The 122,866-nt window shown below is 41.7% G+C and overlaps 3 protein-coding genes, 1 long non-coding RNA gene and 5 pseudogenes across 5 annotated transcripts; 1 reads left to right on the top strand and 8 right to left on the bottom strand.

Annotated features, from left to right (window-relative positions):
- Window positions 1–341: 341 nt before the first annotated feature.
- On the bottom strand, window positions 342–37,539 carry LOC144006301 (uncharacterized; annotated as a pseudogene).
- On the bottom strand, window positions 3,826–11,118 carry LOC144012217 (uncharacterized). Its single transcript, XM_077511719.1, has 2 exons — window positions 10,826–11,118; window positions 3,826–5,135 (listed from the first exon to the last, which is right to left on the bottom strand). Exons 1-2 carry the CDS (start codon window positions 10,947–10,949, stop codon window positions 4,213–4,215), a joined length of 1,047 nt encoding a protein of 348 aa, XP_077367845.1. The 5' UTR covers window positions 10,950–11,118; the 3' UTR covers window positions 3,826–4,212.
- Window positions 37,540–57,088: 19,549 nt separating the features above from the next.
- Window positions 57,089–63,423, bottom strand: LOC144012292 (uncharacterized). The gene is made up of 2 exons (XM_077511725.1): window positions 62,998–63,423; window positions 57,089–57,681 (listed from the first exon to the last, which is right to left on the bottom strand). The coding sequence occupies exons 1-2, from the start codon at window positions 63,119–63,121 to the stop codon at window positions 57,404–57,406; spliced, it is 402 nt and encodes a 133-aa protein (XP_077367851.1). The 5' UTR covers window positions 63,122–63,423; the 3' UTR covers window positions 57,089–57,403.
- A 3,017-nt stretch (window positions 63,424–66,440) lies between these two features.
- On the bottom strand, window positions 66,441–68,241 carry LOC144012049 (uncharacterized; annotated as a pseudogene).
- A 4,024-nt stretch (window positions 68,242–72,265) lies between these two features.
- On the bottom strand, window positions 72,266–73,538 carry LOC144012548 (uncharacterized). The gene is made up of 3 exons (XR_013282143.1): window positions 73,061–73,538; window positions 72,616–72,702; window positions 72,266–72,534 (listed from the first exon to the last, which is right to left on the bottom strand). It is a non-coding gene; the product is annotated as an uncharacterized LOC144012548 (long non-coding RNA).
- A 2,776-nt stretch (window positions 73,539–76,314) lies between these two features.
- Window positions 76,315–80,017, bottom strand: LOC144006285 (uncharacterized). Its single transcript, XM_077505056.1, has 2 exons — window positions 79,810–80,017; window positions 76,315–79,097 (listed from the first exon to the last, which is right to left on the bottom strand). The coding sequence occupies exons 1-2, from the start codon at window positions 80,015–80,017 to the stop codon at window positions 78,043–78,045; spliced, it is 1,263 nt and encodes a 420-aa protein (XP_077361182.1). The 3' UTR covers window positions 76,315–78,042.
- Window positions 80,018–80,256: 239 nt separating this feature from the next.
- On the top strand, window positions 80,257–82,330 carry LOC144006276 (uncharacterized; annotated as a pseudogene).
- Window positions 82,331–88,165: 5,835 nt separating this feature from the next.
- LOC144006269 (uncharacterized) lies at window positions 88,166–101,314 on the bottom strand (annotated as a pseudogene).
- A 754-nt stretch (window positions 101,315–102,068) lies between these two features.
- On the bottom strand, window positions 102,069–122,598 carry LOC144006262 (uncharacterized; annotated as a pseudogene). The gene is made up of 6 exons (XR_013279767.1): window positions 122,201–122,598; window positions 117,058–117,315; window positions 112,727–113,962; window positions 103,752–105,204; window positions 103,233–103,316; window positions 102,069–102,103 (listed from the first exon to the last, which is right to left on the bottom strand). The product of XR_013279767.1 is annotated as an uncharacterized LOC144006262 (transcript).
- Between the last annotated feature and the right edge of the window lie 268 nt (window positions 122,599–122,866).

Raw genomic sequence — 122,866 nt, 5'->3', positions numbered from 1 at the left:
CACGCAGGCACGGGGAGAACATGCAAACTCCACAAAGGAAGGCCGGAGCCCGGACTCGAACCAGAGTCCTCAGAACTGGGAGGCGGACGTGCTAACCACTCGCTCACCGTGCCGCCTATAAATAATACATTTTCATACAAATCTTACAGTGTACAAGATTACTGATTAGTATTTTCTAAATTTGAGTAAAAAAAAAAAAATCGCAGCAATCGACAAACAAATCCGTATCGGGATTAATCGGTATTGAATCGAAACGTGACCTATGAATCGTGATACGAATCGAATCATCAGGTACGAGGCAATTCACACCCCTACTTCCCACCATGTGTTCTTGTGTGCTTTCTTAAATTTGACATGGAAGAGAAGCTTTTTCCACAATCTGAGCAGGAATATGGTTTCTCTCCAGTGTGTGTTTTTGCATGTGCTGTTAAAGAATTGGTGGAAGCGAAGCTTTTCACACATTTTGTGCATGAATATGGTTTCTGTCCCGTGTGTGTGTTCTTATGTGGCTTCTTAATTCAGTGTGTGTTCTTGTATGTGTTGTTAAATTTGACTTAAAAGAGAAGCTTTTGCCACAATCTAAACAAGAAAAAGGTTTCTCGCCACTATGGATTCTTGTATGTGTTGTTAAATTTGACTTCCGAAAGAAGCTTTTGCCACAATCTAAACAAGAAAAAGGTTTTTCCCCAGTGTGTCTTCTTGTATGTTTTGTTAAATTTGACTTGTCAGAGAAGCTTTTGCCACAATCTAAACAAGAAAAAGGTTTTTCCCCAGTGTGTGTTCTTGAATGTAATGTTAAATGTGACTTCTGAGAGAAGCTTTTGCCACAGTCTGAGCAAGAAAAAGGTTTCTCGCCAGCGTGTCTTCTTGTATGTATGGTGAAGTATGACTTCCAAAAGAAGCTTTTACCACAATCTAAACAAGAAAAAGGTTTTTCCCCAGTGTGTGTTCTTGTATGTATCGTTAATTCTGACTTCCAAAAGAAGCTTTTGCCACACTCTAAACAAGAAAAAGGTTTTTCCCCAGTGTGTGTTCTTGAATGTAATGTTAAATGTGACTTCTGAGAGAAGCTTTTGCCACAATCTGAACAAGAAAAAGGTTTTCCCCCAGTGTGTCTTCTTGTATGTATTGTGAAATCTGACTTGTCAGAGAAGCTTTTGCCACAATCTAAACAAGAACAAGGTTTTTCCTCAGTGTGTATTCTCAAGTGAATTTTCAAACTTCCTTTTGAACTCAATGTTGTCCCACAGTGAGAACATTCGCAGGATTTGTCGTCAGTGTGACACGACCTATCATCATCATCATCATCATCATGAGAAGAAAGGGACCTTATGTCATCACTTTTTGCTTTTGATGATCCCCAGTGTTCTGCATCACTTTCTGGAATCCTATTTTGAGGATTTAAGATCCTGTTTGGAGGCTCCGCCCCTCTGCCCTCCTCACTCTCACCCTTGACTTCATCTTCACTCTTTAAAGGGGCGAAGGTCATTGGTGACTTGGTGACGTCATCCTCAACCTCCTCCTCTTTGACACGAACGGGCTTTTCTTCCTCTTCGATGTAAGGATGTTCTTCCTCCTCTTTAACATTCGGAGGCTTCATGTCCTCTTGGTCAGGACGAAGATATTTCTCAGCGACGTCTGCAGGACACAAGAACACAAACACACATTTGGGTTGGTCAAGTCAAATTTCAAGCGTGAGATGATGTGCATTATTGTTTCTACAGTGCACCTCGACTTGGGGCCACCGCACACTCGGATTGGCCAATCCCAAAAAAACAAAAAGAAAAAGGAAATATTGGCCTTGTTAAAAATCTGACAGCCGATATAAGGTCAAATCTAAAACCATTTTAATCTCTCTCTATTGATTCAAGTCGACTAAATTGAGTTGAGTTGATATTATCCATCCTCATACATTTCAACTTTTACATAGAAAATTAAAACACCTATTTGTAACCATAGTTAGGCTGGAAGACCCCTACTTCCACATGATTCATCCCATTCTCATCTTTCCAATTTAAACATATTCCAAATATTCACGCCTTACCCACAATTCCCGATTTTGTACCCAATTTTTCCTCATGCATTCTTAATGGGAGATTCTACATTTACTTCCACATTTTTCATCCGATTCACTTTGTACCAACTTCAATATATTCCACCAATTTACACCATGAGCTCTTCTTTTTCACTTCCAAAATTAACGCCTTACCACAATTCCCCATTTTGTACCCTACCTCTCCCTACATTCTACATTTCACATTTACTTCCACATTCTTCATCCAATTCACTACATTCCAACTTCAATGTAGTCCACCAATTCTCCTTTTTTAGTTCCAAAATTCACGCCTTAATCACAATTTCCTATTTTGTACCCTACGCCTGCCCTCAGCGGCAGCCATCTTGGCCAATTGATTAAGTTACGTCCAAGAGTCTCACTAGGGGTGGCGGCCACCTTGGCCAATTGATTTGGTACACCAGGGATTCTCGCCAGGATATGCCCCGGCTTGAATAGGAAGTGACCTGATTTCAACAGGAAATAACCTGATTTCAACAGGAAGTGACTTGTTTTCAACAGGAATGACCCGGAAGTGACCCGAAATCAACAGGAACTGACTTGTTTTCAATAGGAAGTGACCCGGAAGTGACCTGATTTCAATAGGAAGTGACCTGTTGATTTGAACAGGAAGTTACCCAGAAATGGCCAAAAATCAAAAGGACGTGACCTGATTTCAACAGGAAGTGACCAGGAAATGGCCTAAAATGAACAGGAAGTGACCCAGAAGTGGCTTCAAATTAACAGGAAGTGACACAATTTCAACAGAAAGTGACTCGGAAATGGCATAAAATGAACAGGAAGTGACCCAGAAGTGGCTTCAAATTAACAGGAAGTGACACAATTTCAACAGAAAGTGACCTGATTTCAATAGGAAGTGACCTGAAATCAACAGGAACTGACTTGTTTTCAACAGGAAGTGACCCGGAAGTGACCTGATTTCAATAGGAAGTGACCTGTTGATTTGAACAGGAAGTTACCCAGAAATGGCCAAAAATCAAAAGGACGTGACCTGATTTCAACAGGAAGTGACCCGGAAATGGCCTAAAATCAACAGAAAGTGACCCAGAAGTGGCATCAAATCAACAGGAAGCAACACGATATCAACAGGAAGCAACACAATTTCAACAGGAAGTGACCTGATTTCAATAGGAAGCGACCCGGAAATGGCATAAAGTGCATAGGAAGTGACTTTAAATCAACAGGAAGTGACACAATTTCAACAGGAAGTGACACAACTTCAACAGAAAGTGACCTGATTTCAATAGGAAGTGACCTGAAATCAACAGGAACTGACTTGTTTTCAACAGGAAGTGACCTGATTTCCTGGTCTGCGCCTCTCACCATGGGCAACTCCCGAGTGGAAGAGAGTCCAACCCCTCTCGAGAGGACTGGTACCAGAGCCCAAGCCATGTGTGGAGGACAGTCCGACTATGTCTCGTCTGAACTTCTCTTCCTCACACACCAGCTCAGGCTTCTTCCCTGCCAGAGAGGTGAAATTCCATGTCCCAAGGGCCAGCTTCTGCAGCTGGGGGTCGGTCCGCCAAGGTCTCCTCCCTTGGCTGCTACCCAGCCTCCACTGCACCCGACCCCTGTGGCCCCTCCCACCGGTGGTGAGCCCATGGGAAGGTGATACAGTATCTGATATTATATATATATATATATATATATATATATATATATATATATGCAACATTTATTTGTACTGCAAGTAATACAAATGACTTTTGGCCAGTTTTTCTCATCTAACAGCAAACATTTAATATTTACAGGTTGAGTAGTTTTGAAAGCATTACATTTACACTTTTAAGATGCATTGACACTTTTGCAGCACACCAGTCTCACTTCCCTTCATTTTTTGAAGCTTCAAAGATGGCTGCCATTCGCACCAGCACACTCGTGTCTCTCAGCAAGCTTTTTACAAGAGAATCTTTTAGGACAAACACTGCAACTGAATGGTTCCTTCCCACCATGTGTTCTTGTGTGCTTTCTTAAATTTGACATGGAAGAGAAGCTTTTTCCACAATCTGAGCAGGAATACGGTTTCTCTCCAGTGTGTGTTTTTGCATGTGCTGTTAAAGAATTGGTGGAAGCGAAGCTTTTCACACATTTTGTGCATGAATATGGTTTCTGTCCCGTGTGTGTTCTTATGTGGCTTCTTAATTCAGGTTTTCCCCAGTGTGTGTTCTTGAATGTAATGTTAAATGTGACTTCTGAGAGAAGCTTTTGCCACAATCTAAACAAGAAAAAGGTGTTTCCCCAGTGTGTCTTCTTGTATGTATCGTTAATTCTGACTTCCAAGAGAAGCTTTTGCCACAATCTGAGCAAGAAAAAGGTTTTTCCCCAGTGTGTCTTCTTATATGTGTTGTTAAATCTGACTTGTCAGAGAAGCTTTTGCCACAATCTGAGCAAGAAAAAGGTTTTTCCCCAGTGTGTGTTCTTGAATGTAATGTTAAATGTGACTTCTGAGAGTAGCTTTTGCCACAATCTAAACAAGAAAAAGGTTTTTCCCCAGTGTGTCTTCTTGTATGTATCGTTAATTCTGACTTCTGAAAGAAGCTTTTGCCACAATGTGAGCAAGAAAAAGGTTTTTCCCCAGTGTGTCTTCTCAAGTGAATTTTCAAACTTCTTTTTGAACTCAATGTTTTCCCACAGTGAGAACATTCGCAGGATTTGTCGTCAGTGTGACACGACCTATCATCAGCAGCATGTTCATCATTACCATGCAGATTATCATCATTATCATCATCATCATCATGAGAAGAAAGGGACCTTATGTCATCACTTTTTGCTTTTGATGATCCCCAGTGGTCTGCATCACTTTCTGGAATCATGTTTTGAGGATTTAAAATCCTGTTTGGAGGCTCCGCCCCTCTGCCCTCCTCACTCTCACCCTTGACTTCATCTTCACTCTTTAAAGGGGCGAAGGTCATCGGTGACTTGGTGACGTCATCCTCAACCTCCTCCTCTTTGACACGAACGGGCTTTTCTTCCTCTTCGATGTCAGGATGTTCTTCCTCCTCTTTAACATTCGGAGGCTTCATGTCCTCTTGGTCAGGACGAAGATATTTCTCAGCGACGTCTGCAGGACACAAGAAGACAAACACACATTTGGGTTGGTCAAGTCAAATTTAAAGCGTGAGATGATGTGCAATATTGTTTCTACAGTGCACCTCGACTTGGGGCCTCGATTGGCCCTTCCCAAAAAAACAAAAAGAAAAAGGAAAAAAAGTATTGGCCTTGTTAAAAATCTGACAGCTGATATAAGGTCAAATCTAAAACCATTTTAATCTCTATTGATTGAAGTTGACTAAATTGAGTAATATTATCCATCCGCATACATTTCAACTTTTACATAGAAAATTAAAACACCTATTTGTAACCATAGTTAGGCTGGAAGACCCCTACTTCCACATGATTCATCCCATTCTCATCTTTCAATTTAAACATATTCAAAATATTCACGCCTTACCCACAATTCCCGATTTTAATGTAGCCGCGAGGGGGCACAAGCCAGTGTCTTCTTGTGCCGGTGCCAAGCCCGGATAAATACAGAGGGTTGTGTCAGGAAGGGCATCCGACGTAAAACTTTGGCCAAAACAAACATGCGAATCAAATATATGACTTTGATACCGGATCGGTCGGGGCCCGGGTTAACAACGACCGCCATCGGTGCTGTTGACCTACAGGGTGCCGGTGGAAATTGGACTACTGTTGGTCGAAGAAGGAGAGGAGGAAGGTGTGTTCGTAGGAAGAAAGAGAAGAGGAACACCACGAGTCTAGGACTTAGAGTAGGGACTTTGAATGTTGGGAGTATGACAGGAAAAGGTAGAGAGCTGGTTGACATGATGCAGAGGAGGAAGGTGGACATACTGTGTGTTCAGGAGACCAGGTGGAAAGGGAGCAAAGCTAGAAGTTTAGGAGCTGGTTTCAAATTGTTTTATCATGGGTTAAATAGGAAGAGAAATGGAGTAGGAATTATCGTGAAGGAGGAGTTTGTTAAGAACGTCCTGGAGGTCAAAAGAGTGTCAGATAGGGTCATGAGCCTGAAGTTAGGAATGGAAGGTGTGATGATCAACGTTGTTAGTGGGTATGCACCACAGGTAGGATGTGAGCTGGAGGAGAAGGAGAACTTTTGGTTGGAACTTGATGAAATGATGCAGAGCATCCCTAGAAGTGAGAGAGTTGTCATTGGTGCAGACTTCATTGGACATGTTGGTGCAGGAAACAGAGGAGATGAGGAGGTGATGGCCAGGTTTGGTATCCAGGAGAGGAACGCAGAAGGACAACTGGTGGTTGATTTTGCAAAAAGGATGGAAATGGCTGTTGTGAATACTTTCTTCCAGAAGAGGCAGGAACATAGGGTGACCTACAAGAGTGGAGGTAGAACTACACAGGTAGACTACATCTTGTGTAGACGGTGTAATTTGAAGGAGATCAGCGACTGCAAAGTAGTGGTAGGTGAGAGTGTAGCCTGACAGCATAGGATGGTTGTGTGTAGGATGACTCTGGTGGTGAGGAAGACAAAGAGGCCAAGGGCAGAGCCAAGGACGAAATGGTGGAAGCTGAAAAAGGAAGAGTATCGTATGGCTTTCAGAAAGGAGTTGAGAAAGGCTCTGGGTGGTGAGGATGTGCTCCCAGATGACTGGACAACTACGGCAAATTTGATCAGGCAGACAGGTAGGACAGTCCTTGGTGTGTCATCTGGAAGGAAAGGAGATAAGGAGACTTGGTGGTGGAATGAGGAGGTGCAGAAGTGGATACAGAGAAAGAGGGTAGCTAAGAAGAAGTGGGACACTGAGAAGACTGAAGAAAGTAGAAAGGAGTACAGGGAAATACAGCGTAAGGTGAAAGTAGAAGTGGCAAAGGCCAAACAAGAGGCTTACGATGACTTGTATGCTAGGTTGGACAGTAAGGAGGGAGAGAATGATCTATACAGGTTGGCAAGGCAAAGAGATAGAGATGGGAAGGTAAATCAAAGTGATTTACCTTTCTTTTCTCTTTATTTCTTTTTTTTCTGACCTTTTCTCTGGTCTCCTGACCATTTAAACCTCACGATTCTGGCAAGATTCTGAAGTACCTGGTTAAGGCGAAGGGTAATGGGATATTTATAAGGTTTTAGATGAATTAATGAGTATAAATGTATACGTATTTGCACGCACGCACGCGCACGCACACAAACGCACGCAAACGCACGCACACACGCAAACACACACACCCAAACGCACGCACACACACACACACAAAACAAAAAAAACAAAAAACAAAAAAGAGCAATGATGACAAGACGTTGAATCGGTAAGACTACCGAATGAACAATTCTGAGCTCTTTTAAAAAAAAAAAAAAAAAAAAAAAAAAAAAAAAAAAAAAAAAAAAAAAAAAGAGATAGAGATGGGAAGGATGTGCAGCAGGTTAGGATAATAAAGGATAGGGATGGAAGAGTGTTGACAGATGCCAGCGGTGTGATGGGAAGATGGAAAGAGTACTTTGAAGAGTTGATGAATGAGTAAAATGAGAGAGAACGAAGAGTGGAAGGGGCGACTGTTGTAGACCAGGAAGTAGCAAAGATTAGTAAGGATGAAGTGAGAAGGGCATTGAAGAGGATGAAGAGTGGAAAGGCACTCGGTCCTGATGATATACCTGTGGAGGTATGGAAGTGTCTAGGAGAGGTAGCAGTAGAATTTCTGACTGGGTTGTTCAACAGGATCTTAGATAGTGAGAAAATGCCTGAGGAATGGAGGAGAAGTGTGCTGGTGCCCATTTTTAAGAACAAGGGAGACGTGCAGAATTGTGGCAACTACAGAGGAATAAAGCTGATGAGCCACACAATGAAACTATGGGAAAGAGTAGTGGAAGCTAGACTGAGGGCAGATGTGAACATTTGTGAGCAGCAGTATGGTTTCATGCCCAAAAAAAAAAAAAAAAAGAGTACGACAGATGCAGTGTTTGCTTTGAGGATGTTGATTGAAAAGTATAGAGAAGGTCAGAAGGAGCTGCATTGTGTCTTTGTTGACCTGGAGAAAGCTTATGACAGGGTGCCCAGAGAGGAACTGTGGTTTTGTATGAGAAAGTCTGGAGTGGCGGAGAAGTATGTTCAAGTGGTGCAGGACATGTATGAGGACTGTAAAGCCTAATTTATGCCTCCACGTTTTCTCTCGCGTCGATGGCTCGCGTCGATCACATGATCGACGCAAGCCATGAATTTTAATTGCTGCGTCGCTCGTGGCCGGCCGACGTGCACACGTCGCTAATCCTTGGACGCACGTCGATGGCGGGCGTCGCTCGCTTCTGATTGGTCCGTTCGATGGCGTTTTTTCTTTTTTTTTCTCTCTCTGTCTCCCCGCCCCCCGCCCAGATAGTTTCCGTGAAGGCAACTGGCGGCGCAAATCGACTTCCCTGCTCGGAGACCACGGCTGTGCATGTGGATATGTGCCTGGGACGAGAGGCGGAAAACAACAATAACAAAAAAAAAAAAAAAAAAAAAAAACTGTGTTCACTAAGCGCACGGCTGTTGTGTTTTGGCGAGTTTACGGCCGACACCGGTGCAAATTGGCAATAATTAATTGCCACGGTGATGAGCTTATTCTCCCCCCGGCTTTGTTTCGTGTTTCTGAATTAAATTGAACTTCCTGAATCCGTCATAAAATGCAAAGGAATCACCACTCTGTGGCGGCCCAGCCATAGTGACAGCGGGACTTGGTGTGAAACTCCAGCAGACACCGATGTGTATTGCGCACAAGTTGGAAGGCAAACGCACGAGCGGAGCTCCAACGTGACGCCTCGACGCGAGTCTCTCGCAGAAGTATACTGAGGCCTTAAGACAGTGGTGAGGTGTGCTGTAGGTGTGACGGAGGAGTTCAAGGTGGAGGTGGGACTACATCAGGGATCAGCTCTGAGCCCCTTCTTGTTCGCAATGGTTATGGACAGGATGACAGATGAGGTTAGACAGGAATCCCCATGGACTATGATGTTTGCAGATGACATAGTGATCTGTAGTGAGAGCAGGGAACAGGTGGAGGAGAAGCTAGAAGCGTGGAGGTTTGCCCTGGAAAGGAGGGGAATGAAGGTTAGCCGTAGCAAGACGGAGTATCTGTGCATGAATGAGAGGGACCCAAGTGGAAGAGTGAGGTTACAGGGAGAAGAAACCAAGAAGGTGGAGGAGTTTAAGTATTTAGGGTCAACAGTCCAGAGCAATGGAGGTGTGGAATAGAAGTGAAGAAGCGTGTGCAGGCAGGCTGGAACGGGTGGAGAAAAGTGTCAGGTGTGACGTGTGATAGAAGAGTTTCAGCTAAAATGAAAGGAAAGGTTTATAAAACTGTGGTGAGACCAGCAATGTTGTTTGGTCTGGAGACAGTGCCACTGAGAAAAAGACAGGAGGCAGAGCTGGAGGTGGCAGAGATGAGGATGCTGAGATTCTCTTTGGGAGTGACCAGGTTGGACAGGATCAGGAATGAGTACATCAGAGGGACAGCACATGTTAGAAGCTTTGGAGATAAAGTCAGAGAGGCCAGACTTAGATGGTTTGGACATGTCCAGAGGAGAGATAGTGACTATATTGGAAGAAGGATGCTGAGTTTTCAAATGCCAGGCAGAAGATCGAGAGGAAGACCAAAGAGGAGGTTTATGGATGTAGTTAAAGAGGACATGAAGGTAGTTGGTGTGAGAGCAGAGGATGCAGAGGACAGAGTTAGATGGAGGCAACTGATTCACTGTGGCGACCCCTGAAGGGAAAAGCCGAAAGAAGAATAATTTATCTATGTATTTATTTATTTATTTATTTATTCACTTGCCTATTAATAATTTACTGATGTAAAATGTATTTACTTGTAAAAAACAAAACAAAAAAAACTTGTATACGCACTTCAAAATGTTTTCTTTGTTACCTTATTCTTGACTGCACAACTGATTTATATTTCATGTACAGCACTTTGTATACAGCAATACCTGTTTTTAAGACGCTTTATAAATAAATAAAGTTGAGTTCATGAATGCTACAGTGGCAACGAGCGATAATTTCGTCGACAAAAAATTGTCATGATTTTTGTGAAACTTTTTTTTTTTCCAGACAAAAATTAAACAAAAACTAAAATAGAAGCCATTCATTGAGACGATAACTACAACTAAAATCGACTGACAATTTTGTCAATGACTAAAACGAAAATGAAAACAACATAGTGACGAAAATTCACACAATCCAATCAGAATGAATGAAACGCGAGTTGGAGAAAAGAACCACTCAGAAACTGTTCAGTGTTCACTGCACTTTGTTCAATGTTCAAACATGGTTACATTCATTGCACAGCTCTAAGATTAATCTCAAGCAATTTAATTGTGCTTTTTTTTTATTCAGGTGAAAACTAAGTCATATTATTGTCAGTTAAACACGTTTCATTGAAACAATAAAGACACCATTGTGTGAAATGTGTCTTGCGTGTTAAACTAGTTACAAATAGGTGTGTTATAATTTTCTGCATAAACGTTGATGTGTATGGTGACTAAAATGTCAATACTAAAATTGGATTAATACTAAAATACAATCAGACGACTAAATTATGACTAAAACTTTGATAAATTTTGGTCAAAGGACAAACTAAATTGAAATTTCTTGTCAAAATGAACAGTGGTTGCAACAGCAGTTGAATGTAATAATGCAGTAATCATGACAAAAAGATTAATGTGGTAATATTGTAAAAAAAAAAAAAAAAAATGTATGTGGGGAAACACCGTTTTAATAAAATAGTATCCTGGACCTGAGTAATAAGTGTACAAACCTGCTGCGTGTAGCACAATTCGAGGCTGCTCGCAAACATCGTCCAGCGGTTGAAAATGTTGCTCGTTCTCTTCTTTGACTCCAAAATGTTCCTCCTCGTCCTTTGGTGTCATTCTCGCCGACATTTTTGACACAATAATGCCAACAAAGTCACACTTGGTCTCTTCCTGACCACGTGTTGTGTGCTTCTCTTTGTTAGCGGCTAGCGAGCTAAACTAAGCTAAGCTAAACTAAGCTAAGCTAAGCTAAGCTAACTAGACTGAGAGCACTGAGCTGGATAGCCGACAACCCACACAGTACAGAAGACCTGCGGAAGTGCGGCGGAAGTTAAGTCAGGCAGGACACGCCCCCGCTGCGTTATGATTGGCTGCTGGAAACTGTGCGGAGGCTTCAAAGCAAGCATTGTCATCAAGGCATCGACAGATGCCGCCATTTTTTATATATTTTTTGCTGCAGTTCGAAAGTTTCATTCCCTTTTTCAATGTTTTGTTCCCGATATAATTGTAAAGTTTTAAATGGCACCAGTTTATTGAAGTGGATGTGCAGTTTAAAAATTCGCCATCAAAGTTGAACAAGCATTTTGAGGTAAACTGAAAGTTTATTATCTGGGATGAGATTTAAACCACCAAATCTTATGAGTGTAATTACTGGTCTTAGTTAGTAGTAAATGTTTGGGACAGTATCTGATATATTATTGATATATGCAATTTTTATTTGTACTGCAAGTAATACAAATGACTTTTGGCCAGTTTTTCTCATCTGTTGCTCTCACACTTTCCTTCAGCAAAGTTTTGACGCAACACTGACCTTCCAATGAAGGTAAAATGTTCGTGATGACTGATGATGACAAGCCATTGAAGTCAAGGAGGCGGACCTCAGAGCCAAGGAGTAAGTTGAGGGCAGGTACCAACTGACTCCTTATTTGTATGGAGGGCACTAATGCTGATTGGCTAGGGATGTAAGGTATTGCCACACACTTCCCACCAGGGGGAGCATCATCTCATCAGCGCCACACTCAGAAGTACAAATGCAATTACATTGTACTGTCGGTTCTCTTAATGTGATCATTTTTGTCGGAACGCCGCCTGTGAGTCGCAGCAGTGGCCGGAAACGGAGCTGGTGTGTGAAGCCCGGAAGTCCAGGTGGCATCTACTCCATTTGATGTGTATTTTGATTTCAAAATGTGATGAAAGGTTGTTTGACGACAAGAACAATCTGCCTGCAGAGGCAAAAGTGCCACATGAACAGAAATTATATTACATGCAAAATTAAAGAATCAAAACCAGGTATGGACACAATTTTGTTCTTATGTCATCTGAATATTGTATGCTAATCATGTCCAAATTGTTACATAGAAAGATAAAATGTGCAAAATGCACTAGCATATGGCGTGTTAGCTAGCACGGAGCTGTGGTGGTTGAGTTAGCAACAAAGAGTAGGACATTTGCGTCAATCATTTCAGTGATAACACTGTTCCACAAAAAATTTTAATCGCAGATGGCTTTGTGTGTCTGAACGTATTGTCGACGCTTATTTGGGGAAAATTGCAAGGTGGCTTTATTTCTATTTCATACACAAGGCAAATCAATGTGCTTCACACAAGCAAATACACAACACGTACAAACATCAACAAACAACCATTAACAACATTCAGAAGCAAACAAAAATAACTTCCTAAATTACGTACAAAAAGAACAAAAAAAACATACATTGACATTTAAACACATTAACAGCAAACATTTAATATTTACAGGTTGAGTAGTTTTGAAAGCATTACATTTACACTTTTAAGATGTATTGACACTTTTACAGCACACCAGTCTCACTTCCCTTCATTTTTTGAAGCTTCAAAGATGGCTGCCATTCTCACCAGCACACTCGTGTCTCTCAGCAAGCTTTTTTTTTTTTTAAGAGAATCTTTTAGGACAAACACTGCAACTGAATGGTTCCTTCCCACTAGGGGTGTTAAAAAAAATCGATTCGGCAATATATCGCGATATTACAGGACTCAATTCTCGAATCGATTCAATAGGTGGCAGAATTGATTTTTAAATATCAATTTTTGATGGGAAAATATTCAACAAAACGTCTTATAGTTAGAATTCACACCGTAAACATGGAAAAATGTTTACTATGTGGCTCAGAGTTATAAGGTTGAAGTTTCAGATAAATAATACATCCATCCATTTTCTTGACCGCTAATTCCTCACAAGGGTCGCGGGGGGTGCTGGCGCCTATCTCAGCTGGCTCTGGGCAAAAGGCGGGGGACACCCTGGACTGGTTGCCAGCCAATCGCAGGGCACACAGAGACGAACAATCATCCACACTCACAAGCACACCTAGGGACAATTCGGAACGTCCAATTAACCTGCCATGCATGTCTTTGGAAAGTAGGAGGAGACCGGAGTACCCGGAGAAGACCCACGCGAGCACGGGGAGAACATGCAAACTCCACAAAGGAAGGCCGGAGCCCGGACTCGTACCAGAGTCCTCAGAACTGGGAGGCGGACGTGCTAACCACTCGCTCACCGTGCCGCCTATAAATAATACATTTTCATACAAATCTTACAGTGTACAAGATTACTGATTAGTATTTTCTCAAATTTGAGTTAAAAAAAAAATCGCAGCAATCGACAAACAAAACCGTATCGGGATTAATCGGTATCGAATCGAACTGTGACCTATGAATCGTGATACGAATCGAATCGTCAGGTACGAAGCAATTCACACCCCGACTTCCCACCATGTATTCTTGTGTGCCTTCTTAAATTTGACATGGAAGAGAGGCTTTTTCCACAATCTGAGCAGGAATACGGTTTCTCTCCAGTGTGTGTTTTTGCATGTGCTGTTAAAGAATTGGTGGAAGCGAAGCTTTTCACACATTTTGTGCATGAATATGGTTTCTGTCCCGTGTGTGTGTTCTTATGTGGCTTCTTAATTCATGCTTGGCAGGGAAGCTTTTGCCACAGGCTGAGCAAGAAAAAGGTTTCTTGCCAGTGTGTCGTCTTGTATGTGTTGTTAAATTTGACTTCGCAGAGAAGCTTTTGCTACAATCTGAGCAAGAAAAAGGTTTTTCCCCAGTGTGTCTTCTTGTATGTATCATTAAGGCTGACTTCAAAGAGAAGCTTTTACCACAGTCTGAGCAAGAAAAAGGTTTCTCGCCACTATGGATTCTTTTATGTGTTGTTAAATGTGACTTCCAAGAGAAGCTTTTGCCACAATCTAAACAAGAAAAAGGTTTTTCCCCAGTGTGTGTTCTTGTATGTGTTGTTAAATCTGACTTCCGAAAGAAGTTTTTGCCACAATCTAAACAAGAAAAAGGTTTTTCCCCAGTGTGTCTTCTTGTATGTGTTGTTAAATCTGACTTCCAAAAGAAGTTTTTGCCACAATCTAAACAAGAAAAAGGTTTTTCCCCAGTGTGTCTTCTTGTATGTGTTGTTAAAGCTGACTTCCAAGAGAAGCTTTTGCCACAGTCTGAGCAAGAAAAAGGTTTCTCGCCACTATGGATTCTTGTATGTGTTGTTAAATCTGACTTGTCAGAGAAGCTTTTGCCACAATCTAAACAAGAAAAAGGTTTTTCCCCAGTGTGTCTTCTTGTATGTTTTGTTAAATCTGACTTGTCAGAGAAGCTTTTGCCACAATCTAAACAAGAAAAAGGGTTTTCCCCAGTGTGTCTTCTTGTATGTCTTGTTAACTGTGACTTCCAAGAGAAGCTTTTGCCACAATCTAAACAAGAAAAAGGTTTTTCCCCAGTGTGTCTTCTTGTATGTGTTGTTAAATTTGACTTGTCAGAGAAGCTTTTGCCACAATCTAAACAAGAAAAAGGGTTTTCCCCAGTGTGTCTTCTTGTATGTCTTGTTAACTGTGACTTGTCAGAGAAGCTTTTGCCACAATCTAAACAAGAAAAAGGTTTTTCCCCAGTGTGTCTTCTTGTATGTCTTGTTAACTGTGACTTCCAAGAGAAGCTTTTGCCACAATCTAAACAAGAAAAAGGTTTTTCCCCAGTGTGTCTTCTCAAGTGAATTTTCAAACTTCCTTTTGAACTCAATGTTTTCCCACAGTGAGAACATTCGCAGGATTTGTCGTCAGTGTGACATGACCTATCATCAGCAGCGTGTTCATCATTACCATGCAGATTATCATCATTATCATCATCATCATGAAAAGAAAGGGACCTTATGTCATCACTTTTTGCTTTTGATGATCCCCAGTGGTCTGCATCACTTTCTGGAATCATGTTTTGAGGATTTAAGATCCTGTTTGGAGGCTCCGCCCCTCTGCCCTCCTCACTCTCACCCTTGACTTCATCTTCACTCTTTAAAGGGGCGAAGGTCATTGGTGACTTGGTGACGTCATCCTCAACCTCCTCCTCTTTGACACGAACGGGCTTTTCTTCCTCTTCGATGTAAGGATGTTCTTCCTCCTCTTTAACATTCGGAGGCTTCATGTCCTCTTGGTCAGGACGAAGATATTTCTCAGCGACGTCTGCAGGACACAAGAACACAAACACACATTTGGGTTGGTCAAGTCAAATTTCAAGCGTGAGATGATGTGCATTATTGTTTCTACAGTGCACCTCGACTTGGGGCCACCGCACACTCGGATTGGCCCATCCAAAAAACAAAAAGAAAAAGGAAAAAAGTATTGGCCTTGTTAAAAATCTGACAGCCGATATAAGGTCAAATCTAAAACCATTTTAATCTCTCTCTATTGATTCAAGTCGACTAAATTGAGTTGAGTTGATATTGTCCATCCGCATACATTTCAACTTTTACATAGAAAATTAAAACACCTATTTGTAACCATAGTTAGGCTGGAAGACCCCTACTTCCACATGATTCATCCCATTCTCATCTTTCCAATTTAAACATATTCCAAATATTCACGCCTTACCCACAATTCACTATTTGGTACCCTACGCCTGCCCTCAGCGGCAGCCATCTTCGCCAATTGATTTGGTACACCAGGGATTCTCGCCAGGAAATGCCCCGGCTTGAATAGGAAGTGACCTGACTTCAACAGGAAATGACTTGTTTTCAACAGGAATGACCTGGAAGTGACCTGATTTCAATAGGAAGTGACCTGTTGATTTGAACAGGAAGTTACCCAGAAATGGCCAAAAATCAACAGGAAGTGACCTGATTTCAACAGGAAATGACCCGGAAATGGCCTAAAATCAACAGAAAGTGACCCAGAAGTGGCATCAAATCAACAGGAAGCAACACGATTTCAACAGGAAGTGACCTGATTTCAATAGGAAGTGACCCGGAAATGGCATAAAATGAACAGGAAGTGACCCAGAAGTGGCTTCAAATCAACAGTAAGTGACACAATTTCAACAGAAAGTGACCTGATTTCAATAGGAAATGACCTGAAATCAACAGGAACTGACTTGTTTTCAACAGGAAGTGACCCGGAAGTGACCTGATTTCAATAGGAAGTGACCTGTTGATTTGAACAGGAAGTGACCCAGAAATGGCCAAAAATCAACAGGAAGTGACCTGATTTCAACAGGAAGTGACCCGGAAATAGCCTAAAATCAACAGAAAGTGACCCATAAGTGGCATCAAATCAACAGGAAGCAACACGATTTCAACAGGAAGTGACCTGGTTTCAATAGGAAGTGAGCAGGAAATGGCATAAAATGAACAGGAAGTGACTCAGAAGTGGCTTTAAATCAACAGGAAGTGACACAATTTCAACAGGAAGTGACAATTTCAACAGAAAGTGACCTGATTTCAATAGGAAGTGACCTGAAATCAACAGGAACTGACATGTTTTCAACAGGAAGTGACCCGGAAGTGACCTGATTTCAATAGGAAGTGACCTGGAAGCGACTTAGAATCAACAGGAAGTGGCCCGATTTCAACAGGAAGTGACCTATCAATAGGAAGTAGCCCAATTTCAACAGGAAGTGACCTATCAATAGGAAGTAGTCCAATTTCAACAGGAAGTGGCCCAATTTCAACAGGAAGTGACCTACCAATAGGAAGTAGTCCAATTTCAACAGGAAGTGGCCCGATTTCAACAGGAGGTGACCTATCAATAGGAAGTAGTCCAATTTCAACAGGAAGTGACCTGATTTCAACAGAAAGTGAGCCTAACTCCAGTCCTCAATCTTTCCTCCATTAATTAATTCACTCATTAATTTACCTTAATTAAGCGCAACCGCTTCATTCCATTTTCACGTGTCGTCTTGTGCGCAGTTCGCATATATGCCCATATGAACTCGGCCCTTATTTGCAAAACGGAATCGATTGTCATTGACTCCCGTCTTCGTGAATGTTACAGTTGCAACCAGTGATATTTTTGTCGCCGAAATATTTACATGATAATTTTCGTGACTAATTGTTTTTCCCGACGAAAATTAAATGAAAACTAAAATAGAAGCCATTCATTCAGACAATAACTATGATTAAAATTGACTGACAATTTCATCAATGACTAAAATGAAAATGAAAACAACACAGTCGTGAAAATTCACACAATCCAATCAGAATGAATGAGAAAAGAACCACTCAAAAAATGTTGTGTTCACTGCACGTTAACTCAACTCAACTTTATTTATAAAGCGCTCTAAGAACAGTCATTGCTGTATACAAAGTGCTGTACATAAACATAAATTGTGCAGCTGTAAGATAAATCTCAAGCAATTTAATTATGCACTTTTTCTTATTCAGGTGAAAAGTTACATTATTGGCAGTTGAACATGATTCATTGAAACAAGAAAGACACCATTGTATGAAATGTGTCTCGCGTGTTAAACTAAAGTCACAAATAGGTGTGCTATAATTTTCTGTATAAAAGTTTAAACGTATGCTGAAGGAAAATAGACTAAACTGTGAATTTAGTCGACTAAAATTGGATCAAAACTAAAATACAATCAGAAGACTAAATTATGACTCAAACTTGTTAATTTTAGTCAAAAGACTATAACTAAAACTAAATTAAAATTTCTTGTCAAAATTAACACTGGTTGCAACAGCAGTTGAATGTAATAATGCAGTAATCATGACAAAACTGACTTTTTTGTAAAAAAAAAAAAAAAAAATGTATGTGGGAAACAGGGCTATGTATACCGACAAAAAAATAATTTGTAGTATTGTACCACCGTTTTAATACTTAGTCTAAACTAAATTAAAATTTCTTGTCAAAATTAACACTGGTTGCAACAGCAGTGGAATGTAATAATGCAGTAATCATGACAAAACTGTGACTGTTTAGTAATATATATATATATATATATATATATATATGTGGGAAACAGGGATATGTATACCGACAAAAAAAATTAATTTGTAGTATTGTACCACCGTTTTAATACAGTCTTATTGTGCACCTAAGTGTTCTTAAAATCGCACACGTCTTGTCAGATACATTGGTATGACTGTCTCATGACTGTATAATCGGCCCCTGTCCGGAATCAACCAATCAAATCAATTTATTTCACTATTTAAAATAACAGTTGAATTGAATTACTGTGTACAATAATGAGGACTGCAGTGATTTTTTTTTAACGCTATACAGTAGTGCTAAGCAAGGGAGAGTCATAAGAAGTGTACAAACCTGTTTTGTGTAGCACAATTCGAGGCTGCTCGCAAACATCGTCCAGCAGGTGAAAATGTTGCTCGTTCTCTTCTTTGACTCCAAAGAGGTCCTCCTCGTACTTTGGTGTCGTTCTCGCCGAAATTTTGGCACAATAATGCCAACAAAGTCACACTTGGGTCTCTTCCTGACCACGTGTTGTGTGCTTCTCTTTGTTAGCGGCTAGCAAGCTAAGCTAAGCTAAGCTAAGCTAACTCGGCCGAGAAGCATCAACGCGCACCGAGACGAGTTTAAACACACGCCGACATTTAATAAACGGTGTCGCAGACCTTCAAAATGGTGATGGGAGTCCTGTGTGTTCAGTCCAACACCAAATAAGAAAGAATGAATTAGCAGAGGACGTCTGATGAAACGCGATGTGGCCGCCGGCCACGGCAGTGAGCACGTGAAGAAACGAATGGAGACGTGCGGCGGAAGTCAGGCAGGACACGCCCCCGCTGCGTTACGATTGGCTGCTGGAAATTGTCCCGGGGCTTCCGAGCAAGTATTGTCATCAAGTCATCGACAGATGTCGCCATTTTTGCTGCAGTTGGAATCGAAAGTCTCATTCCCTTTTTCTGTTTTATTATATAATTGTAAAGTTCAAATGCCCGTTTAAATTTGACTTACTGAAAAGAGTTCCATTTTTTTGTGGTGAATGTGCAGTTTAAAAATTCGCCATCAAAGTTGAACAAGCATGTTGAGGTAAACTGAATGTTTATTATGAGGGATAAGATTTAACCACCAAATGTGATGAGTTTAAAGTCCCAGTCTGCCGGTTTCACTCAGAAAAATGCACTTTTTAAATGCAGGATTGAAACAAACAAACTACTTATCAATTTTCAGATCTGGGCTTCTCTTAATTTCTGGGGGTGATTTTGTCCTATAAATCCCCACCGCCCCCAGCCTGTATTTTGTAATTTTGTGTTTGGTTTGTAAACAGCGGGACGTTTCTGTGGAAAGACAGTGTTTACACTCCTCCAGCCAATCGCAGAGCGGGGTTTGACGTGTCGCAAACAGGGCTGGGCGAAATTGTCGGCTGCGTGACGTCACTCCCGCGGCAATTTGAAAGCACACACGGATTTTTTTTTCACACTCATTCACACGTTAGCTTCTGTGAGTGAGTGAAAAAAATAATACGTGCGTGCTGTCAAAATCCACGAGAGTGACGTCACGCAGCCGACAAATTCTCCCGGCATCTTTAAATTAACATTTTAACCTTGCCCTTTGTCTTTGTAAATACCTTAAAACCAAACTAAAATATATAAAAATGCAATAAATAAATAAATCTTGAGCAATAGCGTTGCAAATTATTTACCAAGGCGCGTTAGAGGCGTGTCAACCACGACAGCCCCACAACATCCAGAGTCTTTAGGAACTACGGGTGGATCTCATCCACCCTCAGGGCCCTGCCACCGAGGAGATTTCCAAACACCTCAGTGACTTTGACCCCGGAGATAGGAGAGCCCACCTCAGATTCGCCAGACTGCTTCCTCAAAGGAAGACATCTTGGTGCAATTGAGATCTTCGAAGTATTCCCCCCACCGACTCACGACGTCCCGAGTCGAAGTCAGCAGCACACCATCTCCATTATACAGTGTTAATGGTGAACTGCTTTCCTCTCCTGAGACGCCGGATGGTGGACCAGAATTTCCTCGAGCCGTCCGGAAGTCATTTTCCATGGCCTCAAACGAACTCCTCCCATGTCCGAGATTTTGCCTCAGCGACTGCCGAAGCCGCGTTCCGCTTGGCCAGCCGGTAACTGACAGCTGCCTCCGCAGTACCACAGGCCAAAAAGGCCCGATAGGACTCCTTCTTCAGCTTGACGGCATCCCTGACCACTGGTGGTTCGAGGATTGTCGCCGTGACAGGCACCGACTACCTTATGGCCGCAGCTCCGATTGGCTGCCTCAACAATGGAGGCGCGGAACATAGCCCCCTTGGAACCCTCTCCTCCCCCGGGACAAGGGAGAAGTTCTGCCAGAGGGAGAAACTCTTTCTGACAGGGGATTCCGCCAGACGTTCCCAGCAAACCCTCACAATACGTTTGGGTCTGCCAGGTCGGACCGGCATCTTCCCCCACCCTTGGAGCCAACACACTACCAGGTGGTGATATGTTGACAGCTCCACCCTTCTCTTCACCCGAGTGTCCAAAACATGCGGCCACAAATCCAATGACACGACTACAAAGTCGATCATGGAACTCCTAGCCGAGGGTGTCCTGGTGCCAAGTACACATATGGACATCCCTATGTTTGAACATGGTGTTTGTTATGGACAATCCGTGATGAGCACAGAAGTCCAATCGCAAAACACCACTCGGGTTCTGACCGGGAGGGCTGTTCCTCAAAATCACGTCCCTCCATGTCTCACTGTCATTGCCCACGTGAGCATTGAAGTCTCCGGGGAAGCACTCTCCAGCACACCCTCTCGGGACTCCAAAAAGGGTGGGTACTCTGAACTGCCGTTTGGTGCATATGCACAAACAACAGTCAGGACCCGTCACCCCACCTGAAGGCGGAGGCAGGCTACCCTCTCGTCTACCGGGGTGTACCCCAACGTACTGGCGCTGAGCCGGGGGCCAATAAGACTGCCCACACCTGCTCTGCGCCTCTCACCATGGGCAACTCCAGAGTGGAAGAGAGTCCAACCCCTCTCGAGAGGACTGGTACCAGAGCCCAAGCCGTGTGTGGAGGACAGTCCGACTATGTCTCGTCGGAACTTCTCTGCCTCACACACCAGCTCAGGCTCCTTCCCTGCCAGAGAGGTGACATTCCATGTCCCAAGAGCCAGCTTCTGCAGCTGGGGGGGTCGGTCCGCCAAGGTCTCCTCCCATGGCTGCCACCCAGCCTCCACTGCACCCGACCTCTGTGGCCCCTCCCACCGGTGGTGAGCCCATGGGAAGGTGATACAGTATCTGATATATTATTGACATATATATATATGCAACATTTATTTGTACTGCAAGTAATACAAATGACTTTTGGCCAGTTTTTGTCATCTGTGGCTCTCACACTTTCCTTCAGCAAAGTTTTGACGCAACACTTACCTTCCAATAAAGGTAAAATGTTCGTGATGACTGATGATGACAAGCCATTGAAGTCAAGGAGGCGGACCTCAGAGCCAAGGAGTAAGTTGAGGGCAGGTACCAACTGACTCCTTATGTAGGGAGGGCACTAATGCTGATTGGCTATGGATGTAAGGTATTGCCACACACTTCCCACCAGGGGGAGCATCATCTCATCAGCGCCACACTCAGAAGTACAAATGCAATTGCATTGTACTGTCGCTTCTCTTAATGTGATCATTTTTGTCGGAACGCCGCCTGTGAGTCGCAGCGGTGGCCGGAAACGGAGCTGGTGTGTGAAGCCCGGAAGTCCAGGTGGCCTCTACTCCATTTGATGTGTATTTTGATTTCAAAATGTGATGAAAGGTTGTTTGATGACAAGAACAATTTGCCTGCAGAGGCAAAAGTGCCACATGAACAGAAATTATATTATTCCATGAAAAATGAAAGAATCAAAACCAGGTATGGACACAATTTTGTTCTTATGTCATCTGAATATTGTATGCTAATCATGTCAAAATTGTTACATAGAAAGATAAAATGTGCAAAATGCACTAGCATATGGCGTGTTAGCTAGCACGGAGCTGTGGTGGTTGAGTTAGCAACAAAGAGTAGGACATTTGCGTCAATCATTTCAGTGATAACACTGTTCAACAAAAAATTTTAATCGCAGATGGCTTTGTGTGTCTGAACGTATTGTCGAAGCTTATTTGGGGAAAATTGCAAGGTGGCTTTATTTCTATTTCATACACAAGGCAACTCAATGTGCTTCACACAAGCAAATACACAACACGTACAAACATCAACAAACAACCATTAACAACATTCAGAAGCAAACAAAAATAACTTCCTAAATTACGTACAAAAAAAACCATTTAAACACATTAACAGCAAACATTTAATATTTACAGGTTGAGTAGTTTTGAAAGCATTACATTTACACTTTTAAGATGCATTGACACTTTTACAGCACACCAAACTCACTTCCCTTCGTTTTTTGAAGCTTCAAAGATGGCTGCTATTCTCACCAGCACACTCGTGTCTCTCAGCAAGCTTTTTACAAGAGAATCTTTTAGGACAAACACTGCAACTGAATGGTTCCTTCCCACCATGTGTTCTTGTGTGCTTTCTTAAATTTGACATGGAAGAGAAGCTTTTTCCACAATCTGAGCAGGAATACGGTTTCTCTCCAGTGTGTGTTTTTGCATGTGCTGTTAAAGAATTGGTGGAAGCGAAGCTTTCCACACATTTTGTGCATGAATATGGTTTCTGTCCCGTGTGTGTTCTTATGTGGCTTCTTAATTCAGGTTTGGCAGGGAAGATTTTGCCACAGGCTGAGCAAGAAAAAGGTTTCTTGCCAGTGTGTCTTCTTGTATGTATTGTTAATTCTGACTTACGGGAGAAGCTTTTGCCACAGTGAGCAAGAAAAAGGTTTTTCCCCAGTGTGTGTTCTTGAATGTAATGTTAAATGTGACTTCTGAAAGAAGCTTTTGCCACAGTGGGTACAAGCAAAAAGTTTTCCCCCAGTGTGTGTTCTTGAATGTAATGTTAAATTTGACTTCTGAGAGAAGCTTTTGCCACAATCTGAGCAAGAAAAAGGTTTCTCACCAGTGTGGCTTCTTGTATGTCTTGTTAAATGTAACTTCAAAGAGAAGCTTTTGCCACAATCTGCGCAAGAAAAAGGTTTTTCCCCAGTGTGTCTTCTTGTATGTGTTGTTAAATTTGACTTCAAAGAGAAGCTTTTGCCACAATCTAAACAAGAAAAAGGTTTTTCCCCAGTGTGTCTTCTTGTATGTGTTGTTAAATTTGACTTCAAAGAGAAGCTTTTGCCACAATCTAAACAAGAAAAAGGTTTTTCCCCAGTGTGTGTTCTCAAGTGAATTTTCAAACTTCCTTTTGAACTCAATGTTTTCCCACAGTGAGAACATTCGCAGGATTTGTCGTCAGTGTGACACGACCTATCATCAGCAGCATGTTCATCATTACCATGCAGATTATCATCATTATCATCATCATCATGAGAAGAAAGGGACCTTATGTCATCACTTTTTATTTTTGATGGTCCCCAGTGGTCTGCATCACTTTCTGGAATCATGTTTTGAGGAGTTGCGATGCTGTTTGGAAGCTCCGCCCCTCTGCCCTCCTCACTCTCACCCTTGACTTCATCTTCACTCTTTAAAGGGGCGAAGGTCATTGGTGACTTGGTGACGTCATCCTCAACCTCCTCCTTTTTGACGCAAAGGGTCTTTTTTTCTTCTTTAAAATATGGATGCTCTTCCTCCTCTTTCACACGAGACTTCACCTCCTGTTCATCAAGACGAAGATATTTTTCACCGACATCTGCAGGACACAAGAAGAGAAACACATTTCATTTCATTTTCATTTATTTCAGGCAATAGTGTACAGTTGAACACAGCAACAAGTCATACTGTAGTTTCATAATATGAACAGAAAAAAAAAAAAAAAAAGAGGAAAATTTGATTCTGCCTGAAAGGGAGTGGGAAGAAGAAAACTTATTTAATCCCACCCCCGTTTCTCATCTATAAAATTACAAATATACAGTACTTCCTGCAAGTTACAATATTTCTATCTTAAAAATGTTTTTATCAATATATAGACAATATAATGGCATACCATTAACTGAATTATTAAGTGCTAATAATGGTGATGTTTTCGTAGGTAACAGATATCACATTTTTATGGTTCATACCAACGATGGTAATACATTCTATATTCCAAGAATAAGACATAAACATACATAACTTTAGTAATAGACAATAACAGCAGTAGTAGCAGCAAGGACACATTTACACCAAGTATTTATAAATTCAAGGTCCTCCGACATATTGTGACCAAACCATGTTTTTATATAACATTTTAAATCTGAAAATATTTTGGGATCGCTTATGTCGAGTACCCAGACTATTCCAATATTTCACACCACATACTGACACACAAAAACGTTATAAAGTCTCCATATCCTCTCAAATTATGAACTAACTCTTTAAGTTGAAATAACTGTTGTAGATTAATTGGCAATAATTTATTAAATGCTTTATATCAGATTATCAAAGTATTACATTTAACTAGATCTTTAAATTTGAGTAAAGACTGTGTGTATGTTCAAGAAATCCAACTTTATGTATAATCCGCAAAGCACGTTTTTGTAATATGATGAATGGCTCTATTGTACACTGGTCGGTGTTACCCCACACTTCAACACAATATGTGAAGTAAGGGAGGACCAGCGTACAATATAATGCATGGAGAGAATCCTCATCAAGACATGACTTTACTTTATTCAAAATTGGGAGGCATTTAGAGATTTTATTTTTTGTGTGTCTGATATGGGCTTTCCAAGATAAATTTATTAATTATAACACCGACAAATTTAATCTCACTTACATTATCAATTAGGATGCCATCTATAGTTATCTGCGATTCAAAATGTATTCTAGATTTACTAAAGATTATTGTTTGTTTTTTCTACATTTAACGATAATTTATTCACATCAATCCACATTTTTATTTCATCAAGTTCATTATTCACAGCACTCACAAGCTCATTATAATTATTACCCCTACAAAATATATTAGTGTCATCCGCGAAAAGTACAAGTTTGAATGTCTGAGACACACTGAAAATGTTATTAACTCTTTGACCGCCAAAAACGTTTAATAACGTTTAGTAAAATCACGATGTATGCCGCCATGAACTTTAAGTTCAAGTTACATTTTTAGTTTTTAATATATCAGTGGTCAGTGCAACATCCAAGTGCAGCACAGCCAGGTCAATGAGTTGTGAAATCAAATACATCCACTAACTATGGCCAGCAGATGGCAGCATTGTATCTCTTTTCAATGGGCTGCCGGTGTATGGAATTACTCAACTCAACTCAAGTTTATTTAACCTCACAGCGGAAGCTGCTCGGGCCCTAACTAGAGCTGCGAATTACAATGAACCATGACGCAATCTGGTGAAATCGAACGTTTTCAAGGCTGTCGTGAATGATCACAGCCTTTGTCACATTAAACCTAATTTGACGGAGCGTCACTAAACAAAAAATATTGGTATGAAAGTCACTGTTGTGGAGAAAATGTATCTTTTTTTTTTTTTTCCCCAATTTTCGCTCAATGTCAAATGACCTGTTTTCAAATGGTGATTACTAAAGAACGGAATAAGGTAGAAACACACTTTTTTTTCTAATGAAAGAATGTAATGTGATCTTTCATGTGGCACCCATGTTATATATGTAGCAAAACAATATAATTTTCAGTTTACATCAAAAAATAAGTTAAAATGCTAAAAATCCGCTGGCTTTGGGGGTTGTTTTTTGATAACGTGTGGCAGTAAAAGAGTTAATTTACATATTAAATAATATTGGCCCTAATACAGACCCCTGGGGAACACCACAAGCAATGCCAAGTTGTCCAGATATGTGCTGCCCCATTTGAACATATTGCAACCTTTCTTTTAAATAACTTTTAATCCAGTCACCAGCAACTCCTCTAATCCCATATTGTTCCAATTTATTTACTACAATAGAATGGTTAATTGTATCAAAAGCTTTTTTGAGATCAATGAAGACCCCAACTGCAATTTTCTGTGTCGAGTGCATTTGTGATTTCTTCAGTTGCATCAATTATTGCCATTGCCATAGTTCTATTTGCTATGAAACAATATTGACCTTTATGTATTAGTTGATATTTTTCAAGAAAACTTTCCAAACGAGAATTAAAAAAAAAAAAAGGTTTTTCAAAATTTTTTGAAAATTGCGGCAATAAAGAAATTGGTCGATAATTTGTAAAACTGTGGTTGCTTCCATTTTTGAAGGGAGGTATGACTTTTGCGACTTTCATTTCAGGACAAACTTGTCACTTCCTGCTCACTCGTTGCAGAGAGGAACAAGTGACAGCGGATTATGTGTGATGGTCGAGGTGCAATTATTAACTCCCAACAAATATTTGGGTTGGTCAAGTCAAATTTCAAGTGTGAGTTGGGAAAAAAAAAAAAAGGGTTGGCGACAACACCGTACATGGAGCACTTTGATCGATGGACGGAAGGTTTTTCACCAGTTTGTGTTCTTTTGTCTGTTGCAGAAGTTGACTTCTGAGCGAAACTTTTTTCCCGTGTTGTGTGCGCTTTCAAACTCCAGTTTGAGCAAAAAATTTTTTTTACCACATTGAGAACATTCCTAACTAGGGGTGTCGATTCGGCGATATATCGCGATACTACATCGCGCGATTCTCGAATCGATTCAATAATCGGCTGAATCGATTTTTTCGATTTTTTTTTTTTTTTTTTTTTTTTTTTAAGGATTCACACCTTGAGCATGGAAGAATGTTATATGAACGGAACATTAAGCCTTAATATTTTATTTTAATGCTGTTCAAACATGAAACAGATTACAACCTCTATAAGACTGAAATTTCAGATAAATAAATAAGACATTTTCATATAAATCTTACACTCTACAAGCTTACTGATTAGTATTTTCTAAATTTGAATGAAAAAAAATCGCAACAATCGACTTATAAATTCGTATCGGGATTAATCGGTATCGAATCGAATCGTGACCTGTGAATCGTGATACGAATCGAATCGTCAGGTACTAGGCAATTCACACCCCTATTCCTAACAGTTATATAACATATTAACACACATATATCTAACATAGCCCGATATAGGCCGATTATCGGCGCCGATATTGGGCATTTTGACGAATATCGGCATTGGCCTTTTTCAAAATCTGACGGCCGAAAACCAGTTTAGGGTCTGGGAGCTATTGATCAAAATTTTCAGTTCACTTTATAACCATTTGTTTTTGTGACAGAAATGTGAAGTTTAAGATTTCAGGTGTTTTTTTTTTGTTTTTTTTTAATTTTGTGGAAAAATATTTACTCTTGAAAACTAGAGTGATATGGTAGTTATTTGCTTACTTTCACTTTTTAGACAATCCAACAAAGTCAAGATTGGCTTTTGTATTTTAGAAAAATTTGACACTAATTACCCCCCCCCCCCTTTCTTATAATCGGCTTCAAATATCGGTTATCTACCTCCTTGACTACTAATAATCCCCATCGGTATCGGCCCAGAAAAAAAAAATATAGGTCCATCTCTAGTTCTTATGTCATCATGAATTTGTGCCTGTGGTGGTCACCAGTGTTCTGCATCACCTTCTGTCGTCATGTGTTGAGTTGAGCTGCTGCTTGGAAGCTCCGCCCCGCCATCGTCCTCACTCTCACCCTTGTCTTCATCTTTACCCTTTAAAGGGGCGAAGGTCGGTGGCGACTTGGTGACATCATCCTCAACCTCCTCCTCTTTGACACGAACGGGCTTTTCCTCCTCTTCGATGTGAGGATGTTCTTCCTCCTTTTTAACATGAGGAGGCTTCACGTCCTGTTCGTCAGGACGAAGATATTTCTCGCCGACGTCTACAAAGACAAAACACACATTTGGCTTGGTCTAGGGCTGGGAATAAAAGTCGACCAAGTCGGTTTGGTCGACCAGAAACAGCAGTTGACGCAAAAATGCATGTGTCAAATCTATTTTAAAAAACATATTTGCGGCACCTGGACGTCCAGGACAAATATTTCGGTTTCGCACGGACACTTATTGTTTACTCCAATTTCACCACGACTAAGTAAGATGCTTCCGAGGGTTTGTTTGTGGTCTCTTTAGACTGAAAAGGGAGAAAATTAACATCGCTACATGTCTTGTGTTTGGAACAAAACAAACTGCGTCAAAATCGCTAAATAAAAGCTTGAATGAATTTGTTGCCGCCGGCAAGACACACGTAAGATGGTGGGCGGCCATACGTGCATCAACAACAGGAAGTCGTAGCTCCAACCCCGAGCAAAAAGTATGGAATCACCAGTCTTGGACAAGCACTCACTCAGATGTTTTATTGTGTAGATCAAACTCAGATAAAAAGCATGAAACAGTCGTAAGGTCATTCCAAAGTGCAACATCTTGGTTTTCAGAAACACTAAAAGAAATGAAGAAAAACTTTGTGCTGGTCAGTCAATGTTACTTTTATAAGAGCAAGTGCAGGGAAATAAATATGGAATTACTCCATCCTGAGGAAAAAAAAAATGCAATCACTCCATTTTGAGTCAATTTTGAGTCAATTTCCTTCCCTTAATTGGGAACCTGCCTCAGAGGACAGCTGCTCGTTATTCAGCAGTTAAAAACAGTGCAGTTATAACACCTTAGAGGGCTGCTGGACCAAGTGGATTTACAAGAATCAAGGCTCCAACAGAGGAGATGTCTCTTGAGACCAAAGACAAGATTATCAAACTTGTTGAAGAAGGTAACTCTACACGTATGGTTGCCAAAGATGTGGGCTGTTCACAGTCAGCTGTATCGAAGGTCTGGACCAAGTACAAACAGCATGGGAAGGTTGTTCAAGTCAAGCGTACTGGTAGACCATGGAAGACATCAAAGCGTCAAGACAAACAACGAAAGGCCATATGTCTTGAAAACAGAAAATGCACAACGAGACAAATGAAGAAGAAACGGGAGGAAGCTGGAGTCAATGTATGTGACAGAACTCTGCAAAATCGCTTCAAGGAAATGGGATTTACATACAGGAAAGCTAAAAGGAAAACATCACTGACGCTTCAACAAAAAAGAACAAGACTGCAATTGGCTGAGGAGAGGCAATCATGGACTGCGGATGACTGGATGAAGGTCATCGTCAGTGATGAGTCACCAATCTGCATTGGACAAGGTGACGACACTGGAACTTTGTGCCGTTCCAGTGAAATTTACAAAGAGGACTCCCTAAAGAAAACATCTGTACAATCTGTACAATCGGTGACGCGCATGCGCAGAAGATCGGCGATCTTGGATCGCCAACTATGGCACCCACACTAGAACAAGTCCTGAATCCAAGATTCGACTTCTGGACGGACCCTCCTCTCCAGCACCCCTGAATAGACCTTACCAGGGAGGCTGAGGAGTGTGATCCCTCTATAGTTGGAACGCACCCTCGGTCCCTCTTCTTAAAAAGGGGGACCATCACCCCGGTCTGCCAATCCAGAGGCACTGTCTCCGATGTCCACGCTATGTTTTAGAGGCGTGTCGACCATGACAGCCCCACAACATCCAGAGTCTTTAGGAACTCCGTGTGGATCTCATCCACCTCCGGGGCCCAGCCACCGAGGAGCTTTCCAACCACCTAAGTGACTTTGACCCCAGAGATAGGTGAGCCCACCTCAGAGTCCCCAGACTCAGAATCAGAGATTCGACTTCCCTACGGACCCCGAAACTGGACGCAGACAGCCAAAACTAACAGAGACAGAGACCAGCCGCTAGCAGCTCCAAGCTAACCCAATCCACGGTAACACAGTCATTTGCCAAGGGTACTCCATATGAAAAAAGTTTGAAGTTTTGAAGTTTATTGAGCATGTAAACATAACATACAATCATAAACAAACAGCAAATAAAAATCGGGAGAAAAAAAAAAACCTCATAACAATCATTAGAAATTGTTTACATGTCCAAAGGGAGTAGGAAGAAGTTAAAACTTATCTAGTCCTACTCCTTATCCCTTACATCGTATTTCAACTGTAAATTAACACATTGCAATAAACGAAAAAGTGCAATCATACTCATGTGGACAACCCCACTTCAACACACAATTGCCAATAGCGCATGTGCATGAACCCCCTGGGCGCACACCGCAACAATACATCATCGTACTCGCACATTCAACCCTCATCACCCAAACAATGGAATCAAAAAGAACATTTCATTTAATTTCTATAATTGTACCGGTTCACGTCTGATCCAAATAATACTCTTGAACATTTTTTTTTTTTTTTAAACTCAACGATTGACTTGCATCTTTTCAAGTCATTACCAAAATTATTCCATAAATGAACACCTCTTACAGAAACACACATTTGCTTAATATTTGGTCTTGAAACGAAAACAAGCAAGCAAGCGGTGGAAAGAAGTAACTGAGGCTGTTCATTACCATTTGTGTTTACTAGTGTTGTTCCGATACCGATACTGGTATCGGGCAGAGGTGCCGATACTTCATTGAAACAGTATCGGTGTCTGTGACTACGCACAAGTAACATGCCGATACCATTAATTCTAACACTAATATCGGATTTTCAATGCAGCATCTTGTGTCTTGCTGGTGCACGACATTCACCGGTATGTGACATGTTCACTGCATGCCGATCTAAGATATCCTATTGGCCCTTGAATGCTCTGAACCAATAGCAGGACAGATTTTTCATGTTAAGGAAAAAAAAAAAAAAAAAACTCAAGTATCGGTCTGGTATTGGGCGATCCTGCAAAGCTGGGTATCGGTATCGGGGGCCAAAAAACGGTATCGGAACAACACTAGTATTTACATGCATTTCAATTCCAACCTGCTCAGAAAGCTTAGTTGGCTTAAGATGGCTGTAATTTTTCTCTTTTAGGGTTTTATATACATTTTAAATATGCTTTAAATATTAGAAAAATGTTCAGAAATGTGAAGATTAGCCTAAAAATATATGAAAAAAAAAGAATCGTGATAAAATCGAGATTGTGATTTTTTCATTTTTTTAATAGAACCGTGATATGAAATTTTTACCATACCATCCTACATTGAATGATGCAATAGAATACGGTCCAAAATACATTTTTGAGACAGGATTCAGAATTATGTAGCTGATTACAATTTGAAAGTATTCTCCCCAGCACTGTTTATAGTATATGCTCATCATGTTAGTAGTAAAAATAAATTTAAAAAAATCCCACCCACAGGTCTTGAATTTATTTTATTCCACTTGCTCTTTATATACAGTATTAAATATAAATATAATTTACAAGACTTAGACTTGACTTTATTGATCTTAAACAATAATAAATAAATCAAAAATAATGACTCTTTTCGGTTATTTCCAATGCATTCATATGGCGATCTGGATAGCAACGTCCCCGAAACAGGAAGCATAAAAGCCAGTGGCCGCACATGCGCAGTTGTAATTCCGATTCGGCTTATTGAATTACTGTGTACAGTAATGACTGCATTTATTGTTTTTTTTTTTTTTTTTTACTCTATATAGTAGCGCTGAGCAAGGGAGAGTAATAAGAAGTATACAAACCTGCTGCGTGTAGCACAATTCGAGGCTGCTGGCAAACATCGTCCAGCGGTTGAAGATGTTGCTCGTTCTCTTCTTTGACTCCAAAATGTTCCTCCTCGTCCTTTGGTGTCGTTCTCGCCGACATTTTGGCACAATAATGCCAACAAAGTCACACTTGGTCTCTTCCTGACCACGTCTTGTGTGCTTCTCTTTGTTAGCGGCTAGCGAGCTAAGCTAAGCTAAACTAAGCTAAGCTAAGCTAACTAAGGCCGAGAAGCATCAACGCGCACCGAAACGAGTTTAAACACACGCCGACATTAAATAAATGGTGTCGCAGACCTTCAAAATGGTGACGGGCGTCCTGTGTGGAGGCTGCATTCAGTTCAATACCGAATAAGAAATAATGATTAAACACCACGGACCCGCCCGCCGCGGCAGTGATGACTCCGGAAACCAAAGTAGACGTGCGGTGGAAGTCGGGCAGGACACGCCCCCGCTACGTTATGATTGGCTGGTGGAAATTGTCCGGAAGCTTCAGAGCAAGCATTGTCATCAAGTCATCGGCAGATGTCGCCATTTTTGCTGCAGTTGAAAAGTCTCATTCCCGTTTTTTTCAGTGTTTTGTTTCCCGATATAATCGTAAAGTTTAAATGCCCGTTTATATTGGACTTATTTAAAAGAGCTGAAGTTTATTGTGGTGAATGTCTAGTTTAAAAATTCGCCATCAAAGTTGAACAAGCTTGTTGAGGTTAACTGAATGTTTATTATCAGGGATGAGTTTAATTTGTTGTAATAGTTTATAATGTACCGACCCTAGCTATTAATAAATGTTTGAAACAGTATCTGATACATTATTGATATATGCAATATTTATTTGTAGTCAATTGTATTACTTACAATTGACTTTAGGCCAGTTTTTGTCATCTGTGGCTTTCACACTTTTGCTCCAGCAAAGTTTTGACGCAACACTTACCTTCCAATAAAGGTTTGAAGTTTATTGAACATATAAACATAACATATAAACATATAATAAACATAAACAAATAGCAAATAGAAAATTGAAAGAAAGAAGAAAATCTCATAACACTCATTGATGGTTTACATGTCCAAAGGGAGCAGGAAGAAGTTAAAAACTTATCTAATCCTACCCCTTAATAGCTGTATTTTATTTCATTATTAATCCAGTAAATTAATACATTACAATAAAAGAAAATGTGTAATCCTACTCATGTAGACAATTTCACTTTAACATATCGTACATTTGTCAGTAGTGTATGTGTATGAATTTCTTCAATAATAATACATCATCGTACTCGCATATACAATTTTCATTACACTCATAATGGTACATCGAAAAAGGAAATCACATTTCTGCAATTGTACTCGCTCATGTCCGATTTAAATCATACTCTTGAACTTGACTTGTAAACATTTCTTTTAACTCAACAATTGACTTGCATCTTTTCAAGTCATTACCAAAATGATTCCACAATTTGTTCATAACCATATTTGGATTTTTTTGTAGACACTTGTACCCCTTATGTCATAAGGGCGAGGTCATCTGCCTGCAGAGGCAAAAGTGCCATAGGAACAGAAATTGGACGGAATTGGTCTAACATGAGATGAACGTCTTTACAAGCTGCCAAGAGGCACTTGCACGTTATGACATGAAAACTGAAAGAAGCAAAACCGGGTATGGATACAACTTTGTTCTTATTAGGGGTGTGCTCAAAAAATCGATACGGCAATATATCGTTGTGGACCTCATCACAATACACGTATCGATACACAGGCATCAGAATCGATATTGCTTGTTAACTTTAAATCGGCAGTTCACGTTTGCCTTTGCGGCTTGCATTGTACCTAAAATATAAAAACCAGCAGCGTCTTTGAAGTTAATTGCCTTCAATTAATGCAAAAATAGCTCACTGGTGATTGGACACTGTGTCTTGCTAAGAAAAATGAAAGCAGAGGAAGAATGTCAACATTTGGCACGTATCTCAGTGTACCAATTTTCCCATATTTTGTTAAAAAAAAATAAAATATAAAATGTGTCTTATTTGGGATACATATGTATCGCGATACGTATCGTATCGTGGCCCCTGTATCGTGATACGTATCGTATCGTGAGGTTGGCGGCAATACCCAGTCCTAGTTCTTATGTCATCTGAATATTGTACATCCATCCATCCATTTTCTGAACCGCTTGTTCTTCACAATGGTCGCGTGGGTTGCTGGAGCCTATCCCACCCCGAACGGGTTGACAGCCAATCGCAGGGCACACAGAGACGAACAACCATCCACGCACACACAAGCACGCCTTAGGGACAATTCGGAGCGCCCAATTAACCTGCCAAGCATGTCTTTGGAATGTGGGAGGAGACGGGAGTACCCGGAGAAGACCCACGCGGGCACGGGGAGAACATGCAAACTCCACCCAGGAAGGCCGGAGCCTGGACTCGAACCCTAGTCCTCAGTACTGGGAGGCGGACGTGCTAACCAGTCAGCCATCCTGAATATTGTACATTATGGTAATAATGTAAAAACTGTTATATAGAAACATAAAATATGCTGAATGCATGTCCAAAGACTAGCATATGGCACGTTAGCTAGCGCGGAGCTGTTGTTGGTTTGATCTCGAGTTGAGTTAGCCTTGCCAGCCAGTCGACACTCTTTCAAATATTGCAAAGAGTAGGACATTTGCGTCAATCATTTCAACAGCAAATCTTAATCCCAGATGGCTTTGCGTGTCACTGAAGGTATTCTCGACAGCGTTTATTTGGGAAAATGGAAGCGGGCTTTATTGCTAATTCATACACAAGGCAGCTAACTCAATGTGCTTCACACGAGCAAAAAACACATCTACGAACAGCAACAAACAGCCATTAACAACATTCAGAAGCAAAGCAAACAAAAATAGCTTCCAAAATGACAAAAAGGACATACATTGATTTTTAAAAGCAAACGTTAAAAACATTTAATATTTACACGTTGAGTAGTTTTGAAAGCATTACGTTTACAATTTTAAGTAAGACGCTGGAGTTGATACTTAAGCCTTCTGAAATCCTAATTTCTATACTTTTACTTGAGTAATGAACGTGAATCATTTTGACAGACCCAGGTAGCGTTGAATTAGGGGTGTTAAAAAAAAAAAGTCGATTCGGCAATATATCGCGATATTACATCGCGCAATTCTCGAATCGATTCAATAGGCGGCCGAATCGATTTTTAAACGTCCATTTTTGATGCAAGAATATTCAACAAAATGTCTTACTTAGGGTGAGGATTCACACCTTATTTGCTCACAATAATGTGTAAATACGTTTTTTTCAATGTTCTAAGTGTCCCAAAGACGTATTTATACGTTTATTTTGGGGGTTTTTTTATGCTAGAGCATACAGAAGGCTTTGATGCAGCCTCTCAACTGCAAAGAACGGTTGCAGAAATGGTAGTTATTACACAAACGGCCAGCAGGTGGCAGCAGAGCAAAGGAGATCAACCAGGGCCATGTAGAAAAAAAAATGCTCAATTACTTATAGATTTGTGAAAACTGATGAAACTTAGCTCTCTTCTAATGCAAATTGCTGCAAAACGGAAACAGATAGAAACATACTTTTTTTACTGATGAAAGAAGAGACTTTCATCTTTTTTTGATAGGTTCCATGCTTTTATAGCCATAAAACACAATATTCTGTGGGCCTTGCAAAATCAGTCAAAATCAGGTAAACCAGCCATGAGCGAACGGGACTACTTCTGTGAAAATGGCGGCGAGTGAATGAGTTAATCATGGAAATATGTTATGTTAATTAATGGAACATTAAAGCTGTTCAAATATGAAACAGATTACAACCTGTTTGTTAAATACAGTGGCTCACAGTTATGACTGAAGTCTCAGATAAATCAATAATACATTTTCATACAGATCTTGCAGTGTAGATGTACAAGTTTGGTTAGTATTTTCAAAATTTGAGTTTTTAAGCTTCAAAGATGACTGCCATTCTCACACTTGTGTCTCTCAGCAAGATATTTAGAAGAGAATCTTTTAGCACAAACACTGCAACTGAAAGGTTCCTTCACAACATGTGATTTTGTGTGTTTTTAAAACCGACTTGGCAGAGAAACGTTTTCCACAATCTGAGTAAAAAAAAAGGTTTCTCGCCAGTGTGTCTTCTTGTATGTCTTGTTAAATGTGACTTCTGAGAGAAGCTTTTGCCACAATCTGAGCAAGAAAAAGGTTTCTCGCCAGTGTGTCTTCTTGTATGTATTGTTAAAGCTGACTTCCGAAAGAAGCTTTTGCCACAGTCTGAGCAAGAAAAAGGTTTTTCCCCAGTGTGTGTTCTTGAATGTAATGTTAAATGTGACTTCTGAGAGAAGCTTTTGCCACAGTCTGAGCAAGAAAAAGGTTTTTCCCCAGTGTGTGTTCTTGTATGTGCTGTTAAATTTGACTTGTTAGAGAAGCTTTTGCCACAATCTAAACAAGAAAAAGGTTTTTCCCCAGTGTGTGTTTTTGTGTGTTTTTTTAAATTTGACTTCACAGAGAAGCTATTGCCACAGTGTGTACAAGCAAATGGTTTTTCCCCAGTGTGCGTTCTTGTATGTCTTGTTAACCTTGACTGCTGAGAAAGGCTTTTGCCACAGTATGTACAAGCAAAAGGTTTCTCGCCACTATGGATTCTTGTATGTGTTGTTAAATCTGACTTGCCAGAGAAGCTTTTGCCACAATCTGAGCAAGAAAAAGGTTTTTCCCCAGTGTGTCTTCTTGTGTGTATTTTTAAATCTGACTGCTGACAGTAGCTTTTGCCAATATATGAGCAAGAAAAAGGTTTCTCGCCAGTATGGATTCTTTTATGTGTTGTTAAAACTGACCTGCGAGAGAAGCTTTGGCCACAATCTGAGCAAGAAAAAGGTTTCTCGCCAGTGTGTCTTCTTGTATGTCTTGTTAAATGTGACTTCAAAGAGAAGCTTTTGCCACAATCTGAGCAAGAAAAAGGTTTTTCCCCAGTGTGTGTTCTTGTCTGTTCTTTTATATCTGACCTCCGAGAGAAGCTTTTGCCACAATCTGAGCAAGAAAAGGGTTTCTCGCCAGTATGCATTCTTTTATGTGTTGTTAAAGCTGACCTGCGAGAGAAGCTTTGGCCACAATCTGAGCAAGAAAAAGTTTTCTCGCCACTGTGGCTTCTTATATGTGCTGTTAAAGATGACTTGTAAGAGAAGCCTTTGCCACAGTGTGCACAAGCAAAAGGTCTTTCCCCAGTGTGTGACTTTGTGTGTTTTTTTAAAACCGACTTGGCAGAGAAAGATTTTCCGCAATCTGAGCAAGAAAAAGGTTTCTCGCCAGTATGGCTTTTTTTATGTTCTGTTAAAACTGACCTGCGAGAGAAGCTTTTGCCACAATCTGAGCAAGGAAAAGTTTTCTCCCCACTGTGGCTTCTTATATGTGCTGTTAAAGATGACTTGTCAGAGAAGCCTTTGCCACAGTGTGCACAAGCAAAAGGTTTTTCCCCAGTGTGCGTTCTCATGTGAATTTTCAAACGCCCTTTTGTACTCAATGTTTTCCCACAGTGAGAACATTCCCAAGATTTGTCGTCAGTGTGACACGACCTATCATCAGCAGCGTGTTCATCATTACCATCCAGATTATCATCATTGTCATCATCATCATGAGAAGAAAGGGACCTTATGTCATCACTTTTTGCTCGTGATGATCCCCAGTGGGATGCATCACTTTCTGGAATCATGTTTTGAGGATTTAAGATCCTGTTTGGAGGCTCCGCCCCTCTGCCCTCCTCACTCTCACCCTTGACTTCATCTTCACTCTTTAAAGGGGCGAAGGTCATTGGTGACTTGGTGATGTCATCCTCAACCTCCTCCTTTTTGACGCAAAGGGGCTTTTTTTCTTCTTTAAAATATGGATGCTCTTCCTCCTCTTTCACATGAGACTTCACCTCCTGTTCATCAAGACGAAGATATTTTTCGCCGACATCTGCAGGACACAAGAAGAGAAACACATTTCATTTCATTTTCATTTATTTCAGGCAATAGTGTACAGTTGAACACAGCAACAACAAATCATACTGTAGTTTCATAATATGAACAGAAAAAAAATAAATAAGAAAAGACGAAAATTTGATTCTGCCTGAAAGTTACAATCTTTCTATCTTAAAAATGTTTTTATCAATATATAGACAATATAATGGCATACCATTAACTGAATTATTAAGTGCTAATAATGGTGATGTTTTCGTAGGTAACAGATATCACGTTTTTATGGTTCATACCAACGATGGTAATACATTATATATTCCAAGAATAAGACATAAACATACATAACTTTAGTAATAGACAATAACAGCAGTAGTAGCAGCAAGGACACATTTACACCAAGTATTTATAAATTCAAGGTCCTCCGACATATTGTGACCAAACCATGTTTTTATATAACATTTTAAATCTGAAAATATTTTGGGATCGCTTATGTCGAGTACCCAGACTATTCCAATATTTCACACCACATACTGACACACAAAAACATTATAAATTCTCCATATCCTCTCAAATTATGAACTAACTCTTTAAGTTGAAATAACTGTTGTTGAATTGAGTGGATTGAGTGGGTCAGATGAAACGCCATATCATGTAAAATGAGATAGCAAATTAATGGGCTAGACTCAATTCTTAGTTAGAGACCAATTGGTGTCTATAGGACTGAATCATTCTTTGGCCTCTGGGTGTAGTTCCTCAAAGTAACCACCAGATGCCGCCAAACCTGTACAACTAAGCCACCCACTCAGCATTGCCCGGACATTCCATATAAGATACAAATTAAATATAAATAAATGATATCCTGAATTAAATAATAATACACAACACAATCTATATTCGATAATTGTTAACCTGATTTTTGGATCAATGTTTGTAACACATTGAAAGCCAACTATGAAGTTTTTCTGTCTTTCTTTTTCTTTTCTTTCATTTATAAGCGATACTGTCTTTTATCGCTGATAATATTGCTGTAACTGCATTGAAAAGATTATCCGTATGTATTGTTTGATTTAACAAAGATATATACAAGATGTGCAACAGAGATTAGAATTAACCTGTTAAGTTCAAGCTGAGAGAATTTGGGATTTAACATGTCAGGTATATATATGTTATTCATGCTTGCTTAATTAATATATATATGATTTTATTTATTTTAACGTTCATCATTTGTCGAATAGAGCTGAAGACCTTGACATATTTTCATGTATGACTCATCATGCAACGCTGTGTATCCATGACACATTTGTAAGGAATGTATGACCTCATCATGACTCATCTTCATGGCCCGTCGGTGGAAGATTACTGAAAATGAGTTCCAGCAAGTGCGCTTTGATATGAGAAGGTGCGCGGAGAGACATTCACCGGAAGGAGTCAGTGGTGTGGCCCAAGAGTATAAAAGGCCGTCACCAACTCTGAGCTAGGCCCTTTTCACCCTGCGATGTGTCTGTATAGAGTGCATTCTCGAAGATGGAATATAACTGCCTGCCTGGACTTTGGATTTTTACGAAGGACTGGGATTAAGCTGTGACTGGAATCTTTTCTTCAATGATTGGTAATGTACAAATCTTTTAGCAATAATGATGTATAATAGGAAGATATGAATGACTAATCGCGTGTTAGGGTGGGGGCCATTTAATACACTCTCATATCTTTAAAATTATTTTCAGCCAAAAACATCTTATTGTCGATCAGGTCTTAAGCTTTTCCGAGGAATGATCAATCTTGTAAAGCTTATTGTAAAAGGTTATATTATTCCTAATCTCCTGTTTTATTTTGTTTTATTTTATTTTATTTTATTTTATTTTATTTTGATTGATTTAAAGTTTTATCATTAAATGTGATTTTTGATTTATATTGGTTGTCTTATTATTGTTAATAAAATTATTTAAAAGACAAGGTTCGTATTAATCATTCTACTATCTTGTCTCATATTGTTTTGATTTTATTATATTTATTTTTGGACGTTTTAATAAGTCCCTTTCATTTGTTTATGATTTTATTTTTATAAGTTGGTCGTTCTATAAGACCTTTTCATTTGCTTATGATTTTATTTTTATAATTTGGTCGTTCTATAAGACCTTTTCATTTGCTTATGATTTTATTTTTATAATTTGGTCGTTCTATAAGACCTTTACATTTGTTTATTTTTATTCTTTGGTCGTTTTATAAGACCTTCTATGATTTTATTTTATTTATTTGAGGTCGTTCTATAAGACCTTTTCATTTGCTTATGATTTTATTTTTATAATTTGGTCGTTCTATAAGACCTTCACATTCGTTTATGATTTTATTTTTATTCTTTGGTCGTTCTATAAGACCTTAATGTTTGTTTATGATTTTATTTGGGACGTTTGATGAGCCCTCATTATTTTTTTGATTTTATTTTATTTATTTTGGACATTTTAAGTCCACCTCATTATTTTTTTCCCAAGACGGACAACAGTAACGGACGTTTGGAGGAAGGTAAGTGCATTTGAATAACCTCTAACCAATGCTTCCATCTGTATTAATATAAGTCAAATACTCCTGCTTGATATGTAACAAATCCGTATGATCCTAACAAGGATTATTAAATTACTAGGTCAATAACAAATGCAAACAACTCAGAGAAGTGGAGCTGCCAATGAAGTGAGGTGTACATGCTAGCATTCCTGGGCTCTGTGTGTGTGGTTACTCACTCAGGATTGATAGGTGTATGAAAACGGATTGGCCTCATGATAAGATGACAGTGAACAAACCTAGGTGAATCCACTTTGATATATCGGCTTATTTAATTCCCGTCTCCTCACGCTGACGCCTTAGAGCTGGTGAGGAAAAAGGGGAATTTCTAACCCTTTAATTGGAGAGTCGATCAGGACATATTTCCCGATTTAAGTCCTGCGGGTAAGCGGAAGTTGACATGTGGCGCCCATAACGTGGGGCTTCGATTGACTCATTTTTGTCAAAATCGGGATCGATCGAGGCCCAAAACAGGAACCCGAGTGAGCGAAGCTTGAGGCTCTGAGCGGAGGGCACAGTGCTTGGAGCTGATAGCGAACTCGCTGATAAATTGTCATGTCATACGACCCTGAGCTAACACAAAATAGTCTCTTTGATGAATAGTGTTTCATGGAAAAGAGCTTCTTTAATTGTGAAAATCTAGTGTGATTTTTGAGTCGAAGTTGATTGTACTATTTTGTGTTAAAGAAACGGTGACTGGCTCCCCCAGTAGACTTGCACTCTAAAAGAGGTTGAGTGTGAGAAGGCCATTCAAAGTGAATGGGCTTTAACAGCGGCCTGCTGCTCTGGTCAGCTGTGAAAGTACTGATAGTGTACTTGGCAGAGCGCGCTGCGGCGCGCATTCCTGAGGGAGGGGCTGAGTCAAGGGGTGGTTCAAGCCCGCCCACAAAGAGAAGGAGGGCTTGAACAGTTAGAGTTAATGTTGAGAGGCTGCTTGGAGAGAGGCAGCCTTTTTTCGGTTTCCCGACAGGAGTGTCCATTGGCACAAGAAGAAAGTCGTCGAGAACCGAGGAGAAAAGGTAGGAGTTTCCACTAGACTAATGTTCTAGTGGAAGCAGCCTTTTTCGGTTTTGACAGGAGTGTCCATTGGCACAAGAAGAAAGTCGTCGAGAATCAAGGAGGAAAGGTAGGAGTTTCCACTAGACTAATGTTCTAGTGGAAGCAGCCTTTTTCGGTTTTGACAGGAGTGTCCATTGGCACAAGAAGAAAGTCGTCGAGAACCAAGGAGGAAAGGTAGGAGTTTCCACTAGACTAATGTTCTAGTGGAGGCAGCCTTTTTCGGTTCCTAGCAGACGTGTCCAGGAACAAGAAGACATCCAGATCCCGGAGAAGAGAAGCGGGAAGGATTACAACCGACCTGGAAGGACAACACACCCCACCGTTTGAGAGAGGACATCCGCCGACGAGTAAAGGTAGGAAAAACTCGAAGTCGGTAGTCCTGATAGCAGTAGAGGCAACGTACATGGGTACGGAGCTGAGTAACCAGGAGCTAAAGTACGTCCCTGAACCCAAAGCGCGCGGGGAAGGCTTCGGAAATAGATAGCTCCACTCCTACAATAAGAAAGCAAAGCGGGCTACAGAACACGCTAGTGAAGTAATGGAAAGAATAATAGGGAGAAATGGGAGGGGAAAGCCCCCCAGCCCTACAGAGGGGGTAGCAGGGTTAATGCCTGCACCCCAGCCTCTAGAACAACCAGATATACCAGTAGTGGTTATGCTACTGGGCGAGGGTGTAGATCGATGGCCACCAGGAGCAAGAAGGCACCTGGAAGTAAACAACCCTTCAATCCGTCTTGCCGACCTCGCAGCTGAGGTGGAAAGGTCGGTGAAGGAAACAGGAGTGTTCGTGAGTGAATTTCCCGAAATAATGGGCATAGCAACAGTAGTGGTAAACCACCCCCAAGAGGGATGCACCTCTGGGACGGTGGGCCTTTGGGTCCACTGGTGGACTGTGTTGTTGGATGTGTATAACGTAGTGGAAGTAACTAGCACCGGAGTCCAGTGGGACTCTACGATTAAATCCCTCGCTGAGAAAATGCAGATAAGGGTGGAATTAGCAAATCCCAAGGGGGCTGAAGAATTAAGCTTCAACCTCTGGGAGCAGTCGGGATTTGATCAAAAGCAGAAAGAGTTAAAAAAAATGCGGAAAAGGCCAGCTGAGGCCGTTGGTGAAGAGGGCTTTGTTGATATGGGCTCATGTGTCCATGAGGAGGATGCAGGAGCATCAGAAAATGAAAGCCCGGGAAAAATTGTAAAAATGACTCCCCTGATAAGAACGGCGCCCCTGGGTGGGCTGCCGGAGGAAACAAAAAAGGTTTCAATTGGGAATGGTGTAATATTGTGCCACTATGTGGGAAGCCCCTGGCAAATACGGGGGGATGCTATAGTGATAATAACAGATAGATCACTAAAACCGCATAGTAAAGCGCTTGGAAACATTTTAAGGCAGGAAGCGGGACAAGAATATGAATTAGAGGTTAAACAAGAATTACAAAAAGATAATCAGCGGCCAATAATAGCGGCAAAAACTAGTGGCGGGAACACTCCCTACGGCATGATAATACACGTGCCAGGGACAGAGTGGAACCCCAAAATCGATCAGTCACAATATGCGGACGAGATGGCAAAAGCATTGGAGAGGGGGGTCGACAAAGCGTTAGGAGAAGGAGCGGAGAGAATAGTGATGGCTGTAAATTGGATTAAAACTGGAAAGATGCAGTGGCAACTGGCTGAGTCCATAGCAGTAGCAGCGTTCACTCTAAGAGCTAAGACTCCTGTAACAACACCATCGGGAGTAGAATTTGTGATAGTAATATCAAAAAAGCAGAGAGAGGAACGAGTTAAATCAGTGACAGACGAGATTTTAACCCGTACTAGACAGATGGATCATGAACGACGCCAGCTCCAGCAATCAATAAACGGAGAACCCAGGGACTCACCCCAGTCATCATCCCCAGTTAAAACATCTCCCGTGCCTCTCCCGGTAAGTGGAAGGAAGGCAGAAGCTGCCCGGGAGGTGGAAGACGAAGAGCAAGAGGGACCGAGCAGACAAACCCCAAAGGGAAAAAACAAGGCCCCAAGGGGAACGGTGACCTTTAGCCCCGTCACGTCTACCCCTGGAACAGCACGGGAGCTCTTTCCGGGACAACCCCCCATAACGCCGGTGCCCCTGCCACAGGTTTCGCAAAAAAGGCATATGGGAAATGTAAACCCGATGGGACCGTTAGCGATGCCAGGAGATGGGAGCGAAGAGGAAGACGATGAAGAGCAAGCTCCTGTTTCGACCGTGATTGGCGCTAACCCCGCTGACGAAGACCAAGACTCAACCTCATCAGAAGATGACCCGGGCAACCCTGGCCAGAACCCGAAAATAGTTACAAGACCAGTTAGTAAAAGAAAGAAAAATCCTCAACCTACGTTTGACGTGTACCAATCCTCAGCAAGGGTAGCTAGAGATCTTAACCTGGGATGGATCGAGACAAAGGATGGGCGAAGAGCTTACGTACCCGAGGCAGGGCAAGTAGATCGCCCCTATCCACCTGCCTGGCTCAATAAGCTAGATAGTAAAATGCCTCTAACTATGCGAATAATTTATCGCGAGGCTATTAACATTTTACAGGCCCCGCCATATACCACATTATTAATTCACCAAGACCTGACTAAGAATTTCAGGGATGGCTACGTGGCGGTGGCACATGATTTTATGTTGAGAAGGCTTAAAAAAGCAATAAATAATAAAGCAAAATGTGAGCTGAGAGCCGACGATGACCTAAATTCAGGTTCTGATAACGATGGAGCAGCGGTTACTGTAACGGTACCAGCTGCCCCAAGAACCTCTTTGAACCAACAGTCCCAATATGTGACACAGCTGGGATCAACTACAATAGTACCAAACCCAGTGCCCCAACCACATGACATGGAGGGGGATGTGCAACAATTTAAGACCTTGAAGGAGCTGGTTCGCCAAAAAGGTAGGCTAGAGACAGCTAAAGAGTATTTAGTTGAGACATGGCCTATGATTAGAGACGCCCCAGGAGGAGATGGTGCTAAGAAACTATGGCTTCAGTACATCATCGCTAGCCCTGTCGGACCATACGAAACACCACAACAGGTCTACGAAAGATGGGTGGACGGCGAAGATGAGGATGAAGATGCCCATATTAGCAGGGCTAGAGAGCAACTCAAAAGGGACGTTTCACTGCTAAATGTGTGGCACAAAATTAAGGAAGTTATATCTCCAAATAGGTATATCAAAGTGCTGCGGATGATTGTCAAGGACAGAGGGAACGAAGCTGTCTTTGTGAAAATGGCCCCAAATAGCACGACGCTGAAAATTGAAGCCTCCGTTAAGAAGTGGGATCGCCTAACTAAGCATAACGCTGAGAAAAGGAGGACCGGACCAGTCGCTAGTCGCACCCGAGGGAGCGAACAGCAGGTCCAGCAGGGAGCTCAGCAACCAGTTCAGACTGTCCCCTACGTGAGACCTCAGCAGCAGAGAACGAACTGGAATCAGAGACAGGCCACCCAGCCAGGACAGCAGACGAGGCCCCAACCAAGACAACAGCCAGCAGTGCGAAGACCAGGTCCAGCATATATGCCCAAAGAAGAATTTGACAAACTGAACCCAGAAGAAAGGAAGGCCTTCCTCGAGGCTCGCAAGGCTGCAGCCTCCGGGGGGCCTGGGAAATAATGGAAACAAAGGCACGGGTCACCCTAGAAGGGGTTTACAGAATAGGGGATAACCTTTATGCTAAGGTGGAGGGAGTGCCCTATTTAGTAGACACAGGGGCCGAGGTGTCCATGACCCGTAGAGCCTTAAAACGAATCGGACACCTAAAAGTAATGGTAGCTGATGGCTCGATTGCCAAAATGCCGGTAGGAATTTGGAAGGGAATTGTGTGGGTGTTAGGACCATACAATTTGTTGACATTAAAAGATGCAGAAGAAATGAAAATACCTAAAAATAAAAGGCAAGTTGCGAAAAAGAGATGGGAAAAACTAAAACCTAAATTAGTGAAAGTAGGCCCTACAAAAATAATACCCGACCAAGAATGGTATAAATCAGTAGATGTACCTGCCGTAAAAGCCCAACAAATCCAAGACAGTGTGTTAACACTGGAAGGGAAAAAGAAATTAGGTGAAATTTTAGACAAAGCCGCTATCGCACATTTTAAAAATGATTGCGGTGATTTAGGCGCAAATTATGTGCATATTATAATTGGGGGGGTACATCCGCCAGTGAGGCAATATCCCCTCAACCCCGGAGCAGTGGCCGAAATGGAGGTAATTGTAAAAGAATTATTAGCACTTGGCATTATTCGTGAAGAGCTAAACCCTATTACCAATAGCCCAATTCAAGCTGTTAAAAAACCTGAAGCGGTAGGAGGGGGATGGAGGCCAGTCATTAACTTTAAAGCTCTAAACCGCCGAACGGTGGCTAACCGAGCGAGCCTCATAAACCCCCAGGCGTCTTTAAAAACATTAAGAGTAAAGAAGTATAAATCATGTATTGACCTTGCAAATGGATTCTTTTCCCTGAGAATTGCCAAAGCATCACAAGGGAAAACAGCGTTTACGCATAAAGGAAAAGCATACGTTTGGCAGAGGTTGCCGCAAGGATATAAGAACTCCCCGAATGTATTTCAATCAGCTGTCTTGCATATTTTGGAAGGTCTCCCAGTCACAGTTTACATCGATGATGTGTTCATCGCTAGTGACACGGAGGAGGAACATTTGGAGATTCTGCAGGCCGTAATCGAACGAGTGACGGAGGCAGGATTAAAACTAAATCTTAAGAAGTGTCAGCTGGCCAGGTTTGAGGTAGATTACTTGGGATTCCAAGTGTCTGAAGACTTGGGGCTGTCGCAAGCGTATCGAGAGAAAATAGAACAGATTTTGCCTCCAACGTCCGAGAACGAGCTACAGAAAATATTAGGACTGTGTAATTATGTTCGAGATCATGTTCCGTATTATCAGAAATTTGCGAGACCCCTTTATGCTCGATTGCGTAAAATTCCTAACGAAAAGAAAACAAAAGATTGGCCTTGGTCGGCTAAAGACCAAGAGAATTTAGAAGGGCTTAAAAACGTAGTAAAAAATGCTATACGCCTCGAACCGAGAAGCTTGGAAGTCAGGTTGGTTGCCGAGATACAATGTGATGAAGATAATGCGATGGTAAGTGTTAGTAATGAAGGTGCCGGCTTAGTGACACTATGGACTTACACTATAAATAATGTTGAGAAAAAGTTTCCCCAGGAGGAGAGAGAATTAGCAGTTCTTGCTAAATATTGGGGAACATTAAAAGATCTAGCCCAAGGACAAGGTATAAAAGTTGCTACGCAGAGTCAAGTACATCGATACCTGCGTAAAGACACACTAGAAAGTACTAAAGCGACGAATGTGAGATGGGGGAGGTGGGAAGATATCCTGCTTGACCCTGACCTAGAGATAGGACCAGCGAAATCCATATCTAAAAAACAGGCGAAAACTGTAAATGGTGAGGAGAAATCATATGAATGGGTTTTATACACAGATGGTTCTAAAAAGGGTGAAGACCAGAATGCCCACTGGGGCTTCATCCTGAAACACAATGGTAAAGAGGTATGCCGCCGAAAGGGTCAGACTCCTGGTAGTGCCCAAGCAGGAGAGGCTACAGCGGTGTTAGAAGGATTGTTGGAGGCCATAAGATTACACGTGAGTCGAGTAAGACTTATAACCGATAGTCACTATTGCGCCCAGGCGCTCAGAGAAGATTTATCCATTTGGGAAGAAAATGGGTTTGAAGGAGCGAGGAGTAAAGAAATTGCTCATGCTGAGTTATGGAAGAAAATAGCCGAGTTAAGGTTAAATATGACTATCGATGTTGTTCACCAGAAAGCCCACGTCAAGGAGGGGGCTCACTGGAGAGGAAATGATGAAATAGATAAATACGTCCAAGAGAGAAGATTGGTAATTGTAGGAGCAGAAAAATGGGACAATACTCCCAAAGGAGGAAAAGTGGTCCCAGATGAGTTTGTGTGTGAGGTTACTAAGGCCGTACATGAAGCGCTAGGTCATGGAGGTGCCTTACCCACAAAGAGAGAGCTGGAGAAACTGGAACTTTGGATCCCAGAAAAGAAAATCCGTTCAGTTATACGAAATTGCGAGTTGTGTAATAAGTATAATGCAGGACGCCGAGGGCAACGAGTGGACGGATTGACGATTAAAAGCACTGTTCCATGGGCATCAGTTTGCATGGACGTAGCAGGCCCCATGGGAGTAAACGGCACTAAAGGTGAGAAGTATCTTGTTGTGCTTGTAGATTCGATGTCAGGACATTTTGGATTAAAAGCGGTGCGTAATGCGAATGCTAATAGCGTACTAAAAACGCTGGAAGAGGGTTGTATGTGGTTAGGCATACCGAGAGAGTTAAGAACTGACAATGGAACTCATTTCAAAAACGCTACAATAGACAGGTGGTGTCAAAAGTGGGGAATAATAAGGACTTACTCTCCGCCTTACACCCCTCAAGCTAATGGCGTGGCTGAACGAACCATTGGCCTAGTTAAAAGTTGGCTCGGGAAAAATGCTAATGGAAAAGAATGGAGTGAAAAATTGGTGGAGTTGGTCAAGGACTTGAATGGGAGGAGCAGAGCAGATAGACCTTCCCCTTCAGAGGAGTTAAACCAGCGCCCCTTTGTCTCTCCTGAGGTAGGACGAATGCAAAGTACAGAAAACACTCAGAAAGGAAAGTGCCCATTTCAGGTAGGACAGAGAGTGTGGATAAAATCTCATGGTCCATCCGATAGTCAGGCAGTAAAAGCAAAGTATGACCAATCTGACATCATTGAAGAAGTTTTAGACAGAAATACAGTGCGATTAAAAAAGAAGGGACTCCAAGGGGTAGAGCAGCTAAAACCAATGCCAGTTAATTCAGCCTAAAGCTAAGGAGTAAGACAAATAATTAAAAGATGGAACAAGCCACTCCGGCCTTTGTCAAGCTCGTTATGGTGAAAGGAGCTGTCATCGTGCGGAGGACTGAAAAGGAAGTAATGGTTGGTAGGGCGTTTAATCTTTGGATAAATGCAATAAGAGGATATATTGTGAATAGAGTAGAAGATTTTAGTTGGCAACCGGCTATCTTGACCTGCATAATTTGTAGTGGAAGCGAAGAGTCGAGGAGCCAGTGGAATGTGGAACAGATATCCGACGAAGGCTGGTTGGACGAGCTTAAGCCGGATTTGAGCGAGGTAGGCACGGCTAAGATATTTGAAATACAGGTATGTGGGTATTGTAGAATAAAGAGCCTACCTAGAATAAAAGCGTATGCTCAGTGGGACTTAGCCCCGCAAGAGAATACCGAGGCACAGCATTGTAAATGTATGTGGAATGGAGGGAAGGGCCAGACATGATGAAGATAAGTGGTCAAAAGATCAAAAAAGCTAGGAAGATTGATTATCAATAAATTAAGAAGGGAAAAAAAAAAAAACCCGCCTATTTTAAAATAAAATAAGTTTTTGTAAAAAGATAAGATAATTGTGTAAGGAAGGCCAACCCCCAAGAAAAGGAGGAGGAGCTAATGAGATATTAAAACGCAACAGTCCTTAAAGGGCAAGACCAAAAGAAGAAAGCATGAAACGGAGCTACGAGATGGAGGAAGAGCAAGGTTGTAGCAAGCTAGTAATACTAGAGCTAAGCTCTAGTACTAAGCTAGAAGACCCACCGGACACAGTTGATGAACAACCTAAAGCTATTAACCGCCAGCGACAAAATTGGAGGTATGGAGGAGTTTTGGTGACTATCACACTTTGTTTCATGGTAATATTTTTGATATATTATTCGATGAGACAAAAATCTAGCATCGCTAGCACAGCCCCGATTAATCCCCTCGACCTAGTAGAAATACGGCATGGCACCACTAAAATAACCAATCAGACGTGTTGGAAGGTGGAAGTGAAGCATGTTTGTGAAGAATGGAGAAGGAAGAAGGGAGCCTGCGGTGCCGGGGAGGAAAAACCCTGTGGGATAGGATGGAGAAGGGAGAGGATTGCAACCCTAAATTCCTATCTTCGCACCTTTAACAGCACATATTATAATGAAACCCTAGAGGTCTTGAGAAGAAGTATTATATATCCTGCGAAATCAAAAAGCAAGTGTGCACATCCAGTGATTCTACGAGTCGATAACACAACAAGCGACTTTACAGTCAATATTACCTTGTTATGTCTGGAGAAGCAAGAACAAAGAATCATCAGAAAAAACTGGGTCCAGATCGGGAAGGAAGAACCTGCTTGGTACTTCAACGAATATTGTGCAAGACTGCCAGATGCAACAGGTGGATACTGGTTGAAGACAGACCATGACGCCCCTGACTTTACCTACCCGGCGGCCCCACGGAATGACACCTGTACCGAATTTCGCCCGGCATGGGAACGATGTTGGAACTGTATAACCTTTCGGTGCGAGGAGCCAGGGACCAACGGGACCACTGATTACTTGCCAGGTACTCCTACTTCATCGTCAGGTAGGTCACCTAAATTTCTTAAGTTACGTAGGTTTGCAAAATTTGAAAAGCCTGTACCAATATCACAGAAAAAATTAGTAATAACGCGACGGCCAGGATGCAAGTTAATGTTAGAAAAGGCCCAGTCGTATAATAATAGCCATTGTGATTGGAATATGATGAAATATTGTTTTGAGCCCTATCATATGTTTTGTTATGCAGATGAGGGTAATATAATTACACCCTCCGATATAGGGCTTAGGCGTGATGTAAGGTTAATCCTGAGTCACTTTATTAGATTATATGCCGGAAATGCATTAGATCAAGAGAAAATAGAAGTGAAACATGAAGTATGGCTAAATGATTCCTTTCCATGGATATGGAAAAGAGATACATATATATTGAAATCAACCTTTAATAAAACTTTGGGAATAAATGTGTTAAAGGTAGTATGGGCACGGATGTGGGCTCAACGTATTCCTACACCGGATGATTTATATAATGTCCCAAAAGGGGATTTTGATAAAATTGACCAATGTGTAGCATTGAGAATGTATAACAGATTGCATAGGAAGGAGTGGATAAGTGGAATTTCACCACGATGCCCCTTGGTGGAGATAGGAACACCACCTTTGACTCATTGGATATATAATTGTACAGGGTTGAACACAAACCTAACGATTAAAGGAGTGCTCCAAGCATGGAAAGAAGGACACACGAGAGATGAAAGTAAGACGTGGTGGGGGCTCAATAAAGATGAGATGGTTCAGGATGTGATACCTTGCTTAGGAGAGTCGGAGAATTATTGGATTAAATATCAATATATGGCGACGGTGTATTCTAAAGAGAACGATATTTGGCCTGACATTGAAAGACCAGCCTTATATGCTAATCCAAGACCATGGGAAATGTTGTGTAAGGGGGGAGAGTCCGTGAAAGATTTTAATGAATGCACAATTGTATTAGCACGTATACCCTGTTATAAAGTCTCCCGATTTCAGAATTTTTGTAATGTACGTTATCGCGATGAGAATTATGCCAACTATGAGGGGGCAGTATGGATCAAGGATAACAGTAATCAATGGATCCGGAGTCAAGCTGCGGGTAGAGAATATTGTACGCGATGGGACAAAGATCATGACTTATCCAAAATGGTAGGATTAAGAATGATCCCCAAGCCTCCTGACTCTATTATGCAGATCTTAGAAGGTCACGCATTTAGGAAGACCCTTTGTAAAGGGGATATAGTTATAGGGTTTGATTGGCTGGGATTTAATAAGATTTATGGCCCTGGCACATGCCACGAACCTGCTGAAAGATGGCTGCATTGTGGACACAGGGACGAATATGATCATAAGGGAGAACATGTATGTATTTGGTATGAGAGAATAGGATTGGCAATAAAAGGTGTAGTAAAAACTGTGGCCACTACAGCCGGGGAAGTTGTAGAAGATGTAGCAGGGACGGCGATTATTGGGATAAGTACAGGGCTGTATGGTTTATTATATGATGTAGGACTATGGTTCCTGCTAGTGTCAGGAATTGTTCTGTCAGCAGTTATAGCTGTTGTAGTTATCAAAAGAGGGATTTTGGCATTATCTACCCACCGAAATTATAAAGAGAAAACCTCACCAAATAAGGTTAAAGCTCAGTTATTGGCCAACGAGCTGCAGAAAAAATGGGGGGGCCGACTAAGGGGAAATTATTGAGAAGTGGGGATGGGCTTCAGAAAAGGGCGGGATCGATCCAATTATAGATAAGACGCCCTAGCCCTGACTTCCTCACTTCTCACTGAAATCTTTTGGCGGAACAGTAACCAACAACTAACCATGGCTTGTAATGCTTTGGGTAAAGGTATTATTGGAAGACCAGGCGCCCTTCAAAACGTGAGTAATGAAGTGGAATATTGGATAATTTTTATAACATGGCTTTTTTATTGTTGTCTCGGATATAGCAAACAACTAAGTTAGTAGTGTGGGGAATAATTTTAATTCTCCTTTGATTATGTCTGGTCGACCACTTGGTTTTAGTAATTTGGGTATTATCTATGTTTTTTTACTCTCCCGCCAAGAGGTTCCGCTACTCGGAAGAGCGACCACACTCTCGCTCTCCCGTAGTAGAGGTGTTCCGCATTGATGGAGTAGATGCGGATGGAAACTTAGACTAAGATTAGAATGTATATATTGGGAGCCGCAATATTTTAGGTTTCCCTCAGGTCTAAGAATTGTCGAATTTTGGATGTGTGTTTAACAGGATAACCAGGATCAGCCGCAGTGTGTCTTCTGTGGAAGTGATCTCCTCACGTCCGCTTGGGTGGTGGGGGACGCTTTCTATGGACACTGCTGCTATCCGTTGCCCGCAGTGGATGAGGGTAGAGAAATGTGGCTCATACCAGACGGGCTTTTTCTAAATTTCGTCAGTGATTTTTTCATTGATATCCAGTGTGATTCCTGGATATGGCCTGGCTTTGCTGACTTCGCGGGCTCAAGTAAGTTGGAAGGTTTGGTTCAAAGTCGCTTGAAAGAGATACGTTATTATTTTAACGTTGAGGGTGAATTCATTGGGAGAACTTTCCCTTTAATGCGTATGATATGGCGCCTGCCTGACGGTGCTCGGCGCTTGACATTCAACACATTGGCTGGCTTCTGTGTAGCCGCCACTCCTTTGAGACAGGTCGGATCCAATCGGGATGAGTGGCCCTACGAGCCTGTAACGCCCTCCTCGCCCTTCCTGGACCGGGTTGACGAGCCTGGGGAACCCAGAGCCGCCCGACAGGATGTTCCAGTTGGTAAGGTTGTGCCACTGTTGAGATCACCCTCCCCCACGGTTACATCGACCACTGATGACCTGGAGGGTGTGCAAGGCGAGGATGGGGGTGGAACGGGGTCATCTCCCTCCCTGATGATAGGTGAACTGGGCCTGTGGTCTCCTCTTACTGATCCTCCGTCCGACTCCTTGCCTTCTGAATCCCCGGTGTCTCCGTTGCCGGATGACACAAGGGGGTTGAATGCAGGTGACTGGTTGGAGTTGGGGGCTTTTGAGGTTGATCAGTTTGGACACCATTGATCTCTAGGAGGGGGTGTTGAATTGAGTGGATTGAGTGGGTCAGATGAAACGCCATATCATGTAAAATGAGATAGCAAATTAATGGGCTAGACTCAATTCTTAGTTAGAGACCAATTGGTGTCTATAGGACTGAATCATTCTTTGGCCTCTGGGTGTAGTTCCTCAAAGTAACCACCAGATGCCGCCAAACCTGTACAACTAAGCCACCCACTCAGCATTGCCCGGACATTCCATATAAGATACAAATTAAATATAAATAAATGATATCCTGAATTAAATAATAATACACAACACAATCTATATTCGATAATTGTTAACCTGATTTTTGGATCAATGTTTGTAACACATTGAAAGCCAACTATGAAGTTTTTCTGTCTTTCTTTTTCTTTTCTTTCATTTATAAGCGATACTGTCTTTTATCGCTGATAATATTGCTGTAACTGCATTGAAAAGATTATCCGTATGTATTGTTTGATTTAACAAAGATATATACAAGATGTGCAACAGAGATTAGAATTAACCTGTTAAGTTCAAGCTGAGAGAATTTGGGATTTAACATGTCAGGTATATATATGTTATTCATGCTTGCTTAATTAATATATATATGATTTTATTTATTTTAACGTTCATCATTTGTCGAATAGAGCTGAAGACCTTGACATATTTTCATGTATGACTCATCATGCAACGCTGTGTATCCATGACACATTTGTAAGGAATGTATGACCTCATCATGACTCATCTTCATGGCCCGTCGGTGGAAGATTACTGAAAATGAGTTCCAGCAAGTGCGCTTTGATATGAGAAGGTGCGCGGAGAGACATTCACCGGAAGGAGTCAGTGGTGTGGCCCAAGAGTATAAAAGGCCGTCACCAACTCTGAGCTAGGCCCTTTTCACCCTGCGATGTGTCTGTATAGAGTGCATTCTCGAAGATGGAATATAACTGCCTGCCTGGACTTTGGATTTTTACGAAGGACTGGGATTAAGCTGTGACTGGAATCTTTTCTTCAATGATTGGTAATGTACAAATCTTTTAGCAATAATGATGTATAATAGGAAGATATGAATGACTAATCGCGTGTTAGGGTGGGGGCCATTTAATACACTCTCATATCTTTAAAATTATTTTCAGCCAAAAACATCTTATTGTCGATCAGGTCTTAAGCTTTTCCGAGGAATGATCAATCTTGTAAAGCTTATTGTAAAAGGTTATATTATTCCTAATCTCCTGTTTTATTTTGTTTTATTTTATTTTATTTTATTTTATTTTATTTTGATTGATTTAAAGTTTTATCATTAAATGTGATTTTTGATTTATATTGGTTGTCTTATTATTGTTAATAAAATTATTTAAAAGACAAGGTTCGTATTAATCATTCTACTATCTTGTCTCATATTGTTTTGATTTTATTATATTTATTTTTGGACGTTTTAATAAGTCCCTTTCATTTGTTTATGATTTTATTTTTATAAGTTGGTCGTTCTATAAGACCTTTTCATTTGCTTATGATTTTATTTTTATAATTTGGTCGTTCTATAAGACCTTTTCATTTGCTTATGATTTTATTTTTATAATTTGGTCGTTCTATAAGACCTTTACATTTGTTTATTTTTATTCTTTGGTCGTTTTATAAGACCTTCTATGATTTTATTTTATTTATTTGAGGTCGTTCTATAAGACCTTTTCATTTGCTTATGATTTTATTTTTATAATTTGGTCGTTCTATAAGACCTTCACATTCGTTTATGATTTTATTTTTATTCTTTGGTCGTTCTATAAGACCTTAATGTTTGTTTATGATTTTATTTGGGACGTTTGATGAGCCCTCATTATTTTTTTGATTTTATTTTATTTATTTTGGACATTTTAAGTCCACCTCATTATTTTTTTTCCAAGACGGACAACAGTAACGGACGTTTGGAGGAAGGTAAGTGCATTTGAATAACCTCTAACCAATGCTTCCATCTGTATTAATATAAGTCAAATACTCCTGCTTGATATGTAACAAATCCGTATGATCCTAACAAGGATTATTAAATTACTAGGTCAATAACAAATGCAAACAACTCAGAGAAGTGGAGCTGCCAATGAAGTGAGGTGTACATGCTAGCATTCCTGGGCTCTGTGTGTGTGGTTACTCACTCAGGATTGATAGGTGTATGAAAACGGATTGGCCTCATGATAAGATGACAGTGAACAAACCTAGGTGAATCCACTTTGATATATCGGCTTATTTAATTCCCGTCTCCTCACGCTGACGCCTTAGAGCTGGTGAGGAAAAAGGGGAATTTCTAACCCTTTAATTGGAGAGTCGATCAGGACATATTTCCCGATTTAAGTCCTGCGGGTAAGCGGAAGTTGACACTGTTGTAGATTAATTGGCAATAATTTATTAAATGCTTTATATCAGATTATCAAAGTATTAAATTTAACTAGATCTTTAAATTTGAGAAAAGATTGTGTGTATGTTCAAGAAATCCAACTTTATGTATAATCCGCAAAGCACGTTTTTGTAATATGATGAATGGCTCTATTGTACACTGGTCGGTGCTACCCCACACTTCAACACAATATGTGAAGTAAGGGAGGACCAGCGTACAATATAATGTACGGAGAGAATCCTCATCAAGACATGACGTTACTTTATTCAAAATTGAGAGGCATTTAGAGATTTTATTTTTTGTGTGTCTGATATGAGCTTTCCAAGATAAATTTATTAATTATAACACCTACAAATTTAAACTCACTTACATTATCAATTAGGATGCCATCTATAGTTATCTGCGATTCAAAATTTATTCTAGATTTACTAAAGATTGTTTGTTTTTTCTACATTTAACGATAATTTATTCATATCAATCCACATTTTTATTTTATCAAGTTCATTATTCACAGCACTCACAAGCTCATTATAATTATTACCCCTATAAAATATATTAGTGTCATCCGCGAAAAGTACAAGTTTGAATGTCTGAGACACATTGAAAATGTTATTAACTCTTTGACCGCCAAAAACGTTTAATAACGTTTAGTAAAATCACGACGTATGCCGCCATGAACGTTAAGTTCAAGTTAACTACATTTTTTGTTTTTAATGTATCAGTGGTCAGTGCAACATCCAAGTGCAGCGCAGCCAGGTCAATGAGTTGTGAAATCAAAAACATCCACTAACTATGGCCAGCAGATGGCAGCATTGTATCTCTTGTCAATGGGCTGCCGGTGTATGGAATTACTCAACTCAACTCAACACAAGTTTATTTAACCTCACAGCAGAAGCTGCTCGGGCCCTAACTAGAGCTGCGAATTACAATGAACCATGACGCAATCTGATGAAATCGAACGTTTTCAAGGCTGTCGTGAATGATCACAGCCTTTGTCACATTAAACCTAATTTGACAGAGCGTCACTAAACAAAAAATATTAGTATGAAAGTCACTGTTGTGGAGAAAATGTATCTTTTTTTCAATTTTCGCTCAATGTCACTCAAATTACCTGTTTTCAAATGGTGATTACTAAAGAACGGAATAAGGTAGAAACACACTTTTTTTTTCTAATGAAAGAATGGAATGTGATCTTTCATGTTATATATGTAGCAAAACAATATAATATTCAGTTTACATCAAAAAATAAGTTAAAATGCTAAAAATCCGCTGGCTTTGGGGGTTGTTTTTTGATAACGTGTGGCAGTAAAAGAGTTAATTTACATATTAAATAATATTGGCCCTAATACGGACCCCTGGGGAACACCACAAGCAATGCCAAGTTGTCCAGATATGTGCTGCCCCATTTGAACATATTGTAACCTTCCTTTTAAATAACTTTTAATCCAGTCACCAGCAACTCCTCTAATCCCATATCGTTCCAATTTATTTACTTGAATAGAAAGGTTAATTGTATCAAAAGCTTTTTTGAGATCAATGAAGACCCCAACTGCAATTTTCTGTGTCTAGTCAAGAATTTACTTTTACATTTCAGGACAACACTTGTCACTTCCTGCTCACTCGTTGCCGAGAGGAACAAGTGACAGCGGATTATGTGTGACGGTCGAGGTGCAATTATTAACTCCCAACAAATATTTGGGTTGGTCAAGTCAAATTTCAAGTGTGAGTTGAAAAAAAAAGGGTTGGTGACAACATCGTACATGGAGCACTTTCATCGACAGACGGAAGGTTTTTCACCAGTTTGTGTTCTTTTGTCTGTTGCAGAAGTTGACTTCTGAGCGAAACTTTTTTCCCGTGTTTTGTGCGCTTTCAAACTCCATTTTGAGCTCAATGTTTTACCACATTGAGAACATTCCTAACAGTTATATAACATATTAACAGACATATATATAACATAGCCCGATATAGGCCGATTATCGGCGCCGATATTGGGCATTTTGACGAATATCGGCATTGGCCTTTTTCAAAATCTGACGGCCGAAATAAGGTCAATCTAAAACCAGTTTAGGGTCTGGGAGCTATTGATCAAAATTTTCAGTTCACTTTATAAGAGATGGGAAAAATATTTGCCTTTGAAAACTAGAGTGATATGGTATTTACTTGCTTACTTTCACTTTTTAGACAATCCAACAAAGTCAAGATTGGCTTTTGTATTTTAGAAAATTTTTTAAACTAATTCCCCCCCCTTACTTAAAATCGGCTTTTGACCTCCTTGACTACTAATAATCGCCATCGGTATTGGCCCTGAAAAAAAAAATATAGGTCCATCTCTAGTTCTTATGTCATCATGAATTTGTGCTTGTGGTGGTCACCAGTGTTCTGCATCACCTTCTGTCGTCATGTGTTGAGTTGAGCTGCTGCTTGGAAGCTCCGCCCCGCTATCCTCCTCACTCTCACCCTTGTCTTCATCTTCACCCTTTAAAGGGGCGAAGGTCGGTGGCGACTTGGTGACATCATCCTCAACCTCCTCCTCTTTGACACAAACGGGCTTTTCCTCCTCTTCGATGTGAGGATGTTCTTCCTCCTTTTTAACATGAGGAGGCTTCACCTCCTGTTCGTCAGGACGAAGGTATTTCTCGCCGACGTCTACAAAGACAAAACACACATTTGGCTTGGCCTAGGGCTGGGAATAAAAGTCGACCAAGTCGGTTTGGTCGACCAGAAACAGCAGTTGACGCAAAAATGCATGCGTCAAATCTATTTTAAAAAAACATATTTGCGGCACTTGGACGTCCAGGACAAATATTTCGGTTCCGCACGGACACTTATTGTTTACTCCAATTCACCACGACTAAGTAAGATCCTTCCTAGGGTTTGTTTGTGGTCTCTTTAGACTGAAAAGGGAGAAAATGAACATCGCTACATGTCTTGTGTTTGGAACAAAACAAACTGCGTCAAAATCGCTAAATAAAAGCTTGAACGAATTTGTTGCCGCCGGCAAGACACACGTAAGATGGTGGGCGGCCCTACGTGCATCAACAACAGGAAGTCGTAGCTCCAACCTCTAGCAAAAAGTATGGAATCACCAGTCTTGGACAAGCACTCACTCAGACATTTTATTGTGTAGATCAAACTCAGATAAAAAGCATGAAACAGTCGTAAGGTCATTCCAAAGTGCAACATCTTGGTTTTCAGAAACACTAAAAGAAATGAAGAAAAAACTTTGTGCTGGTCAGTCAATGTTACTTTTATAAGAGCAAGTGCATGGAAGTAAATATGGAATCACTCCATTCTGAGACAAAAAAATATGCAATCACTCCATTTTGAGCAGAAAATAAGGACACCCAGTCAATTTCCTTTCCTTAATTAGGAACCTGCCTCAAATGACATCTGCTCGTTATCCAGCAGTTAAAAACAGTGCAGTTATAACACCTTAGAGGGCTGCTGGACCACGTGGATTGGCAAGAATCAAGGCTCCAACAAAGGAGATGTCTCTTGAGACCAAAGACAGGATTATAAAACTTGTTGAAAGATGTGGCTGTTCACAGTCAGCTGTATCGAAGGTCGGGACCAAGTACAAACAGCATGTGAAGGTTGTTCAAGTCAAGCATACTGGTGAACAAGGAAGACATCTCAGCGTCAAGGCAAACAACTAAAGGCCATATGTCTTGAAAACAGAAAATGCACAACGAGACAAATGAAGAAGAAACGGGAGGAAGCTGGAGTCAATGTATGTGACAGAACTCCGCAAAATCGCTTCAAGGAAATGGGATTTACATACAGGAAAGCTAAAAGGAAAACGACACTGACGCTTAAACAAAAAAGAACAAGACTGCAATGGGCTGAGGAGAGGCAATCATGGACTGCGGATGACTGGATGAAGGTCATCGTCAGTGATGCGTCACCAATCTGCATTGGACAAGGTGACGACGCTGGAACTTTGTGCCGTTCCAGTGAGATTTACAAAGAGGACTCCCTAAAGAAAACATCTGTATTTATTACTGGATATTTGTGTCAAGATGCTATCGGTGACCCCTGCACAATCGGTGACACGGATGCGCAGAAGATCGGCGATCTTGGATCGCCAACCGCGGCACCCACCCTAGAACAAGTACCTTTATATGCATGTTCGTAAAAACACGATACATCCAGCCATCATCTGTAGGGGTCTGTTCAAAATATCGATACATAGATATGTATCGATATTAACAAAAATGGTACCGTATCGATATTGCAGTTCTGAGTATCGATACTCCTCCCTGACGTTCGGGTGGGCAGCGCAGCCAGCGACTTACATGAGACGGGGGCGGCTCAATGAGGAAAGTTATTACAGTTGCTGACAGTGACCGATTGTTCATATTTTGTGAAGGAAATCAATGAACGTTGCAATGTTCTGGTTGTAATATGATTACAGAAGCTGCTATCTTCTGGAATCAGATTCGTGTAGCGGCGGTGACGTAATGTGCCACAATTCATTCATGAGCAGTCAAGCTAGCGGATGCTACATTTGCAAAAAACACTTTTTCAAGACAGGGTACCTCCAGAGAAGAACAAGGGAGGCTCGCCAAACATTTATCCGACAAAAAGGTGGGTCGGGGCTGCCTCCCCGGCCAGACTGCTCACTCGCAGCTCAGTTCCTCTTTCACCACAACAGCCCGATACACCATCCACATCACTGCAGACGCTCCGCCTGTCGATCTCCCGCTCCATCCTACCCTCACTCGTGAACAAGACCACAAGATACTTGAACTCCTCCACTTGGGGCAGGATCTCATCCCCGACCCGAAGACGGCACTCCATCCTTTTCCGACTGAGGACCATGGTCTCGGATTTGGAGGTGCTGATCTTCATCCCAACCGCTTCACACTCTGCTGCGAACCGCTCCAGCGAGAGTTGGAGATCACGGCTGGATGAAGCCAACAGCACCACATCATCTGCAAAGAGCAGAGATGCAATGCTGAGGCCACCAAACCGGATCCCCGCAACGCCTCGGCTGCGCCTCGAAATTCTGTCCATAAAAATTATGAACAGAATCGGTGACAAAGGGCAACCTTGGCGGAGTCCAACCCTCACTGGAAACGAATCCGACTTACTGCCGCCAATGCGGACCAAACAGGGACCGAACCGCCCGTATCAGGGGGCCCGGTACCCCGTACTCCCAAAGCACCCCCCACAGGACTCCCCGAGGGACATGGTCGAATTCCTTCTCCAAATCCACAAAACACATGTGGACTGGTTTGGCGAACTCCCACGCACCCTCGAGGATCCTGCTGAGGGTGTAGAGCTGGTCCACTGTTCCACGGCCAGGACGAAAACCACACTGCTCCTCCTGAATCCGAGATTCGACTTCCCGACGGACCCTCCTCTCCAGCACCCCTGAATAGACCTTACCAGGGAGGCTGAGGAGTGTGATCCCTCTATAGTTGGAACACACCCTCCGGTCCCCCTTCTTAAAAAGGGGGACCATCACCCCGGTCTGCCAATCCAGAGGCACTGTCCCCGATGTCCACGCGATGTTGTAGAGGCGTGTCGACCATGACAGACCCACAACATCCAGAGTCTTTAGGAACTCCATGTGGATCTCATCCACCCCCGGGGCCCTGCCACCGAGGAGCTTTCCAACCACCTAAGTGACTTTGACCCCAGAGATAGGTGAGCCCACCTCAGAGTCCCCAGACTCAGAATCAGAGATTCGACTTCCCTACGGACCCCGAAACTGGACGCAGACAGCCAAAACTAACAGAGACAGAGACCAGCCGCTAGCAGGTCTAAGCTAACCCAATCCACGGTAACACAGTCATTTGCCAAGGGTACTCCATATGAAAAAAGTTTGAAGTTTTGAAGTTTATTGAGCATGTAAACATAACATACAAACATAAACAAACAGCAAATAAAAATCGTGAGAAAAAAAAAAACTCATAACAATCATTAGAAATTGTTTACATGTCCAAAGGGAGAAGGAAGAAGTTAAAACTTATCTAGTCCTACTCCTTATCCCTTACATCGTATTTCAACTGTAAATTAACACATCGTAATAAAAGAAAACGTGCAATCATACTCATGTGGACAACCCCACTTCAACACACAATTGCCAATAGCGCATGTGCATGAACCCCCTGGGCGCACACCCCAACAATACATCATCGTACTCGCACATTCAACCCTCATCACCCTCAAGGCTTTGAAACAGCGATATGTGTAAATTAGGGGCGAGAATTGCCTAGTACCTGACGATTCAATCCGTATCACGATTCATAGGTCACGATTCGATTCGATACCGATTAATCCCGATATGAATTTACAAGTCGATTGTTGTGATTTTTTTTACTCAATTTAGAAAATAACATTCAGTAAACTTGTACATGTACACTGTAAGATTTGTATGAAAAATTATTAATTGATCTCAAACTTCAGTGTTATAACTGTGAGCCACTGTATTTAACAAACAGGTTGTAACCTTTTTCATGTTAGAACAGCATTGAATTAAAATATTAAGGCTTAATGTTCCATTAATATAACATTCTTCCATGCTTAAGGTGTGAAAGACGTTTTGTTGAATATTTTTCCATCAAAAATGGATGTTAAAAAAAATCGATTTGGCTGCCTATTGAATCAATTCGAGAATTGCGTGCTGTAGTATCGCGATATATTGCCGAATCGAATTTTTTTTAACACCCCTAGTGTAAATGAATAACCTGGGTGACATTGTTCTCTCAAGCAGTGAAGCTCCAGATGGGATGAAACCATACAACGATCCACCTGCTGTCGACGTGAGAGGGATGGGGCAGCATGATTGTATTTACATTATTATACATTTTATTTGGCTAACAGCATAAATGGTAGTAAAATTGCTATCTTTTCATTCATATATCTGTGTGGATTAAAATGACATTTGAGTTGAGATTTACATTGATAACTACAGTTACATCCGGCTTACAGGCTTGTAAACTGTATTCACTGCTAGAAGGGGGGGTTCCAATTACATTGGATTTAGTTAAATTATTTCAGTGATAAGATAAGTAAGGGAAAATCCCGGGGGACGCGTGCATAGAGGGAAGAGTTAGTCGCCTACCCAAAATCCCAAAAACCCAATTGTCTTATCTAGGGGTGTGCTCAAAAAAATCGATACGGCAATATATCGTTGCGGGCCTCATGACAATACACCTATCGATACGCAGGCGTCAGAATCGATATTGCTCGTTAACTTTAAATAGGCAGTTCACGTTTGCCTTTGCAGCTTGCGTTGTACCTAAAAAAATAAAAACCAGCAGCGTCTTTGAAGTTAATTGCCTTCAATTAATGCAAAAATCTCTCACCAGTGATTGGACACTGTGTCTTGCTAAGAAAAGTGAAAACAGAGGAAGAATATCAACATTTATTTACTTATAAACTTAACATGGCACATTTCATAATGTACCAATTTTCATATATTAATTTGTTTAAAAAACGAAATAGAATGTGTTACATAAAAAAATGTTTTTATTTCCCCAAATATTTCAAATTAGCACATTTTAGAGCCGTAATTTTAATACTTTGATATTTTTGCTCATATCGGCTCATGCCTATTAATAAACATTCCTGGGGTGTCTGTGAAAGCTGCTCCTTATTCTGCAGTGTGTACACATTTAGACCAGGCATGCCGCTTGGTGGTAAACCAGAAGAGCTGCTAACAAAAATATTTTTGTCAGTCAGCATAACAAACTTATACTTTAGGTATAGATATGACTTTTATTATAAAATGCAAGAAAATTAATGTAATATATCGGAATACGTATCGCCTTGAAGATCAAGTATTGGGATACATATGTATCGCGATACGTATTTATCTTGACCCTTGTATCGTGATACGTATCGTATCGTGAGGTTGGCGGCAATACCCAGCCCGAGTGTACAGTAATGATGACTGCATTTACGCTATATAGTTGTGCTTAAGAAAGGGAGAGTAATAACAAGTGTACAAACCTGCTGTGTGTAGCACAATTCGAGGCTGCTCGCAAACATCGTCCAGCGGTTGAAAATGTTGCTCGTTCTCTTCTTTGACTCCAAAGAGTTCCTCCTCGTACTTTGGTGTCGTTCTCGCCGACATTTTGGCACAACAATGCCAACAAAGTCACACTTGGTCTCTTCCTGACCACGTGTTGTGTGCTTCTCTTTGTTAGCGGCTAGCGAGCTAAACTAAGCTAAGCTGAGCTGAGCTAAACTAAGCTAAGCTAACTAAGGCCGAGAAGCATCAACGCGCACCGAAACGAGTTTACACACATGCTGACATTTAACAAATGGTGTCGGAGACCTTCAAAATGGTGACGGGGGTCCTGTGTGGAGGCTGAATTCAGTTCAATACCGAATCAGAAATAATGATTAAACGCCATGTACCCGCCCGCCGCGGCAGTGATGACTCCGGAAACCAAAGTAGACGTGCGGCGGAAGTCAGGGGCAGGACACGCCCCCGCTGCGCTATGATTGGCTGCTGGAAATTGGAGGCTTCAGAGCAAGCAGTCATCGTCATCGGCAGATGTCGCCATTTTTGCTGCAGTTCGAAAGTCTCATTCCCGTTTTTTTCAGTGTTTTGTTTCCCGATATAATCGTAAAGTTTAAATGCCTGTTTAAATTGGACTTATTGAAAAGTTTGTTGTGGTGAATGTGCAGTTTAAAAATTCGCCATCAAAGTTGAACAAGCATTTTGATGTAAACTGAATGTTTATTATCAGGGATGAGTTTAATTTGTTGTAATAGCTTATAATGTACCCGCCCTAGCTATTAATAAATGTTTGAAACAGTATCTAATACATTTCTGATATATGCAATATTTATTTGTACTGCAAGCAATACAAATGACTTTAGAACAGTTTTTGTCATCTGTGGCTTTCACACTTTCCTCCAGCAAAGTTTTGACGCAACACTTACCTTCCAATAAAGGAAAAAGGTTAGTGATTGGAATATTGAGGGCGATATAAAAGACGATCTCTTGCGAGGTCTCAGGACCATCTTCCGTCTTCGTAAATCCGTCAATATTTGAATCTCAGCGGCATTGTAATCATCAATCCGTCATTCGTCATGCATCAGCGTCATTGACGGGCTGATGGACAGCGAGGAACATATCCAAGTAAAATGCACAAATGAATTAGTTGTGAAACACTTTCTGGGTGATTCTTTTCAACAAATTCCAAAACTTCCTGGAAACTTCAGGCCCGTCTCGTCACAATTAAAAAACCTACTGTGCCTTCATCAATCGCCAATTGTTTGAATTTCTGCACAAATTCGTCGGCCGTTTGTTCATACATTTACGTAAAACTACCTGAACACCTCATGGTGGGGCGAACGACGAAGACGCTACATAGACACATACGGTATCGATTATATTATCGACGTATTGACACACATAGACACATACAGTGGGGCAAATAAGTATTTAGTCAACCACCAATTGTGCAAGTTCTCCTACTTGAAAAGATTAAAGAGGCCTGTAATTGTCAACATGGGTAAAGCTCAACCATGAGAGACAGAATGTGGGAAAAAAAACTCAGAAAATTACATTGTTTGATTTTTAAAGAATTTATTTGCAAACATGGTGGAAAATAAGTATTTGGTCAATACCAAAAGTTCATCTCAATACTTTGTTATGTACCCTTTTTTGGCAATAACGGAGGCCAAACATTTTCTATAACTCTTCACAAGCTTTTCACACACTGTTGCTGGTATTTTGGCCCATTCCTCCATGCAGATCTCCTCGAGAGCAGTGATGTTTTGGGGCTGTCGTTGGGCAACACAGACTTTCAACTCCCTCCACAGATTTTCTATGGGGTTGAGATCTGGAGACTTGCTAGGCCACTCCAGGACCTTGAAATGCATCTTACGAAGCCACTCCTTTGTTGCCCTGGCTGTGTGTTTGGGATCATTGTCATGCTGAAAGACCCAACCACGTCTCATCTTCAATGCCCTTGCTGATGGAAGGAGATTTTCACTCAAAATCTCTCGATACATGGCCCCATTCATTCTTTCCTTTACACAGATCAGTCGTCCTGGTCCCTTTGCAGAAAAACAGTCCCAAAGCATGATGTTTGCACCCCCATGCTTCACAGTGGGTATGGTATTCTTCGGATGCAATTCAGTATTCTTTCTCCCCCAAACAGGAGACCCTGTGTTTCTACCAAAAAGTTCTATTTTGGATTCATCTGACCATCACACATTCTCCCAGTCCTCTTCTGGAGCATCCAAATGCTCTCTCGCGAACCGCAGATGGGCCTGGACGTGTACTGGCTTCAGTAGGGCGACACGTCTGGCAGTGCAGGATTTGAGTCCCTGGCTGTGCAATGTGTTACTGATTGTAGCCTTTGTTTAGGTAGGTAGGTCATTCACTTGGTCCCCCTGTGTGGTTCTGGGATTTTTGCTCACCGTTCTTGTTCTCATTTTGACGCCACGGGGTGAGATCTTGCATGGAGCCCCAGATCGAGGGAGATTATCAGTGGTCTTGTATGTCTTCCATTTTCTAATAATTGCTCCCACAGTTGATTTATGTATTCCAAGCGTTCTACCTATTGCAGATTCAGTCTTCCCAGCCTGGTGCAGGTCTACAATTTTGTCTCTGGTGTCCTTTGACAGCTCTTTGGTCTTGGCCATAGTGGAGTTTGGAATTTGACTGACTGAGGTTGTAGACAGGTGTCTTTTATACCCCAATAATGAGTTAAAACAGGCACCATTAATACAGGTAACGAGTGGAGTCTCGTTAGACCTCAATGGAAGAAGTTAGACCTCTTTGGCAGCCATAAAGCTTGCTTCTTTGTAGCTGACCAAATACTTATTTTCCACCATGTTTGCAAATAAATTCTTTAAAAATCAAATAATGTAATTTTCTGAGTTTTTTTTCCCATATTCTGTCTCTCATGGTTGAGCTTTACCCATGTTGACAATTACAGGCCTCTCTAATCTTTTTAAGTAGGAGAACTTGCACAATTGGTGGTTGACTAAATACTTATTTGCCCCACTGTATCTATTATCTATTTTACACACAGTCACACATTTATTGACGAATTTGATGTCTGTCATTGGGATATGTTAATTGACGGTGTGACGGATTGATGATTACATTGACGGAAGGAAACTTACTTCCGTCAATGGTTCATTCGTCCTTTTTTTTAAGTTAGCCGTCAATCGCCAATCAACAACAAAACGGACGCCCGCCGTTGACGGACCTTCCTTCAATGTTGACGAAACGCCCATCACGTCAATCATTTCAGAGATGACACTGTTCAACAGCAAATTTGAATCCCAGATGGCTTTGTGTGTCTGAAGGTATTCTCGACGCTGATTTGCGGAAAATTGCAAGGTGGCTTTATTTCTATTTCATACACAAGCCAACTCAATGTGCTTCACACAAGCAAATACACAACACCTACAAACATCAACAAACGACCATTAACAACATTTAGAAGCAAACAAAAATAACTTCCTAAATTACGTACAAAAAAAACATACATTGACATTTAAACACATTAACAGCAAACATTTAATATTTACAGGTTGAGTAGTTTTGAAAGCATTACATTTACACTTTTAAGATGCACTGACACTTTTACAGCACACCAGTCTCACTTCCCTTCATTTTTTGAAGCTTCAAAGATGGCTGCCATTCTCACCAGCAGACTCGTGTCTCTCAGCAAGCTTTTTAGAAGAGAATCTTTTAGCACAAACACTGCAACTGAATGGTTCCTTCCCACCATGTGTTCTTGTGTGCTTTCTTAAATTTGACATGGAAGAGAAGCTTTTTCCACAATCTGAGCAGGAATACGGTTTCTCTCCAGTGTGTGTTTTTGCATGTGCTGTTAAAGAATTGGTGGAAGCAAAGCTTTCCACACATTTTGTGCATGAATATGGTTTCTGTCCCGTGTGTGTGTTCTTATGTGGCTTCTTAATTCAGACTTGGCAGGGAAGCTTTTGCCACAGGCTGAGCAAGAAAAAGGTTTTTCCCCAGTGTGTGTTCTTGAATGTAATGTTAAATGTGACTTCTGAGAGAAGCTTTTGCCACAGTGGGTACAAGCAAAAAGTTTTTTTCCAGTGTGTCTTCTTGTATGTATCGTGAAGTCTGACTTCGAAGAGAAGCTTTTACCACAGTCTGAGCAAGAAAAAGGTTTCTCGCCACTATGGATTCTTGTATGTGTTGTTAAAGCTGACTTCTGAGAGAAGCTTTTGCCACAATCTAAACAAGAAAAAGGTTTTTCCCCAGTGTGTCTTCTTGTATGTGTTGTTAAATCTGACTTCCAAAAGAAGCTTTTGCCACAATCTAAACAAGAAAAAGGTTTTCCCCAGTGTGTGTTCTTGTATGTGTTGTTAAATCTGACTTCCGAAAGAAGTTTTTGCCACAATCTGAGCAAGAAAAAGGTTCCTCGCCAGCGTGTCTTCTTGTATGTATTGTGAAATCTGACTTCCAAGAGAAGCTTTTGCCACAATCTAAACAAGAAAAAGGTTTTTCCCCAGTGTGTCTTCTTGTATGGGTTGTTAAAGCTGACTTCCAAGAGAAGCTTTTGCCACAATCTAAACAAGAAAAAGGTTTTTCCCCAGTGTGTCTTCTTTTATGCCTTGTTAAAGCTGACTTCCGAGAGAAGCTTTTGCCACAATCTAAACAAGAAAAAGGTTTTTCCCCAGTGTGTCTTCTTGTATGTGTTGTTAAAGCTGACTTCTGAGAGAAGCTTTTGCCACAGTCTGAGCAAGAAAAAGGTTTCTCGCCACTATGGATTCTTTTATGTGTTGTTAAATGTGACTTCCAAGAGAAGCTTTTGCCACAGTCTGAGCAAGAAAAAGGTTTCTCGCCACTATGGATTCTTTTATGTGTTGTTAAATGTGACTTCCAAGAGAAGCTTTTGCCACAATCTAAACAAGAAAAAGGTTTTTCCCCAGTGTGTCTTCTCAAGTGAATTTTCAAACTTCCTTTTGAACTCAATGTTTTCCCACAGTGAGAACATTCGCAGGATTTGTCGTCAGTGTGACACGACCTATCATCAGCAGCATGTTCATCATTACCATCCAGATCATCATCATAAGAAGAAAGGGACCTTATGTCATCACTTTTTGCTTTTGATGATCCCCAGTGGTCTGCATCACTTTCTGGAATCATGTTTTGAGGATTTAAGATCCTGTTTGGAGGCTCCGCCCCTCTGCCCTCCTCACTCTCACCCTTGACTTCATCTTCACTCTTTAAAGGGGCGAAGGTCATTGGTGACTTGGTGACGTCATCCTCAACCTCCTCCTCTTTGACACGAACGGGCTTTTCTTCCTCTTCGATGTAAGGATGTTCTTCCTCCTCTTTAACATTCGGAGGCTTCATGTCCTCTTGGTCAGGACGAAGATATTTCTCAGCGACGTCTGCAGGACACAAGAAGACAAACACACATTTGGGTTGGTCAAGTCAAATTTCAAGCGTGAGATGATGTGCATTATTGTTTCTACAGTGCACCTCGACTTGGGGCCACCGCACACTCGGATTGGCCCATCCCAAAAAAACAAAAAGAAAAAGGAAAAAAAGTATTGGCCTTGTTAAAAATCTGACAGCCGATATAAGGTCAAATCTAAAACCATTTTAATCTCTCTATTGATTGAAGCCGACTAAATTGAGTTGAGTTGATATTGTCCATCCGCATACATTTAAACTTTTACATAGAAAATTAAAACACCTATTTGTAACCATAGTTAGGCTGGAAGACCCCTACTTCCACATGATTCATCCCATTCTCATCTTTCCAATTTAAACATATTCCAAATATTCACGCCTTACCCACAATTCACTATTTTGTACCCTACGCCTGCCCTCAGCGGCAGCCATCTTGGCCAATTGATTTGGTACACCAGGGATTCTCGCCAGGAAATGCCCCGGCTTGAATAGGAAGTGACCTGACTTCAACAGGAAATGACTTGTTTTCAACAGGAATGACCTGGAAGTGACCTGATTTCAATAGGAAGTGACCTGTTGATTTGAACAGGAAGTTACCCAGAAATGGCCAAAAATCAACAGGAAGTGACCTGATTTCAACAGGAAATGACCCGGAAATGGCCTAAAATCAACAGAAAGTGACCCAGAAGTGGCATCAAATCAACAGGAAGCAACACGATTTCAACAGGAAGTGACCTGATTTCAATAGGAAGTGACCCGGATATGGCATAAAATGAACAGGAAGTGACCCAGAAGTGGCTTCAAATCAACAGTAAGTGACACAATTTCAACAGAAAGTGACCTGATTTCAATAGGAAATGACCTGAAATCAACAGGAAGTGACACAATTTCAACAGAAAGTGACCTGCTTTAAATAGGAAGTGACCTGAAATCAACAGGAACTGACTTGTTTTCAACAGGAAGTGACCCGGAAGTGACCTGATTTCAATAGGAAGTGACCTGTTGATTTGAACAGGAAGTGACCCAGAAATGGCCAAAAATCAACAGGAAGTGACCTGATTTCAACAGGAAGTGACCCGGAAATAGCCTAAAATCAACAGAAAGTGACCCAGAAGTGGCATCAAATCAACAGGAAGCAACACGATTTCAACAGGAAGTGACCTGATTTCAATAGGAAGTGAGCAGGAAATGGCATAAAATGAACAGGAAGTGACTCAGAAGTGGCTTTAAATCAACAGGAAGTGACACAATTTCAACAGGAAGTGACACCATTTCAACAGAAAGTGACCTGATTTCAATAGGAAGTGACCTGAAATCAACAGGAACTGACATGTTTTCAACAGGAAGTGACCCGGAAGTGACCTGATTTCAATAGGAAGTGACCTGGAAGCGACTTAGAATCAACAGGAAGTGGCCCGATTTCAACAGGAAGTGACCTATCAATAGGAAGTAGCCCAATTTCAACAGGAAGTGACCTATCAATAGGAAGTAGTCCAATTTCAACAGGAAGTGGCCCAATTTCAACAGGAAGTGACCTACCAATAGGAAGTAGTCCAATTTCAACAGGAAGTGGCCCGATTTCAACAGGAGGTGACCTATCAATAGGAAGTAGTCCAATTTCAACAGGAAGTGACCTGATTTCAACAGAAAGTGAGCCTTACTCCAGTCCTCAATTTTTCCTCCATTAATTAATTCACTCATTAATTGACCTTAATTAAGCGCAACCGCTTCATTCCATTTTCACGTGTCGTCTTGTGCGCAGTTCACATATATGCCCATATGAACTCGGCCCTTATTTGCAAAACGGAATCGATTGTCATTGACTCCCGTCTTCGTGAATGTTACAGTTGCAACCAGTGATATTTTTGTCGCCGAAATATTTACATGATAATTTTCGTGACTAATTGTTTTTCCCGACGAAAATTAAATGAAAACTAAAATAGAAGCCATTCATTCAGACAATAACTATGATTAAAATTGACTGACAATTTCGTCAATGACTAAAATGAAAATGAAAACAACACAGTCGTGAAAATTCACACAATCCAATCGGAATGAATGAGAAAAGAACCACTCAAAAAATGTTGTGTTCACTGCACGTTAACTCAACTCAACTTTATTTATAAAGCGCTCTAAGAACAGTCATTGGCGTATGCAAAGTGCTGTACATAAACATAAATTGTGCAGCTGTAAGATTAATCTCAAGCAATTTAATTATGCACTTTTTCTTATTCAGGTGAAAAGTTACATTATAGGTCGCTTGCACGTGTCGTCACTTCCGCCTCGGATTTCTCGTAGTCGCCATGCTGGGTGGCCTCCATTTACGTAGCGATTCGGTCTAACACGTATCTATCACGTTTGTTGTCTGCGTTTAAAATGGTACATTGTTGCTGCATCGTTGGCTGTTCGAACAAAGCCAAGGGGGAAAATGGTCGGCCTTTCTTCCGAATTCCGAAAATAATTAGGAACCAGGGCCTGGAGACAGAGGAGTGCGGACTCCGGAGGGAAGTCGTTACTTTGGGCTCGTGTGTGCAGCGATCACTTTGTGAGCGGTAAGCTTGTTTACCTTTATTTAATTTAATGCATGAGGATTAATAACGTTTCGACCGCGCATATATGGGCAAGTTGCTTATGTTTTGGATTCATGAGCAAGCAAGTTCGGTAGTACAAGCTGGCTAGCGGACGTTAGCCGAAAGCTAACATCGAACATTTTCACCCAAGTAGTGCCAGTGCAAAGTGTTTCCTGCTGAAATTGGATTGATTAGTCTTGGGCTCTTAATGCCGATAACATGTATTTTTTGGTGGCAAAATGTAAACTTGGAAAAAAGAGACAGAAGGGGGTGATGCAAGTAAACAGACCCCCGGTAGCCTACACATCATGCTAAAGAACTTATTCACGGCCACCCTACTGCGGCAAAATAACCAGTCTTTCCATATTTTATTTGTTTATATATTTGTTTATTTTAACAGGTCGCCCTGCGCCCGTTTTTCTGTCCAATCATCCCGACTGGGCTCCAACATTAAAGTTGGGTCCCAAGTTACATCTATGTCTCAGCCCAGTCGGTGCCAAGATATGAACGTGCACAGGAGAGACAAGCAAAGAAAAGACGACTCGAAGTGGCAGAGATTGTTGCAGTTATGCAGCCAGATGGCTCCAGTAACCTGTACCCTCAAGTACTGCTGACATCATTGACTCTGGTATGCCACTCAGAATTCATTACATGATATATTGTATGATGAGTGAATGTATGTGTTTGTTTGTGTGTGTGTTTTATTATTTCTTTAGGGATCTCATGCCACACCGACTTGCCAATGACATGATGGAAACGAAGGCGAGCATCAAAGCATTGGAGGAGGACAACATGCGACTGTTTGTTTGGAGCTAATAAAGGCAGCGATTATACAAATTCTATTGTTGGGTTTGTTTACAAAGCTATACATAATACAAATGACAGGATTTGACTCAATGTGCAATATGGTCCCTCTTAAAGTAATGGCATAAATCTCTATTATTTCTAAAAGCACAAAAAATGAAGTGAATAATGATTAGATGTAGTAATTTCAGGGATAAAATTGAACTGTTGATTAATGTAGTTTATTTTAGCACAGGTGCCTACCATCCTGAGATGACGGTATGATGTAATGTTGATGGGGTACGCAATGACTTTCATTATACTATGTACAGAGGAAAAAGTTGCTCTCTTTTAAATGTGTTTAATGTAAGACAAGTACCAGTACTGTGTTACAGTTTTCCCAATAATCCTTGTTTCACACTTGTCACAAAACCACTGTAGTTTGGTAGTCTAGATTGGCACACTTCAAGTGATATCATTTGATTTTTCAATCTGCTGCAGCACAAAAAACTACTTTATTCCGCATCTTTGAAGTACATGAGCAAGTGGTAGGTGACAGCGGCTGAGCAGGAACACTGGAAGTCCACTGCTGATCTAGTAAATGCTCTCCCGAGCAGTTCAGGTAAGGAGGGGATTTTGGAAAAAAAAACACTGGCTTTTCCAGCTGGCCAAAACGAGCGATCTGGGTGGACTCGCTCAATCACACTTTGTCCACACCACAAAGCCGCAGAAGTCCCGTCCAGTTAAACTCATCTGTGCCTGAATCTGAAAATATTACAAACATTGTAATGAAAATATGAAACATAGAATTAAATAAGAAACTACAAAAAGTGACACCATACATACCTGGTAATAATATTGGTGTTGTCGTGACAAGTGATGGGAATTGTTGCCATCCGGCACCAGACAGAAATTGGGTGTTGTGACAGCCTCCTTAACCGTGAGATCATAAGAAAAGCTGTCAGTATGCTCAGTAGTTACCATGAACACGTTTTATTGTGCTGGAAACTGAAACTAAAAATACGTCCTCTGAGAGTGGTTAACCTTAACCATTTAGAATAAGTTAAGTAACATGTAACTAGTGAAAGGGTAGCATTAAATTTAAGCCACGGGGAGGCTGTGCATAGTTACTTTTTATTCTTATACGCTCTGCCATATTTGCCTGTTATAAAATTATTAGAAAAACTACATCAGGTAAACCCAGCTGTGCATGTAAACACAATAACAGGAAGCCTGAGAACAAATCAACATTTTTGTGTGCAGAATTACCAACACCATGTGGTTTACTTACGTGCAACCGTTTCTTCTGATGCGATGTTAAAGTTTACACTCTGTATCCACCCGCTTACAAAATAATTGTAAGCCTCCAGGGATTTGTTGGCGTGTTATGGAGCATGTTGTCAACACGAGGTAGTGAAAGATGTCCAGAGATGTCACATTTGGCCAGCAAGCTTTCTCCGTCAAAAAAAAAAAAATCACCCTTGGTCAGGACGTAATTAGGATCAATCCCGCCACACAGAGACACCTTCTGCCTGTATCGTTGTTCTTGATCTTCCGGAAAATCGTGAAAATACTGCGAAAATGACAGGTTGATAAGCTCTACCGTGTAACTCGCGAGTGTACCTTGTGAACCGGCGGACTCCCAATATGGCGCCCGAAGAAAAAATTCCCATGATGCATTACGATGTGCAAGCGACCTATTGTCAGTTGAACATGATTCATTGAAACAATAAAGACACCATTGTATGAAATGTGTCTTGCGTGTTAAACTAAAGTCACAAATAGGTGTGCTATAATATTCTGTATAAAAGTTTAAACGTATGCTGAAGGAAAATAGACTAAACTGTGAATTTAGTCGACTAAAATTGGATCAAAACAAATACAATCAGAAGACTAAATTATGACTCAAACTTGTTAATTTTAGTCAAAAGACTATAACTAAAACTAAATTAAAATTTCTTGTCAAAATTAACACTGGTTGCAACAGCAGTGGAATGTAATAATGCAGTAATCATGACAAAACTGTGACTTTTTTGTAAAAAAAAAAAAAAAAAAAAATGTATGTGGGAAACAGGGCTATGTATACCGACAAAAAAAAAATTTGTAGTATTGTACCACCGTTTTAATACTTAGTCTAAACTAAATTAAAATTTCTTGTCAAAATTAACACTGGTTGCAACAGCAGTGGAATGTAATAATGCAGTAATCATGACAAAACTGTGACTGTTTAGTAATATATATATATATATATATATATATATATATATGGGAAACAGGGATATGTATACCGACAAAAAAAATTAATTTGTAGTATTGTACCACCGTTTTAATACAGTCTTATTGTGCACCTAAGTGTTCTTAAAATCGCACACGTCTTGTCAGATACATTGGCATGACTGTCTCATGACTGTATAATCGGCCCCTGTCCGGAATCAACCAATCAAATCAATTTATTTCACTATTTTAAATAACAGTTGAATTGAATTACTGTGCACAGTAATGCGGACTGCAGTGAATTTTTTTTAACGCTATACAGTAGCAAGGGAGAGTCATAAAAAGTGTACAAACCTGCTGCGTGTAGCACAATTCGAGGCTGCTCGCAAACATCGTCCAGCAGGTGAAAATGTTGCTCGTCCTCTTCTTTTACTCCAAAGAGTTCCTCCTCGTACTTTGGTGTCGTTCTCGCCGACATTTTGGCACAATAATGCCAACAAACTCACACTTGGTCTCTTCCTGACCACGTGTTGTGTGCTTCTCTTTGTTAGCGGCTAGCAAGCTAAGCTAAGCTAAGCTAAGCTAAGCTAACTCGGCCGAGAAGCATCAACGCGCACCGAGACGAGTTTAAACACACGCCGACATTTAATAAACGGTGTCGCAGACCTTCAAAATGGTGATGGGAGTCCTGTGTGTTCAGTCCAACACCAAATCAGAAAGAATGAATTAGCAGAGGACGTCTGATGAAACGCGATGTGGCCGCCGGCCACGGCAGTGAGCACGTGAAGGAAAAGTAGACGTGCGGCGGAAGTCAGGCAGGACACGCCCCCGCTGCGTTACGATTGGCTGCTGGAAATTGTCCGGGGGCTTCCGAGCAAGCATTGTCATCAAGTCATCGGCAGATGTCGCCATTTTTGCTGCGGTTGGAATCGAAAGTCTCATTCCCTTTTTCGGTATTATTATACAATTGTAAAGTTTAAATTTGATTGATGAAAAAAAAAAAAAAAAAAAAAAAAAAAAAGTTCCATTTTTTGTGGTGAATGTGCAGTTTAAAAATTCGCCATCAAAGTTGAGATAGGAGAGCCCACCTCAGATTCGCCATTTTGAGGTAATCTGACGTGTCGCAAACAGGGCAGAGCGAAATTGTCGGCTGCGTGACGTCACTCCCGCGGCAATTTGAAAGCACGCATGGATTTTTTTTCCCACTCACTCATTTACACATGTAAGAGTCTGTGAGTGAGTGAATACTACTACTACTTCTACTAATACTAATACTAATAAAAATACGTACGGACTGTCAAAACCCGCGAGAGTGACGTCACGCAGCCGACAAATTCGCCCGGCTCCGTTTGCGACAATCATTGTAAATTAACATTTTAACCTTGCCCTTTGTCTTTGCAAATACCTTAAAACCAAAACTAAAATATATAAAAATGCAAAAAATAAATAAATCTTGAGCAATAGCTTTGCAAATTATTTACCAAGGAGCGTGAGAGGTGGGTCAACCACCACAGCCCCACAACATTCAGAGTCTTTAGGAATTCCGGGCGGATCTCATCCAACCCCGGGGCCCTGCCACCGAGGAGATTTCCAACCACCTCAGTCACTTTGACCCCGGAGATAGGAGAGCCCACCTCAGATTCGCCAGACTGCTTCCTCAAAGGAAGACGTCTTGGTGCAATTGAGATCTTCTAAGTATTCTTCCCACCGACTCACGACGTCCCTAGTCGAAGTCAGCAGCACACCATCTCCATTATACACAGTGTTAATAGTGAACTGCTTTCCTCTCCTGAGACGCCGGATGGTGGACCAGAATTTCCTCGAAGCCGTCCGGAAGTCATTTTCCATGACCTCAAACGAACTCCTCCCATGTCCGAGATTTTGCCTCAGCGACCGCCGAAGGCGCGTTCCGCTTGGCCAGCCGGTAACTGACAGCTGCCTCCGCAGTACCACAGGCCAAAAAGGCCCGATAGGACTCCTTCTTCAGCTTGACAGCATCCTGACCACTGGTGGTTCGAGGATTCTCGCCGCGACAGGCACCAACCACCTTACGGCCGCAGCTCCGATTGGCCGCCTCAACAATGGAGCCTCTTCGAGCTATGCCCGGCGCTCCCCATCTCCAGAGGTGGGTGCGTGTAAATATACACACACATACACACATACTTAGTGTCAAGGTGTGGGGGTGTTGGAGGTAGGACCCAAATGCAGGGAGCAACAAAAACAGGGCAAGGCAGGGATGCAAGTAAAAAAGGGGATTTAATTAACAAAAAATGTAAACAAGGGACTATGGAAAAAAATCAACAAGATCAAAAACAAACACAAGGCATGGAAAAGAGGGACATGAACATGAACAGGCACAATGACTCCCCCAAGAACCGAACGGAAAACAGGGGACTAAATACACACAGGCTAATTGACAATGACTAGACACAGCTGGGCAAGACACAAGTGGCAAGGGAAGCTGATTGGTGGATACACTGGGAAGGGAAGACACACTCAGGTGGACGTGGTTTGACATAACGGGACAAGGGAAGAGACAAGGAACACATGACAAACAACCAAAAACACCAAAAGAAACAAAATCCCACCCCCCACAAAACCAAAACATGACACTTAGTATGAAAAGTCTCAAAATCAGGGAGGGATTAAATATTTCCTACACTCTTGTTTTTAATTCAAAATCACTGACACTTTTACAGCACACCAGACTCACTTCCCTTCATTTTTTTAAGCTTCAAAGATGGCTGCTATTGTCACCGGCACACTCGTGTCTCTCTGCAAGCTTTTTACGAGAGAATCTTTTAACACAAACACTGCAACTGAATGGTTCCTTCTCAGTTCTCACTATACGGGTTTTTCCACCGTCGGAACTTTTGGATAACTTTTCAGTTGACCTTGGTAAAATTCAGTTTAGGTGTTTTTCCACCAACAACAATTACCAGGTTAATTTTTTTTTTTTTTTTTATTTAACCTTTATTTAACCAGGATAGTCCCGTTGAGATTAAGAACCTCTTTTTCAAGGGAGTCCTGGCCAAGAGGCAGCAAAACAGTTTATATTACAGTTACAAATAAAAGTTTCACTTACAATCACATAAAAATTATATAAAACAGTTACAAATCAATGAGGCCGTCTCAAGTGCTCTTAATCTGGATCTAAAATCGTTCAATGAAACAAGTTCCGTTAGTTTCCAGTCCTTTTGCAACATGTTCCATGCAGAAGGGGCAGAGAAGACAAAAGCCTTTTTCCCCAGCTCAGTGCGGGCAAATGGAACAGAGAGCAACAAAAGATCATTGGAACGCAGACCATAAGAATCAACACTTTTCAATGTGATTAAATTACAAATATAAGAGGGCAGCAGTCCAAGAATAGCCTTGTAAATAAAAAAGTACCAGTGAGTCAACCTCCTGGTGGACAAAGGAGGCCATCCCACTCGAGAGTACAGTTGACAGTGATGGGTCAAGGCTCTACAATTTGTAACAAACCTCAAAGCAGCATGATATACAGAGTCAATCTTACTCAGACACTGAGCTGAAGCATTCATATACAACACATCCCCATAATCTAAAACAGATAAAAAGGTTGGTGACAAGACGCTTTTTGACCTTAAAAGAAAAACAACATTTATTCCGAAATAAGAAACCCAATTTTAGTTTGAGTTTCTTCACGAGGTTCTCAACATGGGGTTTAAAAGTCAAAGTGTCGTCAAGCAAAATACCAAGATACTTATATGTATGAACCACCTCTATTTCATTTCCCTCCCCTCCCTCATTTCCCTCATTTCCCTAATTAAATTCCCCAGGTGGCATCCAAGTGCTATCTCGGCAGCAGGGTCTTGCTGAGCCAGGCAGGAACTTTGAGGGGGCGGGCTGCAATGTCCACGGCTGATTGGTCAAATTTGGGGGCGTTGTTTTTACATCAGCTGGGCTCAATCAAACTCATTTGAATTAATTACCGAGAACTCAAAGACGTCGTGGAAACACAATTCTAACTTCCCAGCTGAACTTTTACAACCAAGAACTCCCTTTCCCCAAAACTCAAAGTTCCTGGTCTTGCTGGTGTCAAAGCAGCTCATGTGTTCTTGTGTGTTTTCTTAAATTTGACATGTAAGAGAAACTTCTTCCACAATCTGAGCAGGAATACGGTTTCTCTCCTGTGTGGCTTCTTATGTGTCTTTTTAAATATCCTTTGTGAAGGAAACTTTTTCCACAGCATGAGCAAGAAAAAGGTTTCTCGCCAGTGTGTCTTCTTGTATGTGTTATTAAATCTGAGTTGTGAGAGAAGCATTGACCACAAACTGAGCAAGAAAAGGGTTTTTCCCCAGTGTGTGTTCTTGCATGTGCTGTTAAATGTGACTTCCGCGCGAACCTTTTGGCACAGTTTGTACAAGCAAAAGGTTTTTCCCCAGTGTGCGTTCTTGTATGTCTTGTTAAAATTGACTGCTGAGAAAACCTTTTTCCACAGTATGTGCAAGCAAAGGGTTTTTCCCCAGTGTGCCTTCTTGTGTGTGTTTTTAAATCTGACCGCTGAGAAAACCTTTTGCCACAGTGTGTACAAACAAAAGTGTTTTCTCCAGTGTGTCTTCTCAAGTGAATGTTCAAACCTCCTTTTGAACTCATTGTTTTCCCACAGTGAGAACATTCCCAGGATTTGTTGTCAGTGTGACATGACCTCTCACCATCAGGGTGTTCACCATTACCATCCAGATCATAATCATAATCATCATCATCATCGTCGTCGTCGTCGTCGTCGTCGTCATCGTCATAATCAAAATCATCATCATCATCATCATGAGAAGAAACGGACCTTGTGTCATCACTTTTTGCTCGTGATGATCCCCAATGGTATGCATCACTTTCTGGAGTCATGTTTTGAGGAGTTGAGATGCTGTTTGGAGGCTCCGCCCTTCTGCCCTCTTCACTCTCACCCTTGACTTCATCTTCACTCTTTAAAGGGGCGAAGGTCATTGGTGACTTGGTGACGTCATCCTCAACCTCCTCTTTTTTGACGCAAAGGGGATTTTTTTCCTCTTTAAAATAAGGATGCTCTTCCTCCTCCTCTTTCACATGAGACTTCAGTTCCTGTTCGTCAGGACGAAGATATTTTTCACCAATGTCTGCAGGACACAAAGAGACAAACCCAAATTTAGGTTGGTCAAGCGTGAGTTGATGTGTATTATCGTTTCTACAGTGGCACCTCGACTTGGGCCCACCACACACTCGGATTGGCCAATCCCCAAAAAAAAAAAAAAAAAAAAAAAAAAAAAAAAAAAAAAAAAGTTTGGCGACAACACTGCACATGGAGCACTTTGACTATGGATCAAAGGATGATCTAAGGTTTTTCACCAGTTTGTGTTCTTTTGTTTATTGCAAACGTTGACTTCTGAGGGAAACCTTTGTGGGAGCTATTTATTGAAATTTTCAGTTCACTTTATAAGAGATGCTACTGACCCTGGGAATCTTCTGAACCATTTGTTTTTGTGACCAGAAATGTCAACGTTTAATATTGCAGGCGTTTTTAAATTTTGGGGAAAAATATTTACTGACAAAAACTTGAGCAATATGGTGTTTACTTGCTTAAGTTTCCATGTCACTTTTTTAGACGATACAACAGAATCAAGATTGGCTTTTGTATTTTAGAAAAAAATTGACACCAATACCCCCCCCCCTTTACTGTAAATGAATATCGACTTCAAATGTCGGTTAATGGCCTCCTTGACGACTAATAATCTCCATCGGTATCGGTCCTGAAAAAACATATCGGTCTATCTCTAGCCCTGATGTCATGATGACTTTGTGCTTGTGGTGGTCGCCAGGGGTCTGCATCACCTTCTGTCGTCATGTGTTGACGAGTTGAGCTGCTGCTTGGAAGCTCCGCCTCCCCATCCTCGTCTTCATCTTCACTCTTTAAAGGGACGAAGGTCATTGGTGACTTGGTGACGTCATCCTCAACCTCCTCCTCTTTGACACGAACGGGCTTTTCCTCCTCTTCGATGTGAGGATGTTCTTCCTCCTTTTTAACATTCGGAGGCTTCATGTCCTCTTGGTCAGGACGAAGATATTTCTCAGCGACGTCTGCAGGACACAAGAAGACAAAACACACATTTGGTTTGGTCAAGTCAAATTTCAAGTGTGAGTTCAGAGTACTGTCACAATTGAATATATATATATATATATATATATATATATATATATATTTTTTTTTTTTTAAGAATCCATTCATCTCGAGGGTGTGCGCTCCTTCACCACGTGTCCAGTGACGAGATGAAATGGGGAATGGTGAGGTTCAATATTTCCCCCTTGCTACATTAGTGCAGCCAATTTGTCGATCAAAATAGCACAGGGGGAAAATCGCTTTACCAAACATCTGTGTACAAAGTAGGGGCGGCACGTATAAGACGTATTTAATACAACAGTGTCTTTATTGTCTCAATGAAACATATTGAACTGACAATAATATAACTTATAACTGTAGAGGGCCCCTATCCAGAGCAGGTGTTCGCCAGCCTCCCATAAGAGCCTACATGGATGACCTTACCATCACCACAACATCTGTCCCAGGGTGCAGGTGGATCCTGCAGGGTTTGGAGAGACACATCACATGGGCGAGGATGAGCTTCAAGCCCTCCAAGTCAAGGTCCATGGTTCTGAAGAGGGGGAAGGTGATGGACAAGTTCCGGTTTTCGATCTCGGGAACCGAGATCCCGACAATCTCGGAACAGCCAGTTAAGAGCCTGGGGAAGCTCTTTGATGCAACTTTGAGATAATCTGCTACCATACAGGAGTCTGGTGAACAACTGGGAGCGTGGCTCACCAAGGTGGACAAGTCTGGCCTGCCTGGAAGATTTAAAGCCTGGATCTACCAGCACTCCATCCTGCCCAGAGTCTTGTGGCCTCTCCTTGTTTATGCAGTCCCGTTAACAACTGTGGAGTCTCTCGAAAGGAAGATCAGTGGCTTTCTTCGAAAGTGGCTGGGACTTCCCCGCAGCCTCATCAGCGCTGCCCTGTACGGGACAAGCAACACCCTCCAGCTACCCCTCGGTGGGCTCACTGAAGAGTTCAAGGGGGCACGTACAAGAGAGGCTCGACAGTATAGGGATTCCAGGGACAACAAGGTGTCATCAGCAGGGATCGAAGTGAGAACCGGAAGGAAGTGGAGAGCTGAGAAAGCAGTGGAGGTGGCAGAGTCACGCCTAAGGCAGAAAGCGCTGGTAGGGGTTTTGGCAACGGGGAGAGCAGGCCTGGGCTACTTCCCAAAGACCCAAGTGAGCCAGGCCCAGGGAAAGGAGAGACATCAGCTACTCCAGGAAGAGGTCCGAGCAGGTGTGGAGGAAGAGCGAGTGAGCATGGCAGTTGGACTCCGGCAGCAGGGGGCATGGACAAGGTGGGAGAGCGTGTTACAGCGCAAAGTGACCTGGTCGAACATCATGCAGGCAGACTTCCACCGCGTCCGGTTCCTTGTGCAGGCAGTTTACGACGCCCTCCCGAGCCCAACGAACCTTCATGTGTGGGGGAAGAGTGAGACACCCACCTGTCCCCTTTGCTCTGGAGGAGGCTCTTTGGAACATCTCCTCAGCAGCTGCCCAAAGTCCCTGGCTGAAGGTCGCTATCGCTGGCGCCATGACCAGGTTCTGAAAGCAGTTGCTGAGAGCAAAACCCTGGCAATCAGCACGAACACACATCACAAAGCTCCGAGCAGGGCAGTCCCTTTCATCAAGGCAGGAGAGAGACCCCAGGCATGTCCACAGACAGCAAGAGGACTACTCCACACTGCCTCGGATTGGCAGTTGCAAGTCAACCTGGGAAAACAGCTAAAGTTCCCCCAGCACATCGCAGCAACATCTCTCCGGCCAGACATGATCATTACCTCTGAGGCTTCAAGACACCTGATCATGCTGGAACTCACGGTATCCTGGGAAGAGCGCATGGAGGAAGCCAATGAGAGGAAACGTGCAAAGTACCAGGAACTGGTGGAGGAATTCAGGGGTAGGGGCTGGAATATTTTCTATGAGACGAAGTTGGCTGCAGAGGCTTTGCTGGTCGATCCTTCTGCAAAGTCCTAGGACGTTTGGGTGTATCAGGGGCGGCCAGGAAGAAGGCCATTAAGTCAGTTAGTGAAGCCGCAGAGAAAGCCACCAGGTGGCTATGGCTCAAAAGGGCAGATCCGTGGACTGCTACTGGGACGCAAGCTGAGGCTTGATCAACCTCGGCTGGGTCACCTGGGCAAGAGTGTCTGATGTTGCGAGACCCGAAACACTCAATGAACCCAGGCTACATCACTGATGATGCGTCCCAGTTGCATCCAGGAGATGTTTCTCTTAAGTTTTCACCTAAATAAAAAAAAAGTACAGAATTGCTGGAGATTAATCTTACAGTTGCACAATAATAAATACAATTAAAAAAAAATAATTAAATTAAATAAAGTGCAGTGAACACTGAACAGTTTCTGAGTGGTTCTTTTCTCCAACCCGCGTTTCATTCCTTCTGATTGGATTGTGTGAATTTTCGTCACTGTATTGTTTTCATTTTCCTTTTAGTCATTGATGAAAGTGTCAGTCAATTTTAGTTATCATGTCAATGAATTGCTTCTATTTTAGTTTTTGTTTAATTTTGATCTGAAAGAAACATTTCATGCTGAAAATTATTCGTTGACGAAATTAGCACTTCTCACATGCTGGCAGCACAGGATGACGCGGCACACGGACTATTTTAACCAGGTCACGAACCCCTCGTCAAATCATAATTTTTCGGCAACGTCCTCCGATGAGGAATACTAACGGTTTTTATTTGTGTAAAAGAAGGATAATCAGACGCATTCACGAGCGGGATGTCAGCCAGGTTCGCGGAGGGGAACACGGACTGTGTTTCATAACCGCTTATAACTGTTAATTAAATAATTCTACTTCATTAAACGTACCCGTTTCATTCTATTTTCATGTGTCATCTCCTGCGCAGTTCACACATATCCCCAAATAAACTCAACACTGATTGACGAAATGGAATTGATTGTCTTTGATTGTCCTCAATCCAAAAATACTGCTGCTCGTTACTGGTGCCCGTAAGAGGGAGCACATAACCCCAATCCTGGCCTCTCTTCATTGTCTGCCCGTAAAATTTAGAGTCCACTTTAAGATTCTTGAATTTTGTTTTTAAATCTCTCAATGGTCTTGCGCGACCTTATCTCACTGAGCTCTTGCAGCCCTACGCACATGCTCGGTGCCTCAGGTCAGCAGACCGGAACTCAATTGGAGGTACTGAGGGCAAAGCGGAGGCTTAGAGGAGATCGAGCCTTTGCTGTTGCCGCCGGTCCCTCCATTTGGAACGACCTTCCACAAAATATTAGGCAGTCCCCCTCTTTATCCTCTTTTAAAACACGTCTTAAAACACATCTGTATTCTTTGGCTTTTGGCGCACCATGAAACTGAACATTGTTTTTGGTGTTTTGATGTTTATTCTACTTATTTATCTATGTATTTATTTATTTATTTATTTATTCACTTGCCTATTATTAATTTACTGATGTAAAATGTATTTACTTGGAAAAAAAAACCCACAAAAACTTTATACACACTTCAAAATGTTTGCTTTGTTCTTGTTTTGTTACCTTATTCTTGACTGCACAACCGATTTATATTTAATGTACAGCACTTTGTATACAGCAATGCCTGTTTTCAAGACGCTTTATAAATAAAGTTGAGTTCATGAATGCTACAGTGGCAACCAGTGATAATTTCGTCAACAAAAAATTGTCATGATTTTTGTGACAAACTTTTTTTTTTTCCAGACAAAAATTAAACGGAAACTAAAATAGAAGCCACTCATTGAGACGATTACTACAACTAAAATTGACTGACAATTTTGTCAATGGCTAAAACGAAAATAAAAACAACGCAGTGACGAAAATTCACACAATCCAATCAGAATGAATGAAACGCGAATTGGAGAAAAGAACCACTCAGAAACTGTTCAGTGTTCACTGCACTTTGTTCAATGTTCAAACATGGTCACATTCATTGCGCAGCTGTAAGATTAATCTCAAGCAATTTAATTGTGCACTTTTTTTTTTTTATTCAGGTGAAAACTAAGTCATATTATTGTCAGTTAAACACGTTTCATTGAAACAATAAAGACACCATTGTGTGAAATGTGTCTTGCGTGTTAAACTACAGTTCCAAATAGGCGTGTTATAATTTTCTGCATAAACGTTGAAATGTATGGTGACTAAAATGTCAATACTAAAATTGGATTAATACTAAAATACAATCAGAGGACTAAATTACGACTAAAACTTTGATAAATTTTGGTCAAAGGACAAACTAAATTGAAATTTCTTGTCAAAATGAACAGTGGTTGCAACAGCAGTTGAATGTAATAATGCAGTAATCATGACAAAAAGATTAATGTGGTAATATTGTAAAAAAAAAAAAAAAAAAATGTATGTGGGGAAACACCGTTTTAATAAAATAGTATCCTGGACCTGAGTAATAAGTGTACAAACCTGCTGCGTGTAGCACAATTCGAGGCTGCTCGCAAACATCGTCCAGCGGTTGAAAATGTTGCTCGTTCTCTTCTTTGACTCCAAAATGTTCCTCCTCGTCCTTTGGTGTCGTTTTCGCCGACATTTTGGCACAATAATGCCAACAAAGTCACACTTGGTCTCTTCCTGACCACGTGTTATGTGCTTCTCTTTGTTAGCGGCTAGCGAGCTAAGCTAAGCTAAGCTAAACTAAGCTAAGCTAACTAGACTGAGAGCACTGAGCTGGATAGCCGACAGCCCACACAGTACAGAAGACCTGCGGAAGTGCGGCGGAAGTTAAGTCAGGCAGGACACGCCCCCGCTGCGTTATGATTGGCTGCTGGAAACTGTGCGGAGGCTTCAAAGCAAGCATTGTCATCAAGGCATCGACAGATGCCGCCATTTTTTATATATTTTTTGCTGCAGTTGGAAAGTTTCATTCCCTTTTTCAATGTTTTGTTCCCGATATAATTGCAAAGTTTTAAATGGCACCAGTTTATTGAAGTGGATGTGCAGTTTAAAAATTCGCCATCAAAGTTGAACAAGCATTTTGAGGTAAACTGAAAGTTTATTATCTGGGATGAGATTTAAACCACCAAATGTTATGAGTTTAATTACTTGTCTTAGTTAGTAGTAAATGTTTGGTACAGTATCTGATATATTATTGATATTGTGGCGAGTAGTGACGGGAGTCGGAGGCGGAGTGTTGAAGCCCAGAGCCAAAGACTGGCGTTTTATTGACATCATCAACAGCAACAACAACTCACTCTGCGCGAGGCTCACAGACCTACCAACATTTTGTTCTTTTATCCTTTCATCCTTTCATCCTTTCATCCCAACAAACTCCCCCTTCGTCCCAACGTTCCGTGGGTGAATTATGTTCTAATCACTACACAAGCCCCCCCAGAATTCACCCACAATCAAACTCCGGATGACGGGGCGGCAAAACTGCCCGACCCCTGCGGGTACAGGACCCAGGGAGCGAGGGCGGGAGGGACACAGCAGAAACACCAGAACAGTCCCTCGCACCAACTGGCGGGGATGCAGGAACAACTAGAAGGGACCCCACACGGTCCACAAGGCGCAGCCCAGGGGGGCGGCCGCGGCGGGGGGCGCGGGGCACGTCCAATTGTCCGGCCAGGTCAACATGAGCCGGTTTAACTTGCAACCCGGTGTCTTAGCCCCGAAGCGACTGGGTGTCACGGTCGGAAGCCTGGTCGGCCGCCATCCGGGAAAAGTCGAGGCCCAGCTGTACCGTGTTGACGGCTGCCCTGGACAGACAATCCGCGACCACGTCGTCCTTGCCAGCGATATGTCGGATGTCCGTGGTGTATCCAGATATGAACGGCAACTGTCGCTGTTGCCGCACGGACCACGGCTCGGACAGCTTCGACATGGAGAAGGCGAGCGGCATGTGATCGACGAAGACCGTGAACTCACGGCCCTCCAGGATGAAGCGGAAGAGGCGGATGAACCTGTGGTAAAAAGTCACCATCCCGGGGAACTCCCGAAGACCCTGGGCCGTCCGGGGTCGAGGAAAAGCGGCAACAGCTTCCACTTTTGCCGGGAGCGGGGTGGCGCCGTCCTCGTTGATGAGGTGGCCGAGGCATTGGATGGAGGGCACACCAAAGACACATTCTGTCCTAGTGCCGTAGGTCCGGATCGGTGCATCGTTGGCCGCTGACAGGTGCGGGCCGTGAGTGCCCCCGGCAGCATCTTCAGCCGAGGCAGGTAACACGCTTCTGCGGGCGCCGGAGTCACAGAGGAACTTGAGTCTGGAGAGGGTGTCCATGATAAACAGCAGCCGGCACTCTGCGCCCCCACTCACAGCTGCAACTGAGTGGAGGCGTCGCCGTTTCCCGACGCAACAAAGGAGCAAGGGGCGCGGCACCTCTTCGCCTTGGTACCAAAACGTGCGTGAAAATAGCATAAGCCAGGGGCCGATCGGCCATCCACGGCAGCGCGTACCTTATGAGGTGCCGTTGCGGCTGCCGGGACCGGGAAGGCGCGTGCAGAGGCCAAGACCTCGTAGTTGTGACGCTGGGTGGCCAGGAAAAAGCGGTCAGCTTCCTCCGCCAGAGCACGTGGCTCGGAGATGGTAGTGTTCGCTAGCGCCGTAGCTCTGGCCGCCGTGGAGCTCCCGAGCGTGGCCTCGACGTGGTAGTAGCGCGTGGAATCGTCCGTAATTCCCCGGATGGCAAACTGAGCTTCAGCTTGTACAAACCACGTCGCCGCGGCCGACTCCCAAAACTCCGGTAACTTGAGATCAGCGGAGTTCGCCATGTCGCTCAATTCGATCAAATTCTCAGCCTCGGAAACGTCAACGAGGCGGATGTCGGGGTCACCAATGTAGCGAGTAGTGACGGGAGTTGGAGGCGGAGTGTTGAAGCCCAGAGCCAAAGACTGGCGTTTTATTGACATCATCAACAGCAACAACAACTCACTCTGCGCGAGGCTCACAGACCTACCAACATTTTGTTCTTTTATCCTTTCATCCTTTCATCCCAACAAACTCCCCCTTCGTCCCAACGTTCCGTGGGTGAATTATGTTCTAATCACTACAATATATGCAACATTTATTTGTACTGCAAGTAATACAAATGACTTTTGGCCAGTTTTTGTCATCTGTGGCTCTCACACTTTCCTTCAGCAAAGTTTTGACGCAACACTTACCTTCCAATGAAGGTAAAATGTTCGTGATGACTGATGATGACAAGCCATTGAAGTCAAGCAGGCGGACCTCAGAGCCAAGGAGTAAGTTGAGGGCAGGTACCAACTGACTCCTTATTTGTAGGGAGGGCACTAATGCTGATTGGCTAGGGATGTAAGGTATTGCCACACACTTCCCACCAGGGGGAGCATCATCTCATCAGCGCCACACTCAGAAGTACAAATGCAATTGCATTGTACTGTCGCTTCTCTTAATGTGATCATTTTTGTCGGAACGCCGCCTGTGAGTCGCAGCGGTGGCCGGAAACGGAGCTGGTGTGTGAAGCCCGGAGGTCCAGGTGGCATCTACTCCATTTGATTTGTATTTTGATTTCAAAATGTGATGAAAGGTTGTTTGACGACAAGAACAATTTGCCTGCAGAGGCAAAAGTGCCACATTAACAGAAATTATATTACCACATGCAAAATGAAAGAATCAAAACCAGGTATGGACACAATTTTGTTCTCATGTCATCTGAATATTGTATGCTAATGTAAAAATTGTTACATAGAAAGATAAAATGTGCAAAATGCACTAGCAGATGGCGTGTTAGCTCGCATGGCGCTGTGGTGGTTTGATCTCGGGTTGAGTTAGCAACAAAAAAAGGGAGGAAAAAAAAAAAAAAAAAAAAAAAAAAAAGAGTAGGACTTTTGCATCAATCATTTCAGTGATAACACTGTTCAACAAAAATTTTTAATCGCAGATGGCTTTGTGTGTCTGAACGTATTCTCGACGCTTATTTGGGGAAAATTGCAAGGTGGCTTTATTTCTATTTCATACACAAGGCAACTCAATGTGCTTCACACAAGCAAATACACAACACCAACAAACATCAACAAACAACCAATAACAACATTTAGAAGCAAACAAAAATAACTTCCTAAATTACGTACAAAAAAAACATACATTGACATTTAAACACATTAACAGCAAACATTTAATATTTACAGGTTGAGTAGTTTTGAAAGCATTACATTTACACTTTTAAGATGCATTGACACTTTTACAGCACACCAAACTCACTTCCCTTCATTTTTTTGAAGCTTCAAAGATGGCTGCCATTCTCACCAGCACACTCGTGTCTCTCAGCAAGCTTTTTTACAAGAGAATCTTTTAGGACAAACACTGCAACTGAATGGTTCCTTCCCACCATGTCTTCTTGTGTGCTTTCTTAAATTTGACATGGAAGAGAAGCTTTTTCCACAAACTGAGCAGGAATACGGTTTCTCTCCAGTGTGTGTTTTTGCATGTGCTGTTAAAGAATTGGTGGAAGCAAAGCTTTCCACACATTTTGTGCATGAATATGGTTTCTGTCCCGTGTGTGTGTTCTTATGTGGCTTCTTAATTCAGACTTGGCAGGGAAGCTTTTGCCACAGGCTGAGCAAGAAAAAGGTTTCTTGCCAGTGTGTCTTCTTGTATGTAATGTTAAATGTGACTTCTGAGAGAAGCTTTTGCCACAGTGGGTACAAGCAAAAAGTTTTTTTCCAGTGTGTCTTCTTGTATGTATCGTTAAGTCTGACTTCGAAGAGAAGCTTTTACCACAATCTAAACAAGAAAAAGGTTTTTCCCCAGTGTGTGTTCTTGTATGTGTTGTTAAATCAGACTTCCGAAAGAAGTTTTTGCCACAATCTAAACAAGAAAAAGGTTTTTCCCCAGTGTGTCTTCTTGTATGTGTTGTTAAATCTGACTTCAAAAAGAAGTTTTTGCCACAATCTAAACAAGAAAAAGGTTTTTCCCCAGTGTGTCTTCTTGTATGTATTGTTAAATCTGACTTGTAAGAGAAGCTTTTGCCACAATCTAAACAAGAAAAAGGTTTTTCCCCAGTGTGTGTTCTTGAATGTAATGTTAAATGTGACTTCGAAGAGAAGCTTTTACCACAGTCTGAGCAAGAAAAAGGTTTCTCGCCACTATGGATTATTTTATGCCTTGTTAAATGTGACTTCCGAGAGAAGCTTTTGCCACAATCTAAACAAGAAAAAGGTTTTTCCCCAGTGTGTCTTCTTGTATGTGTTGTTAAATCTGACTTGCCAGAGAAGCTTTTGCCACAATCTAAACAAGAAAAAGGTTTTTCCCCATTGTGTCTTCTTGTATGTGTTGTTAAAGCTGACTTCTGAGAGAAGCTTTTGCCACAGTCTGAGCAAGAAAAAGGTTTCTCGCCACTATGGATTCTTGTATGTGTTGTTAAATGTGACTTCCGAAAGAAGCTTTTGCCACAATCTAAACAAGAAAAAGGTTTTTCCCCAGTGTGTCTTCTTGTATGTGTTGTTAAATGTGACTTCCAAGAGAAGCTTTTGCCACAATCTAAACAAGAAAAAGGTTTTTCCTCAGTGTGTATTCTCAAGTGAATTTCCAAACTTCCTTTTGAACTCAATGTTTTCCCACAGTGAGAACATTCGCAGGATTTGTCGTCAGTGTGACACGACCTATCATCAGCAGCGTGTTCATCATTACCATGCACATTATCATCATTATCATCATCATCATGAGAAGAAAGGGACCTTATGTCATCACTTTTTGCTTTTGATGATCCCCAGTGGTCTGCATCACTTTCTGGAATCATGTTTTGACGATTGAAGATCCTGTTTGGAGGCTCCGCCCCTGTGCCCTCCTCACTCTCACCCATGACTTCATCTTCACTCTTTAAAGGGGCGAAGGTCATTGATGACTAGGTGACGTCATCCTCAACCTCCTCCTCTTTGACACGAACGGGCTTTTCTTCCTCTTCGATGTAAGGATGTTCTTCCTCCTCTTTAACATTCGGAGGCTTCATGTCCTCTTGGTCAGGACGAAGATATTTCTCAGCGACGTCTGCAGGACACAAGAAGACAAACACACATTTGGGTTGGTCAAGTCAAATTTCAAGCGTGAGATGATGTGCATTATTGTTTCTACAGTGCACCTCGACTTGGGGGCACCGCACACTCGGATTGGCCCATCCAAAAAACAAAACAAAAAGAAAAAGGAAAAAAAAGTATTGGCCTTGTTAAAAATCTGACAGCCAATATAAGGTCAAATCTAAAACTATTTTAATCTCTCTATTGATTGAAGTCGACTAAATTGAGTTGAGTTGATATTGTCCATCCGCATACATTTCAACTTTTACATAGAAAATTAAAACACCTATTTGTAACCATAGTTAGGCTGGAAGACCCCTACTTCCACATGATTCATCCCATTCTCATCTTTCAATTTAAACATATTCCAAATATTCACGCCTTACCCACAATTCCCGATTTTGTACCCAATTTTTCCTCATGCATTCTTAATGGAAGATTCAAAATTTCCTTCCACATTTTTCATCCAATTTACTTCATTCCAACGTCAATATATTCCACCAAATCATACCACGAGCTCTTTTCCTGTTCCAAAATTCACGCCTTACTCGCAATTCCCGATTTCCTACACGTTTTTTTCCAATGTATTCATAATGAGAGATTCTACATTTCACATTTACTTCCACATTTTTCATCCGATTCACTTTGTTCCAACTTCAATATATTCCACCAATTCACGCCATGAGCTCTTCTTTTTCACTTCCAAAATTAAGGCCTTACGACAATTCCCCATTTTGTACCCTACCTCTCCCTACATTCTACATTTCACATTTACTTCCACATTCTTCATCCAATTCACCACATTCCAACTTCAATGTAGTCCACCAATTCTCCTTTTTTAGTTCCAAAATTCACGCCTTAATCACAATTTCCTATTTTGTACCCTACGCCTGCCCTCAGCGGCAGCCATCTTGGCCAATTGATTAAGTTACGTCCAAGAGTCTCACTAGGGGTGGCGGCCATCTTGGCCAATTGATTTGGTACACCAGGGATTCTCGCCAGGAAATGCCCCGGCTTGAATAGGAAGTGACCTGATTTCAACAGGAAATAACCCGATTTCAACATGAAGTGGCTTGTTTTCATCAGGAATGACCCGGAAGTGACCTGAAATCAACAGGAACTGACTTGTTTTCAACAGGAAGTGACCCGGAAGTGACCTGATTTCAATAGGAAGTGACCTGTTGATTTGAACAGGAAGTGACCCAGAAATGGCCAAAAATCAACAGGAAGTGACCTGATTTCAACAGGGTGACCCGGAAAAGGCCTAAAATCAACAGAAAGTGACCCAGAAGTGGCATCAAATCAACAGGAAGCAACACGATTTCAACAGGAAGTGACCTGATTTCAATAGGAAATGACCTGAAATCAACAGGAAGTGACACAATTTCAACAGAGAGTGACCTGCTTTCAATAGGAAGTGACCTGAAATCAACAGGAACTGACTTGTTTTCAACAGGAAGTGACCCGGAAGTGACCTGATTTCAATAGGAAGTGACCTGTTGATTTGAACAGGAAGTTACCCAGAAATGGCCAAAAATCAACAGGAAGTGACCTGATTTCAACAGGAAATGACCCGGAAATGGCCTAAAATCAACAGAAAGTGACCCAGAAGTGGCATCAAATCAACAGGAAGCAACACGATTTCAACAGGAAGTGACCTGATTTCAATAGGAAGTGACCCGGAAATGGCATAAAATGAACAGGAAGTGACTCAGAAGTGGCTTTAAATCAACAGGAAGTGACACAATTTCAACAGGAAGTGACACAATTTCAACAGAAAGTGACCTGATTTCAATAGGAAGTGACCTGAAATCAACAGGAACTGACTTGTTTTCAACACGAAGTGACCCGGAAGTGACCTGTTTCAATAGGAAGTGACCTAGAAGTGACTTAGAATCAACAGGAATTGGCCCGATTTCAACAGGAAGTGACCTATCAATAGGAAGTAGCCCAATTTCAACAGGAAGTGACCCGATTTCAACAGGAAGTGACCTACCAATAGGAAGTAGTCCAATTTCAACAGGAAGTGGCCCGATTTCAACAGGAGGTGACCTATCAATAGGAAGTAGTCCAATTTCAACAGAAAGTGACTCCATTGCTTACTCCAGTCCTCAATCTCTCCTCCATTGCTGATTCAATTTGTCACTCCTTACACCATTGCTACTCGATTCTACGCTCCTTACTTCATTGCTCACTTAATTTTTCTCTCTTTACTCCATTGCTTCCTCAATTACTTGCTCCTTCCTACATTGCTCACTCGACTTCTTTCTTGTTGTCTTGTTAATTTGTTTCTTGCTAGTTAATTTTTGTGTGCTATTTTTCTTCCTTCAACTGCTTCTATATTTCTGTATAAATTCAAACCATTCCAAATTTAGCATGTTCAGGTCATTCCAGGTCACTGTATAGCATTCCAGGTCATTCAATATTATTCCTAATCATTCCACAGGTTTTTATTCACCCTGACTGCATTCACCCACAATTTCTCCAGAAATTGCATTTTCTAATATCACTTAGTTTTCATTTAAATAAAAAGTGCATAATTGCTTGAGATTAATCTTATAGCTGCACAATGAAATAAATAATATGAAATAAATTCATGAAATTACATTAAACAAAGTGCAGTGGCACTGAACAGTGTCTGAGTGGTCCTTTTCTCCAACACACGTTTCCTTCCTTCTGGTTGGATTGTGTGAATTTTCGTCACTGTATTGTTTTCGAAATTCGTTTTAGTCATTGAGAAAATTGTCAAGCAATTTAATTATAGTCTATTAGTGTTGTTCCGATACCGATACTGGTCTCGGGAGAGGCCCAGAGTACTAACAAGTAACATGCCGATACCATTATTTCTGACACTAATATTGGACATTTGGTCCAACATTTTGTTTCTTGCGTGTGCACGACATTCACTGATGTGTGACATGTTCACTGCATGCCGAGCCAAGATATCCTATTAGCCCTTGAATGTTCTGAACCAATGGTAGGGCAGTTTTTTCAATTTTCATGTGGTTAAAAACCCCATTGGTATCGGTACGGCACCAGCATCGATACGAAAAAACTGGGTATTGGAATCGGGGACCAAAAAAAAAGGGTATCGCAACAACACTAGTCTCAATGAATGGCTTCTACTTTAGTTTTGAATTTTCACCTGAAAAAAAAATGTTCGTAACAAAAAAATTTTGTCTATGAAATTATTACTGCTCACATGCTGGAAGCACAGGATGACGTGGCACACGGACTATTTTAACCGGGTCAAGAACCCCTCGTCAAATCATAATGGTTCGGCAACTATCTCCAACGAGGAATACTAACTTTTTGTATTCGTGCAAAAGACGGATAATCAGACGCATTCACGAGCGGGACGTCAACCAGGTTCCCGGAGGGGAACATGGGTACGCGGAGTCGACTGTGTTTCGCAACCGCTTATAACCGTTGAATTTAACTCATTAATTTACCTTAATTAAGCGCAACCGCTTCATTCCATTTTCACGTGTCGTCTTGTGCGCAGTTCGCATATATGCCCATCTGAACTCGGCCCTTATTTGCAAACCGGAATCGATTGTCATTGACTGCCGTCTTCGTGAATGCTGCAGTTGCAACCAGTGATATTTTTGTCGCCGAAGAATTTACATCATAATTTTCGTGACTAATTGTTTTTCCTGACGAAAATTAAATGAAAACTAAAATAGAAGCCATTCATTCAGACAATAACTATGATTAAAATTGAATGACAATTTCGTCCATGACTAAAATGAAAATGAAAACAACACGGTCGTGAAAATTCACACAATTCAATCAGAATGAATGAGAAAAGAACCACTCAGAAAATGTTGTGTTCACTGCACTTTAACTCAACTCAACTTTATTTATAAAGCTCTCTAAGAACAGGCATTGCTGTATACAAAGTGTTGTACATAAACATAAATTGTGCAGCTGTGAGATTAATCTCAAGCAATTTAAATTATGCACTTTTTCTTATTCAGGTGAAAAGTTACATTATTGTCAGTTGAACATGATTCATTGAAACAATAACGACACCATTGTATGAAATGTGTCTCGCGTGTTAAACTAAAGTCACAAATAGGTGTGCTATAATTTTCTGTATAAAAGTTTAAACGTATGCTGAAGGAAAATAGACTAAACTGTGAATTTAGTCGACTAAAATTGGATCAAAACTAAAATACAATCAGAAGACTAAATTGTGACTCAAACTTGTTAATTTTAGTCAAAAGACTATAACTAAAACTAAATTAAAATTTATTGTCAAAATTAACACTGGTTGCAACAGCAGTTGAATGTAATAATGCAGTAATCATGACAAAACTGTGACTGTTTTGTAAAAAAAAAAAAAAAAAAATGTATGTGGGAAACAGGGATATGTATACCGACAAAAAAAAATTAATTTGCAGTATTGTACCACCGTCTTAATACAGTCTTATTGTGCACCTAAGTGTTCTTAAAATCGCACACGTCTTGTCAGATACATTGGCATGACTGTCTCATGACTGTATAATCGACCCCTGTCCGGAATCAACCAATCAAATCAATTTATTTCACTCTTTAAAATAACAGTTGAATTTAATTACTGTGTGCAGCAATGAGGACTGCAGTGAATTTTTTTAACGCTATTTAGTAGAGCTAAGCAAGGGAGAGTAATAAGAAGTGTACAAACCTGTTTTGTGTAGCACAATTCGAGGCTGCTGGCAAACGTCGTCCAGCGGTTGAAAATGTTGCTCGTTCTCTTCTTTGACTCCAAAGAGTTCCTCCTCGTCCTTTGGTGTCGTTCTCGCCGACATTTTGGCACAATAATGCCAACAAAGTCACACTTGGGTCTCTTCCTGACCACGTGTTATGTGCTTCTCTTTGTTAGCGGCTAGCGAGTTAAGCTAAGCTAAGCTAAGCTAACTCGGCCGAGAAGCATCAACGCGCACCGAGACGAGTTTAAACACACGCCGACATTTAATAAACGGTGTCGCAGACCTTCAAAATGGTGATGGGAGTCCTGTGTGTTCAGTCCAACACCAAATCAGAAAGAATGAATTAGCAGAGGACGTCTGATGAAACGCGATGTGGCCGCCGGCCACGGCAGTGAGCACGTGAAGAAACGAATGGAGACGTGCGGCGGAAGTCGGGCAGGACACGCCCCCGCTGCGTTACGATTGGCTGCTGGAAACTGTCCGGGGGCTTCCGAGCAAGCATTGTCATCAAGTCATCGACAGATGTCGCCATTTTTTTTGCTGCAGTTGGAATCGAAAGTCTCATTCTCTTTTTCAGTGTTTTGTTCCCGATACAATTGTAAAGTTTAAATTGGACTTTTTGAAAAGAGCTCCAGTTTATTGTGGTGAATGTGCAGTTTAATAAAAATTCGCCATCAAAGTTGAACAAGCATTTTGAGGTCAACTGAATTTTTATTATCAGGGATGAGATTTAACCACCAAATGTTATGAGTTTAAAGGCCCAGTCTGCCGGTTTCACTCAGGAAAATGCACTTTTTAAATGCAGGATTTCAACAAACAAACTACTTGTCAATTTACAGACCTGGGCTTCTCTTAATTTATGGGGGTGATTTTGTCCTATAAACCCCCACCACCCCAGCCTGTATTTTGCAATTTTGTGTTTGGTTTGCTGCAATTGGCTGGCAACCAGTTCAGGGTGTACCCCGCCTACTGCCCAGAGCCAGCTGAGATAGTCTCCAGCAACCCCCGCGACCCTTGTGAGCAATAAGCGGTCAAGAAAATGGATGGATGGATGTTTGGTATGTAAACAGCTGGACGTTTCTGTGGAAAGACAGTGTTTACACCGCTCCAGCCAATCGCAGAGCGGGGGGGGCGTGTCGCAAACGGGGCCGGGCGAAATTGTCGGCTGCGTGACGTCACTCCCGCGGCAATTTGAAAGCACACACGGATTTTTTTTTTCACTCACTCATTTACACATGTAAGCTTCTGTGAGTGAGTTAGTGAATAATAAAAATACTACTACTACTACTACTACTACTACTAATAATAATAATAATAATAATAATAATAATAATAAAAATACGTACGTGCTGTCATAACCCGCGAGAGTGACGTCGCGCAGCCGACAAATTCTCCCGGCTCCTTTTGCGACAATCATTGTAAATTAACATTTTAACCTTGCCCTTTGTTTTTGTAAATACCTTAAAACCAAACTAAAACATATAAAAATGCAAAAAATAAATAAATCTTGAGCAATAGCGTTGTAAATTATTTACCAAGGCGCGTTAGAGGCATGTCAACCACCACAGCCCCACAACATCCAGAGTCTTTAGGAACTACGGGTGGATCTCATCCACCCCCGGGGCCCTGCCACCGAGGAGATTTCCAACCACCTCAGTCACTTTGACCCCAGAGATAGGAGAGCCCATGTCCGAGTTTTTGCCTCAGCGACCGCCGAAGCCGCGTTCCGCTTGGCCAGCCGGTAACTGACAGCTGCCTCTGCAGTACCACAGGCCAAAAAGGCCCGATAGGACTCCTTCTTCAGCTTGACGGCATCCCTTTCCGCTGGTGGTTCGAGGATTGTCGCCGTGACAGGCACCGACTACCTTATGGTCGCAGCTCCGATGGGCTGCCTCAACAATGGAGGCGCGGAACATAGCCCCCTCGGAACCCTCTCCTCCCCCGGGACAAGGGAGAAGTTCTGCCAGAGGGAGAAACTCTTTCTGACAGGGGATTCCGCCAGACGTTCCCAGCAAACCCTCACAATACGTTTGGGTCTGCCAGGTCGGACCGGCATCTTCCCCCACCATCGGAGCCAACACACTACCAGGTGGTGATATGTTGACAGCTCCGCCCTTCTCTTCACCTGAGTGTCCAAAACATGCGGCCACAAATCTAATGACACGACTACAAAGTCGATCATGGAACTCCTAGCCGAGGGTGTCCTGGTGCCAAGTACACATATGGACATCCCTATGTTTGAACATGGTGTTCGTTATGGACAATCCGTGATGAGCACAGAAGTCCAATCGCAAAACACCACTCGGGTTCTGACCGGGAGGGCTGTTCCTCAAAATCACGTCGCTCCCTGTCTCACTGTCATTGCCCACGTGAGCGTTGAAGTCCCCGGGGAAGCACTCTCCAGCACACCCTCTCGGGACTCCAAAAAGGGTGGGTACTCTGAACTGCTGTTTGGTGCATATGCACAATCAACAGTCAGGACCCGTCACCCCACCTGAAGGTGGAGGCAGGCTACCCTCTCATCTACCGGGGTGTACCCCAACGTACTGGCGCTGAGCCGGGGGCCACTAAGACTGCCCACACCTGCTCGGCACCTCTCACCATGGTCAACTCCAAGAGTGGGAGAGAGTCCATCCCCTCTTGACAGGACTGGTACCAGAGCCCAAGCCGTGTGTGGAGGACAGTCCGACTATGTCTCGTCGGAACTTCTCTGCCTCACACACCAGCTCAGGCTCCTTCCCTGCCAGAGAGGTGACATTCCATGTCCCAAGAGCCACCTTCTGCAGCTGGGGGGGTCGGTCCGCCAAGGTCTCCTCCCATGGCTGCCACCCAGCCTCCACTGCACCCGACCTCTGTGGCCCCTCCCACCGGTGGTGAGCCCATGGGAAGGTGATACAGTATCTTATATATTATTGATATATATATATGCAACATTTATTTGTACTGCAAGTAATACAAATGACTTTTGGCCAGTTTTTGTCATCTGTGGCTCTCACACTTTCCTTCAGCAAAGTTTTGACGCAACACTTACCTTCCAATAAAGGTAAAATGTTCGTGATGACTGATGATGACAAGCCATTGAAGTCAAGGAGGCGGACCTCAGAGCCAAGGAGTAAGTTGAGGGCAGGTACCAACTGACTCCTTATTTGTAGGGAGGGCACTAATGCTGATTGGCTAGGGATGTAAGGTATTGCCACACACTTCCCACCAGGGGGAGCATCATCTCATCAGCGCCACACTCAGAAGTACAAATGCAATTGCATTGTACTGTCGCTTCTCTTAATGTGATCATTTTTGTTGGAACGCCGCCTGTGAGTTGCAGCAGTGGCCGGAAACGGAGCTGGTGTGTGAAGCCCGGAAGTCCAGGTGGCATCTACTCCATTTGATGTGTATTTTGATTTCAAAATGTGATGAAAGGTTGTTTGACGACAAGAACAATTTTCCTGCAGAGGCAAAAGTGCCACATGAACAGAAATGATATTACTACATGCAAAATGAAAGAATCAAAACCAGGTATGGACACAATTTTGTTCTGATGTCATCTGAATATTGTATGCTAATGTAAAAATTGTGACATAGAAAGATAAAATGTGCAAAATGCACTAGCAGATGGCGTGTTAGCTAGCACGGAGCTGTGGTGGTTGAGTTTGCAACAAAGAGTAGGACATTTGCGTCAATCATTTCAGTGATAACACTGTTCAACAAAAAATTTTAATCGCAGATGGCTTTGTGTGTCTGAACGTATTGTCGACGCTTATTTGGGGAAAATTGCAAGGTGGCTTTATTTCTATTTGTCAGGTTCATCAAAACTGACACTTTTATAATAATTTTACACAGACACAAAAAGGAGAGAAAGACACCGTAATACCTTTTAACACGCTAGCGAGGAGAGCAGAGGAGAACTGTGCCATACAATTCAACCCTATGCTTCAAAAACAGTCCCTCTGCACCCCCTCTTTTTATTGGGATTGCCTGACACTCAAAATGCTAAGGGGAGGGAAAGCGAAAGCGATACCGCTTATCTTCTCCATCCAGGTTCTTCTTTGACGTTCGATCATGACTTTGCAGAAACTCAACAAACATCACGTTTCATGCAAAGGCACTTTCGATTGCCAACGGATGCGTAATTTTGGTCTCCAGATCTTCAAGAGCAGTTTTGCTCTCGCTGCAAACACTATATTTAATATGAATGATTATGAAAACTTAGCAAATGTATGATAAAAACAATATAGTTAAATCAATCAAATCATCTTCTGCAAATCACACTTGTTAGTTAATTATTCTTAATTCAACAATTATTCTATCACTATTTCATACACAAGGCAACTCAATGTGCTTCACACAAGCAAATACACAACACGTACAAACATCAACAAACACAACCATAAACAACATTAAGAAGCAAACAAAAATAACATCCTAATTTACGTGCAAAAAAAACATACATTGACATTCAAACACATTAACAGCAAACATTTAATATTTACAGGTTGAGTAGTTTTGAAAGCATTACATTTACACTTTTACAGCACACCAAACTCACTTCCCTTCATTTTTTGAAGCTTCAAAGATGGCTGCCATTCTCACCATCACACTCGTGTCTCTCAGCAAGCTTTTTACAAGAGAATCTTTTAGCACAAACACTGCAACTGAATGGTTCCTTCCCACTAGGGGTGTTAAAAAAAATCGATTCGGCAATATATCGCGATATTACAGGACGCAATTCTCGAATCGATTCAATAGGTGGCAGAATTTATTTTTAAATATCAATTTTTGATGGGAAAATATTCAACAAAACGTCTTATAGTTAGAGTTCACACCTTAAACATGGAAAAATGTTTACTATGTGGCTCAGAGTTAAGGTTGAAGTTTCAGATAAATAATCCATCCATCCATTTTCTTGACAGCTTATTCCTCACAAGGGTCGCGGGGGGTGCTGGCGCCTATCTCAGCTGGCTCTTGGCAGAAGGCGGGGGGGTACCCTGGACTGGTTGCCAGCCAATCGCAGGGCACACAGAGACGAACAACCATCCACACTCACACGCACACCTAGGGACAATTCGGAACGTCCAATTAACTGCCATGCATGTCTTTGGAAAGTGGGAGGAGACCGGAGTACCCGGAGAAGACCCACGCAGGCACGGGGAGAACATGCAAACTCCACAAAGGAAGGCCGGAGCCCGGACTCGAACCAGAGTCCTCAGAACTGGGAGGCGGACGTGCTAACCACTCGCTCACCGTGCCGCCTATAAATAATACATTTTCATACAAATCTTACAGTGTACAAGATTACTGATTAGTATTTTCTAAATTTGAGTAAAAAAAAAAAAATCGCAGCAATCGACAAACAAATCCATATCGGGATTAATCGGTATTGAATCGAAACGTGACCTATGAATCGTGATACGAATCGAATCATCAGGTACGAGGCAATTCACACCCCTAATTCCCACCATGTGTTCTTGTGTGCTTTCTTAAATTTGACATGGAAGAGAAGCTTTTTCCACAATCTGAGCAGGAATATGGTTTCTCTCCAGTGTGTGTTTTTGCATGTGCTGTTAAAGAATTGGTGGAAGCGAAGCTTTTCACACATTTTGTGCATGAATATGGTTTCTGTCCCGTGTGTGTGTTCTTATGTGGCTTCTTAATTCAGTGTGTGTTCTTGTATGTGTTGTTAAATTTGACTTAAAAGAGAAGCTTTTGCCACAATCTAAACAAGAAAAAGGTTTCTCGCCACTATGGATTCTTGTATGTGTTGTTAAATTTGACTTCCGAAAGAAGCTTTTGCCACAATCTAAACAAGAAAAAGGTTTTTCCCCAGTGTGTCTTCTTGTATGTTTTGTTAAATTTGACTTGTCAGAGAAGCTTTTGCCACAATCTAAACAAGAAAAAGGTTTCTCGCCAGCGTGTCTTCTTGTATGTATGGTGAAGTATGACTTCCAAAAGAAGCTTTTACCACAATCTAAACAAGAAAAAGGTTTTTCCCCAGTGTGTGTTCTTGTATGTATCGTTAATTCTGACTTCCAAAAGAAGCTTTTGCCACACTCTAAACAAGAAAAAGGTTTTTCCCCAGTGTGTGTTCTTGAATGTAATGTTAAATGTGACTTCTGAGAGAAGCTTTTGCCACAATCTGAACAAGAAAAAGGTTTTCCCCCAGTGTGTCTTCTTGTATGTATTGTGAAATCTGACTTGTCAGAGAAGCTTTTGCCACAATCTAAACAAGAACAAGGTTTTTCCTCAGTGTGTATTCTCAAGTGAATTTTCAAACTTCCTTTTGAACTCAATGTTGTCCCACAGTGAGAACATTCGCAGGATTTGTCGTCAGTGTGACACGACCTATCATCATCATCATCATCATCATGAGAAGAAAGGGACCTTATGTCATCACTTTTTGCTTTTGATGATCCCCAGTGTTCTGCATCACTTTCTGGAATCCTATTTTGAGGATTTAAGATCCTGTTTGGAGGCTCCGCCCCTCTGCCCTCCTCACTCTCACCCTTGACTTCATCTTCACTCTTTAAAGGGGCGAAGGTCATTGGTGACTTGGTGACGTCATCCTCAACCTCCTCCTCTTTGACACGAACGGGCTTTTCTTCCTCTTCGATGTAAGGATGTTCTTCCTCCTCTTTAACATTCGGAGGCTTCATGTCCTCTTGGTCAGGACGAAGATATTTCTCAGCGACGTCTGCAGGACACAAGAACACAAACACACATTTGGGTTGGTCAAGTCAAATTTCAAGCGTGAGATGATGTGCATTATTGTTTCTACAGTGCACCTCGACTTGGGGCCACCGCACACTCGGATTGGCCAATCCCAAAAAAACAAAAAGAAAAAGGAAATATTGGCCTTGTTAAAAATCTGACAGCCGATATAAGGTCAAATCTAAAACCATTTTAATCTCTCTCTATTGATTCAAGTCGACTAAATTGAGTTGAGTTGATATTATCCATCCTCATACATTTCAACTTTTACATAGAAAATTAAAACACCTATTTGTAACCATAGTTAGGCTGGAAGACCCCTACTTCCACATGATTCATCCCATTCTCATCTTTCCAATTTAAACATATTCCAAATATTCACGCCTTACCCACAATTCCCGATTTTGTACCCAATTTTTCCTCATGCATTCTTAATGGGAGATTCTACATTTACTTCCACATTTTTCATCCGATTCACTTTGTACCAACTTCAATATATTCCACCAATTTACACCATGAGCTCTTCTTTTTCACTTCCAAAATTAACGCCTTACCACAATTCCCCATTTTGTACCCTACCTCTCCCTACATTCTACATTTCACATTTACTTCCACATTCTTCATCCAATTCACTACATTCCAACTTCAATGTAGTCCACCAATTCTCCTTTTTTAGTTCCAAAATTCACGCCTTAATCACAATTTCCTATTTTGTACCCTACGCCTGCCCTCAGCGGCAGCCATCTTGGCCAATTGATTAAGTTACGTCCAAGAGTCTCACTAGGGGTGGCGGCCACCTTGGCCAATTGATTTGGTACACCAGGGATTCTCGCCAGGATATGCCCCGGCTTGAATAGGAAGTGACCTGATTTCAACAGGAAATAACCTGATTTCAACAGGAAGTGACTTGTTTTCAACAGGAATGACCCGGAAGTGACCCGAAATCAACAGGAACTGACTTGTTTTCAATAGGAAGTGACCCGGAAGTGACCTGATTTCAATAGGAAGTGACCTGTTGATTTGAACAGGAAGTTACCCAGAAATGGCCAAAAATCAAAAGGACGTGACCTGATTTCAACAGGAAGTGACCAGGAAATGGCCTAAAATGAACAGGAAGTGACCCAGAAGTGGCTTCAAATTAACAGGAAGTGACACAATTTCAACAGAAAGTGACTCGGAAATGGCATAAAATGAACAGGAAGTGACCCAGAAGTGGCTTCAAATTAACAGGAAGTGACACAATTTCAACAGAAAGTGACCTGATTTCAATAGGAAGTGACCTGAAATCAACAGGAACTGACTTGTTTTCAACAGGAAGTGACCCGGAAGTGACCTGATTTCAATAGGAAGTGACCTGTTGATTTGAACAGGAAGTTACCCAGAAATGGCCAAAAATCAAAAGGACGTGACCTGATTTCAACAGGAAGTGACCCGGAAATGGCCTAAAATCAACAGAAAGTGACCCAGAAGTGGCATCAAATCAACAGGAAGCAACACGATATCAACAGGAAGCAACACAATTTCAACAGGAAGTGACCTGATTTCAATAGGAAGCGACCCGGAAATGGCATAAAGTGCATAGGAAGTGACTTTAAATCAACAGGAAGTGACACAATTTCAACAGGAAGTGACACAACTTCAACAGAAAGTGACCTGATTTCAATAGGAAGTGACCTGAAATCAACAGGAACTGACTTGTTTTCAACAGGAAGTGACCTGATTTCCTGGTCTGCGCCTCTCACCATGGGCAACTCCCGAGTGGAAGAGAGTCCAACCCCTCTCGAGAGGACTGGTACCAGAGCCCAAGCCATGTGTGGAGGACAGTCCGACTATGTCTCGTCTGAACTTCTCTTCCTCACACACCAGCTCAGGCTTCTTCCCTGCCAGAGAGGTGAAATTCCATGTCCCAAGGGCCAGCTTCTGCAGCTGGGGGTCGGTCCGCCAAGGTCTCCTCCCTTGGCTGCTACCCAGCCTCCACTGCACCCGACCCCTGTGGCCCCTCCCACCGGTGGTGAGCCCATGGGAAGGTGATACAGTATCTGATATTATATATATATATATATATATATATATATATATATATATATATATATATATATATATATATATATATATGCAACATTTATTTGTACTGCAAGTAATACAAATGACTTTTGGCCAGTTTTTCTCATCTAACAGCAAACATTTAATATTTACAGGTTGAGTAGTTTTGAAAGCATTACATTTACACTTTTAAGATGCATTGACACTTTTGCAGCACACCAGTCTCATTTCCCTTCATTTTTTGAAGCTTCAAAGATGGCTGCCATTCGCACCAGCACACTCGTGTCTCTCAGCAAGCTTTTTACAAGAGAATCTTTTAGGACAAACACTGCAACTGAATGGTTCCTTCCCACCATGTGTTCTTGTGTGCTTTCTTAAATTTGACATGGAAGAGAAGCTTTTTCCACAATCTGAGCAGGAATACGGTTTCTCTCCAGTGTGTGTTTTTGCATGTGCTGTTAAAGAATTGGTGGAAGCGAAGCTTTTCACACATTTTGTGCATGAATATGGTTTCTGTCCCGTGTGTGTGTTCTTATGTGGCTTCTTAATTCATGCTTGGCAGGGAAGCTTTTGCCACAGGCTGAGCAAGAAAAAGGTTTCTTGCCAGTGTGTCGTCTTGTATGTGTTGTTAAATTTGACTTCGCAGAGAAGCTTTTGCTACAATCTGAGCAAGAAAAAGGTTTTTCCCCAGTGTGTCTTCTTGTATGTATCATTAAGGCTGACTTCAAAGAGAAGCTTTTACCACAGTCTGAGCAAGAAAAAGGTTTCTCGCCACTATGGATTCTTTTATGTGTTGTTAAATGTGACTTCCAAGAGAAGCTTTTGCCACAATCTAAACAAGAAAAAGGTTTTTCCCCAGTGTGTGTTCTTGTATGTGTTGTTAAATCTGACTTCCGAAAGAAGTTTTTGCCACAATCTAAACAAGAAAAAGGTTTTTCCCCAGTGTGTCTTCTTGTATGTGTTGTTAAATCTGACTTCCAAAAGAAGTTTTTGCCACAATCTAAACAAGAAAAAGGTTTTTCCCCAGTGTGTCTTCTTGTATGTGTTGTTAAAGCTGACTTCCAAGAGAAGCTTTTGCCACAGTCTGAGCAAGAAAAAGGTTTCTCGCCACTATGGATTCTTGTATGTGTTGTTAAATCTGACTTGTCAGAGAAGCTTTTGCCACAATCTAAACAAGAAAAAGGTTTTTCCCCAGTGTGTCTTCTTGTATGTTTTGTTAAATCTGACTTGTCAGAGAAGCTTTTGCCACAATCTAAACAAGAAAAAGGGTTTTCCCCAGTGTCTTCTTGTATGTCTTGTTAACTGTGACTTCCAAGAGAAGCTTTTGCCACAATCTAAACAAGAAAAAGGTTTTTCCCCAGTGTGTCTTCTTGTATGTGTTGTTAAATTTGACTTGTCAGAGAAGCTTTTGCCACAATCTAAACAAGAAAAAGGGTTTTCCCCAGTGTGTCTTCTTGTATGTCTTGTTAACTGTGACTTGTCAGAGAAGCTTTTGCCACAATCTAAACAAGAAAAAGGTTTTTCCCCAGTGTGTCTTCTTGTATGTCTTGTTAACTGTGACTTCCAAGAGAAGCTTTTGCCACAATCTAAACAAGAAAAAGGTTTTTCCCCAGTGTGTCTTCTCAAGTGAATTTTCAAACTTCCTTTTGAACTCAATGTTTTCCCACAGTGAGAACATTCGCAGGATTTGTCGTCAGTGTGACATGACCTATCATCAGCAGCGTGTTCATCATTACCATGCAGATTATCATCATTATCATCATCATCATGAAAAGAAAGGGACCTTATGTCATCACTTTTTGCTTTTGATGATCCCCAGTGGTCTGCATCACTTTCTGGAATCATGATTTGAGGATTTAAGATCCTGTTTGGAGGCTCCGCCCCTCTGCCCTCCTCACTCTCACCCTTGACTTCATCTTCACTCTTTAAAGGGGCGAAGGTCATTGGTGACTTGGTGACGTCATCCTCAACCTCCTCCTCTTTGACACGAACGGGCTTTTCTTCCTCTTCGATGTAAGGATGTTCTTCCTCCTCTTTAACATTCGGAGGCTTCATGTCCTCTTGGTCAGGACGAAGATATTTCTCAGCGACGTCTGCAGGACACAAGAACACAAACACACATTTGGGTTGGTCAAGTCAAATTTCAAGCGTGAGATGATGTGCATTATTGTTTCTACAGTGCACCTCGACTTGGGGCCACCGCACACTCGGATTGGCCCATCCAAAAAACAAAAAGAAAAAAAGTATTGGCCTTGTTAAAAATCTGACAGCCGATATAAGGTCAAATCTAAAACCATTTTAATCTCTCTATTGATTCAAGTCGACTAAATTGAGTTGAGTTGATATTGTCCATCCGCATACATTTCAACTTTTACATAGAAAATTAAAACACCTATTTGTAACCATAGTTAGGCTGGAAGACCCCTACTTCCACACGATTCATCCCATTCTCATCTTTCCAATTTAAACATATTCCAAATATTCACGCCTTACCCACAATTCACTATTTTGTACCCTACGCCTGCCCTCAGCGGCAGCCATCTTCGCCAATTGATTTGGTACACCAGGGATTCTCGCCAGGAAATGCCCCGGCTTGAATAGGAAGTGACCTGATTTCAATAGGAAGTGACCTGTTGATTTGAACAGGAAGTTACCCAGAAATGGCCAAAAATCAACAGGAAGTGACCTGATTTCAACAGGAAATGACCCGGAAATGGCCTAAAATCAACAGAAAGTGACCCAGAAGTGGCATCAAATCAACAGGAAGCAACACGATTTCAACAGGAAGTGACCTGATTTCAATAGGAAGTGACCCGGAAATGGCATAAAATGAACAGGAAGTGACCCAGAAGTGGCTTCAAATCAACAGTAAGTGACACAATTTCAACAGAAAGTGACCTGATTTCAATAGGAAATGACCTGAAATCAACAGGAACTGACTTGTTTTCAACAGGAAGTGACCCGGAAGTGACCTGATTTCAATAGGAAGTGACCTGTTGATTTGAACAGGAAGTGACCCAGAAATGGCCAAAAATCAACAGGAAGTGACCTGATTTCAACAGGAAGTGACCCGGAAATAGCCTAAAATCAACAGAAAGTGACCCATAAGTGGCATCAAATCAACAGGAAGCAACACGATTTCAACAGGAAGTGACCTGGTTTCAATAGGAAGTGAGCAGGAAATGGCATAAAATGAACAGGAAGTGACTCAGAAGTGGCTTTAAATCAACAGGAAGTGACACAATTTCAACAGGAAGTGACAATTTCAACAGAAAGTGACCTGATTTCAATAGGAAGTGACCTGAAATCAACAGGAACTGACATGTTTTCAACAGGAAGTGACCCGGAAGTGACCTGATTTCAATAGGAAGTGACCTGGAAGCGACTTAGAATCAACAGGAAGTGGCCCGATTTCAACAGGAAGTGACCTATCAATAGGAAGTAGCCCAATTTCAACAGGAAGTGACCTATCAATAGGAAGTAGTCCAATTTCAACAGGAAGTGGCCCAATTTCAACAGGAAGTGACCTACCAATAGGAAGTAGTCCAATTTCAACAGGAAGTGGCCCGATTTCAACAGGAGGTGACCTATCAATAGGAAGTAGTCCAATTTCAACAGGAAGTGACCTGATTTCAACAGAAAGTGAGCCTAACTCCAGTCCTCAATCTTTCCTCCATTAATTAATTCACTCATTAATTTACCTTAATTAAGCGCAACCGCTTCATTCCATTTTCACGTGTCGTCTTGTGCGCAGTTCGCATATATGCCCATATGAACTCGGCCCTTATTTGCAAAACGGAATCGATTGTCATTGACTCCCGTCTTCGTGAATGTTACAGTTGCAACCAGTGATATTTTTGTCGCCGAAATATTTACATGATAATTTTCGTGACTAATTGTTTTTCCTGACGAAAATTAAATGAAAACTAAAATAGAAGCCATTCATTCAGACAATAACTATGATTAAAATTGACTGACAATTTCGTCAATGACTAAAATGAAAATGAAAACAACACAGTCGTGAAAATTCACACAATCCAATCAGAATGAATGAGAAAAGAACCACTCAAAAAATGTTGTGTTCACTGCACGTTAACTCAACTCAACTTTATTTATAAAGCGCTCTAAGAACAGTCATTGCTGTATACAAAGTGCTGTACATAAACATAAATTGTGCAGCTGTAAGATAAATCTCAAGCAATTTAATTATGCACTTTTTCTTATTCAGGTGAAAAGTTACATTATTGGCAGTTGAACATGATTCATTGAAACAAGAAAGACACCATTGTATGAAATGTGTCTCGCGTGTTAAACTAAAGTCACAAATAGGTGTGCTATAATTTTCTGTATAAAAGTTTAAACGTATGCTGAAGGAAAATAGACTAAACTGTGAATTTAGTCGACTAAAATTGGATCAAAACTAAAATACAATCAGAAGACTAAATTATGACTCAAACTTGTTAATTTTAGTCAAAAGACTATAACTAAAACTAAATTAAAATTTCTTGTCAAAATTAACACTGGTTGCAACAGCAGTTGAATGTAATAATGCAGTAATCATGACAAAACTGACTTTTTTGTAAAAAAAAAAAAAAAAAATGTATGTGGGAAACAGGGCTATGTATACCGACAAAAAAATAATTTGTAGTATTGTACCACCGTTTTAATACTTAGTCTAAACTAAATTAAAATTTCTTGTCAAAATTAACACTGGTTGCAACAGCAGTGGAATGTAATAATGCAGTAATCATGACAAAACTGTGACTGTTTAGTAATATATATATATATATATATATATATATATATATATATATATATATATATATATATATGTGGGAAACAGGGATATGTATACCGACAAAAAAAATTAATTTGTAGTATTGTACCACCGTTTTAATACAGTCTTATTGTGCACCTAAGTGTTCTTAAAATCGCACACGTCTTGTCAGATACATTGGCATGACTGTCTCATGACTGTATAATCGGCCCCTGTCCGGAATCAACCAATCAAATCAATTTATTTCACTATTTAAAATAACAGTTGAATTGAATTACTGTGTACAATAATGAGGACTGCAGTGATTTTTTTTTAACGCTATACAGTAGTGCTAAGCAAGGGAGAGTCATAAGAAGTGTACAAACCTGTTTTGTGTAGCACAATTCGAGGCTCCTCGCAAACGTCGTCCAGCGGTTGAAAATGTTGCTCGTCCTCTTCTTTTACTCCAAAGAGTTCCTCCTCGTACTTTGGTGTCGTTCTCGCCGACATTTTGGCACAATAATGCCAACAAACTCACACTTGGTCTCTTCCTGACCACGTGTTGTGTGCTTCTCTTTGTTAGCGGCTAGCAAGCTAAGCTAAGCTAAGCTAAGCTAACTCGGCCGAGAAGCATCAACGCGCACCGAGACGAGTTTAAACACACGCCGACATTTAATAAACGGTGTCGCAGACCTTCAAAATGGTGATGGGAGTCCTGTGTGTTCAGTCCAACACCAAATAAGAAAGAATGAATTAGCAGAGGACGTCTGATGAAACGCGATGTGGCCGCCGGCCACGGCAGTGAGCACGTGAAGAAACGAATGGAGACGTGCGGCGGAAGTCAGGCAGGACACGCCCCCGCTGCGTTACGATTGGCTGCTGGAAATTGTCCCGGGGCTTCCGAGCAAGTATTGTCATCAAGTCATCGACAGATGTCGCCATTTTTGCTGCAGTTGGAATCGAAAGTCTCATTCCCTTTTTCTGTTTTATTATATAATTGTAAAGTTCAAATGCCCGTTTAAATTTGACTTACTGAAAAGAGTTCCATTTTTTTGTGGTGAATGTGCAGTTTAAAAATTCGCCATCAAAGTTGAACAAGCATGTTGAGGTAAACTGAATGTTTATTATGAGGGATAAGATTTAACCACCAAATGTGATGAGTTTAAAGTCCCAGTCTGCCGGTTTCACTCAGAAAAATGCACTTTTTAAATGCAGGATTGAAACAAACAAACTACTTATCAATTTTCAGATCTGGGCTTCTCTTAATTTCTGGGGGTGATTTTGTCCTATAAATCCCCACCGCCCCCAGCCTGTATTTTGTAATTTTGTGTTTGGTTTGTAAACAGCGGGACGTTTCTGTGGAAAGACAGTGTTTACACTCCTCCAGCCAATCGCAGAGCGGGGTTTGACGTGTCGCAAACAGGGCTGGGCGAAATTGTCGGCTGCGTGACGTCACTCCCGCGGCAATTTGAAAGCACACACGGATTTTTTTTTTCACACTCATTCACACGTTAGCTTCTGTGAGTGAGTGAAAAAAATAATACGTGCGTGCTGTCAAAATCCACGAGAGTGACGTCACGCAGCCGACAAATTCTCCCGGCATCTTTAAATTAACATTTTAACCTTGCCCTTTGTCTTTGTAAATACCTTAAAACCAAACTAAAATATATAAAAATGCAATAAATAAATAAATCTTGAGCAATAGCGTTGCAAATTATTTACCAAGGCGCGTTAGAGGCGTGTCAACCACGACAGCCCCACAACATCCAGAGTCTTTAGGAACTACGGGTGGATCTCATCCACCCTCAGGGCCCTGCCACCGAGGAGATTTCCAAACACCTCAGTGACTTTGACCCCGGAGATAGGAGAGCCCACCTCAGATTCGCCAGACTGCTTCCTCAAAGGAAGACATCTTGGTGCAATTGAGATATTCGAAGTATTCCCCCCACCGACTCACGACGTCCCGAGTCGAAGTCAGCAGCACACCATCTCCATTATACAGTGTTAATGGTGAACTGCTTTCCTCTCCTGAGACGCCGGATGGTGGACCAGAATTTCCTCGAGCCGTCCGGAAGTCATTTTCCATGGCCTCAAACGAACTCCTCCCATGTCCGAGATTTTGCCTCAGCGACCGCCGAAGCCGCGTTCCGCTTGGCCAGCCGGTAACTGGCTGCTGCCTCCGCAGTACCACAGGCCAAAAAGGCCCGATAGGACTCCTTCTTCAGCTTGACGGCATCCCTGACCACTGGTGGTTCGAGGATTGTCGCCGTGACAGGCACCGACTACCTTATGGCCGCAGCTCCGATTGGCTGCCTCAACAATGGAGGCGCGGAACATAGCCCCCTTGGAACCCTCTCCTCCCCCGGGACAAGGGAGAAGTTCTGCCAGAGGGAGAAACTCTTTCTGACAGGGGATTCCGCCAGACGTTCCCAGCAAACCCTCACAATACGTTTGGGTCTGCCAGGTCGAACCGGCATCTTCCCCCACCCTTGGAGCCAACACACTACCAGGTGGTGATATGTTGACAGCTCCACCCTTCTCTTCACCCGAGTGTCCAAAACATGCGGCCACAAATCCAATGACACGACTACAAAGTCGATCATGGAACTCCTAGCCGAGGGTGTCCTGGTGCCAAGTACACATATGGACATCCCTATGTTTGAACATGGTGTTTGTTATGGACAATCCGTGATGAGCACAGAAGTCCAATCGCAAAACACCACTCGGGTTCTGACCGGGAGGGCTGTTCCTCAAAATCACGTCCCTCCATGTCTCACTGTCATTGCCCACGTGAGCATTGAAGTCTCCGGGGAAGCACTCTCCAGCACACCCTCTCGGGACTCCAAAAAGGGTGGGTACTCTGAACTGCCGTTTGGTGCATATGCACAAACAACAGTCAGGACCCGTCACCCCACCTGAAGGCGGAGGCAGGCTACCCTCTCGTCTACCGGGGTGTACCCCAACGTACTGGCGCTGAGCCGGGGGCCAATAAGACTGCCCACACCTGCTCTGCGCCTCTCACCATGGGCAACTCCAGAGTGGAAGAGAGTCCAACCCCTCTCGAGAGGACTGGTACCAGAGCCCAAGCCGTGTGTGGAGGACAGTCCGACTATGTCTCGTCGGAACTTCTCTGCCTCACACACCAGCTCAGGCTCCTTCCCTGCCAGAGAGGTGACATTCCATGTCCCAAGAGCCAGCTTCTGCAGCTGGGGGGGTCGGTCCGCCAAGGTCTCCTCCCATGGCTGCCACCCAGCCTCCACTGCACCCGACCTCTGTGGCCCCTCCCACCGGTGGTGAGCCCATGGGAAGGTGATACAGTATCTGATATATTATTGACATATATATATATGCAACATTTATTTGTACTGCAAGTAATACAAATGACTTTTGGCCAGTTTTTGTCATCTGTGGCTCTCACACTTTCCTTCAGCAAAGTTTTGACGCAACACTTACCTTCCAATAAAGGTAAAATGTTCGTGATGACTGATGATGACAAGCCATTGAAGTCAAGGAGGCGGACCTCAGAGCCAAGGAGTAAGTTGAGGGCAGGTACCAACTGACTCCTTATGTAGGGAGGGCACTAATGCTGATTGGCTATGGATGTAAGGTATTGCCACACACTTCCCACCAGGGGGAGCATCATCTCATCAGCGCCACACTCAGAAGTACAAATGCAATTGCATTGTACTGTCGCTTCTCTTAATGTGATCATTTTTGTCGGAACGCCGCCTGTGAGTCGCAGCGGTGGCCGGAAACGGAGCTGGTGTGTGAAGCCCGGAAGTCCAGGTGGCCTCTACTCCATTTGATGTGTATTTTGATTTCAAAATGTGATGAAAGGTTGTTTGATGACAAGAACAATTTGCCTGCAGAGGCAAAAGTGCCACATGAACAGAAATTATATTATTCCATGAAAAATGAAAGAATCAAAACCAGGTATGGACACAATTTTGTTCTTATGTCATCTGAATATTGTATGCTAATCATGTCAAAATTGTTACATAGAAAGATAAAATGTGCAAAATGCACTAGCATATGGCGTGTTAGCTAGCACGGAGCTGTGGTGGTTGAGTTAGCAACAAAGAGTAGGACATTTGCGTCAATCATTTCAGTGATAACACTGTTCAACAAAAAATTTTAATCGCAGATGGCTTTGTGTGTCTGAACGTATTGTCGAAGCTTATTTGGGGAAAATTGCAAGGTGGCTTTATTTCTATTTCATACACAAGGCAACTCAATGTGCTTCACACAAGCAAATACACAACACGTACAAACATCAACAAACAACCATTAACAACATTCAGAAGCAAACAAAAATAACTTCCTAAATTACGTACAAAAAAAACCATTTAAACACATTAACAGCAAACATTTAATATTTACAGGTTGAGTAGTTTTGAAAGCATTACATTTACACTTTTAAGATGCATTGACACTTTTACAGCACAACAAACTCACTTCCCTTCGTTTTTTGAAGCTTCAAAGATGGCTGCTATTCTCACCAGCACACTCGTGTCTCTCAGCAAGCTTTTTACAAGAGAATCTTTTAGGACAAACACTGCAACTGAATGGTTCCTTCCCACCATGTGTTCTTGTGTGCTTTCTTAAATTTGACATGGAAGAGAAGCTTTTTCCACAATCTGAGCAGGAATACGGTTTCTCTCCAGTGTGTGTTTTTGCATGTGCTGTTAAAGAATTGGTGGAAGCGAAGCTTTCCACACATTTTGTGCATGAATATGGTTTCTGTCCCGTGTGTGTTCTTATGTGGCTTCTTAATTCAGGTTTGGCAGGGAAGATTTTGCCACAGGCTGAGCAAGAAAAAGGTTTCTTGCCAGTGTGTCTTCTTGTATGTATTGTTAATTCTGACTTACGGGAGAAGCTTTTGCCACAGTGAGCAAGAAAAAGGTTTTTCCCCAGTGTGTGTTCTTGAATGTGTTGTTAAATTTGACTTCTGAGAGAAGCTTTTGCCACAATCTGAGCAAGAAAAAGGTTTCTCACCAGTGTGGCTTCTTGTATGTCTTGTTAAATGTAACTTCAAAGAGAAGCTTTTGCCACAATCTGCGCAAGAAAAAGGTTTTTCCCCAGTGTGTCTTCTTGTATGTGTTGTTAAATTTGACTTCAAAGAGAAGCTTTTGCCACAATCTAAACAAGAAAAAGGTTTTTCCCCAGTGTGTCTTCTTTTATGTGTTGTTAAATTTGACTTCAAAGAGAAGCTTTTGCCACAATCTAAACAAGAAAAAGGTTTTTCCCCAGTGTGTGTTCTCAAGTGAATTTTCAAACTTCCTTTTGAACTCAATGTTTTCCCACAGTGAGAACATTCGCAGGATTTGTCGTCAGTGTGACACGACCTATCATCAGCAGCATGTTCATCATTACCATGCAGATTATCATCATTATCATCATCATCATGAGAAGAAAGGGACCTTATGTCATCACTTTTTATTTTTGATGGTCCCCAGTGGTCTGCATCACTTTCTGGAATCATGTTTTGAGGAGTTGCGATGCTGTTTGGAAGCTCCGCCCCTCTGCCCTCCTCACTCTCACCCTTGACTTCATCTTCACTCTTTAAAGGGGCGAAGGTCATTGGTGACTTGGTGACGTCATCCTCAACCTCCTCCTTTTTGACGCAAAGGGTCTTTTTTTCTTCTTTAAAATATGGATGCTCTTCCTCCTCTTTCACACGAGACTTCACCTCCTGTTCATCAAGACGAAGATATTTTTCACCGACATCTGCAGGACACAAGAAGAGAAACACATTTCATTTCATTTCATTTTCATTTATTTCAGGCAATAGTGTACAGTTGAACACAGCAACAAGTCATACTGTAGTTTCATAATATGAACAGAAAAAAAAAAAAAAAAAAGAGGAAAATTTGATTCTGCCTGAAAGGGAGTGGGAAGAAGAAAACTTATTTAATCCCACCCCCGTTTCTCATCTATAAAATTACAAATATACAGTACTTCCTGCAAGTTACCATATTTCTATCTTAAAAATGTTTTTATCAATATATAGACAATATAATGGCATACCATTAACTGAATTATTAAGTGCTAATAATGGTGATGTTTTCGTAGGTAACAGATATCACATTTTTATGGTTCATACCAACGATGGTAATACATTATATATTCCAAGAATAAGACATAAACATACATAACTTTAGTAATAGACAATAACAGCAGTAGTAGCAGCAAGGACACATTTACACCAAGTATTTATAAATTCAAGGTCCTCCGACATATTGTGACCAAACCATGTTTTTATATAACATTTTAAATCTGAAAATATTTTGGGATCGCTTATGTCGAGTACCCAGACTATTCCAATATTTCACACCACATACTGACACACAAAAACGTTATAAAGTCTCCATATCCTCTCAAATTATGAACTAACTCTTTAAGTTGAAATAACTGTTGTAGATTAATTGGCAATAATTTATTAAATGCTTTATATCAGATTATCAAAGTATTACATTTAACTAGATCTTTAAATTTGAGTAAAGACTGTGTGTATGTTCAAGAAATCCAACTTTATGTATAATCCGCAAAGCACGTTTTTGTAATATGATGAATGGCTCTATTGTACACTGGTCGGTGTTACCCCACACTTCAACACAATATGTGAAGTAAGGGAGGACCAGCGTACAATATAATGTACGGAGAGAATCCTCATCAAGACATGACTTTACTTGATTCAAAATTGGGAGGCATTTAGAGATTTTATTTTTTGTGTGTCTGATATGGGCTTTCCAAGATAAATTTATTAATTATAACACCTACAAATTTAATCTCACTTACATTATCAATTAGGATGCCATCTATAGTTATCTGCGATTCAAAATGTATTCTAGATTTACTAAACATTATTGTTTGTTTTTTCTACATTTAACGATAATTTATTCATATCAATCCACATTTTTATTTTATCAAGTTCATTATTCACAGCACTCACAAGCTCATTATAATTATTACCCCTATAAAATATATTAGTGTCATCCGCGAAAAGTACAAGTTTGAATGTCTGAGACACATTGAAAATGTTATTAACTCTTTGACCGCCAAAAACGTTTAATAACGTTTAGTAAAATCACGACGTATGCCTCCATGAACGTTAAGTTCAAGTTAACTACATTTTTAGTTTTTAATATATCAGTGGTCAGTGCAACATCCAAGTGCAGCGCAGCCAGGTCAATGAGTTGTGAAATCAAAATCATCCACTAACTATGGCCAGCAGATGGCAGCATTGTATCTCTTGTCAATGGGCTGCCGGTGTATGGAATTACTCAACTCAACTCAAGTTTATTTAACCTCACAGCGGAAGCTGCTCGGGCCCCAACTAGAGCTGCGAATTACAATGAACCATGACGCAATCTGGTGAAATCGAACGTTTTCAAGGCTGTCGTGACTGATCACAGCCTTTGTCACATTAAACCTAATTTGACGGAGCGTCACTAAACAAAAAATATTAGTATGAAAGTCACTGTTGTGGAGAAAATGTATCTTTTTTTTTTTTTTTCCAATTTTCGCTCAATGTCACTCAAATTACCTGTTTTCAAATGGTGATTACTAAAGAACGGAATAAGGTAGAAACACACTTTTTTTTTCTAATGAAAGAATGGAATGTGATCTTTCATGTTATATATGTAGCAAAACAATATAATATTCAGTTTACATCAAAAAATAAGTTAAAATGCTAAAAATCCGCTGGCTTTGGGGGTTGTTTTTTGATAACGTGTGGCAGTAAAAGAGTTAATTTACATATTAAATAATATTGGCCCTAATACGGACCCCTGGGGAACACCACAAGCAATGCCAAGTTGTCCAGATATGTGCTGCCCCATTTGAACATATTGTAACCTTCCTTTTAAATAACTTTAAATCCAGTCACCAGCAACTCCTCTAATCCCATATCATTCCAATTTATTTACTAGAATAGAATGGTTAATTGTATCAAAAGCTTTTTTGAGATCAATGAAGACCCCAACTGCAATTTTCTGTGTCTAGTCGAGAATTTACTTTTACATTTCAGGACAACACTTGTCACTTCCTGCTCACTCGTTGCAGAGAGGAACAAGTGACAGCGGATTATGTGTGATGGTCGAGGTGCAATTATTAACTCCCAACAAATATTTGGGTTGGTCAAGTCAAATTTCAAGTGTGAGTTGAAAAAAAAAGGGTTGGTGACAACATCGTACATGGAGCACTTTGATCGACAGATGGAAGGTTTTTCACTAGTTTGCGTTCTTTTGTCTGTTGCAGAAGTTGACTTCTGAGCGAAACTTTTTTCCCGTGTTTTGTGCGCTTTCAAACTCCATTTTGAGCTCAATGTTTTACCACATTGAGAACATTCCTAACAGTTATATAACATATTAACAGACATATATATAACATAGCCCGATATTGACCGATTATCGGCGCCGATATTGGGCATTTTGACGAATATCGGCATTGGCCTTTTTCAAAATCTGACGGCCGAAATAAGGTCAATCTAAAACCAGTTTAGGGTCTGGGAAAATTTTCAGTTCACTTTATAAGAGATGGGAAAAATATTTGCCTTTGAAAACTAGAGTGATATGGTATTTACTTGCTTACTTTCACTTTTTAGACAATCCAACAAAGTCAAGATTGGCTTTTGTATTTTAGAAAAATGTGACACTAATTACCCCCCCTTCCTTTCTTATAATCGGCTTCAAATATCGGTTATCGACCTCCTTGACTACTAATAATCGGTATCGGCCCTGAAAAAAAAAATATAGGTCCATCTCTAGTTCTTATGTCATCATGAATTTGTGCCTGTGGTGATCACCAGTGTTCTGCATCACCTTCTGTCGTCATGTGTTGAGTTGAGCTGCTGCTTGGAAGCTCCGCCCCGCCATCCTCCTCACTCTCACCCTTGTCTTCATCTTCACCCTTTAAAGGGGCGAAGGTCGGTGGCGACTTGGTGACATCATCCTCAACCTCCTCCTCTTTGACACGAATGGGCTTTTCCTCCTCTTCGACGTAAGGATGCTCTTCCTCCTTTTTAACATGAGGAGGCTTCACCTCCTGTTCGTCAGGACGAAGGTATTTCTCGCCGACGTCTACAAAGACAAAACACACATTTGGCTTGGTCTAGGGCTGGGAATAAAAGTCGACCAAGTCGGTTTGGTCGACCAGAAACAGCAGTTGACGCAAAAATGCATGCGTCAAATCTATTTTAAAAAACATATTTGCGGCACCTGGACGTCCAGGACAAATATTTCGGTTCCGCACGGACAGTAATTGTTTACTCCAATTCACCACGACTAAGTAAGATGCTTCCTAGGGTTTGTTTGTGGTCTCTTTAGACTGAAAAGGGAGAAAATTAACATCGCTACATATCTTATGTTTGGAACAAAACAAACAATCTGCATCAAAATCACAAAATAAAAGCTTCAATGAATTTGTTGCCGCCGGCAAGACACACGTAAGATGGTGGGCGGCCCTACGTGCATCAACAACAGGAAGTCGTAGCTCCAACCCCTAGCAAAAAGTATGGAATCACCAGTCTTGGACAAGCACTCACTCAGACGTTTTATTGTGTCGATCAAACTCAGATAAAAAGCATGAAACAGTCGTAAGCTTATTCCAAAGTGCAACATCTTGGTTTTCAGAAACACTAAAAGAAATGGAGAAAAAACTTTGTGCTGGTCAGTCAATGTTACTTTTATAAGAGCAAGTGCAGGGAAATAAATATTGAATTACTCCATCCTGAGAAAAAAAAATATGCAATCACTCCATTTTGAGTCAATTTCCTTCCCTTAATTGGGAACCTGCCTCAAATGACATCTGCTCGTTATCCAGCAGTTAAAAACAGTGCAGTTATAACACCTTAGAGGGCTGCTGGACCAAGTGGATTGGCAAGAATCAAGGCTCCAACAAAGGAGATGTCTCTTGAGACCAAAGACAGGATTATCAAACTTGTTGAAGAAGGTAACTCTACACGTATGGTTGCCAAAGATGTGGGCTGTTCACAGTCAGCTGTATCGAAGGTCGGGACCAAGTACAAACAGCATGGGAAGGTTGTTCAAGTCAAGCGTACTGGTAGACCAAGGAAGACATCTAAGCGTCAAGGCAAACAACTAAAGGCCATATGTCTTGAAAACAGAAAATGCACAACGAGACAAATGAAGAAGAAACGGGAGGAAGCTGGAGTCAATGTATGTGACAGAACTCTGCAAAATCGCGTCAAGGAAATGGGATTTACATACAGGAACGCTAAAAGGAAAACATCACTGACGCTTAAACAAAAAAGAACAAGACTGCAATTGGCTGAGGAGAGGCAATCATGGACTGCGGATGACTGGATGAAGGTCATCGTCAGTGATGCGTCACCAATCTGCATTGGACAAGGTGACGACTTTGTGCCGTTCCAGTGAGATTTACAAAGAGGACTCCCTAAAGAAAACATCTGTATTTATTACTGGATATTTGTGTCAAGACGCTATCGGTGACCCCTGCACAATCGGTGACGCGCATGCGCAGAAGATCGGCGATCTTGGATCGCCAACCTCGGCACCCACACTAGAACAAGTACCTTTATATGCATGTTCGTAAAAACACGAATGATCCATCATCTAAAGGGGTGTGTTCAAAATATCGATACATAGATATGTATCGATATTAACAAAAATGGTACTGTATCGATATTGCAGTTCTGAGTATCGATACTCCTCCCTGAAGTTCGGGTGGGCAGCGCAGCGAGCGACTTACATGAGACGGGAGCGGCTCAATGAGGAAAGTTATTACAGTTGCTGACAGTGACCGATTGTTCATATTTTGTGACGGAAATCAATAAACGTTGCAATGTTCTGGTTGTAATATGATTACAGAAGCCGCTATCTTCTGGAATCAGATTCGTGTAGCGGCGGTGACGTAATGTGCCACAATTCATTCATGAGCAGTCAAGCTCGCGGATGCTACATTTTCAAAAAACACTTTTTCAAGACAGGGTACCTCCAGAGCAGAACAAGGGAGGCTCGCCAAACATTTATCTGACAAAAAGGTGGGTCGGGGCTGCCTCCTCTGCCAGACCGCTCGCTCGCAGCTCAGTTCCTCTTTCACCACAACAGCATCACTGCAGACGCTCCGCCTGTCGATCTCCCTTTCCATCCTACCCTCACTCGTGAACAAGACCCCAAGATACTTGAACTCCTCCACTTGGCGGAGGATCTCATCCCCGACCCGGAGAGGACACGCTACCCTTTTCCGACTGAGGACCATGGTCTCGGATTTGGAGGTGCTGATCTTCATCCCAACCGCTTCACACTCGGCTGCGAACCGCTCCAGTGAGAGTTGGAGATCCCAGCCTGAAGAAGCCAACAGCACCACATCATCTGCAAAGAGCAGAGATGCAATGCTGAGGCCACCAAACCGGAACCCCTCGACGCCTCGGCTGCGCCTAGAAATTCTGTCCATAAAAATTATGAACAGAATCGGTGACAAAGGGCAACCTTGGCGGAGTCCAACCCTCACTGGAAACGAATCCGACTTACTGCCGGCAATGCGGACCAAACAGGGACCGAACCACCCGTATCAGGGGGCCCGGTACCCCGTACTCCCGAAGCACCCCCCACAGGACTCCCCGAGGGACATGGTCGAATTCCTTCTCCAAATCCACAAAATACATGTGGACTGGTTTGGCGAACTCCCACGCACCCTCGAGGATCCTGCTGAGGGTGTAGAGCTGGTCTACCGTTCCACGGCCAGGACGAAAACTACACTGCTCCTCCTGAATCCGAGATTCGATTTCCCGACGGACCCTCCTCTCCAGTACCCCTCAATAGACCTTACCAGGGAGGCTGAGGAGTGTGATCCCTCTATAGTTGGAACACACCCTCCGGTCCTCCTTCTTAAAAAGGGGGACCATCACCCCGGTCTGCCAATCCAGAGGCGCTGTCCCCGATGTCCACGCGATGTTGTAGAGGCGTGTCGACCATGACAGCCCCACAACATCCAGTGTCTTTAGGAACTCCGTGTGGATCTTATCCACCCCCGGGGCCCTGCCACCGAGGAGCTTTCCAACCACCTCAGTGACTTTGACCCCAGAGATAGGTGAGCCCACCTCAGAGTCCCCAGACTCAGAATCAGAGATTCGACTTCCCTACGGACCCCGAAACTGGACGCAGACAGCCAAAACTAACACAGACAGAGACCAGCCGCTAGCAGCTCTAAGCTAACCCAATCCACGGTAACACAGTCATTTGCCAAGGGTACTCCATATGAAAAAAGTTTGAAGTTTCGAAGTTTATTGAGCATGTAAACATAACATACAAACATAAACAAACAGCAAATAGAAATCGGGAGAAAAAAAAAACCTCATAACAATCATTAGAAATTGTTTACATGTCCAAAGGGAGTAGGAAGAAGTTAAAACTTATCTAGTCCTACTCCTTATCCCTTACATCGTATTTCAACTGTAAATTAACACATCGTAATAAAAGAAAACGTGCAATCATACTCATGTGGACAACCCCACTTCAACACACAATTGCCAATAGCGCATGTGCATGAACCCCCTGGGCGCACACCGCAACAATACATCATCATACTCGCACATTCAACCCTCATCACCCAAACAATGGAATCAAAAAGAACATTTCATTTCATTTCTATAATTGTACCGGTTCACGTCTGATCCAAATAATACTCTTGAACATTTTTTTTTTTTTTACTCAACGATTGACTTGCATCTTTTCAAGTCATTACCAAAATTATTCCATAAATGAACACCTCTTACAGAAACACACATTTGCTTAATATTTGGTCTTGAAACGAAAACAAGCAAGCAAGCGGTGGAAAGAAGTAACTGAGGCTGTTCATTACCATTTGTGTTTACTAGTGTTGTTCCGATACCGATACTGGTATCGGGCAGAGGTGCCGATACTTCATTGAAACAGTATCGGTGTCTGTGACTACGCACAAGTAACATGCCGATACCATTAATTCTAACACTAATATAGGATTTTCAATGCAGCATCTTGTGTCTTGCTGGTGCACGACATTCACCGGTATGTGACATGTTCACTGCATGCCGATCTAAGATATCCTATTGGCCCTTGAATGCTCTGAACCAATAGCAGGACAGATTTTTCATGTTAAGGAAAAAAAAAAAAAAACTCAAGTATCGGTCTGGTATTGGGCGATCCTGCAAAGCTGGGTATCTGTATCGGGGGCCAAAAAACGGTATCGGAACAACACTAGTGTTTACATGCATTTCAATTCCAACCTGCTCAGAAAGCTTAGTTGGCTTAAGATGGCTGTAATTTTTCTCTTTTAGGGTTTTATATAAATTTTAAATATGCTTTAAATATTAGAGAAATGTTCAGAAATGTGAAGATTAGCCTAAAAATATATGCAAAAAAAAAAAAAGAATCGTGATAAAATCGAGATTGTGATTTTTTCATTTTTTTAATAGAACCGTGATATGAAATTTTTACCATACCATCCTACATTGAATGATGCAATAGAATACGTTACAAAATACATTTTTGAGACAGGATTCAGCATTATGTAGCTGATTACAATTTGAAAGTATTCTCCCCAGCACTGTTTATAGTATATGCTCATCATGTTAGTAGTAAAAAAAAAAAAAAAAAAAATCCCACCCACAGGTCTTGAATTTATTTTATTCCACTTGCTCTTTATATACAGTATTAAATATAAATATAATTTACAAGACTTAGACTTGACTTTATTGATCTTAAACAATAATAAATAAATCAAAAATAATGACTCTTTTCGGTTATTTCCAATGCATTCATATGGCGATCTGGATAGCAACGTCCCCGAAACAGGAAGCATAAGAGCCAGTGGCCGCACATGCGCAGTTGTAATTCCGATTCGGCTTATTGAATTACTGTGTACAGTAATGACTGCATTTATTGTTTTGTTTTTAACTCTATATAGTAGCGCTGAGCAAGGGAGAGTAATAAGAAGTGTACAAACCTGTTGTGTGTAGCACAATTCGAGGCTGCTGGCAAACATCGTCCAGCGGTTGAAGATGTTGCTCGTTCTCTTCTTTGACTCCAAAATGTTCCTCCTCGTCCTTTGGTGTCGTTCTCGCCGACATTTTGGCACAATAATGCCAACAAAGTCACACTTGGTCTCTTCCTGACCACGTCTTGTGTGCTTCTCTTTGTTAGCGGCTAGCGAGCTAAGCTAAGCTAAGCTAAACTAAGCTAACTCGGCCGAGAAGCATCAACGCGCACCGAAACCAGTTTAAACACACGCTGACATTAAATAAATGGTGTCGCAGACCTTCAAAATGGTGACGGGAGTCCTGTGTGGAGGCTGAATTCAGTTCAATACCGAATAAGAAATAATGATTAAACGCCACGGACCCGCCCGCCGCGGCAGTGATGACTCCGGAAACCAAAGTAGACCTGCGGCGGAAGTCAGGGGCAGGACACGCCCCCGCTGCGCTATGATTGGCTGCTGGAAATTGGAGGCTTCACAGCAAGCAGTCATCGTCATCGGCAGATGTCGCCATTTTTGCTGCAGTTCGAAAGTCTCATTCCCGTTTTTTTCAGTGTTTTGTTTCCCGATATAATCGTAAAGTTTAAATGCCTGTTTAAATTGGACTTATTGAAAAGAGCCCCAGTTTGTTGTGGT

Source organism: Festucalex cinctus, chromosome 1, assembly GCF_051991245.1.
Source record: "Festucalex cinctus isolate MCC-2025b chromosome 1, RoL_Fcin_1.0, whole genome shotgun sequence".
Classification (NCBI taxonomy): domain Eukaryota; kingdom Metazoa; phylum Chordata; class Actinopteri; order Syngnathiformes; family Syngnathidae; genus Festucalex; species Festucalex cinctus.
This window is presented reverse-complemented; position numbering and strand designations above follow the sequence as displayed.

Coding starts and splice junctions, on each gene's coding strand:
- LOC144006285 (XM_077505056.1), bottom strand. CDS start 80,017: ATGAAGCCTCCGAATGTTAAAAAGGAGGAAGAACATCCTCACATCGAA. Junction 79,098..79,809: donor TCAACACATGACGACAGAAG/GTGATGCAGACC, acceptor TGTGTCCTGCAG/ACATTGGTGAAAAATATCTT.
- LOC144012217 (XM_077511719.1), bottom strand. CDS start 10,949: ATGTCGGCGAGAATGACACCAAAGGACGAGGAGGAACATTTTGGAGTC. Junction 5,136..10,825: donor AATTGTGCTACACGCAGCAG/GTTTGTACACTT, acceptor TGTGTCCTGCAG/ACGTCGCTGAGAAATATCTT.
- LOC144012292 (XM_077511725.1), bottom strand. CDS start 63,121: ATGTCGGCGAGAACGACACCAAAGTACGAGGAGGAACTCTTTGGAGTC. Junction 57,682..62,997: donor AATTGTGCTACACACAGCAG/GTTTGTACACTT, acceptor TTGTCTTTGTAG/ACGTCGGCGAGAAATACCTT.